This window comes from Nerophis lumbriciformis, linkage group LG33 (assembly GCF_033978685.3).
Source record: "Nerophis lumbriciformis linkage group LG33, RoL_Nlum_v2.1, whole genome shotgun sequence".
Classification (NCBI taxonomy): domain Eukaryota; kingdom Metazoa; phylum Chordata; class Actinopteri; order Syngnathiformes; family Syngnathidae; genus Nerophis; species Nerophis lumbriciformis.
This window is the reverse complement of record NC_084580.2, coordinates 24,887,484-25,031,662: the sequence shown is the minus strand read 5'-3', so window position 1 is coordinate 25,031,662 and position 144,179 is coordinate 24,887,484. Positions and strand designations below refer to the sequence as shown.

Genomic DNA, 144,179 nt, shown 5'->3' with positions numbered 1-144,179 from the left:
ACAACATCAACTAAAATGCCAACATAAAACGTTAAAAAGCTAACCTTAGCATGCTAACTAGTAAAGCGCTAGCACACTTTGAAGATGGTGTCAAGTAGTAGAATCCATGATAATTAGGTTAAAAAGCACAACATTAACTAAAATGCTAACATAAAACGCAAGAAAGCTAACCTCAGCATGCTAACTAGTAAAGAGCTAGCATACTTTGAAGATGGCGTCAAGTAATAGAATGCATGATTATTAGGTTAAAAAGTAAAAAATTAACTAAAATGCTAACATAAAACGTTAAAATGCTAACATTAGCATGCTAAATAGTAAAGAGCTAGCACACTTTGAAGATGGCGTCAAGTAATAGAATCCATGATTATTAGGTTAAAAAGTACAAAATTAGCTAAAATGCTAACATAAAACATTAAAATGCTAACATTAGCATGCTAGGTAGTAAAGAGCTAGCACACTTTGAAGATGGCGTCAAGTAATAGAATGCATGATAATTAGGTTAAAAAGTACAACATCAACTAAAATGCTAATATAAAACGTTAAAATGCTAACATCAGCATGCTAAATAGTAAAGAGCTAGCACACTTTGAAGATGGCGTCAAGTAATAGAATCCATGATAATTAGGTTAAAAAGTACAAAATTAACTAAAATGCTAGCATAAAACGTTAAAATGCTAACATTAGCATGCTAAGTAGTAAAGGGCTAGCACACTTTGAATATGGTGTCAGGTAATAGAATCCATGATAATTAGGTCAAAAAGTACAACATTAACTAAAATGCTAACATAGAACGTTAAAATGCTAACATTAGCATGCTAAGTAGTAAAGGGCTAGCACACGTTGAAGATGGCGTCAAGTAATAGAATCCATGATAATTAGGTTAAAAAGTACAAAATTAACTAAAATGCTAACATAAAACGTTAAAAAGCTAACCTTAGCATGCTAACTAGTAAAGCGCTAGCACACTTTGGAGGTGGTGTCAAGTAGTAGAATCCATGATAAGTAGGTTAAAAAGTACAGCATTAACTAAAATGCTAACATAAAACGTTAAAATGCTAACATTAGCATGCTAACTAGTAAAGAGCTAGCACACTTTGAAGATGGTGTCAAGTAGTAGAATCCATGTTAAGTAGGTTAAAAAGTACAACATTAACTAAAATGCTAACATAGAACGTTAAAATGCCAACATTAGCATGCTAAGTAGTAAAGAGCTAGCATACTTTGAAGATGTCATCCAGTAATAGAATCCATGATAATTAGGTTAAAAAGTACAACATCAACTAAAATGCCAACATAAAACGTTAAAAAGCTAACCTTAGCATGCTAACTAGTAAAGCGCTAGCACACTTTGAAGATGGTGTCAAGTAGTAGAATCCATGATAATTAGGTTAAAAAGTACAACATTAACTAAAATGCTAACATAAAACGCAAGAAAGCTAACCTCAGCATGCTAACTAGTAAAGAGCTAGCACACTTTGAAGATGGCGTCAAGTAATGCAATGCATGATTATTAGGTTAAAAAGTAAAAAATTAACTAAAATGCTAACACAAAACGTTAAAATGCTAACATTAGCATGCTAACTAGTAAAGCGCCAGCACACTTTGAAGATGGTGTCAAGTAGTAGAATCCATGATAAGTAGGTTAAAAAGTACAACATCAACTAAAATGCTAACATAAAACGTTAAAATGCTAATATTAGCATGCTAAATAGTAAAGAGCTAGCACACTTTGAAGATGGCGTCAAGTAAAAGAATCCATGATTATTAGGTTAAAAAGTACAAAATTAGCTAAAATGCTAACATAAAACATTAAAATGCTAACATTAGCATGCTAACTAGTAAAGCGCTAGCACACATTGAACATAGCGTCAAGTAATAGAATGCATGATAATTAGGTTAAAAAGTACAACATTAACTAAAATGCTAACATAAAACATTAGAAAGCTAACCTTAGCATGCTAAATAGTAAAGAGCTAGCACACTTTGAATATGGTGTCAAGTAATAGAATCCATGATTATTAGGTTAAAAAGTACAACATTAACTAAAATGCTAACATAGAACGTAAAAATGCTAACATTAGCATGCTAAGTAGTAAAGAGCTAGCACACTTTGAAGATGGCGTCCAGTAAGAGAATCCATGATAATTAGGTTAAAAAGTACAACATCAACTAAAATGCTAATATAAAACGTTAAAATGCTAACATCAGCATGCTAAATAGTAAAGAGCTAGCACACTTTGAAGATGGCGTCAAGTAATAGAATCCATGATAATTAGGTTAAAAAGTACAAAATTAACTAAAATGCTAACATAAAACGTTAAAATGCTAACATTAGCATGCTAAGTAGTAAAGGGCTAGCACACTTTGAATATGGTGTCAAGTAATAGAATCCATGATAATTAGGTTAAAAAGTACAACATTAACTAAAATGCTAACATAGAACGTTAAAATGCTAACATTAGCATGCTAAGTAGTAAAGGGCTAGCACACGTTGAAGATGGCGTCAAGTAATAAAATTCATGATTATTAGGTTCAAAAGTACAACATTAACTAAAATGCTAACATGAAATGCTAAAATGCTAACATAAAATGCTAAAATGCTAACATAAAAAGTAAAAAATTAGCTAAAATGCTAACATAAAACGTTAAAATGCTAACATTAGCATGCTAACTAGTAACGAGCTAGCACACTTTGAAGATAGCGTCAAGTAATAGAATCCATGATAATTAGGTTAAAAAGTACAACATTAACTAAAATGCTAACATAGAACGTTAAAATGCTAACATTAGCATGCTAAGTAGTAAAGAGCTAGCATACTTTGAAGATGGCGTCCAGTAATAGAATCCATGATAATTAGGTTAAAAAGTACAACATCAACTAAAATGCTAACATAAAACGTTAAAATGCTAACAATAGCATGCTAACTAGTAACGAGCTAGCACACTTTGAAGATAGCGTCAAGTAATAGAATCCATGATAATTAGGTTAAAAAGTACAAAATTAACTAAAATGCTAACATAAAACGTTAAAATGCTAACATTAGCATGCTAACTAGTAAAGCGCTAGCACACATTGAACATAGCGTCAAGTAATAGAATGCATGATAATTAGGTTAAAAAGTACAACATCAACTAAAATGCTAACATAGAACGTTAAAATGCTAACATTAGCATGCTAAGTAGTAAAGGGCTAGCACACTTTGAATATGGTGTCAAGTAATAGAATCCATGATTATTAGGTTCAAAAGTACAACATTAACTAAAATGCTAACATGAAATGCTAAAATGCTAACATAAAATGCTAAAATGCTAACATAAAAAGTAAAAAATTAGCTAAAATGCTAACATAAAACGTTAAAATGCTAACATTAGCATGCTAACAGGTGAAGCGCTAGTTGGTTTGTTTTAATGGTGTGGACAACTGCTTGTGTTGACGTGTTTGAGGCGCACCTGCAGGATTTCCTGGTAGGACTGTCTGATGGAGTCCTGCAGAGGACTGGTCCTGTCCCCGGCCTCCTCAGTCCTCCTCTTGGCTCCTTTCACCTGCTCCTTCAGTTTCCGCAGACGCCACCTCGCTATGGCCAGTTCTCGCTGGTACTCCTCCACCTGACTCTCCCGGCTCACCTCCTCCGCCTGCAGGGACAAGATCTGGAGGGACACAGGACCTTTACCCACCCTGTAGATCTTGGATCAAACTAATAATACCGGTTTGGGTGGGGACGAGGTCTTGGTGGGTACGAGGTGTTAGTGGGTACGAGGTCTTGGTAGGGACAAGGTTTTAGTGGGAGTGAGGTCTTGGTAGGGACAAGGTTTTAGTGGGAGTGAGGTATTGGTGGGGACGAGGTTTTTGTGGGGACGAGGTCTTGGTGGGACAAGGTTTTAGTGGGAGTGAGGTCTTGGTGGGGACAAGGTTTTAGTGGGAGTGAGGTCTTGGTGGGGACGAGGTTTTAGTGGGAGTGAGGTCTTGGTGGGTACGAGGTGTTAGTGGGTACGAGGTGTTAGTGGGGACGAGGTCTTGGTAGGGACAAGGTTTTAGTGGGAGTGAGGTCTTGGTAGGGACAAGGTTTTAGTGGGAGTGAGGTATTGGTGGGGACGAGGTTTTAGTGGGGACGAAGTCTTGGTGGGACAAGGTTTTAGTGGGAGTGAGGTCTTGGTGGGGACAAGGTTTTAGTGGGAGTGAGGTCTTGGTGGGGACGAGGTTTTAGTACTAGTGACGTCTTGGTGGGGACGAGGTTTTAGTGGGAGTGAGGTCTTGGTGAGGACGAGGTTTTAGTGGGGACGAGGTTTTAGTGGGAGTGAGGTCTTGGTGGGGACGAGGTTTTAGTGGGAGTGAGGTCTTGTGGGGACGAGGTTTTAGTAGGAGTGAGGTCTTGGTGGGGACGAGGTCTTGGTGGGGACGAGGTTTTAGTAGGAGTGAGGTCTTGGTGGGGACGAGGTCTTGGTGGGGACGAGGTTTTAGTAGGAGTGAGGTCTTGGTGGGGACGAGGTTTTAGTCGGAGTGAAGTCTTGGTGGGGACGAGGTTTTAGTAGGAGTGAGGTCTTGGTGGGGACGAGGTCTTGGTGGGGACGAGGTTTTAGTAGGAGTGAGGTCTTGGTGGGGACGAGGTTTTAGTGGGAGTGAGGTCTTGGTGGGGACGAGGTCGTATTGGGGACAAGGTCTTAGTGGGAATGAGGGCTTGGTGGGGACAAAATGTTTATGGGACAAGGTGGATGTAGGGACAAAGTGTTAATGGGGACAAGGTCTTATTGGGGACAAGGTCTTAGTGGGAGTGAGAGCTTGGGGGGGACAAGGTCTTATTGGGGACAAGGTCTTATTGGGGACAAGGTTTTATTGGGAGTGAGGTCTTGGTGGGGACGAGGTTTTAGTGGGAGTGAGGTCTTGGTGGGGACGAGGTCTTGGTGGGGACGAGGTTTTAGTGGGAGTGAGGTCTTGGTGGGGACAAGGTCTTATTGGGAACAAGGTTTTAGTGGGAGTGAGGTCTTGGTGGGGACAAGGTGTTTATAGGGACAAAGTGTTAGTGGGGACAAGGTCTTATTGGGGACAAGGTCTTAGTGGGAGTGAGGTCTTGGTGGGACAAGGTCTTACTGGGGACAAGATCTTAGTGGGATTGAGGTCTCGGTGGGACAAGGTCTTATTGAGGACAAAGTGTTAGTGGGGACAAGGTCTTATTGGGGACAAGGTCTTATTGGGGACAGGGTTTTAGTGGGAATGAGGTCTTGGTGGGGACAAGGTCTTATTGGGGACAAGGTGTTAGTGGGAGTGAGGTCTTGGTGGGGACAAGGTCTTATTTGGGGACAAGGTCTTAGTCGGAATGAGGGCTTGGGGGGGACAAGGTGTTTATAGGGACAAGGTGATAGTGGGGACAAGGTCTTATTGGGGACAAAGTCTTAGTGGGAGTGAGGTCTCATTGGGGACAAGGTCTTATTGGGGACAAGGTCCTAGTGGGAATGAGGGCTTGGTGGGGACAAGGTGTTTGTAGGGACAAGGTGTGAGTAGGGGAAAGGTGATAGTGGGGACAAGGTCTTAGTGGGAATGAGGTCTTAGTGGGGACAAGGTGTTTATAGGGACAAAGTGTTAGTGGGGACATGGTCTTATAGGGGACAAGGTCTTAGTGGGAGTGAGGTCTTGGTGGGACAAGGTCTTATTGGGGACAAGATCTTAGTGGGAGTGAGGTCTCGGTGGGACAAGGTCTTATTGGGGACAAAGTGTTAGTGGGGACAAGGTCTTAGTGGGAGTGAGGTCTTGGTGGGGACAAGGTCTTATTGGGGACAAGGTCTTAGTGGGAGTGAGGTCTAGGTGGGGACAAGGTCTTATTGGGGACAAGGTTTTAGTGGCAGTGTTGTCTTGGTGGGACAATGTCTTATTGGGGACAAGGTTTTAGTGGGAGTGAGGTCTTTGTGGGGACAAGATCTTATTGGGGACAAAGTGTTAGTGGGGACAAGGTCTTAGTGGGAGTGAGGTCTTGGTGGGGACAAGGTCTTATTGGGGACAAAGTGTTAGTTGGGACAAGGTTTTAGTGGGAGTCAGGCTTTGGTGGGGACAAGGTCTTATTGGGGACAAGGTCTTAGTGGGAGTGAGGTCTTGGTGGGGACAAGGTCTTATTGGGGACAAGGTTTTAGTGGGAGTGAGGTCTTGGTGGGGACAAAGTCTTATTGGGGACAAGGTCTTAGTGGGAGTGAGGTCTTGGTGGGGACAAGGTCTTATTGGGGACAATGTCTTATTGGGGCCAAGGTTTTAGTGGGAGTGAGGTCTTGGTGGGGACAAGGTCTTATTGGGCACAAGGTCTTAGTGGGAGTGAGGTCTTGGTGGGGACAAGGTCTTATTGGGGACAAGGTCTTAGTGGGAGTGAGGTCTTGGTGGGGACAAGATCTTATTGGGGCCAAGGTCTTAGTGGGAGTGAGGTCTTGGTGGGGACAAGGTCTTATTGGGGACAAGGTCTTAGTGGGAGTGAGGTCTTGGTGGGGACAAGGTCTTATTGGGGACAAGGTCTTAGTGGGAGTGAGGTCTTGGTGGGGACAAGGTCTTATTGGGGACAAGGTCTTAGTGGGAGTGAGGTCTTGGTGGGGACAAGGTCTTATTGGGGACAATGTCTTATTGGGGCCAAGGTTTTAGTGGGAGTGAGGTCTTGGTGGGGACAAGGTCTTATTGGGGACAAGGTCTTAGTGGGAGTGAGGTCTTGGTGGGGACAAGGTCTTATTGGGGACAAGGTTTTAGTGGGAGTGAGGTCTTGGTGGGGACAAAGTCTTATTGGGGACAAGGTCTTAGTGGGAGTGAGGTCTTGGTGGGGACAAGGTCTTATTGGGGACAATGTCTTATTGGGGCCAAGGTTTTAGTGGGAGTGAGGTCTTGGTGGGGACAAGGTCTTATTGGGGACAAGGTCTTAGTGGGAGTGAGGTCTTGGTGGGGACAAGATCTTATTGGGGACAAGGTCTTAGTGGGAGTGAGGTCTTGGTGGGGACAAGGTCTTATTGGGGACAAGGTCTTAGTGGGAGTGAGGTCTTGGTGGGGACAAGGTCTTATTGGGGACAAGGTCTTAGTGGGAGTGAGGTCTTGGTGGGGACAAAGTCTTATTGGGGACAAGGTCTTAGTGGGAGTGAGGTCTTGGTGGGGACAAGGTCTTATTGGGGACAAGGTCTTATTGGGGCCAAGGTTTTAGTGGGAGTGAGGTCTTGGTGGGGACAAGGTTTTAGTGGGAATGAGGGCTTGGGGGGGGGACAAGTACACATGTATACATGTAGCATACAAAACTGTTTTGCCATCATACATGTAACATATGTGCTAGCATACATGTTAGCATGCGTGTAGCGTACATGTTAGCATACATGCTAGCATACATGCTAGCATACATGTTAGCATGCATGTAGCATCCATGCTAGCATACATGTTAGCATACATGCTAGCATACATGTTAGCATACATGTTAGCATACATGTTAGCATGCATGTAGCATCCATGCTAGCATACATGTTAGCATACATGCTAGCATACATGTTAGCATACATGCTAGCATACATGTTAGCATGCATGTAGCATCCATGCTAGCATACATGTTAGCATACATGTTAGCATACATGTTAGCATACATGTTAGCATACATGTTAGCATGCATGTAGCGTCCATGCTAGCATACAAGGCAAGTCAAAAAGAGTTCTCACCTGCTGACTCTCCTCATAGCAAAGCTGTCGGATGGATTTGATTTGCTGGCTGAGTTTTTCTTTGTGCTTCTCCAACTCCAGCAAAGTTTCCTCCAACTCCCGGCGGTCCGACTGCTGCTCCTGAAGCTCCAAGTTCTCCACGGCGACGGCGTTCTCCAGCTCCTGCGCGCGCAAACTCCGTTCAGACGCGGGTGTGGCGTCACAGCAGCCAGATATGGACGCATGGCGGGAAAACAGCCTTCGTCAAACCAGTTAGCTTCTCAGCTCATTTGTGTTTAAATGTAGCAATAATAAAATGCACATGCTAACTGAGTACTTTTTAGTGTAGCACAATTGTACTTGGACTTAGATTACATGTCAAACTATGTTAGCATATTGTTAGCACTTTTGCTACTTCTTACTGTCATTTCAGTGCTAAAGTTTTGCAAGGTGGTTTTTATAAATCCATTCAACAAATAAGAGTTGAATTGTAATATTTGACACACTTTTAAATCATTAAAATGCTTAAATTGATTAAAAATACACTTAAAATAGGCGTTGTAAATGAGCTAGCTTAGCCACATGATAACAATGATAATATGATATTAATATTATTAATACTATAACAAGTATGGACTTCTTTATAGAATAACATATATGGTAATTATAATTATAGCTTGTAACAGATCGACACTATCAGTATCGGATTGACACTATCAGTATCGGATTGACACTATCAGTATCAGATTGACACTATCAGTATCGGATTGACACTATCTGTATCGGATTGACACTATCAGTATCAGATTGACACTATCAGTATCAGATTGACACTATCAGTATCAGATCGACACTATCAGTATCAGATTGACACTATCAGTATCAGATCGACACTATCGGTAACGGATCGACGCTATCAGTATCGGATCTATACTATCAGTTTTTAGATGGATAATATCAGTAACGGATGGACACTATCAGTATCGGATCGATATTGTCCATTTTTAGATCGACACTACCAGTAATGGATTGACACTACCAGTATCAGATCGATACTATCAGTTTTTTAGATCGATACTCTCAGTAACAGATCGACACTTTCAGTATCGGATTGACACTATCAGTATCGGATCGACACTATCAGTATCGGATCGACACTATCAGTATCGGATTGACACTATCAGTATCAGATTGACACTATCAGTATCGGATCGACACTATCAGTATCGGATCGACACTATCAGTATCAGATCGACACTATCAGTATCAGATTGACACTTAGTATCAGATCGACACTATCAGTATCGGATTGACACTATCAGTATCAGATTGACACTATCAGTATCAGATTGACACTATCAGTATTGGATTGACACTATCAGTATCAGATTGACACTATCAGTATTGGATTGACACTATCAGTATCAGATTGACACTATTAGTATCAGATCGACACTATCAGTATCAGATTGACACTATCAGTATCAGATTGACACTATCAGTATTGGATTGACACTATCAGTATCAGATTGACACTATCAGTATCAGATCGACACTATCAGTATCAGATTGACACTATCAGTATCAGATCGACACTATCGGTAACGGATCGACGCTATCAGTATCGGATCTATACTATCAGTTTTTAGATGGATAATATCAGTAACGGGTGGACACTATCAGTATCGGATCGATATTATTCGTTTTTAGATCGACACTACCAGTAATGGATTGACACTACCAGTATCAGATCGATACTATCAGTTTTTTAGATCGATACTATCAGTAACAGATTGACACTATCAGTATCGGATCGACGCTATCAGTATCGGATTGACACTATCAGTATCGGATCGACACTATTAGTATCAGATCGACACTATCAGTATCAGATCGACACTATCAGTATCAGATCGATACTATCAGTATCAGATCGACACTATCGGTATCGGATCGACACTATCGGTATCGGATCGACACTATCGGTATCAGATCGACACTATCAGTATCGGATCGACACTATCAGTATCGGATCGACACTATCAGTATCGGATCGACACTATCAGTATCGGATCGACACTATCAGTATCGGATTGACACTATCAGTATCGGATCGACACTATCAGTATCGGATTGACACTATCAGTATCGGATTGACACTATCAGTATCAGATTGACACTATCAGTATCCGATTGACACTATCAGTATCAGATTGACACTATCAGTATCAGATTGACACTATCAGTATTGGATTGACACTATCAGTATCAGATTGACACCATTAGTATCAGATCGACACTATCAGTATCAGATTGACACTATCAGTATCAGATTGACACTATCAGTATCAGATCGACACTATCAGTATCAGATTGACACTATCAGTATCAGATCGACACTATCGGTAACGGATCGACGCTATCAGTATCGGATCTATACTATCAGTTTTTAGATGGATAATATCAGAAACGGATGGACACTATCAGTATCGGATCGATATCCGTTTTATATCGACACTACCAGTAATGGATTGACACTACCAGTATCAGATCGATACTGTCAGTTTTTTAGATCGATACTATGAGTAACGGATCGACATTTTCAGTATCGGATTGACGCTATCAGTATCGGATCTATACTATCAGTATCGGATCGACACTATCAGTATCGGATCGACACTATCAGTATCGGATTGACACTATCAGTATCAGATTGACACTATCAGTATCGGATCGACACTATCAGTATCGGATTGACACTATCAGTATCGGATTGACACTATCAGTATCAGATTGACACTATCAGTATCCGATTGACACTATCAGTATCAGATTGACACTATCAGTATCAGATTGACACTATCAGTATCAGATTGACACTATCAGTATTGGATTGACACTATCAGTATCAGATTGACACCATTAGTATCAGATCGACACTATCAGCATCAGATTGACACTATCAGTATCACATCGACACTATCAGTATCGGATTGACACTATCAGTATCGGATCGACACTATCAGTATCGGATTGACACTATCAGTATCAGATTGACACTATCAGTATCAGATTGACACTATTAGTATCAGATCGACACTATCAGTATCAGATTGACACTATCAGTATCGGATCGACACTATCAGTATCGGATCGACACTATCAGTATCGGATTGACACTATCAGTATCGGATTGACACTATCAGTATCAGATTGACACTATTAGTATCAGATCGACACTATCAGTATCAGATTGACACTATCAGTATCGGATCGACACTATCAGTATCGGATCGACACTATCAGTATCAGATTGACACTATCAGTATCGGATCGACACTATCAGTATCGGATTGACACTATCAGTATCGGATTGACACTATCAGTATCAGATCAATACTATCAGTTTTTTATATCGATACAATCAGTAACGGATCGACACTTTCAGTATCGGATTGACACTATCGGTATCGGATTTATACTATCAGTAACGGATTGACGCTATCAGTATTGGATCTATACTATCAGTTTTTAGATGGATACCATCAGTAACGGATGGACACTATCAGTATCAAATCGATATTATCAGTTTTTAGATCGACACTATCAGTACCAGATCAATACTATCAGTTTTTTGGATCGATACTATCAGTAACGGATCGACACTTTCAGTATCGGATTAACACTATCAGTATCGAATCAAAATTATCAGTTTTTAGATCGACACTATCAGTAATGGATCGACACTATCAGTATAAAATCGATATTATCAGTTTTTAGATTGATACTATCAGTAACGGATCGACACTTTCAGTATCGGATCAATACTATCAGTTTTTTATATCGATACTATCAGTAACGGATTGACGATATCAGTATCGGATCTATACTATCAGTAACGGATCAACACTATCAGTATCGGATCAAAATTATCCGTTTTTAGATCGACACTATCAGTAATGGATCGACACTATCAGTATCAGATCGATACTATCAGTTTTTAGAGCGATACTATCAGTAACGGATCGACACTTTCAGGATCGGATTGACGCTATCAGTAACGGATCAACACTTTCAGTATCGGATTGACACTATCAGTATCGGATACATACTATCAGTAACGGATCGATGCTATCAGTATCGGATCTATACTATCAGTTTTTAGATGGATACCATCAGTAGCAGATGGACACTATAGTATCAAATCGATATTATCAGTTTTTAGATCTACACTATCAGTATCAGATCAATTCTATCCGTTTTTTAGATCGATACTATCAGTAACGGATCGAAACTTTCAGTATCTGATTAACACTATCAGTATCGAATCAACATTATCAGTTTTTAGATCGACACTATCAGTAATGGATCGACACTATCAGTATCAAATCGATATTATCAGTTTTTAGATCGATACTATCAGTAACGGATCGACACTTTCAGTATCGGATTGACACTATCAGTATCGGATCGAAACTTTCAGTATCGGATTAACACTATCAGTATCGAATCAAAATTATCAGTTTTTAGATCGACACTATCAGTAATGGATCGACACTATCAGTATCAAATCAATATTATCAGTTTTTAGATCGATACTACCAGTAACAGATCGACACTTTCAGTATCGGATTGACACTATCAGTATCGGATCTATACTATCAGTTTTTAGATGGATACCATCAGTAACGGATGGACACTATCAGTATCAAATCGATATTATCAGTTTTTAGATCGACACTATCAGTACCAGATCAATACTATCAGTTTTTTGGATCAATACTATCAGTAACGGATCGACACTTTCAGTATCGGATTGACACCATCAGTATCGGATCTATACTATCAGTAACGGATCGACGCTATCAGTATCGGATCTATACTATCAGTTTTTAGATGGATACCATCAGTAGCAGATGGACACTATAGTATCAAATCGATATTATCAGTTTTTAGATCGACACTATCAGTATCAGATCAATACTATCAGTTTTTTAGATCGATGCTATCAGTAACGGATCGACACTTTCAGTATCGGATTGACACTATCAGTATCGAATCAACATTATCAGTTTTTAGATCGACACTATCAGTAATGGATCGACACTATCAGTATCAAATCGATATTATCAGTTTTTAGATCGATACTATCAGTAACGGATCGACACTTTCAGTATCGGATTGACACTATCGGTATCGGATCTATACTATCAGTAACGGATCGACGCTATCAGTATCGGATCTATACTATCAGTTTTTAGATGGATACCATCAGTAACGGATGGACACTATCAGTATCAAATCGATATTATCAGTTTTTAGATCGACACTATCAGTACCAGATCAATTCTATCCGTTTTTTAGATCGATACTATCAGTAACGGATTGACACTTTCAGTATCGGATTGACACTATCAGTATCGAATCAACATTATCAGTTTTTAGATCGACACTATCAGTAATGGATCGACACTATCATATCAAATCGATATCAGTTTTTAGATCGATACTATCAGTAACGGATCGACACTTTCAGTATCGGATTGACACTATCAGTATCGGATCTATACTATCAGTAACGGATCGACGCTATCAGTATCGGATCTATACTATCAGTTTTTAGATGGATACCATCAGTAGCAGATGGACACTATAGTATCAAATCGATATTATCAGTTTTTAGATCGACACTATCAGTATCAGATCAATACTATCAGTTTTTTAGATCGATGCTATCAGTAACGGATCGACACTTTCAGTATCGGATTGACACTATCAGTATCGAATCAACATTATCAGTTTTTAGATCGACACTATCAGTAATGGATCGACACTATCAGTATCAAATCGATATTATCAGTTTTTAGATCGATACTATCAGTAACGGATCGACACTTTCAGTATCGGATTGACACTATCAGTATCGGATCGAAACGTTCAGTATCGGATTAACACTATCAGTATCGAATCAAAATTATCAGTTTTTAGATCGACACTATCAGTAATGGATCGACACTATCAGTATCAAATCAATATTATCAGTTTTTAGATCGATACTATCAGTAACGGATCGACACTTTCAGTATCGGATTGACACTATCAGTATCGGATCTATACTATAAGTAACGGATCGACGCTATCAGTGTCGGATCTATACTATCAGTTTTTAGATGGATACCATCAGCAACAGATGGACACTATCAGTATCAAATCGATATTATCAGTTTTTAGATCAACACTATCAGTATCAGATCAATACTATCAGTTCTTTAGATCGATACTATCAGTAACGGGTCAACACTTTCAGTATCGGATTAACACTATCAGTATCGAATCAAAATGATCAGTTTTTAGATCGACACTATCAGTAATGGATCGACACTATCAGTATCAAATCGATATTATCAGTTTTTAGATCGATACTATCAGTAACGGATCGACACTTTCAGCATCGGATCAATACTATCAGTTTTTTAGATCGATACTATCAGTAACGGATTGACGATATCAGTATCGGATCTATACTATCAGTAACGGATCAACACTATCAGTATCGGATCAAAATTATCCGTTTTTAGATCGACACTATCAGTATCAGAACGATACTATCAGTTTTTAGAGCTATACTATCAGTAACGGATCGACACTTTCAGTATCGGATTGACGCTATCAGTAACGGATCAACACTATCATTATCAGATCGAAACTAACAGTATCGGATCTATACTATCAGTAACGGATCAATGCTATAAGTATCGGATCTATACTATCAGTTTTTAGATGGATACCATCAGTAACGGATGGACACTATCAGTATCAAATCGATATTATCAGTTTTTAGATCGACACTATCAGTATCAGATCAATACTATCAGTTTTTCAGATCGATACTATCAGTAACGGATTGACACTTTCAGTATCGGATTAACACTATCAGTATCGAATCAACATTATCAGTTTTTAGATTGACACTATCAGTAATGGATCGACACTATCAGTATCAAATCAATATTATCAGTTTTTAGATCGATACTATCAGTAACGGATCGACACTTTCAGTATCGGATTGACACTATCAGTATCGGATCGAAACTTTCAGTATCGGATTAACACTATCAGTATCGAATCAAAATGATCAGTTTTTAGATCGACACTATCAGTAACGGATCGACACTTTCAGTATCGGATTGACACTATCAGTATCGGATCTATACTATCAGTAACGGATCGACGCTATCAGTATCGGATCTATACTATCAGTTTTTAGATGGATACCATCAGTAGCAGATGGACACTATAGTATCAAATCGATATTATCAGTTTTTAGATCGACACTATCAGTATCAGATCAATACTATCAGTTTTTTAGATCGATACTATCAGTAACGGATCGACACTTTCAGTATCGGATTGACACTATCAGTATCGAATCAAAATTATCAGTTTTTAGATCGACACTATCAGTAATGGATCGACACTATCAGTATCAAATCGATATTATCAGTTTTTTTAGATCAATACTATCAGGAACGGATCGAAACTAACAGTATCGGATCAATGCTATCAGTTTTTAGATCAATACTGTCAGTAATAATGAAATGATATACATATGATACATAACATAATAATAGATAAATAGCAACAATTATTAATATTATGATTATATTATTATCAATCTTATTTCATATATAATATATTATTACCAATATAAATAAAATATATAATAATAAGTATATAGTACAATAAACACATGTAAATATATTTATATAATAAGGGAATATACTATTTAATATTTTAAATATTTTATTGTATAATGCAAATTAATTATATAATATATAAATTATAAAAACAATTATTAATGACATTAGGGGGCGGGGTGTCGAGTCACGTGACATCCCCTCCTCCTCTACGTCACCGGCACAAGAGTGTGTTGTGAACACATTTCCTTTTGGCGAGTGATGACGTCATGCCAAAGAGCATTGTGGGAGACAAATGACGGAAGCGAACGTTGCGCATCGATGACATGACGTGATGTGATGACGACACACACACACACACACACGCGCATCACGCACACGCACACGCACACACCAGCGCAAGGTGCCTGGGTCTTCTTACTGTGATCTCCGCCGCCTTGCTGACGACGCGCTCGTCGCGCTCCGCCACGTCCGCCGCCTCCTTGGACGTGCTCCAGCACAGCAGGCAGGAGTGTTTGAGCAGCGACTTCCACTGCGCCTTGCCGCCATCTTCCCGCCATCCCTCCGTCGCTGCAGGATCCTCCATGGCGTCTCACTGCGGACACAAAAGGGGGCGGGGCCTGCGCGCGGCCCGGATGCAGCAGCGAGGGGGCGGGGCCAAGGAGGAGGGGGCGCATTCAAGGAGTCGACCCTCGGACACGCAGCTGACTGCACTATGATCATTTATTTATTAGAGCACATTATCACAATTTCAGAAGGGTTAAAACCATTAAAAATCAGTTCCCAGTGGCTTATTTTATTTTATTTTTTCAAAATTTTACCCATCACGCAATATCCCTAAAAAAAAGCTTCAAAGTGCCTGATTTTAACCATCGTTTCTCAACACCCGTCCATTTTCCTGTGACGTCACATAGTGAAGCCAACGCAAACAAACATGGCGCATAGAACAGCGAGCTATAGCGACGTTAGCTCGGATTCAGACTCGGATTTCAGCGGCTTAAGCGATTCAACAGATTACGCATGTATTGAAACGGATGGTTGTAGTGTGGAGGCAGGTCGCGAAAACCAAATTGAAGAAGAAACTGAAGCGAAAACGACACGATAGCCAGCGACACGGGAGAAAGCGAGGACGAATTCGGCGATCGCCTTCTAACCAACGATTGGTATGTGTTTGTTTGGCATTAAAGGGAACTAACAACTATGAACTAGGTTTACAGCATCCATCTTCTTCTTCCGCTTATCCGAGGTCGGGTCGCGGGGGCAGCAGCCTAAGCAGGGAAGCCCAGACTTCCCTCTCCCCGGCCACTTCGTCCAGCTCCTCCCGGGGGATCCCGAGGCGTTCCCAGGCCAGCCGGGAGATATAGTCTTCCCAACGTGTCCTGGGTCTTCCCCGTGGCCTCCTACCGGTCGGACGTGCCCGAAACACCTACCGAGGGAGGCGTTCGGGTGGCATCCTGACCAGATGCCCGAACCACCTCATCTGGCTCCTCTCCATGTGGAGGAGCAGCGGCTTTACTTTGAGCTCCCCCCGGATGGCAGAGCTTCTCACCCTATCTCTAAGGGAGAGACCCGCCACCCGGTGGAGGAAACTCATTTGTACCCGTGATCTTGTCCTTTCGGTCATGACCCAAAGCTCATGACCATAGGTGAGGATTGGGAACGTAGATCGACCGGTAAATCGAGAGCTTTGCCTTCCGGCTCAGCTCCTTCTTCACCACAACGGATCGATACAGCGTCCGCATTACTGAAGACGCCGCACCGATCCGCCTGTCGATCTCACGATCCACTCTTCCCTCACTCGTGAACAAGACTCCGAGGTACTTGAACTCCTCCACTTGGGGCAAGATCTCCTCCCCAACCCGGAGATGGCACTCCACCCTTTTCCGGGCGAGAACCATGGACTCGAATTTGGAGCCAGCAGATGACATGGCACCCCAAACCATCACTGGTGGTGGAAACTTTACACTAGACTTCAGGCAACGTGGATCCTGTGCCTCTCCTGTCTTCCTCCAGACTCTGGGACCTCGATTTCCAAAGGAAATGCAAAATTTGCATGGTTGGGTGATGGTTTGGGGTGCCATGTCATCTGCTGGTGTCGGTCCACTCTGTTTCCTGAGATCCAGGAGAAGGGACGCCTCGCCGGGGTCCGGGACCGAGGCCCCTTCCCCGAGAGGGCCCCACCGGGAGCCGTAGCTGAGGCGATCCGCGAGAAGGGCCCGACGCCTCGTCCGCCTTCGCCGCGGCCGGCGTCACGCGCAGCAGGTAAGCAGCTTACCTGCCCGCCACCCCCGTGGCCGGGGGCTCGTAACAGGGGTCACTCCGCGCGCTCCGCCCGCGCAGCTTACCTGCCCGCCACCCCTGTTGCCGGGGGCGCGTAACAGGGGTCACTCCGCGCGCAGTGCGCTCACGAAAGGGGTGGGGCTCACCCTGGTTGATATAGACAGCAGGACGGTGGCCATGGAAGTTGGAACCCGCTAAGGAGTGTGTAACAACCCACCTGCCGAATCAACTAGCCCTGAAAATGGATGGCGCTGGAGCGTCGGGCCCATATACGCGGCCGTCGCCGGCAGCGAGACGCGCTTGGAGGTGCGCTCAGCGCGGCTCCCAGATGATTGCGCACTGGTGTGCGTCTGGGTCGTGACAGCGTGGCACGCGAATGTCTGTGCTGCATTGGATCAGTCTCCTTTCTTTAACAGGCAAAAGCTTTATAACCTCACTAATGCCTTGCATCGTCTATATTAGATATATAACAACGGGCGGGTGCGGGCGGGTGCGGTTCTGATTAAATGTTACATCGGGTGGATGGCGGATGGTTGACGACTTTCTGATGCGGTTGCGGATGAAATAATTGCCTATCCGCGCATCTCTAATATATATATATATATATATATATATATATATATATAAAAATAAAAGAGGGGGCAGACCATCTTGGCGCCGCGATTGAATGTTCTATGCTGGACTGGTCTCAATATATTTACAAAGCTTTGCAAATATATTACAAAATACCAATTCTGTCTCTGGTGGTTTTTCTACTCAGCTTTAAGTGTCGTAAAGAGCTTGGGAGAGACTTGTGACTTGAATTCCCTGGGAGGAACAACTGGTCCAAAACGCAACAGTACCAATAAAAAGTAATATTTAAGTAAACGGACCACTAAAAAGTAACATTTAAGTGAAAGTAGGATTACAAAGTAACATTTAAGTGAAAGTAGAATTAAAAAGTAACATTAAAGTGAAAATACCATTAAAAAGTAACATTTAAGTGAAAGTAGGATTAAAAAGTAACATTTTAAGTGAAAGTAGGATTAAAAAGTAACATTTAAGTGAAAGTACCATTAAAAAGTAACATTTAAGTGAAAGTAGGATTAAAAAGTAACATTTAAGTGAAAGTAGGATTAAAAAGCAACATTTAAGTGAAAGTACCACTAAAAAGTAACATTTTAAGTGAAAGTAGGATTAAAAAGTAACATTTAAGTGAAAGTACCATTAAAAAGTAACATTTAAGTGAAAGTACCATTAAAAAGTAACATTTAAGTGAAAGTAGAATTAAAAAGTAACATTTAAGTGAAAGTACCATTAAAAAGTAACATTTAAGTGAAAGTAGGATTAAAAAGTAACATTTAAGTGAAAGTAGAATTAAAAAGTAACATTTAAGTGAAAGTACCACTAAAAAGTAACATTTAAGTGAAAGTAGGATTAAAAAGTAACATTTAAGTGAAAATATCATTAAAAAGTAACATTTAAGTGAAAGTAGGATTAAAAAGTAACATTTAAGTGAAAATATCATTAAAAAGTAACATTTAAGTGAAATTACCATTAAAAAGTAACATTTAAGTGAAAGTAGGATTTAAAAGTAAAATTTAAGTGAAAGTACCATTAAAAAGTAACATTTAAGTGAAAGTAGGATTAAAAAGTAACATTTAAGTGAAAGTAGAATTAAAAAGTAACATTTAAGTGAAAGTACCATTAAAAAGTAACATTTAAGTGAAAGTACCATTAAAAAGTAACATTTAAGTGAAAGTAGAATTAAAAAGTAACATTTAAGTGAAAGTACCATTAAAAAGTAACATTTAAGTGAAAGTAGGATTAAAAAGTAACATTTAAGTGAAAGTAGAATTAAAAAGTAACATTTAAGTGAAAGTACCACTAAAAAGTAACATTTAAGTGAAAGTAGGATTAAAAAGTAACATTTAAGTGAAAATATCATTAAAAAGTAACATTTAAGTGAAATTACCATTAAAAAGTAACATTTAAGTGAAAGTAGGATTTAAAAGTAAAATTTAAGTGAAAGTACCATTAAAAAGTAACATTTAAGTGAAAGTAGGATTTAAAAGTAACATTTAAGTGAAAGTACCATTAAAAAGTAACATTTAAGTGAAAGTATCACTAAAAAGTAACATTTAAGTGAAAGTAGGATTAAAAAGTAACATTTAAGTGAAAGTAGGATTAAAAAGTAACATTTAAGTGAAAGTATGATTAAAAAGTAACATTTAAGTGAAAGTAGGATTAAAAAGTAACATTTAAGTGAAAGCAGGATTAAAAAGTAATATTTATGTGAAAGTACCATTAAAAAGTAACATTTAAGTGAAAGTCTTTGTCTTCAGCGGGTCCTTCCACGGCACCGCCATCATCGTCTCCAGTGGGCCGTCTCCATCGGGCCGTCCCACAGCGCCATCATCATCGTCTCCAGCGGGGCCGTCCCACAGCGCCATCATCATCGTCTCCAGCGGGGCCGTCCCACAGCGCCATCATCATCGTCTCCAGCGGGCCGTCCCACAGCGCCATCATCATCGTCTCCAGCGGGGTCGTCCCACAGCGCCATCATCATCGTCTCCAGCGGGGCCGTCCCACAGCGCCAACATCATCGTCTCCAGCGGGGCCGTCCCACAGCGCCATCGTCATCGTCTCCAGCGGGGCCGTCCCACAGCGCCAACATCATCGTCTCCAGCGGGGCCGTCCCACAGCGCCATCGTCATCGTCTCCAGCGGGGCCGTCCCACAGCGCTATCATCATCGTCTCCAGCGGGGCCGTCCCACAGCGCCATCATCATCGTCTCCAGCGGGGCCGTCCCACAGCGCAGCACAGGTCATTATAGTGGTCATTATCATGGTCGCCCTCCGCACCATCAGCAGTGACGCCCAGGACTTGGGCGTGAGACTCTTCGGCTGCTGAGGTTCTGGCGCCGCTCCTGTTTTGTACCAGTTTTGTGTTATTTTTCTATTAAATCATGTCGTCACCTGTAAGTCCTGTCCGGATTCGTCCTTTGCTTCCTGGGAGAACAAAACCCCGCATCACCATGCGCCCCCCTCGTGACAGAAAGAAAGCAGCACCTCGTACTCCCGCATCGGACAGCAAAGAGTCTTCGCCTCGCCGCCAGGACGCCTCGCTTTTTGGACAATTGAGAGGGGAGGAGTCTACCCCACTCCACCCACTCCTAAAGAAGATGCCAGACCACAGGGAGCGCGTCTGGTATCCGCTCCTTGGGGGGGGGGGGGGGGGGGGGCTGGGGCCGGGAGCTGTGCTGGTGGGGTGACTCAGATGCACCCAACCAGGCAGCAACCTCCAGCCCGTCCGCCACCACCAGTCTTTCGGCATGCCAAGCCGCAACCCCCAGCTAGACCGCCTCCGCCATGCTCATGGCTAACCTCAGCCCGGGTGGGCTTGCAGACGCCACCATCATGGCGCCATGGCGGCATGGCGTAGTGGGTAGAGCAACCGTGCCAGAAAACCTGAGGGTTGCAGGTTCGCTCCCCGCCTCTTCACCCTTTGCCCCCGGTGCCACTCACACCGGTGAATTGAATGATGAATGAAAGGTGGTGGTCGGAGGGGCCGTTGGCGCAAATTGCAGCCACGCTTCCGTCAGTCTACCCCAGGGCAGCTGTGGCTATGAAAGTAGCTTACCACCACCAGGTGTGAATGATTGATGGGTTCTACATGTAAAGCGACTTTGGGTACTTAGAAAAGCGCTATATAAATCCCAGTTATTCTTATTATTATTATTATTATCATCTCCGGTGGGCTTGCAGACGCCACCATCTCCAGTACCTGTTCCTCGGCTAGCACCTGTTCCTGTTCCTCGGCTAGTTCCTGTTCCTCGGCTAGCTCCTGTTCCTCGGCTAGCACCTGCTCCTGTTCCTCGGCTAGCACCTGCTCCAGTTCCTGTTCCTCGGCTAGCACCTGCTCCAGTTCCTGCTCCTCGGTTGACACCTGTTCCTGCTCCTCGGCTGACACGCCAAACTTCGCCGCCTGTACCTGCACCACGCCAAGACCCAAGCCAAGACTTGTCTGCGGCTGCGTCCACGCCTGCCACGTCTGCTGCTGCGTCCAAGCCTGCCATGACGGCGCCGACGCGCCCACCTACCCGTCGACCACGGATGTGGCCACTCCCTGGTCGCCCGCCTCGCCTGCTGCAGCGGCGTTCCACTCGCCGCCGCCACTTGACTTGTCCTCGGTGGATTCGGGGACACTTGGCCAGAGACCCACCACCTAGACCTCCCTCTGCCCTCCCGTGACTATGGACTTTTTTGTTTTTTGTTTTTCTGGGATGTCTGTCCCTTACCCTTACCCGGATTATGTCATGTTTAGTTTGAGATTCCCTTAGTTGTCAAGTTCTTTTTCAGCACCCCTGTTTTTGTGTTCCTTGTTGCCATGGGTGCTGATTATTGACACCTTCCTCTGATTAGTGGTCAGGACGCTCACCTGCTTCCGGTCACTAATCAGAGAGATATTTATTCCTGCTTAGACTGCTGCCCTTGTGACCTGGACTCTGATAAGCGGCGGAAAAATGGATGGATAGATGATTTTAGTTCAGCATTGAACACTTTGCAACGCCACCTGCTTTTAGAAACAATTAAAGACTTCAATGTCAACACTACCCTGATTGAATGTTTTATTCTTTTTGAACTACCCACACACAGCAAGTGAAGGTTGATCAGACTGTCAGACTTCCAACACTGCCATACCGGAGATCCGGTATAAATAAAGTGGAACTTCTCGCTTTAATGTTTTCCATTTCTTTTGCCAAGTATTGATACGATACAGTAATCGCAATTGTTTTTCAAGCCAGCATCAAAACGAAACAGAAACTGTACTGTAGGGACAAACAGCTCTGACTTCAAAGTCCATGTTGTTATCAAGGAGGGGAAAGTCTACCTGCGTGTCGCTACTTTTGAACTTCTAATCCTGGAGACGCTTCGCCAAACAGTCGGTGTGGTTGGAGTCCAATCTGTTGAATATCCAACTTGAAACTAACTTCACTTCGGTCCACAAAGCGTAAGGTCTTGCTTGAATTGTTTCCATTTCTTTTGCTCTGGATCTATGCGATATGTTTTACGTACTGTATCTATTATCAATATTTAGATTTACTATCTAAAAAAGAACGTGTGCTGTAAAATTGTTTTGTTTGTCACAATCTCCCCAAACTTGTCATCTCAGGGCATTCAATCGTCTTGGAAGAGGTTTCGCCGCTCCTCCGAGTAGGTTTCATCAGTACGTACTCATAAACTCATGAACGATTGTGCTCTCCTTGCCCACACGCCAGAATCTCTACAACGTGCACTTAACGTGGTCTCATCCACATACAGCGCCCTAGGACTCAAGGTCAACATTTCAAAAACTCAGATCATTGCGCAACACTCTACCCACCAGTCAGAAGTGCCTGTCTTCAACATTGATGGCCAGCAGCTCACCATCGTTCCACATTTCACCTACCTCGGAAGCGTCCTGTCCCCCACCTGTAACATCGCTAATGACATCCAGGTTCGTGTTGGGTTAGCGTCTGCTGCCTTCGGTAGGCTCAAAACCAGGGTCTTCCTGAACAGAAACCTGACAGTTTCTACCAAAGCAGCTGTTTACAAAGCAGTTTGTCTGTCCACACTGCTATACGGCTCGGAAGCCTGGACCCCTTACCAAAGGCACGTCAGAATCCTGGAGAGATACCACATCCGCTGCCTGCAACGGATCCTGGGTCTGACCTGGGAGGACAGAGTCCCACATGTGGATATTTATGACCGGACCCAAACACCCAGCATCCAAGTGTTCCTTGCGCAAAGACATCTGCGCTGGGTGGGGCATGTAATCCGCATGCCCACCCAGAGGCTCCCCCGACAGATCCTCTACGGCCAACTCCAGGAAGGCTGTAGGTCTCCTGGGGGTCAGCGGAAACGCTACAAGGACCACATAAAAACCCTCCTGAAGCGCTGTGCTATCCAGCCTTCCGCACTGGAAGTCTTGGCTGCTGATCGCCACACCTGGCGCAACTGCAGTCACGCCGGCATTGCTCATCTCCAGGAGCAGACCACTGAGAGGAGAAAACAACAACGTTTACAGCGACATCAGCGCGCTGCAGGGGCCCCCCTCTCAAGCGTGGACTACATCTGCCCCACATGTGGCAAACCATGCGGGTCACGCATTGGCCTGCACAGCCACATGCAATGGCATATACGAAACCCCCCTCAATAACCCATTACTGGAGCAACGTCATCATCGTAATCGATGGACAGCCGCAAGCAAGCAAGCAAGCAACTCATAAACTTAGAATGGTCAGATCTAGTCCAGCGGCTGGTGCCAAAACCCCAAATATTTATACCCCAAAAACCAGGAGGGTGTGCCTGGGCAAGGATGGTTTCGGCCAAACAAAACCTCAATGCAAACGAGGGGAATTTACACGTCAACGACTGTCGTTGGCTTTGACAGTTAGGGTTGTCCGTTTGCATTAAAGCAGTTGTTTTTCTCACCACGATAGGGCGAAACCATCCTTGCCCAGGCACACCCTACTGGTTTTGGAGTATAAATATTTGGGGTTTTGGCACTAGCTGCTGGATTAAAACTGATCAATCTAAGTCTATGAGCATGAACTGATGAAGCCTACCGTATTTTCTGCACTATAAGGCGCACCTAAAAACCACACATTTTCTCAAAAGCTGACAGTGCGGTTTATAACCCGGTGCGCTTTATATATGGATTAATATTAAGATTCATTTTCATAAAGTTTAGGTCTCGCAACTACGGTAAACAGCCGCCATCTTTTTTCCCCGTAGAAGAGGAAGTGCTTCTTCTTCTACGCAAGCAACCGCCAAGGTAAGCACCCGCCCCCATAGAACAGGAAGCGCTTCTTCTTCTACTGTAAGCAACCACCCGCCCGCGTAGAAGAAGAAGAAGCGCGCGGATATTACCGTACGTTTCATTTCCTTTGTGTGTTTACATCTGTAAAGACCACAAAATGGCTCCTACTAAGCGACAGGGATCCGGTTCATGAAAAGACGCAATCCCTCCATCCGCACACGGATTACTATTTCACAGCAACTGCCTAAAGACTTTCAAGAAAAGCTGGCTACTTTCCGTGCATATTGTAAAAACAAGATATCAACATGGACGAGGTTCCACTGACTTTTGATATTCCTGTGAACCGCACTGTGGATACAACGGGAGCACGTACGGTGAATATTCGCACCACAGGGAATGAGAAGTCATCCTTCACTGTGGTTCTAGCTTGCCATGCTAATGGCCAGAAACTTCCACCCATGGTGATATTCAAAAGGAAGACCTTGCCAAAAGAGACCTTTCCAGCCGGCGTCATCATAAAAGCTAACTCGAAGGGATGGATGAAGAAAAGATGAGCGAGTGGTTAAGGTAAGTTTAAGTTTGCGCGAAGAGGCCGGGTGGCTTTTTTCACGCAGCTCCGTCCATGTTGATATACGACTCCATGCGCGCCCACATCACGCTGGTTTTAATATATTATTAAAGTTTGACTGACCTACAGTGGGGCAAAAAAGTCTTTAGTCAGCCACCAATTGTGCAAGTTCTCCCACTTAAAATGATGACAGAGGTCTGTAATTTTCATCATAGGTACACTTCAACTGTGAGAGACAGAATGTGAAAAAAAAATCCAGGAATTCACATTGTAGGATTTTTAAAGAATTTATTTGTAAATTATGGTGGAAAATAAGTATTTGGTCAATAACAAAAATTCAACTCAATACTTTGTAATATAACCTTTGTTGGCAATAACAGAGGTCAAACAATTACTATAGGTCTTTACCAGGTTTGCACACACAGTAGCTGGTATTTTGGCCCATTCCTCCATGCAGATCTTCTCGAGAGCAGTGATGTTTTGGGGCTGTCGCCGAGCAACACGGACTTTCAACTCCCTCCACACATTTTCTATGGGGTTGAGGTCTGGAGACTGGCTAGGCCACTCCAGGACTTTCAAATGCTTCTTACGGAGCCACTCCTTCGTTGCCCGGGCGGTGTGTTTGGGATCATTGTCATGCTGGAAGACCCAGCCACGTTTCATCTTCAAAGCTCTCACTGATGGAAGGAGGTTTTGGCTCAAAATCTCACGATACATGGCCCCATTCATTCTTTCCTTAACACGGATCAGTCGGCCTGTCCCCTTCGCAGAAAAACAGCCCCAAAGCAGGATGTTTCCACCCCCATGCTTCACAGTAGGTATGGTGTTCTTGGGATGCAACTCAGTATTCTTCTTCCTCCAAACACGACGAGTTGAGTTTATACCAAAAAGTTCTATTTTGGTTTCATCTGACCACATGACATTCTCCCAATCCTCTGCTGTATCATCCATGTGCTCTCTGGCAAACTTCAGACGGGCCTGGACATGCACTGGCTTAAGCAGGGGGACACGTCTGGCACTGCAGGATTTGATTCCCTGTCGGCGTAGTGTGTTTCTGATGGTAACCTTTGTTACTTTGGTCCCAGCTCTCTGCAGGTCATTCACCAGGTCCCCCCGTGTGGTTCTGGGATTTTTGCTCACCGTTCTCATGATCATTTTGACCCCACGGGATGAGATCTTGCGTGGAGCCCCAGATCGAGGGAGATTATCAGTGGTCTTGTATGTCTTCCATTTTCTGATAATTGCTCCCACAGTTGATTTTTTTCACACCAAGCTACTTGCCTATTGTAGATTCACTCTTCACAGTCTGGTGCAGGTCTACAATTCTTTTCCTGGTGTCCTTCGACAGCTCTTTGGTCTTGGTCATAGTGGAGTTTGGAGTCTGACTGTTTGAGGCTGTGGACAGGTGTCTTTTATACAGATAATGAGTTCAAACAGGTGCCATTAATACAGGTAACAAGTGGAGGACAGAAGAGCTTCTTAAAGAAGAAGTTACAGGTCTGTGAGAGCCAGAGATCTTCCTTGTTTGAAGTGACCAAATACTTATTTTCCACCATAATTTACAAATAAATTCTTTAAAAATCCTACAATGTGAATTCCTGGATTTTTTTTCACATTCTGTCTCTCACAGTTGAAGTGTACCTATGATGAAAATTACAGACCTCTGTCTTCATTTTAAGTGGGAGAACTTGCACAATCGGTGGCTGACTTAATACTTTTTTGCCCCACTGTATCTGACTGTTTTTTTGACATTCCTTTAGCGCAGTTAGATGCGGCTTATAACACGGGGCGGCTTATAGGTGGACAAAGTTTTGAAATATGCCGTTCATTGAAGGCGCGGCTTATAACCCAGGGCGCCTTATGGTGCGGAAAATACGGTACTCAGATGAGGGGCGAAACGTATTCCAAGTTTCCAAGTTTGGGGAGATCGTGTTTAGGTGAGGGGGCTGGATGACGTCACTAGTCAGAAACTGTATTTTGAAATACCTTTAAAACCCGTAACGGTGTGACTATGATATTTGCAATGAAGAAGTTCACACAGGTCCCCTCCTGCACCTCTTTGAAGGATGGCTCATGGCGGGGTGGTCCTGGACAAAGACCAGTTCGACTGTGCGGTGTGTCTGGATGTCCTGAAGGAGCCAGTGACCATTCCATGCGGCCACAGTTTCTGCTTGGACTGCATCAGCAGCTGCTGGGACAATGATAGCAACGTGAAGTGCCCTCAATGTCGGCAGACTTTCAACCCGCGGCCGGTGCTTGGCCGAAACATCTTACTGGATGACATGGTGGGAAGATTTAAGCAGGCCGTGGCGGGTCGAACTCTGGCGGAGGAGGACGACGTGGAGTGCGACCTTTGCCCGGAGAGGAAGTACAAGGCAGACAAGTCGTGCGTGGAGTGTTTGGCCTCGTTTTGCGACCTGCACATTCAACCACACTGCCAATCAAACGAGTTTAAGACACACACGCTAATTACGGCCTCCAAGAGGGTCCAGGAGTGCGTGTGTGGTCAACACAACAGGCTGCTGGAGATCTACTGCCGCACGGACAAGCAGTGCATCTGCCCGCTGTGTGTCATCGACCAACACAAAGGCCATGACGTCGTGATGGTGGAGGTGGAAAGACAAGAGCAACAGGTATGCTAATCATCATGATAATCAAAACATCTCCATTCACCGTCATCACAAAGAGCATGCACACTGAATAAGATCCCTTCTTACATCACGTTTGGCAAATTAAACCTCTTCTTTAAAGTCAATACTCCAGTTAACAATTTAAAAACTGAAGGCCGAAAACACACAATTTTGCATCATTGCGATAAGATTTAACAATGCTACATTAGTTTTTTTCTCTCTCTTTTGCTCTGTTATTATTATCATTATTATTACGCAATCAATCAAACGAAGTTTATTTGTATAGCCCTTGATCACAGTGTGATGTTGACAGCCATACTCTTGCCGGCTCTCACCCTAAAGCTCTTTTAAGTGACGTAAAAATGCTATTGAAATGTAGCAATGTTGTCCAGTGATATATATATATATATATATATATATATATATATATATATATATATATATATATATATATATATATATATATATATATATATGTATGTGTGGGAAAAAAATCACAAGACTATTTCATCTCTACAGGCCTGTTTCATGAGGGGGGGTACCCTCAATCATCAGGAGATTTTAATGGGAGCATTCGCATACCATGGTTTATATAGGGCACAGAGTGGGTGGGTACAGGCTGGCCTAGGGGCGTGGTGATTGGCTCATGTGTTACCTAGGAGGTGTTTCCGTCTATGGCGGCATGCTGTAACAATTTCGCTGCGCTTGTTGAGGGATGACAGGTCTGGACGGTAAATAATAAACAGTTTCTCTTTCAAGCATAGGTTGCATCTTTTATTACCACTATTGTAAGGTGTGCTGGATGCAAGAATTTGCCATGTTATTGAATATTCAACATTGTTGTCTTTGAGGTCCCAAATGTGTTTGCTGAGTTCTGTGGTATTTCGCAGGTTTTTGTTCCTGAAAGAAGCCTTGTGATTGTTCCATCTGGTTTTGAATTCTCCCTCGGTTAATCCTACATATGTGTCGGATGTGTTAATGTCCTTGCGTATTACCTTAGATTGGTAGACAACTGATGTTTGTAAGCACCCCCCGTTGAGAGGGCAATCAGGTTTCTTTCGACAGTTACAGTCTTTGTTGGTTTTGGAGTCGCTCTGTCTGGGGGCCGACGGCTCATTTGCAATTGTTTTGTTGTGGTTTGAGATGATTTGTCGTATATTGTTCATGCAGCTGTAGCTCAATTTAATGTTGTTCTTGTTGAATACTTTTCTTAGGGTGTTGTCTTTGGGAAAGTGTTTGTCAATCAGATTGAGGAATTTGTGTCCAATGTTAGTTGAGACGTTTTTGCTGTATGGGGGGTTGTACCAGATGATGTCGTTTCGTTTTCTGTTCTTTTTTGGCTGGTTTCCTGGCGTGGGTTCATAGGTGAGGGTGAAATTGTACCCGCTTTCATCAAGGGCTTTTTGGTACGGGGGGGGTTGCTTGGTCAAATTCAGCTTTGCTAGATGACAGCATCGATAGCCTTTTATTGATTCCGGTAGGTATTCTTTTCGTGGTGGTGGGTGGGTGGTTGCTGTCATGGTGCACGTATTGGAGTGTTGTGTTGGGTTTCGTGAATGGTTGGTAGCTGTTATTTCTCAGGTTGAAAGTGACGTCAAGGAAGTTGACGGTTTGCTTGTTGGCTTCAATCGTGATCCGTAGGCCGTTCTCTTTGAAAATTTGGCATATGCGCTTCTTGGTATTCTCGCTGCTCCTTGGCGAGGCGCGACACACTGCCAGTCCGTCATCACGGTAAATACCAAGGTTCAGATTGAGGCTAGCGAGCTAGGAGAGGAGGAAACTCCCAACGAGTTCACACGTTTCTGCTCCGTCAAAACTTCCCATAGTGACGTCAAATGTTGCATTGTTCTTTTTTTGCCATGGTGTACTGTTGTGGATGAGAATGGAGTTTTTTGCGTGGATGATGATGTTTCTTTCGTTGCCTGTGATTGAGTCGTAGTCTGAGGCGAAGTCTAGTGCTTGAGTCAGTAGGTCTTGCGTGATGGAAGGGTAAAATTCTTCGATATCGAAGGAGATAAAGTTGTGCTGTTGTTTGTCTTGGATGTTGTTGAACCATTTGATTACTGCTGCTGTATTTCTCCATTGGTTGAGTGGTGTTTTGTCCTTGATTTTTGTGTTGACTCTGTCCAGGATTATTTTGCTGATTTTTCCTATTTCAGATTTAGTTGGGTTTATTAGTATATATATATATATATATATATATATATATATATATATATATATATATATATATATATATATATATATATATATATATATATATATATATATATATCCCTTAAGGGGGGAGGGTACTGTCATGATCCGTTGCTTGGATCGTGTTTTGTTTAGTTTTGTATTTCCTTAGTTCTTGATTTAGTTTGTTTTCAGCACCCTGGTTTGTTTCCTGGTTGCCATGGCTGCTGTTTATTGTCACTTGCCTCTGATTAGTGGTCGGGAGGCTCACCTGCTCCTGGTCACTAATCAGAAAGCTATTTATTCCTGCCTCGAGCCACACTCTGGTTGGCTGTTTGGTTTGTCACAGTGGTTTTCCTCACTTCTCGCTCCTGCTTTTGGCTAGTCTTTGGTTAAGTCTATACCCTAGCTTCCCGTGCAATTGGCACACTTTTCTATTCTTGTTTTCTTGCCTGATTTACTGCAATGAATAATTTATTCCTACCTGCACACTGCTTCCCGATGTCTGTTTGCATCTTGGGGAAACCACCTGCGCATAACCGTCTGACTACATGAGAAATCACACCTAATATAAAAGGCCATTATAAATATTAACTATACAATTTGTTGCTATATTGAGCGAGTATTTCAATGCCCTTTAAATATAAAGCAAGTTGTATATTTTTCAGGTCTTACAATGATGTCATCCAGCACCTGAATAGATTGCAGTTCTCTGGGAACACTTTTGTAGACCACTCGTACATAGGATGAGTTAAGGTGCTTTGATGAGGCAGGAAGACCACCCTGGTGTCATGAAGGGTTTCTTTTGGCTTGATGTGTCTTGAATGTTTCATTGTCTCCAGAATCAGCTTGGTAAGATGAAGCACGACTGTCAGGAGAACATCCAGCAGGCACAGAAGATGGTTGAGAAGGTCAAAGCAAAACTGTCCTCTGCCAATGTAAGACCAAACAACCCTCGCACACTTTTTGGGTTAAATGCACACACGTCACAAACGTCCTGGTTCTCTTGAAGGACTATACGTTGCAGATGACGAAGATGAATGAGGAACTCTTAAAAAAGATGACCAGCTCCTTGGAGGAGAAGCACTTTGAGTTGTGTGAGGGGATCCAGAAGACGAAGAAGCTGTATGTCAAACGGACCAAGAAGTCGCTGGAGAAGGCAAACATTGAGATCAAGGAGCAGCAGAGGATGTGTGTCCAGCTTGACAAGTTGGCAGAAACCGTGAACCACGTGCACTTTCTCCAGGTTAGGACTGAAACATGTAATAGTTGTCATATATCACATACAACAACGTAATAAATGTCATATATCACATACAACAATGTAATATATGTCATATATCACATACAACAACGTAATATATGTCATATATCACATACAACAACGTAATAAATGTCATATATCACATACAACAATGTAATAGATGTCATATATCACATACAACAAAGTAATAGTTGTCATATATCACATACAACAACGTAATAGATGTCATATATCACATACAACAATGTAATAGATGTCATATATCACATACAACAATGTAATAGATGTCATATATCACATACAACAATGTAATATATGTCATATATCACATACAACAACGTAATCGATGTCATATATCACATACAACAAACTAATAGTTGTCATATCACATTAAACAATGTAATAGATGTCATATATCACATACAACAATGTAATAGATGTCATATATCACATACAACAACGTAATAAATGTCATATATCACATACAACAATGTAATAGATGTCATATATCACATACAACAACGTAATAGATGTCATATATCACATACAACAACGTAATAAATGTCATATATCACATACAACAATGTAATAGATGTCATATATCACATACAACAAAGTAATAGTTGTCATATATCACATACAACAACGTAATAGATGTCATATATCACATACAACAATGTAATAGATGTCATATATCACATACAACAATGTAATATATGTCATATATCACATACAACAATGTAATATATGTCATATATCACATACAACAATGTAATGTATGTCATATATCACATACAACAATGTAATGGATGTCATAAATCACATACAACAATGTAATATATGTCATAAATCACATACAACAATGTAATATATGTCATATATCACATACAACAATGTAATAGATGTCATATATCACATACAACAATGTAATAGATGTCATAAATCACATACAACAATGTAATATATGTCATATATCACATACAACAATGTAATATATGTCATATATCACATACAACAATGTAATGTATGTCATATATCACATACAACAATGTAATGGATGTCATAAATCACATACAACAATGTAATATATGTCATAAATCACATACAACAATGTAATATATGTCATATATCACATACAACAATGTAATAGATGTCATATATCACATACAACAACGTAATAAATGTCATATATCACATACAACAATGTAATAGATGTCATATATCACATACAACAACGTAATAGATGTCATATATCACATACAACAACGTAATAAATGTCATATATCACATACAACAATGTAATAGATGTCATATATCACATACAACAAAGTAATAGTTGTCATATATCACATACAACAACGTAATAGATGTCATATATCACATACAACAATGTAATAGATGTCATATATCACATACAACAATGTAATATATGTCATATATCACATACAACAATGTAATAGATGTCATATATCACATACAACAATGTAATGGATGTCATAAATCACATACAACAATGTAATATATGTCATAAATCACATACAACAATGTAATGTATGTCATATATCACATACAACAATGTAATGGATGTCATAAATCACATACAACAATGTAATATATGTCATAAATCACATACAACAATGTAATATATGTCATATATCACATACAACAATGTAATAGATGTCATATATCACATACAACAATGTAATAGATGTCATATATCACATACAACAATGTAATAGATGTCATATATCACATACAATATTGTATAGATTGTCAAGATGGCGGCGCCCTGATGGGCTGCGGCTTGCAGACGCTCATGGTAGTATAGAACAATTTGGAAAAAATACCGGACAATTCTGTAAATTTCATGGCTGGCTTACAGCGTGGTCACATACGACCGCCAGACAATTCTGGATGTGGATCGATCGGGCCGTTTTGGACTGAAAGATGCGTGTACGTTGGACCTCCTCGCTAGTATGGGAATACTTCGCCGGCTACATCCAGCGGCCTTTGAAGCAGCGGAGTCAAGTACCAGCAGGGACCGTCAACGGAAGAGACGTAAGCGGTGTGATCGGAAGCAGAAGCGGGGATGCCGAGCGGGGCTAAAAACAAAGCTAAAGGCTAATCCCCACAGAACGCCGCTTCCTTCCATCCTGCTTTCAAACGTCCGCTCCCTAGAGAACAAACTGGACTACCTGAAGCTGGACTTAAATGCAAGACGTGAGATGAGAGACTTCTGCGCCATATTTCTAACAAACAGAAACGTGGTTGAAACCATCCGTTCCGGACGAGGCAGTTAGCATCAAGGGGCAAACTATGTTTCGGTTGGACAGGAGCAAATCTCTCACTGGTAAATCCCGAGGCGGTGGTGTTTGCATATACGTCAATAATAACTGGTGCAATAATGGGAAGATAGTATCACGTCACTGCCCTCCTGATGTTGAACTATTAACTATAAAATGCAGGCCATTTTATTTACCCAGGGAATTCAGTGCTATGATCTTCACAGCAGTGTACATTCCCCCCAGTGCTAACACCAAAGAAGCTTTGAATGCTTTGTACTGCTCCATCAATGAACTGCAAACTACACATCCAGAGGGAGTTTTTATTGTGGCAGGGGATTTTAATCAAGCTAACATGAAAGCAGTTTTCCCTCATTTCCATCAATATGTGAATTTTGCAACCAGGGGTGGAAGCAGATAGGACTTGGTGTATAGTAATATTAAACAGGCGTATAAAGCTGCACCACGCCCCCACTTCGGCTCCTCAGACCATCATCATGGCGTAGTGGGTAAAGCAACCGTGCCAGAAACCTGAGGGTTGCAGGTTCGCTCCCCGCCGCTTACTATCCAAAAATCGCTGCCGTTGTGTCCTTGGGCGGGACACTTCACCCTTTGCCCCCGGTGCCACTCACACCGGTGAATTGAATGATGAATGATAAGTGGTGGTCGGAGGGGCCGTTGGCGCAAATTGCAGCCACGCTTCTATCAGTCTACCCCAGGGCAGCTGTGGCTATGAAAGTAGCTTACCACCACCAGGTGTGAATGATTGATGGGTTCTACATGTAAAGCGACTTTGGGTACTTAGAAAAGCGCTATATAAATCCCAGTTATTATTATTATTATTATTATCTGTGATGCTAATTCCTGCATACAAGCCCCTGCTGATCAGGAAGCAAGCTACAGTGAAGCAGGTGAGGACCTGGCCAGAGGGAGCAATGTCAGCATTACAAGACTGCTTCGAAAGCACAGACTGGGACGTCTTCAAAGCAGCCGCCACCGAAAATCACCACACATGTGTGGAGGAGTATGCAGAGTCTGTGTCCGCATACATTCAGATTTGCATGGAGGATGTCAGTGTGATCCAGAACACCCCCACACGGGCCAACGAGAAACCCTGGATGAACAGTGAGGTACGTACAACGCTGAAGGCTTGGAACAAGGCTTTCAAGTTTGGCGACATGGTGGCATTAAAATCAGCCAGAGCTAACCTGAATCATGCCATTAAGGTTGCAAAGCGTGCTCACAGTCAGAAAGTGCAGGACTTCTTCGAGACACTAGACGAATGTGGCAGGGCATAGGGGTCATCACCGACTATAAAGCTGCCCCCTGTCCCTGTGACAACAGTATCAGCTTCCTAGATGATCTTAACAACTACTTTGCAAGGTTTGAGGCACTTAACACCACTCCAGCGAGAAAATCCATACCTCGCCCTGATGAGCAGCCGCTCAACCTGGATATAGCGGATGTCCGGAAAACCCTGAGGAGCGTGAACCCCCGGAAAGCACCGGGACCTGATGACATTCCGGGCAAGGTGCTTGAGGGATGTGCAGACCAGCTGGCTGGGGTTCTCACAGACATCTTCAACATCTCGCTGACCCAGGCTGTGGTACTATCATGTTTTAAGACGGCCACAATCATCCCAGTGCCTAAAAACCCCACAATCTCCTCCCTCAATGAGTACCGCCCCGTTGCACTCACCCCCATCATAATGAAGTGCTTCGAGAGGCTGGTAAAGGAATATATTGTCTCAAGACTTCCCCCCACATTCGACCCATACCAGTTTGCTTATCGCTCTAACCGCTCCACAGAGGACGCCATCTCCTCTGCACTCCACCTGAGCTTAGAACATCTGGAAGGAAAGGACACACACGTGCGGATGTTGTTTCAGCATTCAACACCATCATCCCGCAGCATTTGGTGAGCAAACTGGCCCCCCTTGGATTCAGTACCTCCCTTTGCAACTGGCTGCTTGACTTCCTCACAGACAGACCCCAATCTGTGAGAGTGGGCAACAACACCTCCAGTGCCATCTCCCTGAGCACCGGCTCCCCCCAGGGCTGCGTCCTGAGTCCACTGCTGTTCACGTTGATGACCCATGACTGCTGTGCCAGGTCCACTACTAACCACATTGTGAAGTATGCGGACGACACGACAGTGGTGGGCCTCATCCGTGACAACAATGACATGGACTACAGGGAGGAGGTGAAACATCTGGTTGACTGGTGCAGAACCAACAACCTGGTCCTGAATGTCAACAAGACCAAGGAAATCATCGTTGACTTCAGGAAGCACCAGTCCAGCCACGCTCCACTCTACATGAACGACACAGCGGTGGAGATAGTAAGCAGCACCAAGTTCCTGGGGGGTGCAGATAACTGACAATATAACCTGGTCCCTACACACCGGAGCTCTTGTAAAAAGAGCTCAGCAGCGCATGCACTTTTTGCGTCAGATGAAAAGAGCACAGCTCCCTCCCCCCATTCTACAGAGGCACTATAGAAAGCCTGCTGACCAACAGCATCTCTGTCTGGACTGGAGCCTGCAATGCCTCAGACTGGAAGTCTCTCCAGAGAGTGGTGAGGACGGCGGAAAAGATCATCAGGACTCCTCTTCCTCCTATCCAGGAGATGGCAAAAAGCCGCTGCCTGACCAGGGCTCAGAAAATCTGCAAAGACTCCTCCCACCCACACCAAGGACTGTTTTCACTGCTGGACTCTAGAAAGAGGTTCCGCTGCCTCCGAAGCAGAACCTCCAGGTTCTGTAACAGCTTCTTCCCTCAGGCCGTAAGACTCTTGAATGCATCATAATTAAATGATCCCCTCAACTCCCCCCAAAATGGATTAACTCGCTGGAATAAAAAAGACAATATAACATACATCCATAAACGTGGACGCGTGTGGAAAAAGTGCAATATATTTATCTGTACAGTAATCTATTTATTTATTTATATTTATTTATTTATTTTATATATATATTTATTTATTTATATATGCACCTTATTGCTTTTTTATCCTGCACTACCATGAGCTGATGTAACGAAATTTCGTTCTTATCTGTGCTGTAAAGTTCAAATTTGAATGACATTACAAATAAAGTCTAAGTCTGAGTCTTAGTCTGTATATCACATACAACAATGTAACATAAAAGAGTGAGACAAGTGTATATAAAATTGACATTAAAGAGTATTTGAAGTCAGTGAGGCACACAAATGTTAGCAACATTAGCATAGCTATGTAAGCTAACATTACAGTCCATCACAATCATTTAATTCTTCTCTGCCGGCAGAAACTTCCGTCCCTGAAAGCCTCGTCTACGTCCTCACCTCTGCCAGACACCGAATCGAGCTTTTCCGAAGATATGTACGTCTTCCAGAAGTGGATGTTGAAATACTACAAGGAAGGATTCAATGACATTCATGAAGAAGGTTTACTTGTGTCTTTTTATTTGATTTTACTTTGTAACGTGGTAGCAACACAGCATCAATCACACAGATACATTTAATTAGACAACGACAAACATAAACACCATACTTTTTCACAAGTGACATTAAAATACAAAAACATTTAATGTATTTTGAAAAACCTTTTTTTTTAACTCTTTGGAATATTTTTGTCATATAAGTAATTATTTCATCCCCTACTTATTGGGTTAATACAAACCAGTAATTATAACCCGCAAATAATGTGTCCTTGTTGAGTGTCAGTGCTGTCTAGAGCTCGGCAGAGTAACCGTGTAATACTCTGCGATTACTGCGTTAATGCGGCGTGGCATGGAGTCGATGAGTTTCTGGCACTGCTCAGGTGTTATGAGAGCCCAGGTTGCTCTGATAGTGGCCTTCAACTCTTCTGCGTTTTTGGGTCTGGCATTCTGCATCTTCCTTTTCACAATACCCCACAGATTTTCTATGGGGCTAAGGTCAGGGGAGTTGGCGGGCCAATTTAGAACAGAAATACCATGGTCCGTAAACCAGGCACGGGTAGATTTTGCGCTGTGTGCAGGCGCCAAGTCCTGTTGGAACTTGAAATCTCCATCTCCATAGAGCAGGTCAGCAGCAGGAAGCATGAAGTGCTCTAAAACTTGCTGGTAGACGGCTGCGTTGACCCTGGATCTCAGGAAACAGAGTGGACCGACACCAGCAGATGACATGGCACCCCAAACCATCACTGATGGTGGAAACTTTACACTAGACTTCAGGCAACGTGGATCCTGTGCCTCTCCTGTCTTCCTCCAGACTCTGGGACCTCGATTTCCAAAGGAAATGCAAAATTTGCATGGTTGGGTGATGGTTTGGGGTGCCATGTCATCTGCTGGTGTCGGTCCACTCTGTTTCCTGAGATCCAGGGTCAACGCAGCCGTCTACCAGCAAGTTTTAGAGCACTTCATGCTTCCTGCTGCTGACCTGCTCTATGGAGATGGAGATTTCAAGTTCCAACAGGACTTGGCGCAAAATCTACCCGTGCCTGGTTTACGGACCATGGTATTTCTGTTCTAAATTGGCCCGCCAACTCCCCTGACCTTAGCCCCATAGAAAATCTGTGGGGTATTGTGAAAAGGAAGATGCAGAATGCCAGACCCAAAAACGCAGAAGAGTTGAAGGCCACTATCAGAGCAACCTGGGCTCTCATAACACCTGAGCAGTGCCAGAAACTCATCGACTCCATGCCACGCCGCATTAACGCAGTAATTGAGGCAAAAGGAGCTCCAACCAAGTATTGAGTATTGTACATGCTCATATTTTTCATTTTCATACTTTTCAGTTGGCCAACATTTCTAAAAATCCCTTTCTTGTATTAGCCTTAAGTAATATTCTAATTTTGTGACACACGGAATTTTGGATTTTCATTTGTTGCCACTTCAAATCATCAAAATTAAATGAAATAAACATTTGAATGCATCAGTCTGTGTGCAATGAATAAATATAATGTACAAGTTACACCTTTTGAATGCAATTACTGAAATAAATCAAGTTTTTCAAAATATTCTAATTTACTGGCTTTTACCTGTATATTGGACATTCAATTATGTTTTCCTGCACCAAGCCTGCCGTCTCTGCATCTTGGGGTTCGTCATCACCACTTTGTGACACATTTAATGACATTACCATAAAAAAGTAGCATTTGAGTGAACGTACGACTAAAAAGTAACATTTAAGTGAAAGTACCATTAAAAAGTAACATTTAAGTGAAAGTACCCCACATCTGGGGTCCCCTCCAATGTTTCTCATTGTCCCATTGGGTTTAGTTTTTCCTTGCCCTGATGTGGGATCTGAGCCCAGGATGTCGTTGTGGCTTGTGCAGCCCTTTGAGACACTTGTGATCTAGGGCTATATAAGTAAACATCGATTGATTGATTGATTGATTGATATCACGAAGGCTATGAAAGGCCTTGACTCTTGTTTGATGACTCAATTTATTATTGTAACACAGGAGAGGACTTGTTGCCCGAGCCGGAGGTGACACAGGGTATTCCTCCAGAGTCCAGGAATTGTCTAATACAATGAAGAACCTTCTTCCGATGGATGGAAAACGAAGAGTCATCCAAACAAAGACTTCAGGCACCCGTGTTTTTGTGTTCCTTGTTGCCATGGATGCTGATTATTTACCCCTGCCTCTGATTAGTGGTCAGAACGCTCACCTGCGTCCGGTCACTAATCAGAAAGATATGTATTCCTGCCTCAGGCCATACTCTGTCTTGCAGTTTTGTTTGCTACACCCAACAGGTTATTCTTGCTTCTAGTTCCCGTGTTGGCTAGTCCTGGTCTAAGCTTTTCTCTAGCTTCCCGTTCCTATTTTTGTATTCTTGCCTTGTTATGGTAATAAACTATCTTTCTTACCTGCGGATCGTCAATGATTGTTGAGAAGAATCATTTTATTTTTGATTTTATTGTGTTGCCAAACATCACACTGAATATTCATTGAAAAGAATAAAACTCCAAACCAACAACACTTGAAATAACAATACACACTTCTACACACAAATTCAACACATGCATAACAAAAAAGAACAAACAAAATTGAATAATATCAATAACAGTATCAATAATAATTAAAGCTGCGAGCAGCGATGGACAGGACCGACTTTGACGGCACATAAAATCCAAACCGGAGCAGTAATTAAAACTCTTTGGTCAACTTTTAATCAGAAGGGTTCAATCTCTCTCCTGTGCTAGTTTGAAGCCGACACGACAAACGCGCTCAGAGGAGATAATGTTTGAAAATAGGTGACCTTGTTTTGAAGGGGGAATTGCAAACTTCCTGTTGATCTTTGCTGGGGGTTGTCAATATATGAAATGTAGGTCTAAGTGAGACCTACATACAGGGTTTTGTTCATGTCTCTAAGACATTACTACTGGAAGTTACAGGCAGTTTTCTTCCTAGGAGCAGTCTGTTTTCTTCCTAGGGGGGGGCTAGAGCGCAATTTTGAGTTTTGGGGTTGGGCTTCTTTATTAGATCGCAATTTTTGCCAGTCCTGATGTGTGTGTTTAGTTTGGTGAGTTTTGAAGCATGTTAAGGGGGTCAAATTACAGCTCAAAGAGGCAAAAGTGACTGTTCTTAGTAAACGTTTGTTTTGAAGGGGGAATTGCCAACATCCTGTTGATTTTTGCTGAAGGATGTCAATGTATGAAATCTAGTTCTAAGTCAGACCTACATAGAGGTTTTTTGTTTCATGTCTCTATGACATTCCTACTGGCAGTTTTGTCTGTGTTTTTTCCTAGGGGGCGCGAGAGCGCAATTTTGAGTTTTGGGGTTTTGGTTTTTTGATTAGATGGCAATTTTTGACAGTCCTGGTGTGTGTGTCAAATATGGTGAGTTTTGAAGCATGTTAAGGGGGTCAAATTACAGCTCAAAGAGGCGGCGGAATAATAATAATAATAATAAAACGCACGAAATACAATAGGGTCCTCTGTCCCAAAGGGACATTGCGGTCCCTAATGATAATATGAACATCAATAACAGTGTATAAGAACTTTGAACAACAACAAACACACAAATCAAAGACCAGAAGGCGGGCTCACATTACACCAGTTTTAAAATCTCTGCATTGGCTCCCCGTGTGTGTCAAGATCAATTTTAAGGATTTGGATATTATTTTGTTATGTACTGATATCAATACCAATGTACTGGATCGGCTGTTGTCTAGTATGTGCACTTTTCTTCTTTCATCGCAATAAGAAACTTATATTTATGTATCATAACATTTCATGTTGAAATAAAGCCAAAAATTAATTTTTTCTGTGGTCCCCTTTATTTTGAAAAGTATCGAAACATATTGTAGTAACGGTACTAAAATTTTGGTATCGGGACATACCTGGTATACACTAAGAGTTGATTGCAAGACAGTACCATTAAAAAGTAACATTTAAGTGAAAGTACGATGAAAAAGTAACATTTAAATGAAAGTACCATTAAAAAGTAGCATTTAAGGGAAAGTACAACTAAAAAATAACATTTAAGTAAAAGTACTATCAAAAACTACCATTTAAATGAAAGTAACATTAAAGTGAAAGTACCATAAAAAGTAATATTTAAGCGAAAGTACCATTAAAAAGTAACATTTAAGTGAAAGTACCATTAAAAAGTAACATTTAAGTGAAAGTACCATTAAAAAGTAGCATTTAAGGGAAAGTACAACTAAAAAATAACATTTAAGTAAAAGTACTATCAAAAACTACCATTTAAATGAAAGTAACATTAAAGTGAAAGTACCATAAAAAGTAATATTTAAGCGAAAGTACCATTAAAAAGTAACATTTAAGTGAAAGTACCATTAAAAAGTAACATTTAAGTGAAAGTACCATTAAAAAGTAGCATTTAAGTGAAAGTACAACTAAAAAATAACATTTAAGTAAAAGTACTATCAAAAACTACCATTTAAATGAAAGTAACATTAAAGTGAAAGTACCATAAAAAGTCATATTTAAGTGAAAGTACCATTAAAAAGTAACATTTAAGTGAAAGTACCATTAAAAAGTAACATTTAAGTGAAAGTACCATTAAAAAGTAGCATTTAAGGGAAAGTACAACTAAAAAATAACATTTAAGTAAAAGTACTATCAAAAACTACCATTTAAATGAAAGTAACATTAAAGTGAAAGTACCATTAAAAAGTCATATTTAAGTGAAAGTACCATTAAAAAGTAACATTTAAGTGAAAGTACCATTAAAGAGTAACATTTAAGTGAAAGTACCATTAAAAAGTAGCATTTAAGGGAAAGTACAACTAAAAAATAACATTTAAGTAAAAGTACTATCAAAAACTACCATTTAAATGAAAGTAACATTAAAGTGAAAGTACCATAAAAAAGTAGTATTTAAGTGAAAGTACCATTAAAAAGTAACATTTAAGTGAAAGTACCATTAAAAAGTAACATTTAAGTCAGTCAGAATGAGGAAATAACAACTTAGCTGTCAATCTGTCATTTCGGACATTGTTTCCATCCATCCATCTTCTTCCACTCATCCGAGGTCGGGTCGCGGGGGCAGCAGCCTAAGCAGAGAAGCCCAGACTTCCCTCTCCCCAGCCACTTTGTCCAGGTTCTCCCGGGGGATCCCCAGGGGTTGCCAGGCCAGCCGGGAGACATAGTCTTCCCAACGTGTCCTGGGTCTTCCCCGTGGCCTCCTACCGGTCGGACGTGACCTAAACACCTCCCTAGGGAGGCGTTTGGGTGGCATCCTGACCAGATGCCCGAACCACCTCATCTGGCTCCTCTCCATGTGGAGGAGCAGCGGCTTTACTCTGATCTCTACCCGAACGACGGATCTTCTCACCCTATCTCTAAGGGAGAGCCCCTCCACCCAGCGGAGGAAACTCATTTGTACCCGTGATCTTGTCCTTTCGGTCATAACCCAAAGCTCAAGACCATAGGGGAGGATGGGAACGTAGATCGACCGGTAAATTGAGAGCTTTGCCTTCCGGTTCAGCTCCTTCTTCACCACAATGGATCAAAACAGGGTCCGCATTACTGAAGACGCCGCACCGATCCGCCTGTCGATCTCACCGTCCACTCGTCCCTCACTCGCGAACAAGACTCCGAGGTACTTGAACTCCTCCACTTGGGGCAGGGTCTCCTCCCCAACCCGGAGATGGCACTCCATCCTTTTCCGGGTGAGAACCATGGACTCGGACTTGGAGGTGCTGATTCCCATCCCAGTCGCTTCACACTCGGCTGCGAACCGATCCAGTGAGAGCTGAAGATCCTGGCCAGATGAAGCAAACAGGACCACATCATCCGCAAAAAGCAGAGACCTAATCCTGCAGCCACCAAACCGGATCCCCTCAACGCCTTGACTGCGCCTAGAAATTCTGTCCATAAAAGTTATGAACAGAATGGGTGACAAAGGGCAGCCTTGGCGGACTCCAACCCTCACTGGAAACGTTTCCGACTTACTGCCGGCAATGCGGACCAAGCTCTGACACTGATCTACAGGGAGCGGACCGCCACAATCAGACAGTCCGAAACCCCATACTCTCTGAGCACTCCCCATAGGACTTCCTGAGGAACACTTACCCAAGTCCACATAGCACATGTAGACTGGTTGGGCAAACTCCCATGCACCCTCAAGGATCCTGCCGAGAGTATAGAGCTGGTCCACAGTTCCACGACCAGGATGAAAACCACACTGTTCCTCCTGAATCCAAAGTTAGACTATCCGGTGTAGCCTCCTCTCCAGTACACCTGAATAGACCTTACCGGGAAGGCTGAGGAGTGTGATCCCACGATAGTTGGAACACACCCTCCGGTTCCCCTTCTTAAAGAGAGGAACCACCACCCCGGTCTGCCAATCCAAAGGTACCGCCCCCGATGCCATAGAGTCTTCTCAACCAAGACAGCCCCACAGCATCCAGAACCTTAGGGAACTCTCATCCACCCCCGGGGCCTTGCCACCGAGGAGCTTCTTAACTACCTCAGCAACCTCAGCCCCAGAAATAGGAGAGTCCACCACGGATGCCTGGGGAATCTGTGGTGGACATTGTTTCACTTTTTGTTCATGTCTTTTCTATAATTGTAACATTGTGTGTTTGTGTTTGTTTGTGTGCAGGTGTTTATGTGTTTTTTTGTTTGTGTGTGTGTGTGTGTGTGTGTGTGTTTGTTTGTTTGTGTGTGTCTGTTTGTGGGTTTGTTTGTTTGTTTGTGTGTGTTTGTTTGTTTGTGTGTGTATTTGTTTGTGTGTGAGTTTGTGTGTGTGTGTCTTTTTTTTGTTGGTTTGTGTCTGTTTGTGTGTTCGTTTGTTTGTTTGTTTGTTTGTGTGTGTGTTTGTTTGTGTGTTTGTGTGTGTGTGTTTTTGTGTGTGTTTGTTTGTTTGTGTGTGTGTGTATTTGTTTGGGTGTGTTTGTTTGTGTGTGTGAGTTTGTGTGTCTTTTTTTGTTTGTTTGTGTGTATGTTTGTTTTTGTGTGTTTATTGGTGTGTGTTTGTTTCTGTGTTTGTGTCTTTGTTTGTTTGTGTGTATTTTTGTTTGGGTGTGTGTTTGTTAGTGTGTGTGTGTGTTTGTTTGTTTGTTTCTGTTTGTTTGTGTGTGTGTCTGTTTGTGTGTGTGTTTGTTTGTTTGTGTGTTTGTGTGTGTGTTTGTGTGTGTGTTTGTTTGTGTGTTTGTTTGTGTGTGTGTTTGTTTGTGTGTTTGTGTGTGTTTGTTTGTGTGTGTGTATTTGTTTGGGTGTGTTTGTTTGTGTGTGTGAGTTTGTGTGTGAGTTTGTGTGTCTTTTTTTGTTTGTTTGTGTGTATGTTTGTTTTTGTGTGTTTATTGGTGTGTGTTTGTTTCTGTGTTTGTGTCTTTGTTTGTTTGTGTGTATTTTTGTTTGGGTGTGTGTTTGTTAGTGTGTGTGTGTGTTTGTTTGTTTGTTTGTTTCTGTTTGTTTGTGTGTGTGTCTGTTTGTGTGTGTGTGTGTTTGTTTGTTTGTGTGTGTGTTTGTGTGTTTGTTTGTGTGTGTTTGTGTTTGTTTGTGTGTTCGTGTGTATGTGTGTTTGTGTGTTTGTTTGTGTGTGTGTTTGCTTGTGTGTTTGTGTGTGTGTCTTTTTTTTGTTTGTTTGTGTGTATGTTTGTTTTTGTGTGTTTATTGGTGTGTGTTTGTTTCTGTGTTTGTGTCTTTGTTTGTTTGTGTGTGTTTGTGTGTGTTTGTGTGTGTGTGTTTGTTAGTGTGTGTGTGTGTTTGTTTGTTTGTGTTTGTTTGTTTGTGTGTGTGTTTGTGTGTGTGTTTGTTAGTGTGTGTGTGTTTGTTTGTTTGTTTGTGTTTGTTTGCTTGTGTGTGTGTTTGTTTGTGTGTGTGTGTGTTTGTTTGTGTGTTTGTTTGTTTGTGTGTGTTTGTGTGTGTGTGTTTGTTTGTGTGTGTTTGTTTGTGTGTTTGTGTGTATGTGTGTTTGTGTGTTTGTTTGTGTGTGTTTGCTTGTGTGTTTGTGTGTTTGTGTGTGTGTGTGTTTGTTTGTGTGTGTTTGTGTAGGTGTGTGTTTGTTTGTTTGTGTTTGTTTGTGTGTTTGTGTGTGTGTTTTTTGTGTGTTTGCTTGTTTGTGTGTGTACGTGTGTTTGTTTGTGTGTGTGTGTCTGTGTGTTTGTTTGTGTGTGTGTGTGTGTGTGTGTGTGTGTGTTTCTTTGTGTGTGTGTTTATTTGTGTGTGTTTGTGTGTGTGTTTGTGCGTCTGTGTGTGTGTGTTTGTGTGTATGTTTGTTTGTTTGTGTGTGTTTTGTGTGTGTGTTTGTGTATGTTTTTGGTGTTGTTGGTGTTGTTTGTGTTGTTGGTGTTGGTGTTTTTGGTGTTGATGTTGTGGTGTTGTTTGTGTTGGTGTTGGTGTTGATGTTGTTGGTGGTGTTGGTGCTGTTGTTGTTGTTAGTGTTTGTGCATCTGTGTGTTTGTTTGTATGTTTGTTTGTTTGTTTGTGTGTGTTTTGTGTGTGTGTTTATGTGTGTTTGTGTATGTTGTTGGTGTTGTCGGTGTTGTTGGTGTTGGTGTTGTTTGTGTTGTTGGTGTTGTTTGTGTTGTTGGTGTTGGTGTTTTTGGTGTTGATGTTGTTGGTGCTGTTGTTGTTGTTTTTGTTGGTGTTTGTATTGGTGTTGGTGTTGTTGGTGTTGGTGTTTTTGGTGTTGATGTTGTTGGTGTTGTTTGTGTTGGTGTTGATGTTGTTGGTGGTGTTGTTGTTGTTTTTGTTGGTGTTTGTATTGGTGTTGGTGTTGATGTTGTTGGTGCTGTTGTTGTTGTTTTTGTTGGTGTTTGTATTGGTGTTGGTGTTGTTGGTGTTGGTGTTTTTGGTGTTGATGTTGTTGGTGTTGTTTGTGTTGGTGTTGATGTTGTTGGTGGTGTTGTTGTTGTTTTTGTTGGTGTTTGTATTGGTGTTGGTGTTTTTGGTGTTGATGTTGTTGGTGCTGTTGTTGTTGTTTTTGTTGGTGTTTGTATTGGTGTTGGTGTTGTTGGTGTTGGTGTTTTTGGTGTTGATGTTGTTGGTGTTGTTTGTGTTGGTGCTGTTGTTGTTGTTGTTGGTGCTTGTATTGTTGTTGTTGCTGTTGTTGTTGTTGTTGTTGTTGTTGCCTGAAGACACTTTAGCCTCAGAGGACGATGGCGAGAAGAAGGAAGTCATGTTTGGTCTTGTGTGGGTCTGTCTGTGGTGACCTCATCCTGTCATTGAACAGCAAGAGATGTTGTGTTACAACATGAAGAGTAATAAACACAACACCCAAAAGCAGTGAAGTGATTAAGGATGCAACAAAAGTACTACAGTGGGTACCGAAGGTGTCGCTACCTGTGATGCTCCAGTGGGTGTGCTGACACCGACGTCTGCAGGAGAGCTGGACAAAAGTGTGTGAGAGGTGGAGTGATGCATTCTGGGAGAAAACAAAGCTAAAGGGATGAAAGGGTCGCAGGAAGTCATATTCCACGTTGAACGCTGCTGCGCGTGTCCACTTTCTGGGCAGATTGGGGCTGCTGGGAGGGTCGGGCGGGTGGCGGGCGGCGGGACGGGGGGCAGGACCGATGACGGCGACGTGTCGTCAGGGGGCGGGACCGATGACGGCGACGTGTCGTCAGGGGGCGGGACCGATGACGGCGACGTGTCGTCAGGGGGCGGGACTGTTGACATGTGCTTCTGAAGCAGCTGCATGACGAGCCTGATGTCTGCCGACACGCGGAACTCCAACCTGCAACACCCATGACCTGCCTCATTTATGCACGCATGTTAGAATAATGATGTATAAGTTACCACACAACTCTTATGCTTAAAGGCCGTTGCTATAGTTATTATCTATTGTGCTCAAGTTGTACTTTTCACAACTTGTTATCTTCCACTGCGAGTTGCCTCACATCAGCAGTTTCTGCCTTCCAGCCCGCTAAAAACAGTCAAGGACGGACATCAAGTACCTCAACGAAGATAAGACGACAACACGCAGTCAAAATCCCGAGCTCAAGCACATTTGCATTCTGAATAATCACGTATTGTAATACGTGTCCCCTCCCCCTAGAAGCAGCCTCAGTGATGGGAACTACCGAATAAATAGAGGAGCACGTGGGACTGCCCCTCAGACCGTGGTGTGGGACTGTAACTGAGTGTGCAGCCCCAAACGTTTCTCCTCATGAGCAAAAATGTAACTCCGTCTCAGCCTGATTCCTTGCTTCTTGTCTCGTTTAATAGATAGTTTGGTGTTCGAACCTGACAATATGTCATCATCGATGATGTCATGAGGTACCAGCCTGGAGAGAGGGCAAGTGGAGAGTTTCACTTTCAATTCTTAAGTTAAGTTTTACTTTCTAATCTTAAGTTAAGTTTAGCTTTCAATTCTTAAGTTAAGTTTCAATTTTAATTCTTAAGTTTACCTTTCAATTCTTGAGTTAGTTTAATTTAAATTTTTTAACTTAAATTTCACTTTCGATTCTTAAGTTTCACTTGGAAATCTTAAATTAAGTTTACCTTTAAATTCTTCAGTTAAGTTTCAATTTTAATTCTTACGTTTACCTTTCAAATATTAAGTTAAATTTCACATTCAATTCTTAAGTTAAGTTTCACTTTCAATTATTAAGTTAAGTTACACTTTCAATTCCTAAATTTCACTTTCAATTCTCAGGTTAAGCTTACCTTTCAATTATTGATTTAAAATTCACTTTCAATTCTTGAGTTAGTTTCTTTTTCAATTTTTAACTTACGTTTCACTTTCATTTATTGAGCTAAGTTTCACTTTCAGTTCCTAAGTTAAGTTTCATTTTCAATTATTAAGTTAAAATTCACTTTCATTTGTTAAGTTGAGTTTCACTTTCGATTCTTAAGTTAAGTATACCTTTCAAATCTTAAGTTTCATTTTCAATTCTTGGGTTAAGCTTACCTTTCAATTATTGAGTTAAGTTTCACTTTCAATTCTTGAGTTAAGTTTAATTTTAAATTTTTAACTTAAGTTTCACTTTTTCTCAATTGCTCTGTTTGTTGCTATTCTGAATGTTGCTGGGTCGGGTTTGGTTTTGGAATTGGAATTGCATTATTATGGTATTGTTGTGTATTGTTTTGTTGCATTGGTTAAAAAAAAAAAAAAGTTTCACTTTCAATTCTTAAGCTAAGTTTTACTTTCAATTTCTAATTTAATTTTAATTTTCAATTCTTCAGTTAAAATTCACTTTCAATTGTTTAAGTTGAGTTTCACTTTTAAATCTTAAGTTAAATTGCACTTTCAATTCTTAAGTTAAGTTTCACTTTCAATTCTTAAGTTACGTTTCACTTTCAATTCTTAAGTTAAGTATATCTTTTAATTCTAATCTTAAGTTTCACTTTCAATTCTTATGTAAAGTCTCACTTTCAATTTTTAAGCTAAGTTTCACTTTTAATTCATACATTATGTTTCATTTTACATTTTTAAGTTAAAATTCACTTTCAATTTTTAAGTTAAGTTTCACTTTCGATTCTTAAGTTAAGTTTACCTTTCACTACTTAAGTAAAGTTTCACTTTCAATTCTTATTTTAAGTTTCACCTTCAATTATTAAGTCATGGTTCACTTTCAATCATTAAGTGAAGTTTCACTTTCATTTCTTAAGCTAAGTTTCACTTTAAATTTTTAAGTTTCACTTTCAATTCTTAAGCTAAATTTCACTTTTAATTCGTACATTATGTTTCATTTGACATTTTTAAGTTAAAATTCACTTTAAATTTTTAAGTTAAGTTTCACTTTCGATTCTTAAGTTAAGTTTACCTTTCACTACTTAAGTAAAGTTTCACTTTCAATTCTTATTTTAAGTTCCACCTTCAATTATTAAGTCATGGTTCACTTTCAATCATTAAGCGAAGTTTCACTTTCATTTCTTAAGCTAAGTTTCACTTTAAATTTTTAAGTTTCACTTTCGATTCTTAAGCTAAGTTTCACTTTTAATTCATACATTATGTTTCATTCTACATTTTTAAGTTAAAATTCACTTTCAATTTTTAAGTTAAGTTTCACTTTCGATTCTTAAGTTAAGTTTACCTTTCACTACTTAAGTAAAGTTTCACTTTCAATTCTTATTTTAAGTTTCCCCTTCAATTATTAAGTCATGGTTCACTTTCAATCATTAAGCGAAGTTTCACTTTCATTTCTCAAGCTAAGTTTCACTTTAAATTTTTAAGTTTCACTTTCAATTCTTAAGCTTAAGTTTCACTTTTAATTCATACATTGTTTCATTTTACATTTTTAAGTTAAAATTCACTTTCAATTTTTAAGTTAAGTTTCACTTTCGATTCTTAAGTTAAGTTTACCTTTCACTACTTAAGTAAAGTTTCACTTTCAATTCTTATTTTAAGTTTCACCTTCAATTATTAAGTCATGGTTCACTTTCAATCATTAAGCGAAGTTTCACTTTCATTTCTCAAGCTAAGTTTCACTTTAAATTTTTAAGTTTCACTTTCAATTCTTAAGCTTAAGTTTCACTTTTAATTCATACATTATGTTTCATTTTACATTTTTAAGTTAAAATTCACTTTCAATTTTAAAGTTAAGTTTCACTTTCGATTCTTAAGTTAAGTTTACCTTTCACTACTTACCGTATTTTCCGCACCATAAGGCGCCCTGGGTTATAAGCCGCGCCTTCAATGAACGGCATATTTCAAAACTTTGTCCACCTATAAGCCGCCCCGTGTTGTAAGCCGCATCTAACTGCGCTAAAGGAATGTCAAAAAAACAGTCATGGAGTCGTATATCAACATGGACGGAGCTGCTGAAAAAAGCCACCCGGCCTCTTCGCGTAAACTTAAACTTACCTTAACCACTCGCTCATCTTTTCTTCATCCATCCCTTCGAGTTAGCTTTTATGATGACGCCGGCTGGAAAGGTCTCTTTTGGCAAGGTCTTCCTTTTGAATATCACCATGGGTGGAAGTTTCTGGCCATTAGCATGGCAAGCTAGAACCACAGTGAAGGATGACTCCTCATTCCCTGTGGTGCGAATATTCACCGTACGTGCTCCCGTTGTATCCACAGTGCGGTTCACAGGAATATCAGTTGCTGTGAAATAGTAATCCGTGTGCGGATGGAGAGATTGCGTCTTTTCATGAACCGGATCCCTGTCACTTGGTAGGAGCCATTTTGTGGTCTTTACAGATGTAAACACACAAAGGAAATGAAACGTACGGTAATATCCGCGCGCTTTTTCTTCTTCTACGCGGGCGGGTGGTTGCTTACAGTAGAAGAAGAAGCGCTTCCTGTTCTATGGGGGTGGGTGCTTACCTTGGCGGTTGCTTGCGTAGAAGAAGAAGCGCTTCCTGTTCTACCGGGAAAAAAGATGGCGGCTGTTTACCGAAGTTGCGAGACCGAAACTTTATGAAAATGAATCTTAAATAAATAAATAAATAAATGGGTTGTACTTGTTTAGCGCTTTTTCTACCTTCAAGGTACTCAAAGCGCTTTGACATTACTTCCACATTTACCCATTCACACACACATTCACACACTGATGGAGGGAGCTGCCATGCAAGGCGCTAACCAGCACCCATCAGGAGCAAGGGTGAAGTGTCTTGCTCAGGACACAACGGACATGACGAGGTTGATACTAGGTGGGGATTGAACCAGGGACCCTCGGGTCGCGCACGGCCACTCTTCCACTGCGCCACGCTATTTATCCATATATAAAGCGCACCGGGTTATAAGCCGCACTGTCAGCTTTTGAGAAAATTTGTGGTTTTTAGGTGCGCCTTATAGTGCGGAAAATACGGTAAGTAAAGTTTCACTTTCAATTCTTATTTTAAGTTTCACCTTCAATTATTAAGTCATGGTTCACTTTCAATCATTAAGCGACGTTTCACTTTCATTACTTAAGCTAAGTTTCACTTTAAATTCTTAAGTTTCACTTTCAATTCTTAAGTTAAGTTTCACTTTCAATTCTTAAGTTAAGTTTCACTTTCAATTCTTATTTTAAGTTTCACCTTCAATTATTAAGTTATGGTTCACTTTCAATCATTAAGTGAAGTTTCACTTTCATTTCTTAAGCTAAGTTTCACTTTCATTTCTTAAGCTAAGTTTCACTTTCAATTCTTAAGTTTCACTTTCAATTCTTAAGTTAAGTTTCACTTTCAATTCTTATTTTAAGTTTCACCTTCAATTATTAAGTGAAGTTTCACTTTCAATCATTAAGTGAAGTTTCACTTTCATTTCTTAAGCTAAGTTTCACTTTAAATTCTTAAGTTTCACTTTCAATTCTTAAGTTAAGCTTCGAGGTAGCCATTAGAGCCCTCCTGGTGGACTTTTAAATGTTTTTATTCATACTTTTTTTTTTTTTTACAATTTTTTTTACGATTTCCCTATTTTATTTCATTTACAGAATTTATTTTTGTTTTTAACTATTACATTGATTGGTCTTTTATACATAGAATGTTCTGAATGTGAAATGTTGCGCGCCGCACAGTCTTTATACTGTAAGTATTGTATTTAGTACACACCTGCTGCGTGATTACAACATTCACCTTAGTTGTAATTTCACTGCTAAAATTGGGGATGTTAAAATTGCCTTATAAGATCGCTAATACTAGCCTTTCTATGGCAAATCCAATGTAAATTAGCATCAAGCTAGCACATTTCGGAAGAGTAGCACTTTACTTTATGTTCGAGCATGGTCTACCAAGCATAACTGCTATGTTGGTGGTGAAAATAGCAACATTACTTCAACGGAAGTTGGCTGAACCCGCCCTGGCTTCTCATTGTTCACGTGAGCCAGTGTTTTAGTCAGCAACCTGATGCGAAAAATGTATCAAAATACGGCACTGTGGAGGGGGGCGTGGCCTGCGGCCTCGAAGACAGCGGCAGGTGAGTGGATTGCCCGGCTGGGCGTTGTTATCTAATCCCTCACCTGTCGCCTTTATTAGCAGCAGCAGGTGCGAGACAAGAGGTTGGAGTTGGGAGTTGGAGCAGAGCGAGCCACATGAGCGAGAGACTGAGAGAGCGAGCAGACCGCTATCCGTGTGCGTGGGCGCTTGCAATAAAAGACTTGTTCAAACCTGACAACTGGGCTCCCAGAAGATCTATCGGTACCAGGAGAACCCACCATAGAGGGAGACCTTCACAGGCACCTTTTGATTTTACTCAAATAAATATCCAATAGCACCGACGGAATTCAGTCGGGGACTACGAAAGTGCGGAATTGGGTGCCCGTCCCCAGGTAGAAGCATGATAACATTCATGTGGAGGAAAGGGAGTGTCTCCATGGTGTCAGCCGGTAGTACATGTCGAGTCCTCAACCGGCCCTACGACTGCCTCTTGCGTTGTTACTAATAAAAACCGTGGCATGATCAAGACTTACCTGCTGATCTGTTTCTGCATGGTCTCCAATCTGTTTTCCATCACTTTTTGCTGTGTCCGAGGAACGCCAGGGCTCAGAGTACGAGGAGGAGGGCTGGAATCTTTGGAGCGGTGGGAAGGCTCCTCCGAAGCCAGGTCCAAGCGAAGCTGAGGAGGCGGTGACGTTAGCCCGTGGGAGCAGGGGACCTCTTGGTATCGTTGCTCTTCTCCACCTTCCGGTCCCCAGAAGGAGAAGATGTTAGCGACTCCTGAGAGGGCATCTAGTCCAAACACAGACAGAAAAAAACCAGGTCGCAGTGGGCGAAGATGTGACCAGATTGTTTTTGAACTTACCTGTCAGATAATGACAGACTTTGTCTCCGCGGTCAGTTCCAGGACATTTCCTGGTTCTTGCTGTTGTAGAATCCACCGTGGTATTCTGATCTGAGCTGGTCAGCTCAGAATCTTCTGCCTCGTCCTCGCTGGAGAACCCAGGACTAGATCTGCAGAAGTGAAGAAGCAGGAAGGAACTGTTCTCGCAATGAACGCCAGGAACTGAACCGCCACCACCTTTGAAGACGGCGGTAAGGTCATTGCCTTTGAGGACGTGGAGTCAAATCTTACATTGCAGGTTTGTGTCGGTCACGGTTCTCACACTGACGCTGACTCGGACTGCACCTGTTCGCAGCTCTGAGCGGTTCACCTGTGAAGGGGGTGCGAACTATTATTGTCAGAACGAGTTGGGGAAATGTAGAAGCCCTGAGAAGTCTGAAGATAAAATGGAATTTAACAAGGATGCAAATCTCACAACTCTTGATTCACTTTGATCCGATTTCTGCAGTGACGATTGGATTCACAATCAATTCTCGATTCAACACGATTCTCGCAATATCTTATAAAACATTTTTAAAACAAGTGTCGTCCGTGGTGAAGAAGGACCAGGATGAAAACCACCCTGATTCCCCTTGAATCTGAGGGGAATCAGTGTGGTTTTCGTCCTGGTCGTGGAACAGCGGACCAGCTCTAGACTCTCAACAGGGTCCTTGAGGGTGCATGGGAGTTTGCCCAACCAGTCTACATGCGCTTTATGGACTTGGAGTAGGCATTTGACTGTGACCCCCGGGAATTCCTGTGAGGAGTGCTCAGAGAGTATGGAGTACCTGACCGCCTGATTGTGGCAGTCCGCTCCCTGATCGATCGGTGTCATAGCTTGGTCCACATTGTCAGCAGTAAGTCTGACCCGTTTTCAGTGAGGGTTGGACTCCACCAGGGATGCCCTTTGTCACAGGTTCTGTTTACAACTTTCATGGACAAAATTTCTAGGCGCAGTCAGGGCGTTGAGGGGATCCGGTTTGGTGGCTGCAGGATTAGGTCTCTGCTTTTTGCGGATGATGTGGTCCTGCTGGCTTCATCTGGCCAGGATCTTCAGCTCTCACTGGGTTGGTTCGCAGCCGAGTTTAAAGCAACTCTGATTAAAATCAGCACCACCGAGTCCATGTTTCATGCTCAGAAAAGGGTGGAGTGCCTGTGACCGGGTTGGGGAGGAGATCTTGCCACAAGTAAAGGAGTTCCAGTACATCTGGTCTTGTTCACGAGTGAAGGACGAGGGAAGAGTGGCTCATGAGATCGACAGGCGGATCGACATGGCATCTGTTGTGATACGTACCCTATATCGATCTGTCGTGGTGAAGAAGGAGCTGAGCCAGAAGGCAAAGCTCTCAATTTACCAGTCCATCTTCGTCTGTATCCTAACCTATGGTCATGAGCTTTGGTTTATGACCAAAAGGACAAGATCATGGGTACAAACGGCCCCAATGGGTTTCCTCCGTCTGGGGCGGGGCTCTCCCTTAGAGGAGCTCAGAGTAAAGCCGCTGCTCCTCCACATGGAGAGGAGCCAGATGTGATGGTCCGGGCATCTGGTCAGGATGCTACCTGAACACCTTCCTGGGGAGGTGTTTAGGACACGTCCGACCGGTAGGAGGCCACGGGGAAGACCCAGGACACATTGGAGAGACTATGTCTCCCGGCTGGCCTGGAAATGCCTCGGGATCCCCTGGAAAGAGCTGGACGAAGCGGCTGGGGAGATGTGAATAGACTTCTCGAATTTCCGTCCATCCATCCATCTTCAACCGCTTATCCGGAATCGGATCGCGGGGACAACAGCTCCAGCAGAGACCCCCAGACTTCCTTCTCCAGAGCAACATTAGCAACTTCCTCCTGGGGAATCCCGAAGCGTTCCCAGGGCAGAGAGGAGATGTAATCCCCCCATCCGGTCCTTGGCCTGTCGCGGGGTCTCCTCCCAGTGGGACGTGCAACGAAGACCTCCCTAGGGAGACGCTCGTGAGGCATCCGCACGAGATGCCCGAACCACCTAAGCTGGTTCCTTTCCAAGCGAAGGAGTCACCCGAGTCTCTCCAGAAGGCAAAGCTCTCAATTTACCAGTCCATCTACGTCTGTAACCTAACATATGGTCATGAGCTTTGGTTTATGACCAAAAGGACAAGATCATGGGTACAAACTGCCCCAATGGGTTTCCTCGGTCTGGGGCGGGGCTCTCCCTTAGAGGAGCTCAGAGTAAAGCCGCTGCTCCTCCACATGGAGAGGAGCCAGATGTGATGGTCCGGGCATCTGGTCAGGATGCTACCTGAACGCCTTCCTGGGGAGGTGTTTAGGGCACGTCCGACCGGTAGGAGGCCACGGGGAAGACCCAGGACACATTGGAGAGACTATGTCTCCCGGCTGGCCTGGAAATGCCTCTGGACCCCCTGGAAAGAGCTGGACGAAGCGGCTGGGGAGATGTGAATAGACTTCTCGAATTTCCGTCCATCCATCCATCTTCAACCGCTTATCCGGAATCGGATCGCGGGGACAACAGCTCCAGCAGAGACCCCCAGACTTCCTTCTCCAGAGCAACATTAGCAACTTCCTCCTGGGGAATCCCGAAGCGTTCCCAGGGCAGAGAGGAGATGTAATCCCCCCATCCGGTCCTTGGCCTGTCGCGGGGTCTCCTCCCAGTGGGACGTGCAACGAAGACCTCCCTAGGGAGACGCTCGTGAGGCATCCGCACGAGATGCCCGAACCACCTAAGCTGGTTCCTTTCCAAGCGAAGGAGTCACCCGAGTCTCTCCAGAAGGCAAAGCTCTCAATTTACCAGTCCATCTACGTCTGTAACCTAACATATGGTCATGAGCTTTGGTTTATGACCAAAAGGACAAGATCATGGGTACAAACTGCCCCAATGGGTTTCCTCGGTCTGGGGCGGGGCTCTCCCTTAGAGGAGCTCAGAGTAAAGCCGCTGCTCCTCCACATGGAGAGGAGCCAGATGTGATGGTCCGGGCATCTGGTCAGGATGCTACCTGAACGCCTTCCTGGGGAGGTGTTTAGGGCACGTCCGACCGGTAGGAGGCCACGGGGAAGACCCAGGACACATTGGAGAGACTATGTCTCCCGGCTGGCCTGGAAATGCCTCGGGACCCCCTGGAAAGAGCTGGACGAAGCGGCTGGGGAGATGTGAATAGACTTCTCGAATTTCCGTCCATCCATCCATCTTCAACCGCTTATCCGGAATCGGATCGCGGGGACAACAGCTCCAGCAGAGACCCCCAGACTTCCTTCTCCAGAGCAACATTAGCAACTTCCTCCTGGGGCATCCCGAGTCGGGTCGCGGGGACAACAGCTCCAGCAGAGACCCCCAGACTTCCTTCTCCAGAGCAACATTAGCAACTTCCTCCTGGGGCATCCCGAAGCGTTCCCAGGGCAGAGAGGAGATGTAATCCCCCCATCTGGTCCTTGGCCTGTCGCGGGTTCTCCTCCCAGTGGGACGTGCAACGAGGACCTCCCTAGGGAGACGCTCGTGAGGCATCCGCACGAGAGGCCCGAACCACCTAAGCTGGTTCCTTTCCAAGCAAAGGAGTCACCCGAGTCTCTCTCGGGGGAGTGAACTTCTTAACCTATCTCTAAGGGAGATGCCACCCACCGTTCTGAGGAAACTCATTTTGGCCGCTTGTATCCCCAATATTATTCTTTGGGTCATGACCCACACTTCATGACCATAGGTGAGAGTAGGAATGTAGATAGCTCGGTAGACCGAGAGCTTTGCCTTCTGGCTCAGCTCTCGTTTCGTCACAACAGTGCGGCAGAGAGACTGCAATACTGCCCCAGCTGCTCCGATTCTCCGGCTGATTTCCTTCTCCATCTTTCCCTCACTCGTGAACAAGACCCTGAGATACTTAAACTCTTGAGTCTTGTTCTCTACCTGGACTGTACAAACCATCGGTTTCCTGCTGAGGACCATGGCCTCAGATTTGGAGATGCTGATCCTCATTCCAGCTGCTAAACACTCGGCGGCTGCGAACCGATCCAGAAGAGCTGAAGGTCAAGGAATTTATGTCCGGAAAATGTGGAGTTTTGGGTACATTGGGGGACGGCGTGGCGCGGTGGGTAGAACGGTCATTCCAGCAACTTGAGGGCTCCAGGTTTGGTGCCCATCCAAGTCACTGCCGTTGTGTCCTTGGGCAAGACACTTCACCCTTTCCCCCAGTGCCGCTCACACTGGTGAATGAATGCTTCCGTCAGTCTACCCCAGGGCAGCTGTGGCTACAAATGTAGCTTACCACCACTTAGTGTAGTGAGTTAATGATGGCTTCTCGCTTCTCTGTGAGCGCTTTGAGTATCCAGTTCATAGAAAAGATAACTGTAATTGATTACTTTTTCAAAGTAACTTTCCCGACACGGTATAATTAACACAATTGCGCCAAATTTCTCTGTAAAAAGTCAAACCTGAACGGGTGGAGCAGAGTCTGGGCTTCCAGTTGGATTCTTCTCCGGTCAACAGGCCTGCAGGTTCACTATGCACCTGCACAGAAACCAAGTACTCAATACTGTGAAGGAGTACTGCTAACAGTAACATCTTGTCAAAGGTTCCGACAAAAAGGGGCCTGACTGAATTTTTTGGGTATGAATCCGAGAGTTTTGTTTCAAGTGCAAGTCAAATGTGTATGAAAGTAAAAGCTAACCTTGGGGATGTCAAAAACATGTCTTAAAAATATGTAAACACGACTGTGATGAAGACCAGGTGACTATGGAACAAGTCAGTTAGTGAACCTCATCAATAAATCATGAATATTATTACTCATACTTATTAAATATGATCATGCATTGGTGTATTATCATGTATGTTTATTATTATTATTTATAGTATTATTATTACTATTATTATTATTATTATTATTATTATGATTATTATTATTAAATGAAGCTTACCGCCATCATTGTGTTTTTTTATTACTATTATTATTAATTAAATTACGCTCACTCCCATCAATGTGTTTATTATCAATATTATTATCAAATATAGCATACCACAATCAATGTGTTTAATGATACTACCATTATTATTAGGATTATTATTATTATTACTATTATTATTATTATTATTATTATTATTAAATGCACCATTTTTATTTTTGATATTATTATTATTACTATTATTATAATTATTGATAATAAATGTAGCTTAGCAATATCAATGTGTTTATTATTATTTAATGTAGCGTACCACAATGAATGGGTTTAGTACTACTACTACTACTCCGATCATTATTATTATTATTATTATTTTTACGGTTATCCATCAATGTGTTTATTATCAATATTATTATCAGATATAGCATACCACAGTCAATGTGTTTAATGATACTATTATTATTATTATTATGATTATTATTAAATGTAGCTTACCACCATCATTTGGTTATCATTATTGTTATTATTATTATATTAATAATAATAATAATAATTAGTATTATTATTATTAAATGAACCTATTTTATGTTTGATATCATTATTATTACTATTATTATCATTATTGTTAATAAATGTAGCTTACCAATATCAATGTGTTTATTAATATTAAATGTAGCGTACCACGATGAATGGGTTTAATACTACTACTATTATTATTATTATTATTATTAATATTATTATTATTATTATTAATATTATCATTATCATTACCATTATTATTAAATGCAGCTTACTACCATCAACGTGTTTGATATTATTATTATTATTAAAATTGTTATCATAATTATTAATATTATTATTATTATTATTAATATTATCATTATCATTACCATTATTATTAAATGCAGCTTACTACCATCAACGTGTTTGATATTATTATTATTATTAAAATTGTTATCATAATTATTTTTAATTGTAGCTTACCACCATCAATGTGTTTATTATCAATATATATTTTTTAAATAGCTTTTTTTTAATTTTTTTTTTAAAGTAGCTTATTACCGTGCTGTATAAATATGATTATCATTATTATTAATATTATTTACCAACAAATGAAACACTGGACAAAAGTTCACATACTCTTTGATGTTCAATGTTGCTAAAGTTCAAATTCTAAATCATTTTTTCATGTACATTCTAGACCTCATTCAGGAAAACCTTCAAAATACAATTCCGATTTTTGAGTTGACCTGTGGTAATATTTTGGTTTAGCGAATCACTTGCTAGATGTTGAAGTAAGAAGCAGACCTGAAACCACTCCAGCACACATTGTGGCTCCCAGTTTAAAAACCCCTAGTATAGATCTAAAGTATCTTGGAAAAAGAAACGGTTACGGCAAAATGAGTATTTTAGCAATCTTTTTACTACAACAATTTTAGTCTAAGAAACAGTCCTCCTGTGGTTTATGTTGTATTGTTTCTGTTCACTTTTAAATCCCCCTTCAGAGATCCCTTGGCTGGGTTCTTCTTACAATCAAACAAAGATTGTTGTGATGGCTAAAGTCAACTTTTGAGCAAAGGTTACCTTCGAATTGGGTTTATTTTGTGATCGATGCTGTATTACTGCCATTCTCAAGGTTAGACCAATCCATTCCTGTCTTTTTATCATCCTCCCTCCCAAAATCGAGTCGCGTCGCCCCAACCCCCGCTCTCTCCTCACATTCTCCAAAGCAGATATAAATATCTGGAACTTTTCTTTGTATCTCTCTCTCTCTCTTTTTCTCCTTTTCTGTTAGCAGCATAACCTGATGTTATTTTTAGACCTCAAAGAAATACTTAAAAGACCCTGGCTTTCTCCGGGACATTTCTTTATCAAATAGGAACATTTCCAAAATAAAACGTACGTCTCTGAGGTTGAAGGTGATCTCCAAATTGGACCAGAAATATTCGCTAAATTCTGGATACATGTCCAAAACCTGCAAACACAAACAAAGGACGTTACTGAGGAAGGATACAGAAAAACAGTCGTTTTTAATTTTTTTTTACACATTTAAGCGACTTTGCTTGAAAGATTAATTGTTCTAAAAAATGAACACCAAGTATGCCCTCAAACATTTTACTTTGAAAGCACTCTACATGATGAATAACTTAATCAAACAAATGATAATGCAACAAAGATATTGTCTTAAAGCGAGCCCAGGGGTGTCCAAACTTTTTCTACTAAAAGCCGAAAAATTGCAGCATTTTGAAACTGTTAATTTTAAAAAACAATATAATATTTATAGTAGCCATTAGGAAAGGTCTCAGTCATTAAAGTGTTAAATTTAAGTCACATTTATTTTTAATTTTTTTAATCTATTAATAAAATTCAGATCATTGACATGAAGTTAAAATTTTCTTATGTTTCATGCCCTTTTTTTTGTCAAAGAAAACCCTGTTTTTTATGGCAAAAACACAAAATTGTTTTTCTTTCTTTATGTTTTTGAGCAATTAAAAAAAAAAAAAAACACACTTAATGGGCCGGGGACCCAAAAAGGTCCCAGGCATAAAAGTGTTTAAAATAAGTATTATATATATATATACATATTTTTTTTTACTTTCAAGGCTTATATATATCTATTGATTAACTTCAGAGCTATTTGTTGAATTAAAGTAAACAATTTTATTATGTTTTATCCCTTTTTTGTCAAAGAAACCCCACTTTTTTATGGCAAAAACACAAACTATGTAATATTTTCCCACTAAAAAATTCAAAGTGGAATATTTTATGTGAAGTAATTGGAGGATTTATTGGGTCAATAATACATAAAAACATTGGTTTTGTTTCTTTATGTTATTGAGCAATGACAGTTAAAAAAAAAAAAAACACTTAAGGTCCCGGGGACCCAAAAAGGTCCCAGGCATAAAAGTGTTTAAAATAAGTATTATATTATTAATTTTTTTTACTTTCAAGGCTTATACATCTATTAATTAACTTCAGAGCTATTTGTTGAATTAAAGTAAACAATTTTATTATGTTTCATGCCCTTTTTTGTCAAAGAAAACCCAGTTTTTTTTATGGCATAACCACAAAGTATGTAATATTTTCCTACTAAAAAAAAATCAATGTGGAATATTTAATGTGAAGTAATTGAACATTTCAATAGGTCAAAAATTCATAGCAATGTTGGTTTTGTTTCTTTATGTTTTTGAGCAATGACCGTTTAAAAAAAACAAAACACTTAAGGGCCCGGGGACCCAAAAAGGTCCCAGGCATAAAAGTGTTTAAAATAAGTATTATATATATACATTTTTTTTTTTTACTTTCAAGGTTTATATATATATATATTGATTAACTTCAGAGCTATTTGTTGAATTAAAGTAAACAATTTTCTTATGTTTTATGCCCTTTTTTGTCAAAGAAACCCCACTTTTTTATGGCAAAAACACAAACTATGTAATATTTTCCCACTAAAAAATTCAAAGTGGAATATTTTATGTGAAGTAATTGGAGGATTTATTGGGTCAATAATACCTAACAACATTGGTTTTGTTTCTTTATGTTTTTGAGCAATGACAGTTTAAAAAAACAAAACACTTAAGGTCCCTGGGACCCAAAAAGGTCCCAGGCATAAAAGTGTTTAAAATGAGTATTATATTATTAATTTTTTTTACTTTCAACGCTTATATATCTATTAATTAACTTCAGAGCTATTTGTTGAATTAAAGTAAACAATTTTATTATGTTTCATGCCCTTTTTTGTCAAAGAAAACCCAGTTTTTTTTATGGCATAACCACAAAGTATGTAATATTTTCCTACTAAAGCAAATCAATGTGGAATATTTAATGTGAAGTAATTGAACATTTCAATAGGTCAACAATTCATAGCAATGTTGGCTTTGTTTCTTTATGACAGTTTAAAAAAAAAACACTTAAGGTCCCGGGGACCCAAAAAGGTCCCAGGCATAAAAGTGTTTAAAATAAGTATTATATATATATATTTTTTTTTACTTTCAACGCTTATTTATCTATTAATTAACTTCAGAGCTATTTGTTGAATTAAAATAAACAATTTTATTATATTTCATGCCCTTTTTTGTCAAAGAAAACCCAGTTTTTTTTTATGGCATAACCACAAAGTATGTAATATTTTCCTACTAAAGCAAATCAACGTGGAATATTTAATGTGAAGTAATTGCCCATCCATCCATCCATTTTCTACCGCTTATTCCCATTGGGGTCGCGGGGGGCGCTGGAGCCTATGTGAAGTAATTGAACATTTCAATAGGTCAACAATTCATAGCAACGTTGGTTTTGTTTCTTTATGTTTTTGAGCAATGACAGTTTAAAAAAAAAAAACACTTAAGGGCCCGGGGACCCAAAAAGGTACAAGGCATAAAAGTGTTTAAAATAAGTATTATATATATATATATATATATTATTTTTTTTTACTTTCAAGGCTTATATATATCTATTGATTAACTTTAGAGCTATTTGTTGAATTAAAGTAAACAATTTTCTTATGTTTTATGCCCTTTTTGGTCAAAGAAACCCCACTTTTTTATGGCAAAAACACAAACTATGTAATATTTTCCCACTAAAAAATTCAAAGTGGAATATTTTATGTGAAGTAATTGGAGGATTTATTGGGTCAATAATACCTAACAACATTGGTTTTGTTTCTTTATGTTTTTGAGCAATGACAGTTTAAAAAAAACAACACTTAAGGTCCCGGGGACCCAAAAAGGTCCCAGGCATAAAAGTGTTTAAAATAAGTATTATATTATTAATTTTTTTACTTTTAACGCTTATTTATCTATTAATTAACTTCAGAGCTATTTGTTGAATTAAAGTAAACAATTTTATTATATTTCATGCCCTTTTTTGTCAAAGAAAACCCAGTTTTTTTTATGGCATAACCACAAAGTATGTAATATTTTCCTACTAAAGAAAATCAATGTGGAATATTTAATGTGAAGTAATTGAACATTTCAATGGGTCAACAATTCATAGCAATGTTGGTTTTGTTTCTTTATGTTTTTGAGCAATGACCGTTTAAAAAAAAAAAACACTTAAGGGCCCGGGGACCCAAAAAGGTACCAGGCATAAAAGTGTTTAAAATAAGTATTATATATATATTATTTTTTTTAATTTCAAGGCTTATATATATCTATTGATTAACTTCAGAGCTATTTGTTGAATTAAAGTAAACCATTTTCTTATGTTTTATGCCCTTTTTGGTCAAAGAAACCCCACTTTCTTATGGCAAAAACACAAACTATGTATTTTTTTCCCACTAAAAAATTCAAAGTGGAATATTTTACGTGAAGTAATTGGAGCATTTATTGGGTCAATAATACATAACAACATTGGTTTTGTTTCTTTATGTTTTTGAGCAATGACAGTTTAAAAAAAAAAAACACTTAAGGTCCCGGGGACCCAAAAAGGTCCCAAGTATAAAAGTGTTTAAAATAAGTATTATATTATTAATTTTTTTTTACTTTCAACGCTTATATATCTATTAATTAACTTCAGGGCTATTTATTGAATTAAAGTAAACAATTTTATTATGTTTCATGCCCTTTTTTGTCAAAGAAAACCCAGTTTTTTTTTTAATGGCATAACCACAAAGTATGTAATATTTTCCTACTAAAGAAAATCAATGTGGAATATTTAATGTGAAGTAATTGAACATTTCAATAGGTCAACAATTCATAGCAACGTTGGTTTTGTTTCTTTATGTTTTTGAGCAATGACAGTTTAAAAAAAAAAAAACACTTAAGGGCCCGGGGACCCAAAAAGGTACCAGGCATAAAAGTGTTTGAAATAAGTATTATATATATATATTTTTTTTTTACTTTCAAGGCTTATATATATCTATTGATTAACTTCAGAGCTATTTGTTGAATTAAAGTAAACCATTTTCTTATGTTTTATGCCCTTTTTGGTCAAAGAAACCCCACTTTCTTATGGCAAAAACACAAACTATGTATTTTTTTCCCACTAAAAAATTCAAAGTGGAATATTTTACGTGAAGTAATTGGAGCATTTATTGGGTCAATAATACATAACAACATTGGTTTTGTTTCTTTATGTTTTTGAGCAATGACAGTTTAAAAAAAAAAAACACTTAAGGTCCCGGGGACCCAAAAAGGTCCCAAGTATAAAAGTGTTTAAAATAAGTATTATATTATTAATTTTTTTTTACTTTCAACGCTTATATATCTATTAATTAACTTCAGGGCTATTTATTGAATTAAAGTAAACAATTTTATTATGTTTCATGCCCTTTTTTGTCAAAGAAAACCCAGTTTTTTTTTTAATGGCATAACCACAAAGTATGTCATATTTTCCTACTAAAGCAAATCAATGTGGAATATTTAATGTGAAGTAATTGAACATTTCAATAGGTCAACAATTCATAGCAACGTTGGTTTTGTTTCTTTATGTTTTTGAGCAATGACAGTTTAAAAAAAAAAAAACACTTAAGGGCCCGGGGACCCAAAAAGGTCCCAGGCATAAAAGTGTTTAAAATAAGTATTATATATATATATATTTTTTTTTACTTTCAAGGCTTATATATATCTATTGATTAACTTCAGAGCTATTTGTTGAATTAAAGTAAACAATTTTCTTATGTTTTATGCCCTTTTTGGTCAAAGAAACCCCACTTTTTCATGGCAAAAAAACAAACTATGTAATATTTTCCCACTAAAAAATTCAAAGTGGAATATTTTTTGTGAAGTAATTGGAGGATTTATTGGGTCAATAATACATAACAACATTGGTTTTGTTTCTTTATGTTTTTGAGCAATGACAGTTTAAAAAAAAAAAACACTTAAGGTCCCGGGGACCCAAAAAGGTCCCAGGCATAAAAGTGTTTAAAATAAGTATTATATTATTATTATTTTTTACTTTCAACGCTTATTTATCTATTAATTAACTTCAGAACTATTTGTTGAATTAATGTGCACAATTTTATTATGTTTCATGCCCTTTTTTTTTGTCAAAGAAAACCCTGTTTTTTATGGCAAAAACACAAAATAGTTTTTCTTTCTTTATGTTTTTGAGCAATGGCAGTTTAAAAAAAAAAAACAACACACTTAAGGGCCTGGGGACCCAAAAAGGTCCCAGGCATAAAAGTGTTTAAAATAAGTATTATATATATATTTTTTTTACTTTCAATGTTTATATATATATATATATATATATATATATATATATATATATATATATATATATATATATATATATATATATATATATATATATATATATATATCTATTGACTAACTTCAGAGCTATTTGTTGAATTAAAGTAAACCATTTTCTTATGTTTTATGCCCTTTTTTGTCCAAAAAACCCCTTTTTTTTATGGCAAAAACACAAACTATGTAATATTTTCCCACTAAAAAATTCAAAGTGGAATATTTTATGTGAAGTAATTGGAGGATTTATTGGGTCAATAATACATAACAACATTGGTTTTGTTTCTTTATGTTTTTGAGCAATGACAGTTTAAAAAAAACAAAACACTTAAGGTCCCGGGGACCCAAAAAGGTCCCAGACATAAAAGTGTTTAAAATAAGTATTATATTATTATTATTTTTACTTTCAACGCTTATATATCTATTAATTAACTTCAGAGCTATTTGTTGAATTAAAGTAAACAATTTTATTATGTTTCATGCCCTTTTTTGTCAAAGAAAACCCAGTTTTTTTTTATGGCATAACCACAAAGTATGTAATACATTCCTACTAAAAAAAATCAATGTGGAATATTTAATGTGAAGTAATTGAACATTTCAATAGGTCAACAATTCATAGCAATGTTGGTTTTGTTTCTTTATGACAGTTTAAAAAAAACACACACTTAAGGTCCCGCGGACCCAAAAAGGTCAGAGGCATCTATTGATTAACTTCAGAGCTATTTGTTGAATTAAAGTAAACAATTTTCTTATGTTTTATGCCCTTTTTTGTCAAAGAAAATAAATTTTTTTATGGCAAAAACTATGTAATATTTTCCCACTAAAAAGTTCAAAGTGGAACATTTAATGTGAAGTACTTTGCGTCTTTAACAGGTCAATAATTCATAACAACATTGGTTTGATTCTGTTTTTTTGACAGTTTAAAAATAAAATCACACTAAAGGTCCCAGGGACCCAAAAAGGTCTCAGTCATAAAAGTGTTTAAAATATGTCCTATATCTTATTTTTATCTTCAACACTTAAATCTTTAGATTAACTTCAGATCCAGCTGTCAATACTAAGTTATTTAGAAGGTGAATACTTCAGAAAATATATTTTTTTAAACTACATTTTCTCTTTTTGAACCACGGAAGCGTTGTTCCATAAAAATGACTAAAATCGGTGAGTCTGCACCTCCAGCATGTCATCCCTGTGCATCTTGTGAAGATCGCAGTAGGTCAGCGCTCTCACGTCCGCACTTGACTTCCCCGGCAGGGCGAAAAGGTTGATTGGCTCCCCAAAGATATCATTCTTTCCTGGAAAAGTCCCACACGTCAACGTTAGTTCCCATTGACCCCACTGGTAATAAACAAGGTAATGAATAATCAACAAGTACTCACCGAGAATAGCGAGCACCACATCCCCTCTCACAATCTCGATGGATCCTCTTGAGATGAAGTATAACGCTGATATCAGATCCCCGGCGTGTACCAGAGTGTCACCGGGTGGCGCGTGAGTGGTCTTGAACCTCATGGCAAGGGCCCTCAGGCAGCCCTTCGTAGACCCTGACAAAAGCCCACAACAGACCAAAGCACAGATTCAAATCTATTCAGTATCGTCCATCCATCCATCCATCTTCTTCCGCTTTATTCAAGGTCGGGTCGCGGGGGCAGCAGCCTTCGCAGAGAAGCCCAGACTTCCCTCTCCCCAGCCACTTCGTCCAGCTCCTTCCAGCGGATTCCAAGGCGTTCCCAGGCCAGCCGGGAGAGATAGTCTTCCCAACGTGTTCTGGGTCTTCCCCGTGACCTCCTAAACCGCCCTTAACACCTCCCTAGGGAGGCGTTGCGTGGCATCCTGACCAGATGCCCGAACCATCTCACCTGGCTCCTCTCCATGTGGAGGAGCAGCAGCGTTACTTTGAGTTCCTCCCGGATAACAGAGCTTCTCACCCTATCTCTAAGGGAGAGCCCCGCAGCCCGGCGGCGGAAACTCATTTCGGCCACTTGTACCCGTGATCTTGTCCTTTCGGGCATGACTCAAAGCTCATGACCATAGGTGAGGATGGGAACGTAGATCGACCGGTAAATTGAGAGCTTTTCCTTCCGGCTCAGCTCCTTCTTCACCACAACGGATCGATACAGCGTCCGCATTACCGCACCAATCCGCCTGTTGAGCTCACGATCCACTCTTCCCTCACTCGTGAACAAGACACCGAGGTACTTGAACTCTTCCACATGAGGCAAGAGCTCTTCCCCAACCCGGAGATGGCACTCCACCCTTTTCCGGGCGAGAACCATGGACTCTGACGTGGAGGTGCTGTATCGTGCACTGTAAAATCACCTCAAGAGTAAATAGTAATACACATGCGTGGTACTGATCCATACCTTTGAACGCTTTACAGTTCTGCAACAGAGTTCTGTTGAGGTGGAGACAAATATCTGCCTGGAGACACTCTGGAAAGCCTTTTAGAACCTGAAAGACACATTAAACAACCTTCACTACCAGATATATTATTTAGATCGCTTGTTTACTCAGGAGACTGACTTCATGGGATGTGTGTGGGTAATCCTTGCGCCTTTGTACTGAACCAAAAACATCGGATTACGAATGTACCGTTACTCCAATTCGCGGGTTTCTTTTCAGACTTTTCCCCGCAGACTTCAGGGACACAAGTCCTCCCTCAAGCTCCCTTGATTCTGAGACTTGTTCTGTTTTGGACTCTGCAATGTCAGGAATCCAACACTTTAAAGGAGGGTTCTGTCATGACCTGTAACCAACAGGTAGTCTTTTTTTTTTTTGGTTTTGTGGTCATTTTCCTGTGTTTGATGTTTGTTTCGGTTTTCCCTGGGTTACCTCTCGTTGCCAGGAGCGCTGACTCAGCCACTAGCCTCTGATCGGTGATCAGAGGGCTTTATATGCCGGTCTCACCGCCCTGGATCATTGCTTGCTTTATGCTAACGGTTTGCATTGACTTACAAAGTGTTTCATGTTTAGTTCATGTATGTTTCACTTCTTTAAGTTTTTTTTGCCTAATGCTCCTTGTGTTTTTGCCAGTTTAATGGGTTAAAGACTCATTACCTGCATGTTGTGGTCTGCCTCCAAATCTTGAGGCCACGAACACCACCACCGTGGCAAGAAGCAACACAGAGCTTGTTGTCTAGTCACTGTCCTGCTTTAATGAATTAGAACTAATAATATGAATAATTAATTATAATTACAGAAAGAGACCCCACCAAAGGCTTCCTTGTTGTCCGTTGTCGGCTCTGTGGTCGACCAGTTCTCCATTCTCCGTGCATGTACAAACGTTTGTAAATGCTGCCTCTTTCCTAGGTCAGCATTGCAAATGAAAATATGTTCTTAATTATTTTACATTTAAAATGAATGTATAGATACATGTAAACTAAGAAGTAAATGTTTACACGCTACATTACCTAAGAGGCCTAGCGCCATAGACAGGAAAGCAGGAGGTTGCGGAGCCGGAGACAAAGATGACGGCATCGTGGTAGGAGCTGCCCAAGACGAAGAGCACAGAGGCGTGTCTTTCCCCGCACCGCTGATAGTAGTAGCCCCCCCTCACGAAGCGGATCAGAATCAGAATCAGAATCAGAATCAGCTTTATTGTCATTACGCAAGGTAACGAGATTGAGGCCATTCCATACAGTGCGATGTGTGCATGCTAGAAAAACAATGTGCAAATATATAAAAATATAAAAAATGTAGAAGTGCAATGAATATGGTGTGAAATGAATATATACATGAAAAAAAACAAAAACAAAAACAGGGTGGTTGGTGGAATGGGTTATTGCACCGAAGAGAAGGCAGTTATGAGGGACAATGGGGCAGTCCGTTCAGGATGGTTATGGCCCTGGGGAAGAAGCTGTTCTTTAGCCTGTTTGTTTTGGTTTTAATGCACCTGTAGCGCTTCCCAGAGGGCAGCAGGTGGAACAGGTCAGAGCCAGGGTGGGTGCTGTCCTTGATGATGGCACTGGCTCTGTTGAGGCAGCGGGAGGTGTAGATGTCCGTCAGAGAGGGGAGAGGGTGGCCGATGATCTTCTGAGCCGTCTTGACCACTCTTTGCAGCCTCTCCCTGTCTGCTGCAGTGCAGCTGCCGTACCATACCGTAATACAGTAGGTCAGCAGGCTCTCGATGGACGAGCGGTAGAAGGTCAGCAGCAGGTCAGGCTTCAGGTTGTACTTCCCGAGGACTCTAAGGAAGTGTAGCCGCTGCTGAGCCTTCTTGATGATTGATGTGGTGTTGACTGTCCAGGAGAAGTCATTAGAGATGTGGACTCCAAGGTACCTGAAGGTGTGGACCCTCTCTACACGCTCGCCGTTGATGTAGAGGGGGGCAGGATCGGTGCTGCTCCTCCTGAAGTCGACGATGATCTCTCTGGTCTTGTTGGTGTTGAGAGCGAGGTTGTTCTCTGAAGACCAGGCCGTCAGCTTCAGGACCTCCTCTCTGTAGGCAGCCTCGTCACCCCTGGAGATGAGCCCGACCACTGTGGTATCGTCGGCGAACTTGACGGTAAGGTTGTCACTGTGGGCCGGACTGCAGTCATGGGTGTAAAGGCAGTAGAGGAGGGGGCTCAGCACACAGCCCTGTGGGGAGCCGATGCTCAGCGTGCGGGAGGATGAGAGGTGTGGGCCAAGTCTCACATTCTGGGGTCTGCCAGACACTATCCTTTATCGGGGAAATGGCTCTTGGTTGGCGGCGTCCCCCGCTGTAAAAGCCAAGAAAGGGCGGAAGGGGGCCAGGAGGAGGGACAGCGACACGTCCCGCACAGAGTCCCAACAAAACGCCAGGATGGACAGCGAGGTTGACTCCAACGGAACCATCACCGGACTGGCAGGAAGAGGCGCCGAAAGTCCCACTGAAAGAGCAGGGACCGGCGGCCGAGCCGGGCGGACTGCAGGAGGTGGTGGTCGAGCCGAGTGGAGCACAAGAGGCGGTGGACTACGAAGTAAATGTTTACACACTACATTACCTAAGAGGCCTACCGCCGTAGACAGGAACAGGAAGTCGGTCTAAACTACATAGGACAACGCCAATTAAGTTACGGTTGAAGTGCCACTCAGAGACAACATTTCATTGGCCAAAATGTGCAGAGAAGTTGCGGGCATTGGACAACGTTGCAAGGCCAAACATAATTCGCAGGGATTGGTTGAGTTTGCCTGAATTGACGCGATCGTGACATCGCGAATTCCTGGGAGAACGGTTGAATCTATACACACTCGATTTAACCGTGGAATATACTCACTGCATTCATGTCGATGCCGTTAGTGTAGGACCACGCATGTTGGAAGTATTCTTCTAGCCGCTGTCTCAAAGGGTTGGGAATCTGATGGAAACGAATGAACTCCCGGACTCTCATCATCTGAGTGTGGTAGCGTGCGGTACCCGAGTATAGCCGCTGGATGATAGCCGACACGTTGCCAAATATACTAGCATACATCAGAGCTGTTGGGGTAAATGAAGAGCAAGAGAGGCAGCATCATTCATCTCATCCTGGAAAAAAACGCAACAGTTTTGTGCGGCAGGAATCTCAGTTAATTGTCCATGCTAACATGTTGTTCTGTGTGGAACTCACCCCCAATAAGCATAACGCAGATCGAGAAGATCTTCTCAGAGTTGGTGTTTGGGGACACGTTCCCAAAGCCCACGCTGGTCAGGCTACTGAAAGTAAAATAAAGAGCTGTGACATATTTATCTCGTATGGAGGGACCTGACCCCATGACGGAGTTGTTGTAAGGCCTTCCCAGCTGGTCCGCCAGAGTGTCCAACCAACCGATCCCAGCCGAGGTTAACCGCTCTACGTTTCCTATGGCATACCTGTGATTAAATGACACGGTCAGAGTCGTTAACATTTTCCTCAGTCTAAAAACAAACCCAAAAAAACGTGTCAAGTCTGCACATGGTTTTCTCAAAATGTCCTTTTCATGTGAATGTTCAAAGGTTGGAAAGTAAAATACCAGATGCAGGCAAGCCAGTGAGCGATGAGTGCAAAGGTGCACATGAGGAGGAAGAGTACAGCCGCGCCGTACTCTGAGTAACGATCCAACTTCCGGGCTACGCGGACCAATCGTAGTAACCGAGCTGTCTTCAAAAGGCCAATCAGGGTGGTTGTCTGTCAGGAACAGAAAACAGTGTAAGCTTGCGAGTCCATGAAACTAAGTCATATAGTCCTGAAAGTGTGCGGATTTTGCGCCTGTGGATTGAAAACTGAGGCTACATTTTCCCTTATTGGCAGCCACCAATTAATAACTCAAAGCTTCATAATTTTTTTTTTTGCAGTCATTTTGATTTGGTGGGCTGCAGTCAGGATCAATAAGGACTTGATTCGCGGGACAGTGACTAAGGAAGTAGAGCAGGTTGTCCAGAAATCAGACTGTTGGCCTTTCAAACCCAACCTCCTCAGTCACTGCTGTTGTGTCCTTAGGCAAGACACTTCTCCCACCTTGCTTCTAGTGTTGTCCCCCCAATGTTGGAGTGTAAACCTCAACAGATGTTTGGTGGTGGTCAGTAAATTGGCAGCCACATTTCTGTGAGTCCACCCCAGGGCAGCAGTGGCTATAGATGAAGTTTATCACAAAGAGTATGTGGCTTGCGAAGTGAACCATTAATGGCTTTCAATGTAAAGCACTTTTGAGTGTCCAGAAAAGCTCTATTTTAATCCAGTCCATCATGATTATTAATATTTTTAGAGTTGTTTTCGACAACAGATTTTCATAGTCGACGATTAATCTCGAAGGGTTAAACATTCAGATAATCAAACACAAGAGAGATTGGATAGTTTAGTGAAGTCTTCAAATCGGATCGCTGGGAGGATGATCTAACTTGACTATTAAGAGTAAGTAAACGTTGTACACGGCAGGCACTTCCGGGTAGTCCCACCAGAGCCGATGACGGGCTTCGGTGAGGCATGACTTGCTCGTGTCTCCGGGGGTAAGAGCACCTTGGCTACACAACTTGCCTCCTACCAATGGAAGAGGGAAGGGTCAGACAATTTGACTACGATGTTGATAGTCGAATCAGACTCCTCTAAATCCAATCCAAACCTAACACAAATCCAGTTTTTTAAGTACCGTATTTTCCGCACTATTAGCCGCACCTAAAAACCACAAATTTACTCAAAAGCTGACAGTGCGGCTTTTAACCCGGTGCGCTTTATATATGGATTCATATTACGATTCATTTTCATAAAGTTTCGATCTCGCAACTTCGGTAAACAGCCGCCATCTTTTTTCCCGGTAGAACAGGAAGCGCTTCTTCTTCTACGCAAGCAACCGCCAAGGTAAGCACCCGCCCCCATAGAACAGGAAGCGCTTCTTCTTCTACTGTAAGCAACCACCCGCCCGCGTAGAAGAAGAAAAAGCGCGCGGATATCACCGTACGTTTCATTTCCTTTGTGTGTTTACATCTGTAAAGACCACAAAATGGCTCCTACTAAGCGTCAGGGATCCGGTTCATGAAAAGACGCAATCTCTCCATCCACACACGGATTACTATTTCACAGCAACTGATATTCCTGTGAAACGCACTGTGGATACAACGGGAGCACGTACGGTGAATATTCTTACCACAGGGAATGAGAAGTCATCCTTCACTGTGGTTCTAGCTTGCCATGCTAATGGCCAGAAACTTCCACCCATGGTGATATTCAAAAGGAAGACCTTGCCAAAAGAGACCTTTCCAGCCGGCGTCATCATAAAAAGCTAACTCGAAGGGATGGATGAAGAAAAGATGAGCGAGTGGTTAAGGTAAGTTTAAGTTTACGCGAAGAGGCCGGGTGGCTTTTTTCACGCAGCTCTGTCCATGTTGATATACGTATGTTTGTGATTGCACATTTGCGTACATTTTGGGAGTGAACAGAGTTGTTAGAACGCTGGTTTTTAATATATTATTAAAGTTTGACTGACCTATCTGACTGTTTTTTTTGACATTCCTTTAGCGCAGTTAGATGCGGCTTACAACACCGGGCGGCTTATAGGTGGACAAAGTTTTGAAATATGCCGTTCATTGAAGGCGCGGCTTTTAACCCAGGGCGCCTTATGGTGCGGAAAATACGGTATCTATGACCAAACCCCGCAGGGGTCCTGGAACGAGTTCTGGAGAGTTATGGGAGATGAACAACAGATCATTTGGGTCGTTTAAGGCTGCCCTTACTTTGCTATTTCTGAATCTTACATGTGTGTCAGTCCCTCCTGATTGATTGACGTTGCTCCCCAGCTAGGTGAAGTTGTCCACTGCCCCTAAAGCTTTACCTCCCAATCTCTTGCATATACCTTAGACACCTTGGTCTTCGTTGGGTGTCTGTTAAGGCCAGTTCATGGCGAGTTGACTGTATCGCGGACTTAAAGCAGGGCTTTTTGCCATTTCTGAATCTTACATGTGTGTCAGTCCCTCCTGATTGATTGGCGTTGCTCCCCAGCTAGGTGAAGTTGTCCACTGCCCCTAAAGCTTTACCTCCCAATCTCTTGCATATACCTTAGACCCCTTGGTCTTCGTTGGGTGTCTGTTAAGGCCAGTTCATGGCGAGTTGACTGTATCGCGGACTTAAAGCAGGGCTTTTTGCCATTTCTGAATCTTACATGTGTGTCAGTCCCTCCTGATTGATTGACGTTGCTCCCCAGCTAGGTGAAGTTGTTCACTGCCCCTAAAGCTTTACCTCCCAATCTGTTGCATATACATTAGACCACTTGGTCTTTGTTGGGTGTCTGTTAAGGCCAGTTCATGGCGAGTTGACTGTGTCGCGGACTTAAAGCAGGGCTTTTTGCCATTTCTGAATCTTACATGTGTGTCAGTCCCTCCTGATTGATTGACGTTGCTCCCCAGCTAGGTGAAGTTGTCCACTGCCCCTAAAGCTTTACCTCCCAATCTGTTGCATATACCTTAGACACCTTGGTCTTTGTTGGGTGTCTGTTAAGGCCAGTTCATGGCGAGTTGACTGTATCGCGGACTTAAAGCAGGGCTTTTTGCCATTTCTGAATCTTACATGTGTGTCAGTCCCTCCTGATTGATTGACGTTGCTCCCCAGCTAGGTGAAGTTGTCCACTGCCCCTAAAGCTTTACCTCCCAATCTGTTGCATATACCTTAGACACCTTGGTCTTCGTTGGGTGTCTGTTAAGGCCAGTTCATGGCGAGTTGACTGTATCGCGGACTTAAAGCAGGGCTTTTTGCCATTTCTGAATCTTACATGTGTGTCAGTCCCTCCTGATTGATTGACGTTGCTCCCCAGCTAGGTGAAGTTGTCCACTGCCCCTAAAGCTTTACCTCCCAATCTGTTGCATATACCTTAGACCACTTGGTCTTTGTTGGGTGTCTATTAAGGCCAGTTCATGGCGAGTTGACTGTATCGCAGACTTAAAGCAGGGCTTTTTTTGGAGGGTCAGCCTCTTGACTTGTTTGTCAGAGGATATTTTAAGACATTTGAATTATTGTGTCCAACTTTGGCAGCAGTTGATCTATCCTGCCATGTTCAAAGCTCAGTAGTTGGCTGAATGAATGTGAGACGGACAACAACTTGAAAGTCCGATTGTTGTGCTAAACTTTTAATCACCCGAGTTTACAGGTAATTACTTTTTGATTCTCCACTTACAATCCACTAGCGCAAAATCTGAGTACTTTATAGCTGTAAAATGGACTGGATGATCAAAGTACGTGTCTTTGATGCAGAACTTTCACTAAATCGCTAACTTTTCTTCATACTCCCACTACTACAAGAATTATTCTTCATCTGTATCCTTTTCTTGCCCTCCCTCCACCCTACCTCTCCCTCTCCACCTCCCCTAACCACCTCCTCTCCTGAGCGGTAGATGAGGAGGTCAAAGGGAATAGCAGCCACCATGTCGATGAGGAACCAGCCCTTGAAGTAATGCACTGCTATACGCGAGGACTGGCTGACCACCTGAGAACAAAGATGACACATAAAGTTTGCGTGTCAGACAACATGATATCATTGGAAGTCTTAACCTCATTAGTCGGCTCAGGCTAACTCAGTGGTTCTCAAACTTTTTTTGTCATCCCCCACTTTGGACAAGGGGGAGTTTTCAAGCCCCACCTGCCCCCATCACCCCAACAGAGCGCTAATGCCAAGCTTTAACATTTTCAAATGTATTGAACATCAAGTTGTATACATTCAAACTCAATAACATAAAATAACATTAAGTTCAATAATAAATACAATAACTGTGCAGCTGTGGTATAACTTGCATCAAGTTCAATAATAAATAAAATAACTTCCATCAAGTTCAATAATAAATAAAACAAAAGTGTTGTAACTTGCATCAAGTTCAATAATAAATAAAAAAAACTGTTATAACTTGCATCAAGTTCAATAATAAATCAAAAAAAGTGTTATAACTTGCATCACGTTCAATAATAAATCAAAAAAAGTGTTATAACTTGCATCAAGTTCAATAATAAATCAAAAAAAGTGTTATAACTTGCATCAAGTTCAATAATAAATCAAATAAAAGTGTTATAACTTGCATCAAGTTCAATAATAAATCAAAAAAAGTGTTATAACTTGCATCAAGTTCAATAATAAATCAAATAACTTGCATCAAGTTCAATAATAAATCAAAAAAAGTGTTATAACTTGCATCAAGTTCAATAATAAATAAAACAAAAGTGTTATAACTTGCATCAAGTTCAATAATAATAAAAAGTGTTATAACTTGCATCAAGTTCAATAATAATAAAAAGTGTTATAACTTGCATCAAGTTCAATGATAAATCAAATAGAAGTGTTATAACTTGCATCAAGTTCAATAATAAATCAAATAACTTGCATCAAGTTCAATAATAAATCAAAAAAAGTGTTATAACTTGCATCAAGTTCAATAATAAATCAAATAACTTGCATCAAGTTCAATAATAAATCAAAAAAAGTGTTATAACTTGCATCAAGTTCAATAATAAATAAAACAAAAGTGTTATAACTTGCATCAAGTTCAATAATAATAAAAAGTGTTATAACTTGCATCAAGTTCAATAATAAATCAAATAACTTGCATCAAGTTCAATAATACATCAAAAAAGTGTTATAACTTGCATCAATTTCAATAATAAATAAAACAAAAGTGTTATAACTTGCATCAAGTTCAATAATAAATCAAAAAAACTGTTATAACTTGCATCAAGTTCAATAATAAATCAAAAAAAGTGTTATAACTTGCATCACGTTCAATAATAAATCAAAAAAAGTGGTATAACTTGCATCAAGTTCAATAATAAATCAAAAAAAGTGTTATAACTTGCATCAATTTCAATAATAAATAAAACAAAAGTGTTATAACTTGCATCAAGTTCAATAATAAATCAAAAAAAGTGTTATAACTTGCATCAAGTTCAATAATAAATAAAACAAAAGTGTTATAACTTGCATCAAGTTCAATAATAAATAAAAAAGTGTTATAACTTGCATCACGTTCAATAATAAATCAAAAAAAGTGTTATAACTTGCATCAAGTTCAATAATAAATCAAATAACTTGCATCAAGTTCAATAATAAATCAAAAAAAGTGTTATAACTTGCATCAAGTTCAATAATAAATAAAACAAAAGTGTTATAACTTGCATCAAGTTCAATAATAATAAAAAGTGTTATAACTTGCATCAAGTTCAATGATAAATCAAATAGAAGTGTTATAACTTGCATCAAGTTCAATAATAAATCAAATAACTTGCATCAAGTTCAATAATACATCAAAACAAGTGTTATAACTTGCATCAAGTTCAATAATAAATAAAACAAAAGTGTTATAACTTGCATCAAGTTCAATAATAATAAAAAGTGTTATAACTTGCATCAAGTTCAATGATACATCAAATAGAAGTGTTATAACTTGCATCAAGTTCAATAATAAATCAAATAACTTGCATCAAGTTCAATAATACATCAAAAAAAGTGTTATAACTTGCATCAAGTTCAATAATAAATAAAACAAAAGTGTTATAACTTGCATCAAGTTCAATAATAATAAAAAGTGTTATAACTTGCATCAAGTTCAATGATAAATCAAATAGAAGTGTTATAACTTGCATCAAGTTCAATAATAAATCAAATAACTTGCATCAAGTTCAATAATACATCAAAAAAAGTGTTATAACTTGCATCAAGTTCAATAATAAATAAAACAAAAGTGTTATAACTTGCATCAAGTTCAATAATGATAAAAAGTGTTATAACTTGCATCAAGTTCAATGATAAATCAAATAGAAGTGTTATAACTTGCATCAAGTTCAATAATAAATCAAATAACTTGCATCAAGTTCAATAATACATCAAAAAAAGTGTTATAACTTGCATCAATTTCAATAATAAATAAAACAAAAGTGTTATAACTTGCATCAAGTTCAATAATAATAAAAAGTGTTATAACTTGCATCAAGTTCATTTGATAAATCAAATAGAAGTGTTATAACTTGCATCAAGTTCAATAATAAATCAAATAACTTGCATCAAGTTCAATAATACATCAAAAAAAGTGTTATAACTTGCATCAAGTTCAATAATAAATAAAACAAAAGTGTTATAACTTGCATCAAGTTCAATAATAATAAAAAGTGTTATAACTTGCATCAAGTTCAATGATAAATCAAATAGAAGTGTTATAACTTGCATCAAGTTCAATAATAAATCAAATAACTTGCATCAAGTTCAATAATAATAAAAAGTGTTATAACTTGCATCAAGTTCAATAATAAATAAAACAAAAGTGTTATAACTTGCATCAAGTTCAATAATAATAAAAAGTGTTATAACTTGCATCAAGTTCAATGATAAATCAAATAGAAGTGTTATAACTTGCATCAAGTTCAATAATAAATCAAATAACTTGCATCAAGTTCAATAATACATCAAAAAAAGTGTTATAACTTGCATCAAGTTCAATAATAAATAAAACAAAAGTGTTATAACTTGCATCAAGTTCAATAATAATAAAAAGTGTTATAACTTGCATCAAGTTCAATGATAAATCAAAAAAAGTGCTATAACTTGCATCAATTTCAATAATAAATAAAACAAAAGTGTTATAACTTGCATCAATTTCAATAATAAATAAAACAAAAGTGTTATAACTTGCATCAAGTTCAATAATAAATAAAACAAAAGTGTTATAACTTGCATCAAGTTCAATAATAAATCAAATAACTTGCATCAAGTTCAATAATACATCAAAAAAAGTGTTATAACTTGCATCAATTTCAATAATAAATCAAAAAAAGTGTTATAACTTGCATCAAGTTCAATAATAAATCAAATAAAAGTGTTATAACTTGCATCAAGTTCAATAATAAATCAAATAACTTGCATCAAGTTCAATAATAAATAAAACAAAAGTGTTATAACTTGCATCAAGTTCAATAATAAATCAAAAAAAGTGTTATAACTTGCATCAAGTTCAATAATAAATCAAATAAAAGTGTTATAACTTGCATCAAGTTCAATAATAAATCAAATAACTTGCATCAAGTTCAATAATAAATACAATAAAAGTGCCACTTTGCAATCTTTGCAAAAAAAAGAGGAGGAGCTATGCATTTGCACTTTTCCCCAGGAGAGCCACCTTGCTTCACTGTGAAACAGCACGGCTGTATGATCAGCTCCCATTTCCTCACACAGTGCAGAGAACAGTCGCGCTTTCAGTGGTCGTGTTTTGATCAAATTGACCGCGCTCACAACATCTGTTAAAACCTCATTGAGTTCGGGGCTGAGCTGCCTTGACGCGAGTGCTTCCCGGTGAATGACACAGTGTGTGCCCGTCACATTTTTGTTTCTCTGCAGGCGCTGGCTCCGGCTCGACGACCTTTGAGGTGCGAGTCACAAATGTATATATTTGTGTAATTGTGATCCACACATTAGCCTGCTACCCATCCGCGCGAAAGTTTGTTCCGCTTAGCCCCGCCCCCATTAGTTACTGTTGCTATGTCTGTCAAACTTTCGCTCGTACCGAGAAATATAAGTTACTGTCAGACAAAGCATCAGAATAGTAGCCAAAGAAGGACATACTGTATGAGAAATGTGGACTCACAAGAAAGTAGGATTTGTTACCTGAATATTTTGATGCTGGAATGTTTTAAATTGGTTGAGAAATCTAAAAACATGACTGCTGGTTGCAGGAGGTCTATTCTCTTGTGTGTCTTATTTTGTGTTCTTGGTGTTTCATTCTGGTTTTCACGTGTTTTCGGACTTTTAGTTCGGGCCCCTTCGGGACTGCGCAACAAGGGGTGGCACTTTCGTGACTTCTGCACTGCTTTTTTTTATGAACTTTTGGATCTGCCTCCGGTGAGCCTTTCGGCCATGGCCGTGTTTTCACCAGCTACTGGCTCTATGCCACACCGGAGTCCGGGTAGAGACATCGGAGACGATGCGGAGGAAGAGACGGGGCTGCAGAGCTGACGTTGAGCGTCGAGATGGACAAGCTCCATGGAGAATGACCACGTATCGGACACTTTGTTCTCCCTGGACATTGACAGGACATTGTCCGAGAGCTGCTGGGCAGCCGAAGATGAAGTCGGTTCTCTTGGTTTTTTTGTTGGGTCCTGCTGCCCCCCAACACCAGCAGAAGATGGCGTAAAACACCGCAGAGAGTCACCGCAGTGCGTGTGGGTGTTGAAATTGTGTTTTTTGTTTGGTTCTAATGTTTGTCTCTGTATGGTGCAAGCGCAGAATTTCTAGGCGCAGTCAGGGCATTCCGGGGATCCGGTTTGGCAGATGCAGGATTAGGTCTCTGTTTTTTTTGCGGATGATGTGGTCCTGCTAGCCTCATCTGGCCAGGATCTTCAGCTCTCACTGGATTGGTTCGCAGCCGAGTGTGAAGCGACTGTGATTAAAATGAGCACCTTCAAGTCGGAGTCCATGGTTCTTGCTCGGAAAAGGGGTGGAGTGCCATCTTGAAGAAATCCTGCCCCAAGTGAAGTAGTTCAAGTACCTCGGGGTCTTGTTCACGAGTGAGGGAAAAGTGAATCATGAGATCGACCGACCGATCGGCACGGCATCTGTTGTGATGCGGACCCTGTATTGATTTGTCGTGGTGGAAGAAGAAGGAGCTGATCCGGAAGTCAAAGCTCTCAATTTATCGGTTGATCTACGTCTCTATCATCATCTATGGCCATGAGCTTTGGGTTATGACCGAAAGGACAAGTTTACGGGTACAAGCTGACAAAATCAGTTTCCTCCGTCTGGGCAGAGACACCGGAGAAGATGCGGAGGAAGAGACGGGGCTGCAGAGCTGACGTTGAGCGTCGAGATGGACAAGCGCCATGGAGAATGACCACGTATCGGACACTTTGTTCTCCCTGGACATTGACAGGACATTGTCCGAGAGCTGCTGGGCAGCCGAAGATGAAGTCGGTTCTCTTGGTTTTTTTGTTGGGTCCTGCTGCCCCCCAACACCAGCAGAAGATGGCGTAAAACACCGCAGAGAGTCACCGCAGTGCGTGTGGGTGTTGAAATTGTGTTTTTTGTTTGGTTCTAATGTTTGTCTCTGTATGGTGCAAGCGCAGAATTTCTAGGCGCAGTCAGGGCATTCCGGGGATCCGGTTTGGCAGATGCAGGATTAGGTCTCTGTTTTTTTTGCGGATGATGTGGTCCTGCTAGCCTCATCTGGCCAGGATCTTCAGCTCTCACTGGATTGGTTCGCAGCCGAGTGTGAAGCGACTGTGATTAAAATGAGCACCTTCAAGTCGGAGTCCATGGTTCTTGCTCGGTAAAGGGGTGGAGTGCCATCTTGAAGAAATCCTGCCCCAAGTGAAGTAGTTCAAGTACCTCGGGGTCTTGTTCACGAGTGAGGGAAAAGTGAATCATGAGATCGACCGACCGATCGGCACGGCATCTGCTGTGATGCGGACCCTGTTTTGATTTGTCGTGGTGGAAGAAGAAGGAGCTGATCCGGAAGTCAAAGCTCTCAATTTACCGGTTGATCTACGTCTCTATCATCATCTATGGCCATGAGCTTTGGGTTATGACCGAAAGGACAAGTTTACGGGTACAAGCTGACAAAATCAGTTTCCTCCGTCTGGGCGAGGGGCTCTTCCTTAGAGATAGGGTGAGAAGCTCTGTCATTCAGGAGGAGCTCAGACTAAAGCCGCTGCTCCTCTACATCGAGAGGAGCCAGATGAGATGATTCAAGCATCTGGTCAGGATGCCCCACGGACGCCTCCCTGGGGAGTGGTTAAGGGCACGTCCAACCGGTAGGAGGCCACGGCGAAGACCCAGGACACGTTGGGAAGACTATGTCTCCCGGCTTGCCTGGAAACGCCTCGGGATCACCCGGGAGGAGCCGGACGAAGTGGCTGGGGAGAAGGAAGTCTCGGTATCGCTGCTTAGGATGGATGGATGGATGGATGGAGGGATTTTTGCTTCAACAGTTCCTGCCACTTGACCTGCGGTCTGAGCGCTGGTTTCCTCACCACCTTTACCATTACTTGTGTATCCGTTTGGAGTACGGTCGCATACTGTTCGTGTGTGTTTTCGCCCTTCCTCGCTTTGCTTTCTGCATCAGCTTTGCCATTTTTCACCCGTGGGCCACAGCTTCGACCATGCCGGTGCTCCCTTGGCTGTTCCAAATCAGCGGGCTGTTTACCTGCACATCTTGTGCACTTCAAATAAACTTTCCTTACCTTGCCTCGTCCACCTTTCGCCCAGAGTCAGCTAGGGTATAGACTCAGTGACCTATGTCTCCCGGCTTGCCTGGAAACGCCTCGGGATCACCCGGGAGGAGCCGGACGAAGTGGCTGGGGAGAAGGAAGTCTCGGTATCGCTGCTTAGGATGGATGGATGGATGGAGGGATTTTTGCTTCAACAGTTCCTGCCACTTGACCTGCGGTCTGAGCGCTGGTTTCCTCACCACCTTTACCATTACTTGTGTATCCGTTTGGAGTACGGTCGCATACTGTTCGTGTGTGTTTTCGCCCTTCCTCGCTTTGCTTTCTGCATCAGCTTTGCCATTTTTCACCCGTGGGCCACGGCTTCGACCATGCCGGTGCTCCCTTGGCTGTTCCAAATCAGGGGGCTGTTTACCTGCACATCTCGTGCACTTCAAATAAACTTTCCTTACCTTGCCTCGTCCACCTTTCGCCCAGAGTCAGCTAGGGTATAGACTCAGTGACCTCTGACTGACTAACTACTGGATTAAAAGTAGAACATGCATGGAAGATGGCATACCGCGGATCTTACCTGGACCTGATGGTGGACTGGTTAACTCTCACCTTCTTGAACATATCTACCACAAACGTACTGACTCATGAGGTGAAACCACTAAGCTGATGGACGCTACTCTTCTTGCTCACCTCATCATTGGAGTTCACGTACGTGGTGCGAAAGTTGATGCCGATGTCGACGATGAACATGATGTCCACGATGAGATCCACCACGTTGAGCGGGGAACAGGAATAACCGCAAGCTCGCATGGCCGCCTCCTCCTGGTCGCTGAAACGCCGCAGCCAAACAAGTCAAAGTCGAGAAGGACATTCGGATGAAAGAACCACCATTGCATGTTATGCAGACCACAAGGAAGTGTTTTGGCGCCTTTAAATTGAAGCGGATGGTAATTGTTTCATGGCAAACCCAACCCATGGTTCATTTTTAAAATGTTTTTATTTTATTTTTTTTAAATGGCTGTGATGATAAATTAGGGATTTTTTAATCAACGTTGTGTCCAACTTCAAACTGTTCAGCCTATCCGGGAATTGCGGGCTATTCCAAAAATTCCCAGAATTCCAGGTTTCCAGGGACATTTTTCCCATTTAAAATGAATTGGCCATTTTTCAAACTCTCACCATTTCCACATTTTTCAACCGATTCAAACCATTCCACCTTCAACATATTCCACCATTCTGGAAATTTAAACTACCTTTTTTCCAAGTTCAAAAACATTTCAGGATTTTCCAGAATTCCTGCTTTTTCAAAACCCTATTTCCACCCTTTTTTTTCTGGCGACTACTCCTTCCACATTTTTCAACCCACTTCAACCGGTTCTACCGTCAAAACATTTCTCTTGATCAGGACAAAAAATAAAATTGTTTTTTGAACTGGAAAAATTTCCCGGTTTACCCGAAATTCCCTATAACCATTTCAACATGTTACTACGTCAACATTTCTCGACCGATTTGAAAAATTCCCAACACCAACCATTTCAACTCATTCAGACCATTCAAGTTTTTTTTTTTACCATTTTCAAAAAAATTCTCGCTTTTCCCGAAACTCCCAATGTTTTCTGAAATTCCCATTGAAATCAATGTTACATTCTTCAAAGTTCCACAATTCCCACATTTTTCATCTGATTCAAACTGTTCCAACTTCAAAATATTCAGCCTGTTCAAGAATTGTGTGCTCTACTTCAACAATTCTAAAAAAAATTCCCGGATTTCCCATAATTCCTTTTTTTGCATTTTCCCCATTAAAAATAAATTGGCTATTTTTCAAACTTCCACAATTCCCAAATTTTTCAAACGATTCAAACTGTTCATCCTTCAACACATTCAACTCATCCTGGACATTTAAACTACTATTTTTCCACAATCAACCAATCTCCAGGAATTCCCCTTTTTTGGTTACCTATTTCCACCCTTAAGGTCGACTACTCCTTTCACATTTTTCAACCCATTTCAACCGTTCCACCGTCAAAACACTCCTCATATTCAGGGGGGAAAAAACTATTTGGTTAAGGAACTAGAAAAATTCCCAGTTTTCCTGAAATTCCAGGAATTTCTCAATTAAAAACTGTTACTAATTCAACATTTCTTGACCGATTTAAACAATTCCAACACCAACCAATTCATGCTCCTAATCATTTGCCAAAAAATCCTGCTTTCCCCAAAATTCCTAAATTTCCCACATTGAAATGAATGGGACATTTTTCCAAGTTGCACAATTCCCACATTTTTCAACCTATTCTGCTCATTCCAACATCAACGCATTCCACTCCTCCTGGACATTCAAACTAACACTTTCCCAAGTTCCAAACCAAATTCCGGTTTTCCTGGAAATTAACATTTTTCAACATTCATACCATTTCAACATTCAAACCATTCCACCTTCAACACATTCAACTCATCCTGGACAATAAAACTACCATTTTTCCACATTTAACAAATTTCCAGGAATTCCCGTTTATTGGTAACCTATTTCCACCCTTCTTAAGTTCGACTTCTCCTTTCACATTTTTCAACCCACTTCAACCGTTTCACCGTTATCTTAATCAGGGAAAAAAACATAGTGTTTTTTTTAACTGGAAAAATTCCCGGTTTTCCCGAAATTCCAGGAATTCCGTAATACCATTTCTCAATTCAACATGTTACTACTCCACCATTTCTCGACCGATTTGAAAAATTCCAACACCTACCATTTTAACTTATTCACACCATTCAAGTTTGTTTTTTTTTACCATTTTTTAAAAACTTCCCGCTTTTCCCCAAACTCCCAAATTCCCTGATACCATTTACTACTTGAACATTTCTTGACTGATTTAAACAATTCCATCATCAACCAATTCAGCTCATTCAGAACATTCATGCTCCTAATCATTTTCCAAAAAAATTGCGCTTTTCCCAAAATTCCCAAATTTCCAGGAAGTTCCTATTGAAATCAATGTGACATTCTTCAAAGTTCCACAATTCCCACATTTTTCATCTGATTCAAACTGTTCCAACTTCAAAATATTCAGCCTGTTCAGGAATTGTGTGCTCTACTTCAACAATTCTAAAAAAAATTCCCGGATTTCCCATAATTCCTTTTTTGCATTTTCCCCATTAAAAATAAATTGGCTATTTTTCAAACTTCCACAATTCCCAAATTTTTCAAACGATTCAAACTGTTCATCCTTCAACACATTCAACTCATCCTGGACATTTAAACTACTATTATTCCACAATCAACCAATCTCCAGGAATTCCCGTTTTTGGTAACCTCTTTCCACCCTTAAGGTCGACTACTCCTTTCACATTTTTCAACCCATTTCAACCGTTCCACCGTCAAAACACTCCTCATATTTCGGGGAAAAAAACTATCTGGTTAAGGAACTAGAAAAATTCCCGGTTTTCCTGAAATTCCAGGAATTTCTCAATTAAAAACTGTTACTAATTCAACATTTCTTGACCGATTTAAACAATTCCAACACCAACCAATTCATGCTCCTAATCATTTGACAAAAAATCCTGCTTTTCCCAAAATTCCTAAATTTCCCACATTGAAATGAATGGGACATTTTTCCAAGTTGCACAATTCCCACATTTTTCAACCTATTCTGCTCATTCCAACATCAACGCATTCCACTCCTCCTGGACATTCAAACTAACACTTTCCCAAGTTCCAAACCAAATTCCGGTTTTCCTGGAAATTAAAACATTTCAACATTCATACCATTTCAACATTCAAACCATTCCACCTTCAACACATTCAACTCATCCTGGACATTAAAACTACCATTTTTCCACATTTAACAAATTTCCAGGAATTCCCGTTTATTGGTAACCTATTTCCACCCTTCTTAAGTTCGACTTCTCCTTTCACATTTTTCAACCCACTTCAACCGTTTCACCGTTATCTTAATCAGGGAAAAAAACATAGTGGTTTTTTTAACTGGAAAAATTCCCCAGTTTTCCCGAAATTCCAGGAATTCCGTAATACCATTTCTCAATTCAACATGTTACTACTCCACCATTTCTCGACCGATTTGAAAAATTCCAACACTTATCATTTCAACTTATTCAGACCATTCAAGTTTATTTTTTTACCATTTTTTTAAAAACTTCCCGCTTTTCCCCAAACTCCCAAATTCCCTGATACCATTTACTACTTAAACATTTCTTGACTGATTTAAACAATTCCATCATCAACCAATTCAGCTCATTCAGGACATTCATGCTCCTAATCATTTTCCAAAAAAATTGCGCTTTTCCCAAAATTCCCAAATTTCCAGGAAGTTCCTATTGAAATCAATGTGACATTCTTCAAAGTTCCACAATTCCCACATTTTTCATCTGATTCAAACTGTTCCAACTTCAAAATATTCAGCCTGTTCAGGAATTGTGTGCTCTACTTCAACAATTCTAAAAAAAATTCCCGGATTTCCCATAATTCCTTTTTTTGCATTTTCCCCATTAAAAATTAATTGGCTATTTTTCAAACTTCCACAATTCCCACATTTTTCAAACGATTCAAACTGTTCATCCTTCAACACATTCAACTCATCCTGGACATTTAAACTACTATTTTTCCACAATCAACCAATCTCCAGGAATTCCCCTTTTTTGGTTACCTATTTCCACCCTTAAGATCGACTACTCCTTTCACATTTTTCAACCCATTTCAACCGTTCCACCGTCAAAACACTCCTCATATTCAGGAAAAAAAAACTATTTGGTTAAGGAACTAGAAAAATTCCCAGTTTTCCTGAACTTCCAGGAATTTCTCGATTAAAAACTGTTACTAATTCAACATTTCTTGACCGATTTAAACAATTCCAACACCAACCAATTCATGCTCCTAATCATTTGACAAAAAATCCTGCTTTTCCCAAAATTCCCAAATTTCCACATTGAAATGAATGGGACATTTTTCCAAGTTGCACAATTCCCACACTTTTCAACCTATTCTGCTCATTCCAACATCAACGCATTCCACTCCTCCTGGACATTCAAACTAACACTTTCCCAAGTTCCAAACCAAATTCCGGTTTTCCTGGAAATTAAAATTTTTCAACATTCATACCATTTCAACATTCAAACCATTCCACCTTCAACACATTCAACTCATCCTGGACATTAAAACGACCATTTTTCCACATTTAACACATTTCCAGGAATTCCCATTTATTGGTAACCTATTTTCACCCTTCTTAAGTTCGACTTCTCCTTTCACATTTTTCAACCGTTCCACCGTCAAAACACTCCTCATATTCAGGACAAAAACCAAGTTGGTTAAGAAACTTGAACATTCCCCGGTTTTCCCGAAATTCCAGGAATTTCTCCATTAAAAACTGTTACCAATTCAGCATTTCTTGACCGATTTAAACAATTCCAACACCTACCAATTCAGCTCATTCACGACATTCATGCTCCTAATCATTTTTTTTTTTAAATCCCGCTTTTCCCAAAATTCCCAAATTTCCAGGAAGTTCCCATTGAAACGAATGGGACATTTTTTCCAAGTTGCACAATTCCCACATTTTTCAACCGATTCAAACCATTCCAACATCAACGCATTCCACTCCTCCTGGACAGTCAAACTAACACTTTCCCAAGTTCCAAACCAAATTCCGGTTTTCCTGGAAATTAAAACTCTTCAACATTCAAACTATTCTTACACTCATACTACATTCTGTCAGCATTTCTGTTCAGCATTGGAGCATTCACACACAATTCCTTCAGGAATTGCCTCATCTAGTTATTGTGTATTATTTTGTTGGACTGATTAATAAAAAAACAAAAAATAAACATTAAAAAAATAAAAAATTTAAACTAGTGGCCACAATAATTCATGCAATAACTTCAATGATGCGGACACACTTGTTACTTGATACTTTCTAATAGGCTTCTGCCTCGGAGACATTGTATGTGTAAGAAATAATCATTGGATACTTTTTATATATCATTTTTACACATATTTTTCAAATTAAATGTTTTTTAATACTTATGTCTAGCTTGTGTGCTATTGTGTGCTTAGCTGTTGTGTAGCTGCCAGTAGCCTATAGCCTAGCATGTTCACCTTGTGTAAGTGACTGAAATAGAAGAAATTGTGTGTTTATTTGAGGACAATACTTTCAAAATAAAAGCCAAACAAATGTATGTATGGGAAGGTCTCCGGCGTGTGAAAGTTTACCCACCTGAGGAGGAAGGTGGCGGAGTAAGGCGTGAAGATGGCGGTGTAGATGACCAGCAGCAGGATGACCCAGTCCCACACGGCTTTGAAAGGACTGTAGTGCAGGATGGTCCACTTCTGGATCCTGGGGGTCTGCAACTTGTACTCTGGTAACACGTCAGCACCCAGCGATAGAACCTGTCGTACACACGTGGAGTTGGTACTGTTTACTGGAGGAAGTCGCAACAGTAAAATAAATACATAATAATCATTTTAAAACAAATTAAAAAAAACATATCAGAGTGGTCAGTTAAATTACAAAATAAAAGTTAAAAAAAAAAAAAGATAATAATAATAATAAATCACAAAAAAATGGACAATTAAATAAAATTCTATCTATTAAAGAAAGTCACAATATTAAACAAAACAATTAACAAGAGAATGTCACAATGGTCAGTTAAATTACAAAATAAAAAAATAAAAAATCTAATAATAATATTAATAATAATAATAATAATAATAATAATACAATAAAAAATAAAAACATATCACAGTGGTCAGTTAGATTTAAAAAATAACATTACAAATTTTATAATAATAATACAATTATTAATAATAAACAACACAACAAATGTCATTTAAATAAATACTTCAAATAGCAATGATACTTGCAACATAAAATCCCATCTATTATAGAAAGTCACAATTTTAACAAAATAAAAAATAAAATGTCACAATGGTCAGTTAAATTACCAAATACAATTAAAAATCTAATGATTATAGTATTATTAGTAATAATAAAATAACAAAAAAACCATATCATAGTGGTCAGTTAAATTAAAAAATACAAGTAAGAAAAGATAATAGCAAAAAGAAATCCCCCCATCCATCCATCCATCCATCCATTTTCTACCGCTTATTCCCTTTGGGGTCGCGGGGGGCGCTGGAGCCTATCTCAGCTACAATCGGGCGGAAGGCGGGGTACACCCTGGACAAGTCGCCACCCCCCAAAAATGTCCAAATAAATAAATGCTTACCAAATAAAATCCTATCTATTAAAGAAAGTCACAATATTAAAAAAATAAAAAAACTTAAAAAAGAATGTCACAATGGTCAATTAAATAGAAAATTAAATTACAAATGTAATAATAACAATAATAATAATAATAATAATAATAATAATAATAATAATAATAATAATATTAAACAACAAAACAAATAACATTTGAATAAATTAATTTTAAAAAGTCACAATATTAACAAAAAAAAAAAAACAAAAAAAAAAAAAAAAAGAATGTCACAATGGTCAGTTAAATTACAAAATACAATTTAAAATCTAATAATAATATTAATAATAATAATAATACAATACAAAAATTTAAACATATTATAGTGGTCAGTTAAATTAGAAAATACAAGTAAAAAAAGATCATAACAAAAATAAATCACAAAAAAATGTCCAAATAAATAAATACTATCTATTAAAGAAAGTCACAATATTTAAAAAAAAAAAAGAAAAGAAAGAAAAGAAAAAAAAGAATGTCACAATTGTCAATTAAATAAAAAAATAAAATTACAAATGTAATAATAATATTATTAATAATAATAATTTCAAACAACAAAAACAAATACCATTTAAATAAATACTTCAAATAGCAATAATACTTGCAACATAAAATCTCATCTATGAAAGAACGTCACAATATTAAAAAAATAAAAATAATAATGTCACAATGGTCAGTTAAATTACAAAATAAAATAAAAAATTTAATACAAATAGTAATAATTATAATAATAATACAATAAAAAAATAAAAACATATCATAGTGGTCAGTTAAATTAAAAAATACAACTAAAAAAAGATAATAATGATAATAATAATAATAATAATAATAATAATAATAACAATAAATCATAAAGAATGGCTAATTAAATAAAATTCTATCTATTAAAGAAAGTCACAATATTAAAAAAAAGAACAAAGGAGGTCTAGCTTAGACCGAAGGAGAAGAACAAGGAGGTCCATCTTAGACCGAAGGAGAAGAACAAGGAGGTTCATCTTAGACCGAAGGAGAAGAACAAGGAGGTCAAGCTTAGACCGAAGGAGAAGAACAAGGAGGTCCATCTTAGACCGAAGGAGAAGAACAAGGAGGTCAAGCTTAGACCGAAGGAGAAGAACAAGGAGGTCCATCTTAGACCGAAGGAGAAGAACAAGGAGGTGTAACTTAGACCGAAGGAGAAGAACAAATACATTTTTGTTAATATTGTGACTTTCTTTAATGGATGAGATTTTATGTTTTAAGTTTTATTGCTATTTGAAGTATTTATTTAAATGGCATTTGTTTTGTTGTTTAATATTATTATTATTATTATTATTATTAAATTTGTAATTGTATTTTTTTATTTAATTGACCATTGTGACATTCTTTTTTTTATTTTTTTATTTTTTAATATTGTGACTTTCTTTCAAAGATAGGATTTTATTTTGCAAGTATTTATTTGTTTGGACATTTTTGGGGGGATTTATTTTTGTTATTATATTTTTTTACTTGTATTATTTTATCTAACTGACCACTATGATGTATTTTTTATTTTTTATAGCATTATTATTATTATTATTATTATTATTAATATTATTATTAGATGTTTTTATTTATTTTGTAATTTAATTGACCATTGTGACATTTTTTTTTTTAATTGTGTTTTTAATGTTGTTAATATTGTGACTTTCTTGAATAGATGGGATTTTATGTTGCAAGTATTATTGCTAAAGAAGGTAAGAAATAGGTATGATAAGGTAATAAAAGATAAGACGTAGGCGAGAGAAGGTAAGAGAGGGTGAGAAGTAGGTAAGAGAAGTTAATAAAAGACAAGATGTGGGCAAGAGAAGGCAATAGAAGGCATGAAGTAGGTAAGAGAAGGTAATAAAAGACTAAATGTAGGCAAGATAAGGTAAGAAGTAGGTAAGAGAAGGTAATAAAAGGCAAGAGAAGGTAAGAAGTAGGAAAGAGAAGGTAATAAAAGACAAGATGTGAGCAAGCAAAGATAAGAGAAGGTAAGAAGTAGGTAAGAGAAGTTAAGAAAAGACAAGATGTGGGCGAGAGAAAGTAAGAGAAAGTAAGAAGTAGGTATGAGAAGGTAATAAAAGACAAAATGTAGGCAAGAGAAGGTAATAAGTAGATAAGAGAAGGTTATAAAAGACAAGATGTGGGCGAGCAAAGGTATGAGAAGGTAAGAAGTAGGTAAGAGAAGTTAAGAAAAGACAAGATGTGGGCGAGAGAAAGTAAGAGAAAGTAAGAAGTAGGTATGAGAAGGTAATAAAAGACAAAATGTAGGCAAGAGAAGGTAATAAGTAGATAAGAGAAGGTTATAAAAGACAAGATGTGGGCGAGCAAAGGTATGAGAAGGTAAGAAGTAGGTAAGAGAAGGTAATAAAAGACAAGATGTGGGCGAGCAAAGGTAAGAGAAGGTAAGAAGTAGGTAAGAGAAGGTATTAAAGATAAGACGTAGGTGAGAGAAGGTAAGTTGTAGGTAGGAGAAAGTAATATTAGACAAGATGTAGGTAAGAGGAGGTAATAAAAGATAAGATGTGGGTGAGATAAGGTAAGAGAAGGTATGAAGTAGGTAGGAAAAGGTGATAAACAATAAGACTTAGGCGAGAGAAGGTATAAAGTAGGTAAGAGAAGGTAATAAAAGATAAGATGTAGGCGAGAGAAGGTCAGAGAAGGTAAGAAGTAGGTAAGAGAAGGTAAGATGTAGGTAAGAAGTAAGTAAGAGGAGGTAATACAAGATAAGATGTGGGTGAGATAAGGTAAGAGAAGGTAAGAAGTAGGTAGGAAAAGGTGATAAACAATAAGACTTAGGCGAGAGAAGGCATAAAGTAGGTAAGATAAGGTACTAAAAGATAAGATGTAGGCGAGAGAAGGTCAGAGAAGGTAAGAAGTAGGTAAGAGAAGGTAAGATGTAGGTAAGAAGTAGGTAAGAGGAGGTAATAAAAGATAAGATGTGGGCGAGATAAGGTAAGAAGTAGGTAGGGAAAGGTGATAAACAATAAGACTTAGGCGAGAGAAGGTATAAAGTAGGTAAGAGAAGGTAATAAAAGATAAGACGTAGGCGAGAGAAGGTCAGAGAAGGTAAGAAGTAGGTAAGAGAAGGTAAGATGTAGGTGAGAGAAGACAAGAGATGCTAAGAAGTAGGTAAGAGAAAGTAATAATAGACAAGATGTAGGTAAGAAGTAGGTAAGAGAAGGTAATATAAGATCAGATGTGGGCGAGAGAAGATAAGAGATGAAAAGAAGTAGGTAAGAGAAGTTCTTGGAATGTGTATCCTGTATCAAATATCGGTTGTCTTCGAATTTCCTTCGAATCGGAAACTCTGATCATTGCTCCCGATAAAATCAAGAACTCCCTTGGTGCTCTGGGTGCATCTGTTCAAAGCAGCCTCAGAAACCTTGGACTCGTATTGGATCAGTCCAAGTCTTTGGAGGGTGACTGTCATCCACTGACCAAAAACTGTTTGTTTCACCTCGGAAAAATCTCTAATGTGGAAAACATTGTCGTCAAAATCGGATCTCGAAGTGATCATCCATCCATCCATCCATCTTCTTCCGCTTATCCGAGGTCGGGTCGCGGGGGCAGCAGCCTAAGCAGAGAAGCCCAGACTTCCCTCTCCCCAGCCACTTCGTCCAGCTCTTCCTGTGGGACCCCGAGGCGTTCCCAGGCCAGCCGAGAGACATAGTCTTCCCAACGTGTCCTGGGTCTTCCCCGCGGCCTCCTACCGGTCGGACGTGCCCTAAACACCTCCCTAGGGAGGCGTTCGGGTGGCATTCTAACCAGATGCCCGAACCACCTCATCTGGCTCCTCTCCATGTGGAGGAGCAGCGGCTTTACTTTGAGCTCCTCCCGGATGGCAGAGCTTCTCACCCTATCTCTAAGGGAGAGCCCCGCCACCCGGCGGAGGAAACTCATTTCGGCCGCTTGTACCCGTGATCTTGTCCTTTCGGTCATAACCCAAAGCTCATGACCATAGGTGAGGATGGGAACGTAGATCGACCGGTAAATTGAGAGCTTTGCCTTCCGGCTCAGCTCCTTCTTCACCACAACGGATCGATACAGCGTCCGCATTACTGAAGACGCCGCACCGATCCGCCTGTCGATCTCACGATCCACTCTTCCCTCACTCGTGAACAAGACTCCGAGGTACTTGAACTCCTCCACTTGGGGCAAGATCTCCTCCCCAACCCGGAGATGGCACTCCACCCTTTTCCGGGCGAGAACCATGGACTCGGACTTGGAGGTGCTGATTCTCATCCCAGTCGCTTCACACTCGGCTGCGAACCGATCCAGTGAGAGCTGAAGATCCTGGCCAGATGAAGCCAACAGGACCACATCATCTGCAAAAAGCAGAGACCTAATCCTGCAGCCACCAAACCAGATCCCCTCAACGCCTTGACTGCGCCTAGATATTCTGTCCATAAAAGTTATGAACAGAATCGGTGACAAAGGGCAGCCTTGGCGGAGTCCAACCCTCACTGGAAACGTGTCCGACTTACTACCGGCAATGCGGACCAGGCTCTGGCACTGATCATACAGGGAGCGGACTGCCACAATCAGACAGTCCGATACCCCGTACTCTCTGAGCACTCCCCACAGGACTTCCCGAGGGACACGGTCGAATGCCTTCTCCAAGTCCACAAAGTGGTCGAAGTGATCATTCACGCGTAATTCTCTTTTCACTTCTAAAGAGACTTCAGACTGTACAGAATGCGGCTTCCAGACCTTTGACCGGTGCACCCAGAACAGCCCGCATTACCCCCACTCTATCCAGTCTTCAGTGGCTTCCAGTCAAATCCTGCACAGAGTGTAAGATTTTGGTCCTGACTCGACCCTCAGAACATCACTGATTTGTTGTGCCCTTACACTTCTGGGCACATACTTTGGTCTTCAGGCCAGAGTCTCCTAAAGATTCCAAAAACTCATTTTAAAACCTGGTTTAGACCTGGTATTCCAGGTTGTATCCCCAGGACTGTTGAACGACTTTCACCAGTCCCTCTGTCAATGTTTTGTTACTATTTACCTACTTTGGAGGGGCTGTGTGGCGAACACTAGGACCATGTCTCTCACTAGTAGGCCTGAGGTGGGGGTGTGGCTCATTACCCATTCAGGCACACAATTGAGGCACCATTTAGCACTTCCTGTTTTGGGCATTCATGGTTCCCAGTCTTGCGATGAAGACCTGTTTGGAACATGAGGTGGACTCTGGATGCAAGACAAAGGGTGGTCCACGAAGAGAAACCTGCTGGAAAGTTTGTTGGACTTTGTAAATAAAGAACCGTGTGTGGTTTGAGAACACATGTGGCTCGGGGAATGTCCCTACAGGGGGTTTAAAATGGGAGCATCTATAAGTTATTGCACATGAATGCTTCACACCAGGAAAAGTGGGGCAGGTGCTATACTGGGACCCAAACATAAATAAACACCCGTGTTTAAGTGGACCTTGGGGCAGGAGCTGCGACTGGAGTAATCAATCAAGTGCAGCGCCTCATTCAGCGGGGGAGCCGACATAAAGGTCCCCAGCAAGGGGACTGTGCTGTACGTCACCGAGGCATGCAGTCAAGGACAGACTAAGGTCTGGAAGACCCGTACACACACCATTGATGTCTAAGCACTTGGTTCTGTTCATTTGATCCGACAATTTCCTGCTCGTGGACAAAACTACTTGACTCCAGATGATCTTTCCACGCCGGAGGCGGATGAACTTACCTCATGAGCGACTATGGAGGAAATTCGGACGGCTCTTTTTACTCGGTTGTTTCTGCGGTCCGTTCCCGAACTTGAGGCGCAGTCCCGGTACACGTTTCCATCTCGGACACTGACTGATGACATGGTAGTGTGTGGGGTACGTTCAAAACGGTCTGGATCTACTCGATCTCGCCGGGGACGAACGTGGACAGAGTTTTTAGCGTTCGCCTGGTCTGTCGTGGTCTTTGTCCTGCTCCCTTCATCCTGTCAGTGACTGCATCCTTCAGGCACAACGTAGTCTCCCCTCGTGTTCAGTGACACCCGTGTTTAAGTGGACCTTGGGGCAGGAGCTGCGACTGGAGTAATCAATCAAATGCAGCGCCTCATTCAGCGGGGGAGCCGACATAAAGGTCCCCAGCAAGGGGACTGTGCTGTACGTCACCGAGGCATGCAGTCAAGGACAGACTAAGGTCTGGAAGACCCGTACACACACCATTGATGTCTAAGCACTTGGTTCTGTTCATTTGATCCGACAATTTCCTGCTCATGGACAAAACTACTTGACTCCAGATGATCTTTCCACGCCGGAGGCGGATGAACTTACCTCATGAGCGACTATGGAGGAAATTCGGACGGCTCTTTTTACTCGGTTGTTTCTGCGGTCCGTTCCCGAACTTGAGGCGCAGTCCCGGTACACGTTTCCATCTCGGACACTGACTGATGACATGGTAGTGTGTGGGGTACGTTCAAAACAGTCTGGATCTACTCGATCTCGCCGGGGACGAACGTGGACAGAGTGTTTAGCGTTCACCTGGTCTGTCGTGGTCTTTTTCCTGCTCCCTTCATCCTGTCAGTGACTGCATCCTTCAGGCACAACGTAGTCTCCCCTCTTGTTCAGTGACACCCGTGTTTAAGTGGACCTTGGGGCAGGAGCTGCGACTGGAGTAATCAATCAAGTGCAGCGCCTCATTCAGCGGGGGAGCCGACATAAAGATCCCCAGCAAGGGGACTGTGCTGTACGTCACCGAGGCATGCAGTCAAGGACAGACTAAGGTCTGGAAGACCCGTACACACACCATTGATGTCTAAGCACTTGGTTCTGTTCATTTGATCCGTTAATTTCCTGCTCATGGACAAAACTACTTGACTCCAGATTATCTTTCCACGCCGGAGGCGGATGAACTTACCTCATGAGCGACTATGGAGGAAATTCGGACGGCTCTTTTTACTCGGTTGTTTCTGCGGTCCGTTCCCGAACTTAAGGCGCAGTCCCGGTACACGTTTCCATCTCGGACACTGACTGATGACATGGTAGTGTGTGGGGTACGTTCAAAACGGTCTGGATCTACTCGATCTCGCCGGGGACGAACGTGGACAGAGTTTTTAGCGTTCGCCTGGTCTGTCGTGGTCTTTGTCCTGCTCCCTTCATCCTGTCAGGGACTGCATCCTTCAGGCACAACGTAGTCTCCCCTCGTGTTCAGTGACACCTTGTATAAAACCTCTCCTCCAGCCCTCAAAACCCACCAACCAACTGGTCGACAAAGCCTGCAGTCCGGACTTTGGATAAAATGTTACATCCCAAAAAAGTAATTTGTGCAAATGATCCGTTTAAAGTTTCTGGTGACTTGAAAGTAGAGTTCGTCCGTCGGCAGCAGACTGAAGAGCTGCCCTCGTTTCTTGAAGGAGCTCAGGCGCTCTCTCTCTCTTTCCACCTCTGTCAGGAGTCATTGTTCAGGTTTTCAGTTACTCATTCTCAAGGCGGACTAATGAAATGTAAATTCCGGACTATAAGCCAATACTTTAATCCTACGCGGTTTGAAGCTTTGAACCGGAAGTAGAAGTGCATTTTCCGCCTTCTAGCTGTCCATAGTGTTTCTACTCGTATGGATTCTTCATTCATCCCTCCGAACGTTTGTAAGTTTTTACAATATAACTAAAACAATTCTTACTGACTAAACTGTCCCATGTGTGAAGGTAATTAAAGACAAGATGTAGGCGAAAGAAGGTAGGTGAAGGTAAGAAGTAGGTAAGAGGAGGTAGGAAAAGGTAACAATTAGGTACGCGAAGGTAATAAAAGATATGACGTAGGCAAGAGAAGGTAGGAGAAGGTCAAACGTAGGTAAGAGAAGATAAATAAAATATAAGACGTAGGCGAAAGAAGGTAAGAAGTAGGTACAAGAAGGTACTAAAAGACAGGACGTAGGTAAGAGAAGGTAAGAAAAAAAGGAGTAGATAAGAGAAGGTAATACAAGATGAGGCATAGGCAAGAAAAGGTAAAAAGTAGGTAAGAGAAGGTAATAAAAGACAAGACGTAGGCGAGAGAAGGTAAGAAGTAGGTAAGAGAAGGCAAGAAAATAAGGAGTAGATAAAAGAAGGTAAAGATGTAGGCAAGAGAAGGTAAGAAGTACGTAAGAGAAGTTAAGAAAAGACAAGACGTAGGTGAGAGAAGGTAAGAAGTAGATAAGAGAAGGTAATAAAAGACAAGATGTAGGCGGGAGAAGGTAAGAGAAGGTAAGAAGTAGGTAAGAGAAGGTCTTAAAGATAAGATGTGGGCAAGAGAAGGTAAGATGTTGGTCAGAGAAAGTAATAATAGACAAGATGTAGGTAAGAAGTAAGTAAGAGAAGGTAATAAAAGATAAGATATTGGCAATAGAAGGTAAGAGAAGGTAATAAAAGATAAAACATAGGCAAGATAAGGTAAGAATAGGTCAAAAGTAGGTAAGAGAAGGTAATAAAAGATATGACGTAGGCAAGAGAAGGTAAGAAAGGTAAAAAAAAAAAGTAGGCAAGAGAAGGTAATAAAAGACAAGACGTAGGCGAGAGAAGATAAGAAGTAGGTAAGAGAAGGCAAGAAAAAAAGGAGTAGATAAAAGAAGGTAAAGACGTAGGCAAGAGAAGGTAAGAAGTACGTAAGAGAAGTTAAGAAAAGACAAGACGTAGGCGAGAGAAGGTAAGAAGTAGATAAGAGAAGGTAATAAAAGACAAGATGTAGGCGGGAGAAGGTAAGAGAAGGTAAGAAGTAGGTAAGAGAAGGTCTTAAAGATAAGATGTGGGCGAGAGAAGGTAAGATGTTGGTCAGAGAAAGTAATAATAGACAAGATGTAGGTAAGAAGTAAGAGAAGGTAATAAAAGATAAGATATTGGCAATAGAAGGTAAGAGAAGGTAATAAAAGATAAAACATAGGCAAGAGAAGGTAAGAAAAGGTCAAAAGTAGGAAGGTAATAAAAGATAAGACATAGGCGATAGAAAGTAAGAGAAGGTAATAAAAGATAAGACATAGGCAAGACAAGATAAGAAAACGTCAAAAGTAGGTAAGAGGAGGTAATAAAAGATAAGACGTAGGCAAAAGAAGGTAAGAAATAGGTATGACAAGGTAATAAAAGACAAGATGTAGGCAGGAGAAGGTAAGAGAAGGTAAGAAGTAGGTAAGAGAAGGTCTTAAAGATAAGATGTGGGCGAGAGAAGGTAAGATGTTGGTCAGAGAAAGTAATAATAGACAAGATGTAGGTAAGAAGTAAGTAAGAGAAGGTAATAAAAGATAATATATTGGCAATAGAAGGTAAGAGAAGGTAATAAAAGATAAAACATAGGTAAGAGAAGGTAAGAAAAGGTCAAAAGTAGGAAGGTAATAAAAGATAAGACGTAGGCGATAGAAAGTAAGAGAAGGTAATAAAAGATAAGACATAGGCAAGACAAGATAAGAAAAGATCAAAAGTAGGTAAGAGAAGGTAATAAAAGATAAGACGTAGGCGAAAGAAGGTAAGAAATAGGTATGAGAAGGTAATAAAACACAAGATGTAGGCGGGAGAAGGTAAGAGAAGGTAAGAGGTATATAAGAGGAGGTCTTAAAGATAAGATGTGGGCGAGAGAAGGTAAGATGTTGGTCAGAGAAAGCAATAATAGACAAGATGTAGGTAAGAAGTAAGAGAAGGTAATAAAAGATAAGATATTGGCAATAGAAGGTAAGAGAAGGTAATAAAAGATAAAACATAGGCAAGAGAAGGTAAGAAAAGGTCAAAAGTAGGTAAGAGAAGGTAATAAAAGATAAGACGTAGGCGATAGAAGGTAAGAGAAGGTAATAAAAGATAAGACATAGGCAAGACAAGATAAGAAAAGGTCAAAAGGAGGTAAGAGGAGGTAATAAAAGATAAGACGTAGGCGAAAGAAGGTAAGAAATAGGTATGAGAAGGTAATAAAAGACAAGATGTAGGCGGGAGAAGGTAAGAGAAGGTAAGAAGTAGGTAAGAGAAGGTCTTAAAGATAAGATGTGGGCGAGAGAAGGTAAGATGTTGGTCAGAGAAAGCAATAATAGACAAGATGTAGGTAAGAAGTAAGTAAGAGAAGGTAATAAAAGATAAGATTTTGGCGATAGAAGGTAAGAGAAGGTAATAAAAGATAAAACATAGGCAAGAGAAGGTAAGAAAAGGTCAAAAGTAGGTAAGAGAAGGTAATAAAAGATAAGACGTAGGCGATTAAAGGTAAGAGAAGGTAATAAAAGATAAGACATAGGCAAGACAAGATAAGAAAAGGTCAAAAGTAGGTAAGAGAAGGTAATAAAAGATAAGACGTAGGCGAAAGAAGGTAAGAAATAGGTATGAGAAGGTAATAAAGATAGACATAGGCGAGAGAAGGTAAGAGAAAGTAAAAAGTAGATAAGAGAAGGTAATTAAAGATAAAATATGGGCAAGAGAAGGTAAGAGAAGATAAGAAGTAGGTAAGAGAAGGTAAAAAAACAAGATGTGGGCAAGATAAGGAAAGTGAAGGTAAAAAGTACAATATAGCTAAAAAAGTTCTTACTTACTAAAGTGTCCCATGTGTGATGTCAGTCGGAGTGTTTTCATGCACATTCGTACGTGCTGTCATAATGTAATAAAGCTAGCGTTGTTAGCATTAGCTAATATGCTAACAGGTTTAGAAGTGTCTGTGTTAGCTTTATTACCTTTAATAGCATTCTTTTTGTATTGTTTCACTTTCACAAATACCTCTGTAAATTCACCAAAACGTCACCGTGGGGTTATCGAGTCTGTTTAGCTGATTGGAGAGCTAGCTTGCGCAGCTAGTGGGTCCATGACCATGACTTCTGTTTTGTTTGATCATCCGTTTTACTGCCTTGTTACAGACACCTTTTGGAAACAATTAAGGTATGTAAATAAACATTTCTGTGTAAATAACTCGTTTCACAACAAGTATATATTGTATGTTGTGTTTATTTCTTCTCAGATTTAGGGGTTGCAGCTAATAAAGTATGCTCTATAGTCTGAAAAATATGGTTGACTTTTTTTTTTACCTTGTCCAACCTCGCCCTCATGAAGGTGGTCTTCTACTTACCTGGGTTACTTTCTCGGTGACGTGGTGGGTTCTGCCCATCAGTTTGCCCGGAGGTCTGATTTCCCCCGGAGGAAGCGTCACAAAAGCGTCCGTCTTGGTGTCCAGTAAACTGTGGCTCACCTTCTGCAAAAAGGTCAACAAGAAAATATCATCAATTTAACGTCTGCCTGGATTTCAGTAGGTTAACGTTTTGGTCATCAAAAGTGAAGTCGGTGGAACAAAGACATTTTTTGATTAAAATTAAGTAAGAAATAGGTAAGATAAGGTAAGAGAAGGTAATACAAGATAAGATATAAGTAGGAGAAGGTAAGAAAAAGTTGGAAGTAGGTAAGAAAAGGCAAGAAAAGATGAGATATAGGTAAGAGAAGGTAAGAATTAGGTCAAAATTAGGTAAGAGAAGAAAATAAAAGATTAGATATAGGTGTGAGAAGGTAAGAGAAGGTAAGAAGTAGGTAAGAGAAGGTAATAAAAGATAAGATGTAGGTAAGAGAAGGTAAAGAAAAGGGAAAGAAGTAGGTAAGAGAAGAAAATAAAAGATTAGATATAGGTGTGAGAAGGTGAAAAAAGGAAAGGAGTAGACCAGAGAAGGTAAACAAAGATAAGACATTAGTGAGAGAAGGTAAGAAGTAGGTAAAAGAAGGTAATAAAAGACAAGATGCATGCAAAAGTAGGTAGGAGAAGGTAAGAAGTAAGTAAGAGAAGGTAATAAAATATCAGATTTTGGTAAGAGAAACTAAGAAAAAAGATAAGAGTAGATAAGAGAAGGTAATAAAAAATAAGACATAGGCGAAAGAAGGTTAAAAAAAAGGTTAAAAAGTAGGTAAGAGAAGGTAATAAAAGATAAGACGTAGGCGAAAGAAGGTAAGAAGTAGGTAAGAGAAGGTAACAAAAGATAAGATGTAGGTGTGAGAAGGTATAAAACAAGGAAAAGAGTAGATAAGAGAAGGTAATAAAATATCAGATGTAGGTAAGAGAAGGTAAGAACAAAATAGGAGTAGATAAGAGAAGGTAATAAAAGATAAGACGTAGGCAAAAGAAGGTACAAAAAAGGTAAAAAAGTAGGTAAGAGAAGTTAAGAGAAAGTTGGAAGTAGGTAAGAAAAGGCAAGAAAATATGAGATATAGGTAAGAGAAAGTAAGAATTAGGTACAAATTACATAACAGAAGATAATAAAAGATAGATGTAGGTGTGAGATGGTAAGAGAAGGTAAGAAGTAGGTAAGAGAATATAAAAAAGATTAGATATAGGTGTGAAAAGGTGAAACAAGAAAAGGAGTAGATAAGAGAAGGTAAAAAAAAAGGAAAGGAATAAACAAGAGAAGGTAAAAAAAAAGATAAGACATTCGTGAGAGAAGGTAAGAAGTAGATAAGAGAAGGTAATAAAAGATAAGACGTAGGCGAGAGAAGGTAGGAGAAGGTAAGAAGTAGATAAGAGAAGATAAACAAAGATTAAATATAGGTGTGAGAAGGTGAAACAAGGAAATGAGTAGACAAGAGAAGGTAAAAAAAAGATAAGACATTAGTGAGAGAAGGTAAGAAGTAGGTAAGAGAAGGTAATAAAATATCAGATGTTGGTAAGAGAAACTAAGAAAAAAGATAAGAGTAGATAAGAGAAGGTAATAAAAGATAAGACGTAGGCGAAAGAAGGTTAAAAATTAGGTAAGAGAAGATAATCAAAGATAGATGTAGGTGTGAGAAGGTAAGACAAGGTAAGAAGTAGGTAAGAGAAGGTAATAAAAGATAAGACGTAGGCGAAAGAAGGTTAAAAAAAGGTTAAAAATTAGGTAAGAGAAGATAATCAAAGATAGATGTAGGTGTGAGAAGGTAAGAGAAGGTAAGAAGTAGGTAAGAGAAGGTAATAAAAGATCAAACATAGGCAAGAGAAGGTAGGAGAAGGTAAGAAGTAGGTAAGATAAGATAAAAAAGATAAGACATTAGTGAGAGAAGGTAAGAAGTAGGTAAGAGAAGATAATAAAATATCAGATGTTGGTAAGAGAAAGTAAGAAAAAAATTGCTGGACCTCCACACGTCCTCCTTGCCAGTTGGTTGTTGTGGGTTCTGTACCTGGTTTTTGTGTGTTCTGTACCTGGTTGTTGTGTGTTCTGTACCTGGTTGCTGTGTGTTCTGTACCTGGTTGTTGTGTGTTCTGTACCTGGTTGTTGTGTGTTCTGTACCTGGTTGTTGTGTGTTCTGTACCTGGTTGTTGTGTGTTCTGTACCTGGTTGTTGTGTGTTCTGTACCTGGTTGTTGTGTGTTCTGTACCTGGTTGCTGTGTGTTCTGTACCTGGTTGTTGTGTGTTCTGAACCTGGTTGTTGTGTGTTCTGTACCTGGTTGCTGTGTGTTCTGTACCTGGTTGCTGTGTGTTCTGTACCTGGTTGTTGTGTGTTCTGTACCTGGTTGCTGTGTGTTCTGTACCTGGTTGCTGTGTGTTCTGTACCTGGTTGCTGTGTGTTCTGTACCTGGTTGTTGTGTGTTCTGTACCTGGTTGTTGTGTGTTCTGTACCTGGTTGCTGTGTGTTCTGTACCTGGTTGTTGTGTGTTCTGTACCTGGTTGCTGTGTGTTCTGTACCTGGTTGTTGTGTGTTCTGTACCTGGTTGTTGTGTGTTCTGTACCTGGTTTTTGTGTGTTCTGTACCTGGTTGCTGTGTGTTCTGTACCTGGTTGCTGTGTGTTCTGTACCTGGTTGTTGTGTGTTCTGTACCTGGTTGTTGTGTGTTCTGTACCTGGTTGTTGTGTGTTCTGTACCTGGTTGCTGTGTGTTCTGTACCTGGTTGTTGTGTGTTCTGTACCTGGTTGCTGTGTGTTCTGTACCTGGTTGTTGTGTGTTCTGTACCTGGTTGTTGTGTGTTCTGTACCTGGTTGCTGTGTGTTCTGTACCTGGTTGTTGTGTGTTCTGTACCTGGTTGTTGTGTGTTCTGTACCTGGTTGCTGTGTGTTCTGTACCTGGTTGTTGTGTGTTCTGTACCTGGTTGCTGTGTGTTCTGTACCTGGTTTCTGTGTGTTCTGTACCTGGTTGCTGTGTGTTCTGTACCTGGTTTCTGTGTGTTCTGTACCTGGTTGTTGTGTGTTCTGTACCTGGCTGCTGTGTGTTCTGTACCTGGTTGTTGTGTGTTCTGTACCTGGTTGTTGTGTGTTCTGTACCTGGCTGCTGTGTGTTCTGTACCTGGTTGCTGTGTGTTCTGTACCTGGTTGTTGTGTGTTCTGTACCTGGTTGCTGGACCTCCACACGTCCTCATAGGAGTCCAGAGTCCCAGCTGGTGCGCTGCTCTTCCTGCTGGTGGCTGACCCCGCTGTACAAAGTAGAAATAAAAACAAAATAACTCATTTATGGCAGCAAACGTCAAACAAACAGAAGAATTATGTAGCTAAAGTCATGGAGAAGTTTGTCAAGACCAAAAAATATGACTAAAGTGGTTCCTATGTAATTTTACGTGTACTTTAATTCTACTGACGGTTTAAGAAACATACTTTTTACTTACCTATTAATAATTAATTTGTTTATTTTACCACTGCATGAATGTATTTTGCATCAGTTTTGCAGTATTTTTGTTAGGTATTTATTTTGTAATCTGTCTGACCTAAGCCTTGATGATAATCTTTGTGATCAACACAATTGAAATGGGGACTCGTCAGACCACGGAACACTTTTCCACTTTGGATCAGTCCATCTTCGACGAGCTCGGGCCCTGCGAAGCCGGCGGCGTTTCCGGGTGTTGTTGATAAATGGCTTTCACTTTGCGTAGTAGAGCTTTAACTTGCACTTGCAGATGTAGCGGCCAACTGTAGTGACTGACAGTGGTTTTCTGAAGTGTTCCAGAGCCCATGTGGTGATGTCCTTTACACACCGATGTCGCTTTTTGATGCAGTATCGCCTGAGGGATCCATGGTCACCGAAATAAATAAAAATAACGTTTGTGCTGTGAAAATCTTTTGTCTGACTATTATTGTGTTTATGTTAATACCGCGTTTGTGTTACTACCGTGTTATTACCGTGTTATTACCGTGACGTAACAAACGTAATGGCACAAAAGTAAAAAAGCTAGCGTTGTTAGCATTAAAATAACACTTTTAATCGTTTGTGCTGTGAAATTCTTTTGTCTGACTATTATTGCGTTCATGTTATTACCGTGTTTGTGTTACTACTGTGTTATTACCGTGTTGTTACATGTTATTACCGTGACTTAACCAACGTAACGGCACAAAACTAATAAAGCTAGCGTTAACATTAAAATAAGACTTTTAATCGTTTGTGCTGTGAATTTTTTTTGTCTGACTATAATTCTGTTTGTTATTATCGTGTTTGTGTTACTACCGTGTTATTACCGTGTTATTACCGTGACTTAACAAACGTAACGGCACAAAAGTAATAAAGCTAGCGTTGCTAACATTAAAATAACACCTTTAATCGTTTGTGCTGTGAAATTATTTTGTCTGACTATTATCGTGTTTATGTTTTTACCGTGTTTGTGTTACTACCGTGTTATTACTGTGTTATTATCGTGTTACTACCGTGTTATTACCGTGTTATTACCATGACTTAACAAACGCAACAGCGCAAAAGTAATAAAGCTAGCGTTGTTAGCATTAAAATAACACATTTAATCGTTTGGGCTGTGAAATTTTTTTGTCCGACTATTGTGTTTGTTATTACCGTGTTTGTGTTACTACCGTGTTATTACCGTGTTGTTAACATGTTATTACATGTTATTACCGTGACTTAAAAAAACGTAACGGCACAAAAGTAATAAAGCTAGCGCTGTTGGCATTAAAATAACACTTTTAATCGTTTGTGCTGTGAAATTCTTTTGTCGGACTATTATTGTGTTTATGTTAATACCGCGTTTGTGTTACTACCGTGTTATTACCATGACTTAACAAACGTGACGACACAAAAGTAATAAAGCTAGCGTTGCTAACATTAAAAGAACACTTTTAATCGTTTGTGCTGTGAAATTATTTTGTCTATTATTGTCTGTTATTACCGTGTTTGTGTTACTACCATGTTATTACCGTGTTATTAATGTGTTATTACCGTGTTATTACCGTGTTAATGTGTTATTACCGTGTTTTTAATGTGTTATTACCCTGTTATTACCGTGTTATTAATGTGTTATTACCGTGTTATTAATGTGTTAATACCGTGTTATTACCGTGTTATTACTGTGTTATTACCGTGTTATTATCATGTTATTAATGTGTTATTACGTGTTATTAATGTGTTATTACCGTGTTATTAATGTGTTATTACCGTGTTATTACCGTGTTATTAATGTGTTATTACCGTGTTTTTAATGTGTTATTACCGTGTTATCAATGTGTTATTACCGTGTTATTACCGTGTTATTAATGTGTTATTACCGTGTTATTAATGTGTTATTACCGTATTACCGTGTTATTAATGTGTTATTACCGTGTTATTACTGTGTTATTAATGTGTTATTACTGTGTTATTAATGTGTTATTAATGTGTTATTACCGTGTTTTTAATGTGTTATTACCGTGTTATTACCGTGTTATTAATGTGTTATTACCGTGTTATTAATGTGTTAATACCGTGTTATTACCGTGTTATTACTGTGTTATTAATGTGTTATTATCATGTTATTAATGTGTTATTACGTGTTATTAATGTGTTATTACCGTGTTATTAATGTGTTATTACCGTGTTATTACCGTGTTATTAATGTGTTATTACCGTGTTTTTAATGTGTTATTACCGTGTTATCAATGTGTTATTACCGTGTTATTACCGTGTTATTAATGTGTTATTACCGTGTTATTAATGTGTTATTACCGTATTACCGTGTTATTAATGTGTTATTACCGTGTTATTACTGTGTTATTAATGTGTTATTACCGTGTTATTAATGTGTTATTAATGTGTTATTACCGTGTTTTTAATGTGTTATTACCGTGTTATTAATGTGTTATTACCGTGTTATTAATGTGTTAATACCGTGTTATTACTGTGTTATTACTGTGTTATTATCATGTTATTAATGTGTTATTACCGTGTTATTAATGTGTTATTACCGTGTTATTAATGTGTTATTACCGTGTTATTACCGTGTTATTAATGTGTTATTACCGTGTTTTTAATGTGTTATTACCGTGTTATCAATGTGTTATTACCGTGTTATTACCGTGTTATTAATGTGTTATTACCGTGTTATTAATGTGTTATTACCGTGTTATTACTGTGTTATTAATGTGTTAATACCGTGTTATTACCGTGTTATTACTGTGTTATTACCGTGTTATTATCATGTTATTAATGTGTTATTACGTGTTATTAATGTGTTATTACCGTGTTATTACCGTGTTATTAATGTGTTATTACCGTGTTTTTAATGTGTTTTTACCGTGTTATCAATGTGTTATTACCGTGTTTTTAATGTGTTATTACCGTGTTATTAATGTGTTATTACCGTATTACCGTGTTATTAATGTGTTATTACCGTGTTATTACTGTGTTATTAATGTGTTATTACCGTGTTATTAATGTGTTATTAATGTGTTATTACCGTGTTTTTAATGTGTTATTACCGTGTTATTACCGTGTTATTAATGTGTTATTACCGTGTTATTAATGTGTTAATACCGTGTTATTACCGTGTTATTACTGTGTTATTACTGTGTTATTATGTTATTAATGTGTTATTACGTGTTATTAATGTGTTATTACCGTGTTATTAATGTGTTATTACCGTGTTATTACCGTGTTATTAATGTGTTATTACCGTGTTTTTAATGTGTTATTACCGTGTTATCAATGTGTTATTACCGTGTTATTACCGTGTTATTAATGTGTTATTACCGTATTACCGTGTTATTAATGTGTTATTACCGTGTTATTACTGTGTTATTAATGTGTTATTACCGTGTTATTAATGTGTTATTAATGTGTTATTACCGTGTTTTTAATGTGTTATTACCGTGTTATTACCGTGTTATTAATGTGTTATTACCGTGTTATTAATGTGTTAATACCGTGTTATTACCGTGTTATTACTGTGTTATTACTGTGTTATTATCATGTTATTAATGTGTTATTACCGTGTTATTAATGTGTTATTACCATGTTATTAATGTGTTATTGCCGTGTTATTACCGTGTTAGTAATGTGTTAGTACCGTGTTTTTAATGTGTTATTACCGTGTTATCAATGTGTTATTACCGTGTTATTACCGTGTTATTAATGTGTTATTACCGTGTTATTACTGTGTTATTAATGTGTTATTACCATGTTATTAATGTGTTATTACCGTGTTATTAATGTGTTATTACTGTGTTATTAATGTGTTATTACCGTGTTATTAATGTGTTATTACAGTGTTATTAATGTGTTATTACCGTGTTATTACCGTGTTATTAATGTGTCATTACCGTGTTATGTGTTATTACTGTGTTATTAATGTGTTATTACCGTGTAATTAATGTGTTATTACCGTGTTATTAATGTGTTATTACGTGTTATTAATGTGTTATTACCGTGTTATTACCGTGTTATTAATGTGTTATTACCGTGTTATTACCGTGTTATTGCATGTTATTACCGTGACTAAAAGACTAAATGTGCTGTTCATTAAGTACTTGTCCTCACCTGTGCAGGTGTGACGACTCTGCAGCTTCCTGTCCCAGGAAGTATGTCCACTCTTCACGTCGTCCACCGAGGAGGAAAGTTTTAACTTCACGCATCTGATGAAAGCAACAACAATGCTCCTTGGAGGTAATGACATCATAGATAGTTCATGACATCATAGATAATTCATGACATCATAAATAGTTCATGACATCATAGATAATTCATGACATCACATATTTTGTTTTGGAGGGGGAAAAGTGCCTTTTGAAACGTTGCAGTGGACGGACGCTACTCTGCTAGAGAAGGTAAGACAAGGTAAGTAGTAGGTATGATAAGGTAAAAGAAGGTAATACAAGATAAGATATAGGTAGGAGAAGGCAAGGGAAAGTTGGCAGTAGGTAAGAAAAGGCAATAAAAGATAAGCTGTAGGTAAGAGAAGGTAAGAAATAGGAAAGGGGAACATAACAGACGGCAATAACAGATAAGCTGTAGGTAAGACAAGGTAAGAAGTAGGTAATAAAAGGTAATAAAAGATAAGATGTAGGCGAGAGAAGGTGAGAAGTAGATAAGGGAAGGTAATAAAAGATAAGATGTAGGCGAGAGAAGGTGAGAAGTAGGTAAGGGAAGGTAATAAAAGACAAGATGTAGGCGGGACAAGGTAAGAGAAGGCAAGAAAAAATAAGTAGATAAGAGAATGTAATAAAAGATAAGACGTAGGCGAAAGAAGGTAGGAAATAGGTACGAGAAGGTAATAAAAGATAAGACGTAGGCGAGAGAAGGTAAGAAGTAGGTAAGAGAATGTAATAAAAGATAAGACGGAGGCAAGAGAAGGTAAAAAGTAGGTAAGAGAAGGTAATAAAAGATAAGACTTAGGCGAGAGAAGGTAAGAAGTAGGTAAGAGAAAGTAATGAAAGATAAGACGTAGGCAAGAGAAGGCAAGAAGTAGGTAAGAGAAGGTAATAAAAAATAAGACGTAGGCGAGAGAAAGTAGGTAAGAGAAAGTAATAAAATATAAGACGTAGGCAAGAGAAGGTAAAAGAAGGTAAGAAGTAGGTAAGAGAAGATAATAAAAGACAACATGTAGGCAGAAGAATGTAAGAGAAGGTAAGAAGTAGGTAAGAGAAGGTAAGAAAAAAGGAGTAGATAAGAGAAGGTAATAAAAGATGAGACGTAGACGAAAGAAGGTAAGAAATAGCTACGAGAAGGTAATAAAAGACAAGATGTAGGCGAGAGAAGGTAAGAAGTAGGTTAAGAGAAGGTAATAAAAGATAAGACGTAGGCGAGAGAAGGTAGGTAAGAGAAAGTAATAAAATATAAGACGTAGGCGAGAAAAGGTAAGAGAAGTTAAGAAGTAAGTAAGAGAAGATAATAAAAGACAAGATGTAGGCGGGAGAAGGTAAGAAGTAGGTAAAAGGTAAGAAAATGAGTAGATAAGAGAAGGTAATAAAAGATAAGACGTAGGTGAAAAAGGGTAAGAAATAGCTAAGAGAAGGTAATAAAAGATAAGACATAGGCGAGAGAAGGTAAGAAGTAGGTAAGAGAAGGTAATAACAGATAAGACAGGCGAGAGAAGGTAAAAGAAGGTAAGAAGTAGGTCAGAGAAGATAATAAAACACAAGATGTAGGCAGGAGAAAGTAAGAGAATTTAAGAAGTAGGTAAGAGAAAGTAACAAAATATAAGATGTGGGCGAGAGAAGGTAAGAGAATGAAAGAAGTAGGTAAGAGAAGATAATAAAATATAAGATGTAGGTGGGAGAAGGTAAGAGATGGTAAGAAGTAGGTAAGAGACAATATGTAGGTAAAAGAAGGTAAGAAGTAGGTAAGAGAAGGTAAAAAAAAAAGATATGACGTAGGCAAGAGAAGGTAAGAAAAGGCAATAAAATATAAGATGTGGCCGAGAGAAAGTAATCTGTAGGTAAGAGAAGGTAATAAAAGACAAGATGTAGGCGAGAGAAGGTCAGAAAAGGTAAGAAGTAGGTAAGAGAAGATAAAAAAAAGATATGGCGTAGGCGAGAGAAGGTAATAAAATATAAGATGTAGGCAAGAGAAGGTAAGCTGTAGGTAAGATAAGGTAATAAAAGACAAGATGTAGGTAAGAGAAGGTAAGAAGTAGGTAAGAGAAGGTAATAAAAGACATGATGTAGGTAAGAGAAGGTAAGAAGCAGGTAAGTGAAGTTAATAAAAGACAAGATGTGGGCGAGAGAAGGTAAGAAGTAGGTAAGAGAAGGTAATAAAAGACAGGATTTAGGTAAGAGAAGGTAAGAAGTAGGTAAGAGAAAGTAATAAAAGACAAGATGTAGGTAAGAGAAGGTAAGAAGTAGGTAAGAGAAGGTAATAAAAAACAAGACGTAGGTAAGAGAAGGTAAGAAGTAGGTAAGTGAAGGTAATAAAAGACAAGATGTAGGTAAGAGAAGGTAAGAAGTAGGTAAGAGAAGGTAATAAAAGACAAGATGTAGGTAAGAGAAGGTAAGAAGTAGGTAAGAGAAGGTAATAAAAGACAAGATGTAGGTAAGAGAAGGTAAGAAGTAGGTAAGAGAAGGTAATAAAAGACAAGATGTAGGTAAGAAGTAGGTAATAGAAGGTAATAAAAGACAAGATGTAGGTAAGAGAAGGTAAGAAGTAGGTAAGTGAAGGTAATAAAAGACAAGATGTGGGCGAGAGAAGGTAAGAAGTAGGCAATAAAAGATAAGATGTAGGTAAAAGAAGGTAAGCATCGTAACATTATGTGTATGCAGACCAGAGATCCTTGTTTGAGATCATAAAGTCTTGCAAGTTCTGCCGACGTGTCAAGTACAACATCAAAAGTATGATCCAACTTTTGTCTGAACTTTGAATTTGCTTGGACTTGGACGTGGTCTTGGACTCTCGAGGTGATGTCAAAGGTAAGCAACTGAAGCAACGCCAGGTGTAATTTATTACCTGGTACTAGCACGAGAGGAGGTCCGGGTCAGGTCAGTCAGAGTTGGTGGTGCTGGGGCTGGATCATGTGGTTCACGTGGGTCAAGTGGATCCCATGGGTCAGGTGGACCACCTGGGTCATGTGGGTCACGTTGGTCAGGTGGACCACCTGGGTCACGTGGGTCACGTGGATCACGTGGACCAGGTGGAGGTGTCCCTGTTTCGAATGGCTCTCTTCTCTCTTGGTCGCCCTCAGTTTTTCGTCCGGCAGGTACCGAGACTTCCAGGTCTTCTTTGCCCCACAGCAGTAGTCCTCCTTCCTCGTCCAGCTGCTGTCTCTCGGGGAAGGACAACAGTTTTTCCAAGGCCACCGACTCGTGTCCCAGGGGAGGAAGACTAGCATGTGGGCCACCCAGCTCTGTGTCTTGTGACGTTCCACCCAGTCCTGGACTGAAGGACTGGAGGAGGAGACGAAAGCGCTGCCGGCAAGCTGAGGAGCACATGAGACCGTCACAGTTCTCTTGGTACGCCATCAAAAATGCTACTTTGGCCCCATGGCCACTAGGGGGCCCCCAGAGTCAGTATTAGGTAAGAGGTTTGTTACGCAGAGTCGGTATAATGTAAGACTTTTGTTACCCAGAGTCAGTATAAGGTAAGAGGTTTGTTACCCAGAGTCAGTATTAGGTAAGAGGTTTGTTACGCAGATTCAGTATAATGTAAGACTTTTGTTACCCAGAGTTAGCATAAGGTAAGAGGTTTGTTACCCAGAGTCAGTATAAAGTAAGAGTTTTGTTACCCAGAGTCAGCATAGTGTAAGACTTTTGTTACCCAGAGTCATTATAAGCTAAGACATGTTACCCAAAATCAGTATAAGCTAAGACTTGTTACCCAGAGTCAGTATAGTGTAAGACTTTTGTTACCCAGAGTCATTATAAGGTAAGACTTTTGTTACCCGGGGTCAGTATAAGGTAAGAGGTTTGTTACCCAGAGTCAGTATAAAGTAAGACTTTTGTTACCCAGCGTGAGTATAAAGTAAGAGTTTTGTTACCCAGAGTCAGTATAATATAAGACTTTTGTTACCCAGAGTCAGTATAAAAAAAGAGATTTGTTACCCAGAGTCAGTGTAAGGTAAGACTTGTTTCCAAATGCCAGTATAAGGTAACACTTTTGTTACCCATAGTCAGTATAAGGTAATACTTTTGTTACCCATAGTCAGTATAAGGTAACACCTTTGTTACCCATAGTCAGTATAAGGTAAGACTTTTGTTACCCATAGTCAGTATAAGATAAGACTTTTGTTACCCAGAGTCAGTATAAGGCAGGACTTTTGTTACCCAGAGTCAGTATAAGGTAAGACTTGTTACCCAGGGTCAGTATAAGGTAAGAGGTTTGTTACCCAGAGTCAGTATAAAGTAAGACTTTTGTTACCCAGAGTCAGTATAAAGTAAGACTTTTGTTACCCAGAGTCGGTATGAGGCAAGACTTTTGTTTCCCAGAGTCAGTATTAGGTAAGACTTTTGTTACCCAGAGTTAGTATAAGGTAAGAGGTTTGTTACCCAGAGTCAGTATAAAGTAAGAGTTTTGTTACCCAGAGTCAGCATAGTGTAAGACTTTTGTTACCCAGAGTCATTATAAGGTAAGACTTTTGTTACCCGGGGTCAGTATAAGGCAAAATGTTTGTTACCCAGAGTCAGTATAAAGTAAGACTTTTGTTACCCAGAGTCATTATAATGTAAGACTTTTGTTACCCAGAGTCAGTATAAGGTAAGAGGTTTGTTACCCAGAGTCAGTATAAAGTAAGACTTTTGCTACCCAGAGTCAGTATAAAGTAAGACTTTTGTTACCCAGCGTGAGTATAAAGTAAGAGTTTTGTTACCCAGAGTCAGTATAATATAGGACTTTTTTTTACCCAGAGTCAGTATAAAATAAGAGGTCTGTTACCCAGAGTCAGTGTAAGGTAAGACTTGTTACCAAGAGTCAGTATAAGGTAACACTTTTGTTAACCATAGTCAGTATAAGGTAAGACTTTTGTTACCCATAGTCAGTATAAGATAAGACTTTTGTTACCCAGAGTCAGTATAAGGCAGGAATTTTGTTACCCAGAGTCAGTATAAGGTAAGACTTGTTACCCAGAGTAAGTATAAGGTAACACTTTTATTACCCAGAATCAGTGTGAGGTAAGAGGTAAGTTAACCAGACTCAGTATAAGGTAACACTTTTGTTACCCATAGTCAGTATAAGGTAAGACTTTTGTTACCCATAGTCAGTATAAGATAAGACTTTTGTTACCCAGAGTCAGTATAAGGCAGGACTTTTGTTACCCAGAGTCAGTATAAGGTAAGACTTGTTACACCCAGAGTCAGTATAATGTAACACTTTTATTACCCAGAATCAGTGTGAGGTAAGAGGTTTGTTAACCAGAGTCAGCATAACGTAACACTTTTGTTACCCAGAGTCAGTATAAGGTAAGACTTGTTACCCAGAGTCAGTATAATGTAACACTTTTATTACCCAGAATCAGTGTGAGGTAAGAGGTTTGTTAACCAGTCAGTATAACGTAACACTTTTGTTACCCAGATTTAGTATAATGTAACACTTTTGTTACCCAGAGTCAGTATAAGATAAGAGGTTTGTTACCCAGAGTCAGTATAAAGTAAGACTTGTGTTACCCAGAGTCAGTATAAGGTAAAAGGTTTGTTACCCAGAGTCAGTACAACGTATCACTTTTGTTACCCAGAGTCAGTATAAAGTAAGACTTTTGTTACCCAGAGTCAGTAAAAGGTAAGACTTTTGTTACCCAGAGTCAGTATAAAGTAAGACTTTTGTTACCCAGAGTCAGACGGTAAGACTTTTGTTACCCAGATTCGGTATAAGGTAAAACTTTTGATACCCAGAGTCAGTATAAGGTAAGACTTGTTACCCAGGGTCAGCCGGGGGATCCTCAGGACTCTGTTCAGTTCTCTGGTTGGAGATGAGTCCATGGATCGAGGGTCAGTTGCCAGGTCAAAGTTGAGGATGAACATGATGACCAGACCGTCTTCGTTCTTGACAGGGACCACGTCTATCAGGCAGGGCAGACACACACCTGAGGACCAGGTCACACCATCTTATTAGTGATTATTATCATGTCTACACACACCTGAGGACCAGGTCATACCATCTTATTAGTGATTATTATCATGTCTACACACACCTGAGGACCAGGTCATACCATCTTATTAGTGATTATTATCATGTCTACACACACCTGAGGACCAGGTCACACCATCTTATTAGTGATTATTATCATGTCTACACACACCTGAGGACCAGGTCACACCATCTTATTAGTGATTATTATCATGTCTACACACACCTGAGAACCAGGTCACACCATCTTATTAGTGATTATTATCATGTCTACACACACCTGAGGACCAGGTCATACCATCTTATTAGTGATTATTATCATGTCTACACACACCTGAGAACCAGGTCATATCATCTTATTAGTGATTATTATCATGTCTACACACACCTGAGGACCAGGTCATACCATCTTATTAGTGATTATTATCATGTCTACACACACCTGAGAACCAGGTCATATCATCTTATTAGTGATTATTATCATGTCTACACACACCTGAGGACCAGGTCATACCATCTTATTAGTGATTATTATCATGTCTACACACACCTGAGGACCAGGTCACACCATCTTATTAGTGATTATTATCATGTCTACACACACCTGAGGACCAGGTCACACCATCTTATTAGTGATTATTATCATGTCTACACACACCTGAGGACCAGGTCATGGTCATCTTATTAGTGATTATTATCATGTCTACACACACTTGAGGACCAGGTCATGGTCATCTTATTAGTGATTATTATCATGTCTACACACACCTAAAGACCAGGTCATGTCATCTTATTAGTGATTATTATCATGTCTACACACACCTGAGGACCAGGTCACACCATCTTATTAGTGATTATTATCATGTCTACACACACCTGAGGACCAGGTCATGGTCATCTTATTAGTGATTATTATCATGTCTACACACACCTGAGGACCAGGTCATATCATCTTATTAGTGATTATTATCATGTCTACACACACCTGAGGACCAGGTCATACCATCTTATTAGTGATTATTATCATGTCTACACACACCTGAGGACCAGGTCATATCATCTTATTAGTGATTATTATCATGTCTACACACACCTGAGGACCAGGTCATATCATCTTATTAGTGATTATCATCATGTCTACACACACCTGAGGACCAGGTCATATCATCTTATTAGTGATTATTATCATGTCTACACACACCTGAGGACCAGGTCATGTCATCTTATTAGTGATTATTATCATGTCTACACACACCTGAGGACCAGGTCATGGTCATCTTATTAGTGATTATTATCATGTCTACACACACCTGAGGACCAGGTCATGTCATCTTATTAGTGATTATTATCATGTCTACACACACCTGAGGACCAGGTCATACCATCTTATTAGTGATTATTATCATGTCTACACACACCTGAGGACCAGGTCATGGTCATCTTATTAGTGATTATTATCATGTCTACACACACCTGAGGACCAGGTCATATCATCTTACTAGTGATTATTATCATGTCTACACACACCTGAGGACCAGGTCACACCATCTTATTAGTGATTATTATCATGTCTACACACACCTGAGGACCAGGTCATGGTCATCTTATTAGTGATTATTATCATGTCTACACACACCTGAGGACCAGGTCACACCATCTTATTAGTGATTATTATCATGTCTACACACACCTGAGGACCAGGTCATATCATCTTATTAGTGATTATTATCATGTCTACACACACCTGAGGACCAGGTCATATCATCTTATTAGTGATTATTATCATGTCTACGCACACCTGAGGACCAGGTCACACCATCTTATTAGTGATTATTATCATGTCTACACACACCTGAGGACCAGGTCACACCATCTTATTAGTGATTATTATCATGTCTACACACACCTGAGGACCAGGTCACACCATCTTATTAGTGATTATTATCATGTCTACACACACCTGAGGACCAGGTCATATCATCTTATTAGTGATTATTATCATGTCTACACACACCTGAGGACCAGGTCACACCATCTTATTAGTGATTATTATCATGTCTACACACACCTGAGGACCAGGTCACACCATCTTATTAGTGATTATTATCATGTCTACACACACCTGAGGACCAGGTCACACCATCTTATTAGTGATTATTATCATGTCTACACACACCCGAGGACCAGGTCATACCATCTTATTAGTGATTATTATCATGTCTACACACACCTGAGGACCAGGTCACACCATCTTATTAGTGATTATTATCATGTCTACACACACCTGAGGACCAGGTCATACCATCTTATTAGTGATTATTATCATGTCTACACACACCTGAGGACCAGGTCACACCATCTTATTAGTGATTATTATCATGTCTACACACACCTGAGGACCAGGTCACACCATCTTATTAGTGATTATTATCATGTCTACACACACCTGAGGACCAGGTCATACCATCTTATTAGTGATTATTATCATGTCTACACACACCTAAAGACCAGGTCATACCATCTTATTAGTGATTATTATCATGTATATTATATTAGGCTCCAGCACCCCCCGCAACCCCAAAAGGGACAAGCGGTAAAAAAACGGATGGCTGGATGGATTATATTAATAGTGTACAGGTGACTATGCATAGGTTAGAAGGAATAAAAACAATGACATTACTAAATAAATCCAGCAGAGGGCGCCAACAAACCACAAATATTATTTGTTCATTCCTTCTGCAGGCAGCATAAACACACACATATATTTATATATACATATATACATATATATATATTTTTATGTATTTATATATATATATATATATATATATATATATATATATATATATATATATATATATATATATATATATATATATATATATGCCAAATTTTCAAAGAGAACGCATATGCCAAATTTTCAAAGAGAACGGCCTACGGATCACGATTGAAGCCAACAAGCAAACCGTCAACCTCCTTGACGTCACTTTCAACCTGAGAAATAACAGCTACCAACCATTCACGAAACCCAACACAACACTCCAATACGTGCACCATGACAGCAACCACCCACCCACCACCGCGAAAAGAATACCTACCGGAATTAATAAAAGGCTATCGATGCTGTCATCTAGCAAAGCTGAATTTGACCAAGCAACCCCCCCGTACCAAAAAGCCCTTGATGAAAGCGGATACAATTTCACCCTCACCTATGAACCCACGCCAGGAAACCAGCCGAAAAAGAACAGAAAACGAAACGACATCATCTGGTACAACCCCCCATACAGCAAAAACGTCTCAACTAACATTGGACACAAATTCCTCAATCTGATTGACAAACACTTTCCCAAAGACAACACCCTAAGAAAAGTATTCAACAAGAACAACATTAAATTGAGCTACAGCTGTATGAACAATATACGACAAATCATCTCAAAGCACAACAAAACAATTGCAAATGAGCCGTCGGCCCCCGGACAGAGCGACTCCAAAACCAACAAAGGCTGTAACTGCCGAAAGAAACCTGATTGCCCTCTCAACGGGGGGTGCTTACAAACATCAGTTGTCTACCAATCTAAGGTAACACGCAAGGACATTAACACATCCGACACATATGTAGGATTAACCGAGGGAGAATTCAAAACCAGATGGAACAATCACAAGGCTTCTTTCAGGAACCAAAACCTGCGGAATACCACAGAACTCAGCAAACACATTTGGGACCTCAAAGACAATAATGTTGAATATTCAATAACATGGCAAATTCTTGCATCCAGCACACCTTACAATAGTGGTAATAAAAGATGCAACCTATGCTTGAAAGAGAAACTGTTTATTATTTACCGTCCAGACCTGTCATCCCTCAACAAGCGCAGCGAAATTGTAACAGCATGCCGCCATAGACGGAAACACCTCCTAGGTAACACAAGAGCCAATCACCACGCCCCTACGCCAGCCTGTACCCACCCACTCTGTGCCCTATATAAACCATGGTATGTGAATGCTCCCATTAAAATCTCCTGATGATTGAGGGTACCCCCCCTCATGAAACAGGCCTGTAGAGATGAAATAGTCTTGTGATTTTTTTCCCACACATACATATATATATATATACATATATATATATATATATATATATATATATATATATATATATATGTATATATATATACATACATATATATATATATAAATATATATATATATATATATATATATATATATATATATATATATATATATATATATATATATATATATATATATATGTATGTATGTATGTATATATATATATATATATATATACATATATATATATATATAATAAATACATAAAAATAATATATATATATATAATAAATACATAAAAATTATATATATATATATATATATATATATATATATATATATATATATATATATATATATATATATATATATATGATGAAATCAAATCATTTATGCCAACATCAGGTCTAAGGCAGCATTAAATTGATTTCTAAGTCACTGTAATGATTTTTTTTTATCCGTGCGCGTGTGCATGTTCGTGTGTGTGTGTGTGTGTGTGTTTGTGTGTGTGTGTGTGTGTGTGCGTGTGTGTGTGTGTGTGTGTGTGTGTGCGTGCGCGCGTGTGTGTGTCAGTAAATGCGTGAAGGGCGGTTAGCGATATGATTGTCGGCATTATGTCTGCCGCAGAGTGGATTAGCGTAGCTACATGCTAACTCCTAATGATATCACCGCGACCGAAGTCAATGTCATCGTCTCTTTGTTCCAATAATCCACCGGAACATTCTGGCAAGCTTCTGCTTGAATTTTGTTTTGACCACTCCTCTTGACACAATCGGTGCAGTTCAGCAAAATGTGTTAGTTTTTCCTGACATGGACTTGTTTCTTCAGCATTGTCCACACGTCGAAGTCAGGACTTTGGGAAGGCCATTCTGAAAACCTTCATTCTAGCCTGATTTAGCCATTCCTTTACCACTTTTGGGGTCATTGTCCTGTCGGAACACCCAACTGCGCCCAAGACCCAACCTCCGGGCTGATGATTTTAGAATTTGGAGGTAATCCTCCTTTTTCATTGTCCCATTTACTCTCTGTAAAGCCGCAGTTCCATTGGCAGCAAAACAGGCCCAGAGCATAATACTACCACCACCATGCTTGACGGTAGGGATGGTGTTCCTGGCTTTTCTCCTCCAAACATATTGCTGGGTATTTGTTTCATCTGACCACATTTTGTCAGAATAATTGTATCTAAGTTATCACAAAACGTGTCTTTGATCCTCCCAATCAAAAGGCTTGTAAAACTCCACTGTGTACGATGGGAAGCGACGTGAAGGTGTCAGTTTCTTTGACGTATTGTAATCCAGAGGAGGATTTTTGTCTTGACCCGAGATCTTTTCTTTGAACTGTTTTACGACCTTTCTCTTTGAACTGTTTTGTAACCAAAGGCGAGGGCTGTTTATGACCCCCCTCCCTTAGAAACGGCTGTTACCATGTAATCAGGGAACGTCCAAATAAAAGAGGAGGCGTACAATCTTTTATCAGAGCGTGGGACGACACTTTACAAGGGTACAGTGTCTACGCGTTTCTCCTCAATTGAGCTAAATTGAATTTAGTTCTGTTGTAGCTGTAAAAAAAAAAATGCAAATACAATTTAAAAAAAGGCAAATATCGATATTAAAAAACAACAACTGATATTCGGTCAATTTCTCGAATATATACTCGACATACAATACATCTTTGTGCTGCACTGGAGAAGGTGGTGTTGAGGTAATAAATGTGGGGCTGAAGGAGAGTAAATCAGTGCTTTCTGAGTCCCAACATTTCATACAATGTTGTCTGATTGCGGGAGAGCAATAACCTTTTGTGTGAAACTCACCATCTCACTTCCTGTGGTGACCTCGCTCGCCTCATTATTGCAGGCTCCTCTTTACCCTGCGCGTAATTCCCAAGTATTAAGTGTGTGTGTGTGTGTGTGTGTGTGTGTGCGGAAGGTGAAAGCGATCCAGGGAGGATTAAAGTGAGTTAATGCTCGGCACAGACGCACCAGGGGCATCGTGTATTAAAAGTAAGAGATTTCCCACTAGAAATTGGCGACAATTGAAAATTCCGATGTATCCAAGCACGTTTCTTTGTTGTATTCGGAAATGTCTGACCACTCGTTTCTGGGTGTTGTTGATAAATGGCCTTGGCTTCGCATAGGAGAGTTTTAACTCGCACTTACAGACGTAGCGGACCGACTGTAGTTACTGACGGTGGTTTTCCGATGTGTGGTGATATCCTTTACACACTGATGTGGCTTTTTTTGATGCAGTACCGCCTGAGGGATCCAAGGTCACGGGGCATTCAATGTTGGTTTTTTTCCAGATTCTCTGACCCTTTTGATGATATTACGTGGGTAGATGGTGAAATCCCTAAATTCCTTGCAATAGCTTACCCAATCATGGCACCCACCTGTTCCCAAATAGCCTGTTCACCCGTGTGTTTACTTGTCCACTTTGCATCAGTCCATCTTCGATGAGCTCGTTTCTGGGTGTTGTTGACAAATGGCTTTGGCTTCGCATAGGAGAGTTTTAACTCGCACTTACAGACGTAGCGGACCGACTGTAGTTACTGACGCTGGTTTTCCGATGTGTGGTGATATCCTTTACACACTGGTGTGGCTTTTTTTGATGCAGTACCGCCTGAGGGATCCAAGGTCACGGGGCATTTAATGTTGGTTTTCTCCAGATTCTCTGACCCTTTTGATGATATTACCTGGGTAGATGGTGAAATCCCTAAATTCCTTGCAATAGCTTACCCAATCATGGCACCCACCTGTTCCCAATTAGCCTGTTCACCCGTGTGTTTACTTGTCCACTTTGCATCAGTCCATCTTCGATGAGCTCGTTTCCGGGTGTTGTTGACAAATGGCTTTGGCTTCGCATAGGAGAGTTTTAACTCGCACTTACAGACGTAGCGGACCGACTGTAGTTACTGACGGTGGTTTTCCAATGTGTGGTGATATCCTTTACACACTGATGTGGCTTTTTTTGATGCAACACCGCCTGAGGGATCCAAGGTCACGGGGCATTCAATGTTGGTTTTTTCCAGATTCTCTGACCCTTTTGATGATATTACGTGGGTAGATGGTGAAATCCCTAAATTCCTTGCAATAGCTTACCCAATCATGGCACCCACCTGTTCCCAATTAGCCTGTTCACCCGTGTGTTTACTTGTCCACTTTGCATCAGTCCATCTTCGATGAGCTCGTTTCTGGGTGTTGTTGACAAATGGCTTTGGCTTCACATAGGAGAGTTTTAACTCGCACTTACAGACGTAGCGACCGACTGTAGTTACTGACAGTGGTTTTCTGATGTGTGGTGATATCCTTTACACACTGATGTGGCTTTTTTTGATGCAGTGCCGCCTGAGGGATCCAAGGTCACGGGGCATTCAATGTTGGTTTTTTTCCAGATTCTCTGACCCTTTTGATGATATTACGTGGGTAGATGGTGAAATCCCTAAATTCCTTGTTGAGAAATGTTGTTCTTAAACAATTTGCTCAGGGATTTGTTGACAAAGTGGTGACCCTCGCCCCGTTTCACGGAAGCTGCTTTTATACCCAATCATGGCACCCACCTGTTCCCAATTAGCCTGTTCACCCGTGTGTTTACTTGTCCACTTTGCATCAGTCCATCTTAGATGAGCTCGTTTCTGGGTGTTGTTGACAAATGGCTTTGGCTTCGCATAGGAGAGTTTTAACTCGCACTTACAGACGTAGCGGACCGACTGTAGTTACTGACGGTGGTTTTCCGATGTGTGGTGATATCCTTTACACACTGATGTGGCTTTTTTTGATGCAGTACCGCCTGAGGGATCCAAGGTCACGGGGCATTCAATGTTGGTTTTCTCCAGATTCTCTGACCCTTTTGATGATATTACGTGGGTAGATGGTGAAATCCCTAAATTCCTTGCAATAGCTGGTTGATAAATGTTGTTCTTAAACAATTTGCTCAGGCATTTGTTGACAAAGTGGTGACCCTCGCCCCGTTTCATGGAAGCTGCTTTTATACCCAATCATGGCACCCACCTGTTCCCAATTAGCCTGTGGGATGTTCCAAAGAAGTCTTTGATGAGCATTCCTCAACTTTCTCTTGCAGTCTATTCAATTGAATATAAGTTGAAAAGGATTTGTTGTATTCTCTTTTTATTTACCATTTATTCACTGCTTCTGGGGTTTTGTACTACTATTGAATCAAAAGTGCTGCGTCAGCAACCTCTGTCGCATTTTTCATATCGTTTCGTATTGTCTGCTCTTCGACCCGCCTCCCCCGGTCCCCCCGGGCAAAAGCAATAAGAGGGCTGAGAAAACAACAAAAATAGCAATATAACAAAAAAAAAGTGGACGACAGGCTGAGGTATGAAATATTCATAGTGAGTTTATTACTCGGGTGTGGCAGGACTGCACTGATCCTCAGAACTTGGTGAGTGCCTTTTGTCTTCATGAATAAGCAAATGATTAACGATACTTGGCCGATAAAACTGATTCTGATCACTGCGAAACAGGGAGGGGATGCAAATATAATCACTTGGCGTTGTGTTTCTTGACCGTAGGGCCACAAAATGAGCTCAGCCGTAGTCTGTACTCAGTTGTAATACACTTTTCCACCACTTGTGGCAGTAATGACAACATGAAACAAGTTATTCTGCAGCGTAATGTGGAATAAAAACACATTTTGTTTGTCCAGTATCTAGCATTAGAAAGTTAGACTCGGTCAGCGTTTAGTTCCAGACCTGCACGTCGGCCCGGGTTCCCTTCCTATCTCTCGTCCTCTCGCTTCTCCGCCTCCTTCCTCGGTGCCGACAACAAACCACGCCGATGTTGCGCAATAAAATCAAGACTGCTAAAAAACTACACCAAAGAAACAATGACGGGTCATCGGCGTAAGGGGGCGTTTGCATTTATTAACTCCGCCTCCGGAAACGAGCTGTTTTGAGAGGGCGTTAAAAAGTGGCTTGTGTCGAACATATCCATCCAATCCATCTTCTTCCCCTTATCCGAGGTGGGGTCGCGGGGGCAGCAGCTTAAGCAGGGAAGCCCAGACTTCCCTCTCCCCAGCCACTTCGTCCAGCTCCTCCCGAGGGATCCCGAGGCGTTCCCAGGCCAGCCGGCAGACATAGTCTTCCCAATGTGTCCTGGGTCTTCCCCGTGGACTCCTACTGGTCGGGCGTGCCCTAAACACCTCCCTAGGGAGGCGTTCTGGTGGCATCCTGACCAGATGCCCGAACCACCTCATCTGGCTCCTCTCCATGTGGAGGAGCAGCGGCTTTACTTTGAGTTCCTCCCGGATGACAGAGCTTCTCACCCTATCTCTAAGGAAGAGGCCCACCACCCGGCGGAGAAAACTCATTTGGGCCGCTTGTACCCGTGATCTTGTCCTTTTGGTCATAACCCAAAGCTCATAAACCATAGGTGAGGATGGGAACGTAGATCGACCGGTAAATTGAGAGCTTTGCCTTCCGGCTCAGCTCCTTCTTCACCACAACGGATCGATACAGCGTCCGCATTACCGAAGACGTCGCACCGATCCGCCTGTCGATCTCACGATCCACTCTTCCCTCACTCGTGAACAAGACTCCGAGGTACTTGAACTCCTCCACTTGGGGCAAGATCTCCTCCCCAACCCGGAGATGGCACTCCACCCTTTTCCGGGCGAGAACCATGGACTCGGACTTGGAGGTGCTTCACACTCAGCTGCAAACCGATCCAGTGAGAGCTGAAGATCCTGGCCAGATGAAGCCATCAGGACCACATCATCTGCAAAAAGCAGAGACCTAATCCTGCAGCCACCAAACCAGATCCCCTCAACACCCTGACTGCGCCTAGAAATTCTGTCCATAAAAGTTATGAACAGAATCGTAGATGTTCACATTACAGAAAACTACAGCCACGGGGGCCAAGTGCAGCCTGCCGGCATCTTCAATTTGGCCCGCGAGACAGCAGCAGTTCAATAAACAATTTGACCGGGAGCGGTGTATCCGTGTCATACATAATCATCCAGGCGCCTGATTGCTGCCATTTTGTCACTATTTGGTGGATAACAAAAGTAACTCTGCCATTAATTGCATTTTCAAGAAGTGGAGCGCAGCATATACTTATATGACGCAATCCAAACAACCTTCCCTAGTCACGGTGCAGAAAAATAGATTCTAAAAGGTCTCAGTCCTGGCGCATTTGTGGCAATTTCACGGATTTTGAGCAATCAAAGTCAACATTTTCTGAACCGAATTATTAGATTAGGATTAAGAGAGACTTCACGGTGGCAGAGGGGTTAGTGCATCTGCCTCACAATACGAAGGTCCTGAGTAGTCTTGGGTTCAATCCCGGGCTCGGGATCTTTCTGTGTGGAGTTTGCATGTTCTCCCCGTGACTGCGTGGGTTCCCTCCGGGTACTCCGGCTTCCTCCCACCTCCAAAGACATGCACCTGGGGATAGGTTGATTGGCAACACTAAATTGGCCCTAGTGTGTGGATGTTATCTGTCTATCTGTGTTGGCCCTGTGATGAGGTGGCGACTTGTCCAGGGTGTACCCCGCCTTCCGCCCGATTGTAGCTGAGATAGGCTCCAGCGCCCCCCGCGACCCCAAAGGGAATAAGCGGTAGAAAATGGATGGATGGATGGATGGATTAAGAGAGACGACAGACGGCTGGGCGTCTGCAGTGACGCGGACCCGGTATCGGTCCATCGTAGAGAGAAGCAAAGGAAACATATTTGGAAGTAAGAGGCAAAGTGGGGACGAGGAACAACCTCTTGCACAAACTTGTAAACACGTCTCAGGGTGCAGTCTACTGCTCTGGCCCTATGCTACTCTGCCGGGGAGGACCCCTGTCCTGTCTGGGAGAAATCATCACATGCCAATAAAATTGACGCTGTCCTCATTGACAGCTGCAGGTGCATTATGGTATGCCAAAAACCCACAAATATGGACAGCCTCCACCTGGGATCCGCAGGTCTGTAGTCAGCAGAAATGAACGCTGCAGGCAAGTTGAGGGCACCCACCACCAGCGAGCCAGCTCAAAGTTGCCTGACGTCCAGGAAAAGCTTTTTCTCCACTCAGCCCAGCCGCCATCCCAGTCCCCTTCTACAGCCAGGCTGGCATGGTGGCAGGAAAAACGCAACATTCAGCAATGATACCACAACCAACCGTATGACCAACTAACACCCGGTCATTCGGTAAATCTACATGGAAGACATGGAAGTTGCTCCACAGACCTTGCAAGGGCTTGGGCCGCTGCAAGACCAACATGGGGGAATGGGGCGATGCTGTTGCAACAAAACAAAACCAAGGAACAACTAACACCCGGTCGTTCGGTAAATCTACATGGAAGACATGGAAGTCGCTCGACAGACCTTGCAAGGGCTTGGGCCGCTGCAAGACCAACATGGGGGAATGGGGCGATGCTGTTGCAACAGACCCAAACCAAGAAACAACTAACACCCGGTCATCAGTAAATCTACATGGAAGACGTGGAAGTCGCTCCACAGACCTTGCAAGGGCTTGGGCCGCTGCAAGACCAACATGGGGGAATGGGGCGATGCTGTTGCAACAGACCCAAACCAAGTAACAACTAACACCCGGTCGTTCGGTAAATCTACATGGAAGACATGGAAGTCGCTCCACAGACCTTGCAAGGGCTTGGGCCGCAGCAAGACCAACATGGGGGAATGGGGCGATGCTGTTGCAACAAAACAAAACCAAGGAACAACTAACACCCGGTCGTTCGGTAAATCTACATGGAAGACATGGAAGTCGCTCCACAGACCTTGCAAGGGCTTGGGCCGCTGCAAGACCAACATGGGGAAATGGGGCGATACTGATGCAACAAAACCAAACCAAGGAACAACTAACACCCGGTCTTACAGTAAATCTACATGGAAGACGTGGAAGTCGCTCGACAGACCTTGCAAGGGCTTGGGCCGCTGCAAGACCAACATGGGGGAATGGGGCGATGCTGTTGCAACAGACCCAAACCAAGTAACAACTAACACCCGGTCGTTCGGTAAATCTACATGGAAGACATGGAAGTCGCTCCACAGACCTTGCAAGGGCTTGGGCCGCTGCAAGACTAACATGGGGGAATGGTTCCAATGCTGATGCAACAGACCCAAACCAAATAACAACTAACATCCGGTCGTTCGGTAAATCTACATGGAAGACGTGGAAGTCGCTCCACAGACCTTGCAAGGGCTTGGGCCGCTGCAAGACCAACATGGGGGAATGGGGCGATGCTGTTGCAACGGACCCAAACCAAGTAACAACTAACACCCGGTCGTTTGGTAAATCTACATGGAAGACGTGGAAGTCGCTCCACAGACCTTGCAAGGGCTTGGGCCGCTGCAAGACCAACATGGGGGAATTGGGGCGATGCTGATGCAACAGACCCAAACCAAGTAACAACTAACACCCGGTCGTTCGGTAAATCTACATGGAAGACGTGGAAGTCGCTCCACAGACCTTGCAAGGGCTTGGGCCGCTGCAAGACCAACATGGGGGAATGGGGCGATGCTGTTGCAACGGACCCAAACCAAGTAACAACTAACACCCGGTCGTTTGGTAAATCTACATGGAAGACATGGAAGTCGCTCCACAGACCTTGCAAGGGCTTGGGCCGCTGCAAGACCAACATGGGGGAATGGGGCGATGCTGATGCAACAGACCCAGCCTGTAAGTGAGGAACGTCTGAACAATCCATGCAGAAGATGCCCACTCCTGGATGACCAATGCGGCTTGGAGGATCTAATGGCTACCAATGAGACGGCTCTCCACTGGCCAAACATATGTCATCCATGGATTACGGACAGGAAAGAGCCGGAAGGCAGAGTTTTCAATTCACTGGTCGATCTACCTCCTCACCTATGGTCATGACAAGATCATGGGGACAAGCGAAATGAGTTTCCTCCTCCGGGTGGCGGGGCTCTCCCTTAGAGACAGAAGTTGTCATTCGGGAGTTTGAATCCCATTGACTTTAACTACCTTGCATGTTTCAGAGGTCAGAACCAAGATTCAAACTCAGACCGCTCATGTTCATATCATTGGTGCGAGCTGCAGATGAAGAATCGGTGTACCTTCCTTGGTGTAGAGAACAATCTCCACCTTCCTCTCCTCAGCTCCCAGGAGAGCTTTGGTCATCTGCGCCACTGCCGGTCTGTTGGTGAGGGGTCCGTACAGGAAGCTACAGGTGCACGGCTTCTGCATCACCTCTGCCCGGGTGTAACCGCAGAGCCCGCAGAAGGCGTCGTTGCAGAAGATGATGGCACAGTTCTCCACCTGGGCGTTGGCGATGATGAACTTACGGTCTGCGGAGGCAAGGAACGTTACATTCCCCCACAGATCCAGAATAAAATGGAATCATTACCAATGCTAGTTTTAGATGATGCTACACATTTGGGTATGGATCCACTTCCTGAGTTTGTAAACAATAACAAAAACAACAAAAAACTAGTTTGTCAAAATGAAAATGATTGATGTGATCGCTGTAGTATTGATCATACACGTATCGATCCACCCACTCATGTTTACATTCAAGACCTCTAGCTTAGCAGTTACCATACCCCCTACGGCAGGGGTGTGACACTCCGTTTTACAATTATTTACATAAATGTATAGCAGCCTCGTTACACAATTCGCAAAGGCAACTCTTTTCTGATTGTTATATTTTTTACTTACAGATTAATGGATAGCCCAAACCCCGCCCCACTCTGTGCCATTCCCCCTCCAATGTCAAAATCTCCCCAAACTGGTTCCAATCGTTTGTGCTGCAAACATCTTTGGTCTGAGTATTATAGGTTCAGAGTTTTTAACAATGTTACGTTTTTATGGTATTACCGTGTAATTAATCTGTTATTAATCATAACTAACCCCCCCCCCCCCCACCCCTCACCCGAACTATGTCAAAATCACCCCCAACTTGTCCAATTAGTTTGTGCTACATTTGTGCTGCAAAAGGTTTAGTTTGTGCCGTTGTGTTTTTAATTTTTTCGGGTTTTTATGTTATTAATGTGTAATTAATGTGTTATTGATCATACCTACAACCCCCCCCACCACCACCCTTTGTCAAAATCACCCCAAACTTGTCCAATTAGTTTGTGTTACATTTGTGCTGCAAAATGTTTAGTTTGTGTCGTTATGTTTTTAAGTTATTAGTCATTTTTATGTTATTAATGTGTAATTAATGTGTTGTTGATCATACCTACAACCCACCCCCACCACCACCACCCTTTGTCAAAATCACCCCAAACTTGAACAATCGTTTGTGCTGCAGAAAGTTTAGTTTGTGTTATGTTTTTAAGTTAAGGTTTTCATGTTATTAATGTGTAACTAATGTGTTATTGATCATACCTACAACCCCCCCACCACCCCCACTCTTTGTCAAAATCACCCTAAACTTGAACAATCGTTTGTGCTACATTTGTGCTGCAGAAAGTTTAGTTTGTGTTATGTTTTTAAGTTATTAAGGTTTTTGTGTTATTAATGTGTAATTAATGTGTTATTGATCATATCTACAATGCCCCCCCTCCTCCCCCAGATCTATGCCAAAATCACCCCAAACTTGTCCAATTCGTTTGTGCTACATTTGTGCTACAAAAAGTTTAGTTTGTGTCGTTGTGTTTTTAAGTTAAGGTTTTTATGTTATTAATGTGTAATTAATGTGTAATTGATCATATTGACAACCCCCCCCCCCCCACACCCACCCCCACCACTATGTCAACATCACCCCAAACTTGTCAAATTCATTTGTGCTACATTTGTGCTGCAAAACATTTAGTTTGTGTTTTTATATTTAGAAGTTATTAAGGTTTTTATGTTAATAATGTGTAATTAATGTGTTATTGATCATACTTACACCCCCCCCCTCCACCCCCAAACTATGTCAAAACTACCCCTAACTTGTCCTATTTGTTTGTGCTAAATTTGTGCTACAAAAAGTTTAGTTTGTGTTATGTTTTTAAGTTAAATGTTATGTTATTAATGTGTAATTAATGTGTTATTGATCATACCTACAACCCACTCTCCACCCACAGAATTATGTCAACATCACCCCAAACTTGTCCAATTTGTTTTTGCTACATTTGTGCTACAAAAGTTTAGTTTGTGTTATGTTTTTAAGTTGAATGTTTTTATGTTATTAATGTGTAATTAATGTGTTATTGATCATACCTACAACCCCCCCACACCCCCCACCCTTTGTCAAAATCACCCCGAACTTGAACAATTTGTTTGTGCTAAGTTTGTGCTACAAAAAGTTTAGTTTGTGTTATGTTTTTAAGTTATTAAGGTTTTTATGTTATTAATGTGTAATTAATGTGTTATTGATCATACCTACAACCCCCCCTACCCTCCACCCCCACCCTTTGTCAAAATCACGCCGAACTTGAACAATTTGTTTGTGCTAAATCTGTGCTACAAAAAGTTTAGTTTGTGTTATGTTTTTAAGTTATTAAAGTTTTTATGTTATTAATGTGTAATTAATGTGTTATTGATCATACCTATAACCCCCCCCCACCCTCCACCCCACCCTTTGTCAAAATCACCCCAAACTTAAACAATCGTTTGTGCTACATTTGTGCTGCAGAACTTGTATTGTGTGTCGTTATGTTTTTAAGTTATTACGGTTTTTATGTTATAAATATGTAATTAATGTGTTATTAATCATACCTACAACCCCCACCTCCACCCCCCACCCCCCAGAACTATGTCAAAATCACCCAAAACTTGTCAAATAATTTGTTTGTGCTACATTTGTGGTGCAAAACGTTTATTTTGTGTCGTTATGTTTTTAAGTTATTAAGGTTTTTATGTTATAAATGTGTAATTAATGTGTTATTGATCATACCTACAACCCCCCCCCCCCCCCACCCTTTGTCAAAATCACCCCAAACTTAAACAATTGTTTGTGCTACATTTGTGCTGCAAAACTTGTATTGTGTGTCGTTATGTTTTTAAGTTATTAAGGTTTTTATGTTATAAATGTGTAATTAATGTGTTATTAATCATACCTATAACCCCCCACCCCACCCCCAGAACTATGTCAAAATCCCCCCAAACTTGTCCAATTTGTTTGTGCTACATTTGTGCTGCATAACGTTTGGTTTGTGTGTCGTTGTGTTTTTTAAGTTAAATGATATGTTATTAATGTGTAATTATTGTGTTATTGATCATACCTACAACCCACTCTCCACCCACAGAATTATGTCAACATCACCCCAAACTTGTCCAATTTGTTTGTGCTACATTTGTGCTGCATAACGTTTGGTTTGTGTGTCGTTGTGTTTTTTAAGTTAAATGATATGTTATTAATGTGTAATTATTGTGTTATTGATCATACCTACAACCCCCCCCCTTCCACCCACAGAATTATGTCAACATCACCCCAAACTTGTCCAATTTGTTTGTGCTACATTTGTGCTACAAAAGTTTAGTTTGTGTTATGTTTTTAAGTTATTAAGGTTTTTATGTTATTAATGTGTAATTAATGTGTTATTGATCATACCTACAACCCCCCCACCCTCCACCCCCACCCTTTGTCAAAATCACCCCGAACTTGAACAATTTGTTTGTGCTAAGTTTGTGCTACAAAAAGTTTAGTTTGTGTTTTGTTTTTAAGTTGAATGTTTTTATGTTATTAATGTGTAATTAATGTGTTATTGATCATACCTACAACCCCCCCACCCTTCCACCCCCAGAACTATGTCAGAATCACCCCAAACATGAACAATTTGTTTGTGCTACATTTGTGCTACAAAAGTTTAGTTTGTGTTATGTTTTTAAGTTATTAAGGTTTTTATGTTATTAATGTGTAATTAATGTGTTATTGATCATACCTACAACCCCCCCACATCCCCCACCCTTTGTCAAAATCACCCCAAACTTAAACAATCGTTTGTGCTACATTTGTGCTGCAAAGTGTTTAGTTTGTGTCGTTATATTTTTAAGTTATTAGTCATTTTTATGTTATTAATGTGTAATTAATGTGTTATTGATCATACCTACAACCCCCCCCCCCCCACCCCACCCCCAGAACTATGTCAAAATCCCCCCAAACTTGTCAAATTTGTTTGTGCTACATTTGTGCTGCATAACGTTTGGTTTGTGTGTCGTTGTGTTTTTTAAGTTAAATGATATGTTATTAATGTGTAATTATTGTGTTATTGATCATACCTACAACCCCCGCCCCCCCCCCCCACCCTTTGTCAAAATCACCCCAAACTTGTCCAATTTGTTTGTGCTACATTTGTGTTGCATAACATTTGGTTTGTGTGTCGTTGTGTTTTTTAAATTAAATGATATGTTATTAATGTGTAATTATTGTGTTATTGATCATACCTACAACCCCCGCCCCCCCCCCTCCACCCACAGAATTATGTCAACATCACCCCAGACTTGTCCAATTTGTTTGTGCTACATTTGTGCTGCATAACATTTGGTTTGTGTGTCGTTGTGTTTTTTAAGTTAAATGATATGTTATTAATGTGTAATTATTGTGTTATTGATCATACCTACAACCCCCCCCCCCTCTCCACCCACAGAATTATGTCAACATCACCCCAAACTTGTCCAATTTGTTTGTGCTACATTTGTGTTGCATAACATTTGGTTTGTGTGTCGTTGTGTTTTTTAAGTTAAATGATATGTTATTAATGTGTAATTATTGTGTTATTGATCATACCTACAACCCACTCTCCACCCACAGAATTATGTCAACATCACCCCAAACTTGTCCAATTTGTTTGTGCTACATTTGTGCTGCATAACATTTGGTTTGTGTGTCGTTGTGTTTTTTAAGTTAAATTATATGTTATTAATGTGTAATTATTGTGTTATTGATCATACCTACCACCCACTCTCCACCCACAGAATTATGTCAACATCACCCCAAACTTGTCCAATTTGTTTTTGCTACATTTGTGCTACAAAAGTTTAGTTTGTGTTATGTTTTTAAGTTAAATGTTTTTATGTTATTAATGTGTAACTAATGTGTTATTGATCATACCTACAACCCATTCTCCACCCACAGAATTATGTCAACATCACCCCAAACTTGTCCAATTTGTTTGTGCTAAATTTGTGCTACAAAAAGTTTAGTTTGTGTTATGTTTTTAAGTTAAATGTTATGTTATTAATGTGTAATAAATGTGTTATTGATCATACCTACAACCCCCCCCTCTCCACCCCCACAACTATGTCAAAATCACCCCAAACTTGTCCAATTTGTTTGTGCTACATTTGTGTTGCATAACATTTGGTTTGTGTGTCGTTGTTGTTTTTTAAGTTAAATGATATGTTATTAATGTGTAATTATTGTGTTATTGATCATACCTACAACCCCCCCCCCTTCCACCCACAGAATTATGTCAACATCACCCCAAACTTGTCCAATTTGTTTGTGCTACATTTGTGCTACAAAAGTTTAGTTTGTGTTATGTTTTTAAGTAATTAAGGTTTTTGTTATTAATGTGTAATTAATGTGTTATTGATCATACCTACACCCCCCCTCCACCCCCACAACTATGTCAAAATCACCCTAAACTTGTCCAGTTTGTTTGTGCTACATTTGTGCTACAAAAAGTTTAGTTTGTGTTATGTTTTTAAGTTAAATGTTATGTTATTAATGTGTAATTAATGTGTTATTGATCATACTTACAACCCCCCTCCACCCCCAAACTATGTCAAAATTACCCCTAGCTTGTCCAATTTGTTTGTGCTAAATTTGTGCTACAAAAAGTTTAGTTTGTGTTATGTTTTTAAGTTAAATGTTATTAATGTGTAATTAATGTGTTATTGATCATACTTACAACCCCCCTCCACCCCCACAACTATGTCAAAATCACCCCTAACTTGTCCAATTTGTTCGTGCTAAATTTGTGCTACAAAAAGTTTAGTTTGTGTTATGTTTTTAAGTTAAATGTTTTTATGTTATTAATGTGTAATTAATGTGTTATTGATCATACCTACAACCCCCCCACCCTTTGTCAAAATCACCCCAAACTTAAACAATCGTTTGTGCTACATTTGTGCTGCAAAACTTGTATTGTGTGTCGTTATGTTTTTAAGTTATTACGGTTTTTAAGTTATTAATATGTAATTAATGTGTTATTAATCATACCTACAACCCAGACCTCCACCCCCCACCCCCCAGAACTATGTCAAAATCACCCCAAACTTGTCAAATAATTTGTTTGTGCTACATTTGTGGTGCAAAACGTTTATTTTGTGTCGTTATGTTTTTAAGTTATTAAGGTTTTTATGTTATTAATGTGTAATTAATGTGTTATTGATCATACCTACAACCCCCCCCCCCACCCTTTGTCAAAATCACCCCAAACTTAAACAATTGTTTGTGCTACATTTGTGCTGCAAAACTTGTATTGTGTGTCGTTATGTTTTTAAGTTATTAAGGTTTGTATGTTATAAATGTGTAATTAATGTGTTATTAATCATACCTATAACCCCCCCACCCCACCCCCAGAACTATGTCAACATCACCCCAAACTTGTCCAATTTGTTTGTGCTAAATTTGTGCTACAAAAAGTTTAGTTTGTGTAATGTTTTTAAGTTAAATGTTATGTTATTAATGTGTAATTAATGTGTTATTGATCATACCTACAACCCACTCTCCACCCACAGAATTATGTCAAAATCACCCCAAACTTGTCCAATTTGTTTGTGCTACATTTGTGTTGCATAACATTTGGTTTGTGTGTCGTTGTGTTTTTTAAGTTAAATGATATGTTATTAATGTGTAATTAATGTGTTATTGATCATACCTACAACCCACTCTCCACCCACAGAATTATGTCAACATCACCCCAAACTTGTCCAATTTGTTTGTGCTACATTTGTGCTGCAACAAGTTTAGTTTGTCATTATATCTTTAAGTAATTAAGGTTTTTGTTATTAACGTGTAATTAATGTGTTATTGATCATACCTACAACCCCACCTTCCCCCGACCCACAAACTTTGTCAAAATGAACCCCAAACTTGTCCAATTTGTTTGTGCTACATTTGTGCTACAAAAAGTTTAGTTTGTGCCCTTATGTTTTTAAGTAATTAAGGTTTTTATGTTATTAATATGTTATTAATGTGTTATTGATCATACCTACAACCCCCCCGTTGTCAAAATGACCCCAAACGTGTCCCAATCATTTGTGCTGGTTTGTGCCGCACAAAAAGTGTTATTTTTATACAAATGTTGACATAGTCAGGGTGCAGTTGTGAGGAATAACACGTCAATTAAATGTTAATAAGGTATAAGAGTTACATAATAGTGCTTTGGGAACTTCAAACGAGTCGACAACAAATCAATCAACTTTAACGGGACTTCCTGGTTACTCTCCCGCCAAAACCCCAACGACCAATCACAGAGCTCCTTCTTCTTCTTGTGATCTGATTGGTGGCGATGGTCAGTGGAAAGTAAACCAAAGACTTCCAGAAAGTGGTGAGAAGTTCTCAGTACTCACTCTGACCCTCGAACTTGCGGATGATGGTGTCCAGGAAGGTGTTCTGAGTCGCCACGTGACCTCGCCGTACCGGCATGGCGCCGACTTCTTCTCTCCGGCAGCTGCAATCTGGACTTTAAAATCAATATTTTCAATTCAATATTTTACTGTCATATTTCCAGTCAATTGTTTGCAAACGATGCGTTCATGAAGGTCGGGGGATTTGCGACTGCTGCTCCCGACCCCACCAACCCTCGCCTCGGCGTGGACACGCCCCACTTTCACGCTCCCTGCACGCCATTGGTCGACTTCAGCCCAGCAGCCGAAGGTAATTAAAGCCATATAAAAACTAAATATCCAACAATAAAATACACCAAAATGAAGTTGTATAAGTGGATTGTAGACATAAATACCTCACTGAAGAATCGGAAGCTATTTCAAGGTTTATTTTTTTGATTGACACATATAAACAACGTCATTTTTGTAAAAAAAAAAATAATAATAATAATAAAAAGATGGTGCAGTGCCACATCTCAACATTGTCCCACAGTGCCCCCCAGTGGAGGAATCTACTTACTACACAAAACAATGTTTTCTTTTTTACGTTTTCTTTTTAATTTAATTTGTTTTTGATGGATTTTAACGCATAAAAACAGTGCTTTTTATGAGTTAAAATACCCCGACTCTCCTGGGGTATTCCCCCAAATGACAGCTGTTGTTAACCTTTAAAACTTTGCGAGATGCTTTAAAAGTGTGTCAAATATTACAGTTTAAAAGTGTTTAATCAATTTATTGACACAATCTAGGAAAATATCAGCTTTTACTATTAAGTGAGTTAAAGTTAAAGTAGCAATGATTGTCTCACACACACACACACTAGGTGTGGCGAAATTATTCTCTGCATTTGACCCATCACCCTTGATCACCCCCTGGGAGGTGAGGGGAGCAGTGGGCAGCAGCGGTGACCGCGCCCGGGAATCATTTCGGTGATTTAACCCCCAAGTCCAACCCTTGATGCTGAGTGCCAAGCAGGGAGGTAATGGCTCCCATTTTTATAGTCTTTGGTATGACTCGGCCGGGGTTTGAACTCACAACCTACCCATCTCAGGGCGGACACTCTAACCACTAGGCTACTGAGTAGGTTAGACGGGAGACATTAACCCCCCCTCCTCCCTACGTGGGAGGGAGGCGAGTTGGATGCCCGAAACCCCGCGCTCGGAAGCGGATGCCGGTCATGGTTCCGAAAGGTTCCGACGCGCCCGCCGGCCCGGGCCGGGCCACACGCGTCAAGGGATGGGCCGAAACCCGCCCCAAAGCCCTGAGACTTCTGCGTATCAACCCCGACGTATGGCCACGTCGGTCACGGAGCCCGCCGTGCCACACGCACCAAGGGGTGGGCCGAAACCCGCCCCAAAGCCCTGAGACTTCTGCGTTGATCCCCAAAACTGTGTGGCACCGCGCCTCCAAGTGGGATGGAGGGGCCGAAACACGCCCCCCCCCCCACCACGGGGCCCTGAGACTTCTGCGTATCAACCCCGACGTATGGCCACGTCGGTCATGGAACCCGCCGTGCCACACGCACCAAGGGGCGCCGGCCCCAAAGTCCTGAGTCTTCTGCGTTGATCCCCAAAACTGTGCGGCACCGCGCCGCCAAGTGGGGTGGAGGTGGGGGGTACGGGCCGAAACACGCCAAACCCCCCGCCACGAGGCCCTGAGACTTCTGCGTATCAACCCCGACGTATGGCCACGTCGGTCACGGAGCCCGCCGTGCCACACGCACCAAGGGGCGGGCCAAAACCCGCCCCAAAGCCCTGAGACTTCTGCGTTGATCCCCAAAACTGTGCGGCACCGCGCCACCAAGTGGGGTGGAGGTGGGGGGGGACGGGCCGAAACACGCCCCCCCCCCCGCCAAGAGGCCCTGAGACTTCTGCGCATCAACCCCGACGTATGGCCACGTCGGTCACGAAGCCCGCCGTGCCACACGCACCAAGGGGTGGGCCGAAACCCGCCCCAAAGCCCTGAGACTTTTGCGTTGATCCCCAAAACTGTGCGGCACCGCGCCGCCAAGTGGGGTGGAGGTGGGGGAGACGGGCCGAAATACGCCCCCCCGCCACGAGGCCCTGAGACTTCTGCGTATCAACCCCAACGTATGGCCACGTCGGTCACGGAGCCCGCCATGCCACACGCACCCTACGTGGGAGGGAGGCGAGTTGGATGCCCGAAACCCCCCGCTCGGAAGCGGATGCCGGTCATGATTCCGAAAGGTTCCGACGCGCCTGCAGGCCCGAGCTGGGCCACACGCGTCAAGGGGTGGGCCGAAACCCGCCCCAAAGCCCTGAGACTTCTGCGTTGATCCCCAAAACTGTGCGGCACCGTGCCGCCAAGTGGGGTGGAGGTGGGGGGGAAGGGCCGAAACACGCCCCCCTCCCCCGCCACGAGGCCCTGAGACTTCTGCGTATCAACCCCGACGTATGGCCACGTCGGTCACGGAGCCCGCCATGCCACACGCACCCTACGTGGGAGGGAGGCGAGTTGGATGCCCGAAACCCCCCGCTCGGAAGCGGATGCCGGTCATGATTCCGAAAGATTCCGACGCGCCTGCAGGCCCGAGCCGGGCCACACGCGTCAAGGGGTGGGCCGAAACCCGCCCCAAAGCCCTGAGACTTCTGCGTTGATCCCCAAAACTGTGCGGCACCGCGCCGCCAAGTGGGGTGGAGGTGGGGGGGACGGGCCGAAACACGCCCCCCCCCCCCGCCACGAGGCCCTGAGACTTCTGCGTATCAACCCCGACGTATGGCCACGTCGGTCATGGAGCCCGCCATGCCACACGCACCCTACGTGGGAGGAGGCGAGTTGGATGCCCGAAACCCCCCGCTCGGAAGCGGATGCCGGTCATGGTTCCGAAAGGTTCCGACGCGCCCGCCGGCCCGGGCCGGGCCACACGCGTCAAGGGGTGGGCCGAAACCCGCCCCAAAGCCCTGAGACTTCTGCGTTGATCCCCAAAACTGTGCGGCACCGCGCCGCCAAGTGGGGTGGAGGTGGGGAGGACGGGCCGAAACACGCCCGCCCCCCCGCCACGAGGCCCTGAGACTTCTGCGTATCAACCCCGACGTATGGCCACGTCGGTCACGGAGCCCGCCGTGGCACACGCACCAAGGGGTGGGCCGAAACCCGCACCAAAGCCCTGAGACTTCTGCGTTGATCCCCAAAACTGTGTGGCACCGCGCCGCCAAGTGGGGTGGAGGTGGGGGGGACGGGGCCGAAACACCCCCCCCCCCCCCGTCACGAGGCCCTGAGACTTCTGCGTATCAACCCCGACGTATGGCCACGTCGGTCACGGAGCCCGCCGTGCCACACGCACCAAGGGGTGGGCCAAAACCCGCCCCAAAGCCCTGAGACTTCTGCGTTGATCCCCAAAACTGTGTGGCACCGCGCCGCCAAGTGGGGTGGAGGTGGGGGGGACGGGCCGAAACACGCCCCCCGCCCCGCCACGAGGCCCTGAGACTTCTGTGTATCAACCCCGACGTATGGCCACGAAGCCCGCCGTGCCACACGCACCAAGGGGCGGACCGAAACCCGCCCCAAAGCCCTGAGACTTCTGCGTTGATCCCCAAAACTGTGCGGCACCGCGCCGCCAAGTGGGGTGGAGGTGGGGGGGACGGGCCGAAACACGCCCCCCGCCCCGCCACGAGGCCCTGAGACTTCTGTGTATCAACCCCGACGTATGGCCACGGAGCCCGCCGTGCCACACGCACCAAGGGGCGGGCCGAAACCCGCCCCAAAGCCCTGAGACTTCTGCGCTGATCCCCAAAACTGTGCGGCACCGCGCCGCCAAGTGGGGTGGAGGTGGGGGGGACGGGCCGAAACACGCCCCCCGCCCCGCCACGAGGCCCTGAGACTTCTGTGTATCAACCCCGACGTATGGCCACGGAGCCCGCCGTGCCACACGCACCAAGGGGCGGGCCGAAACCCGCCCCAAAGCCCTGAGACTTCTGCGCTGATCCCCAAAACTGTGCGGCACCGCGCCGCCAAGTGGGGTGGAGGTGGGGGGGACGGGCCGAAACACGCCCCCCGCCCCGCCACGAGGCCCTGAGACTTCTGTGTATCAACCCCGACGTATGGCCACGGAGCCCGCCGTGCCACACGCACCAAGGGGCGGACCGAAACCCGCCCCAAAGCCCTGAGACTTCTGCGTTGAGCCCCAAAACTGTGCGGCACCGCGCCGCCAAGTGGGGTGGACGGGCCGAAACATGCCCCCGCCACGAGGCCCTGAGACTTCTGCGTATCAACCCCGACGTATGGCCACGTCGGTCACGGAGCCCGCCGTGCCACACGCACCAAGGGGCGGGCCAAAACCCGCCCCAAAGCCCTGAGACTTCCATCTTCCCGGTAATGATCCTTCCGCAGGTTCACCTACGGAAACCTTGTTACGACTTTTACTTCCTCTAGATAGCCAAGTTTGACCGTCTTCTCGGCCTCCACCCGAGCCTGAGTAGACCCCCACGTGGGGCCGATCCAAGGACCTCACTAAACCATTCAATCGGTCGTAGCAACAAGATTTGTGGCAATGGCAAAACTTGATTGCAACAGGTAAGATGTGGGTTAGGGTTAGAGAACCCTAACCCTAACCCTAACCCCAACCCTAACCCTAACCCTAACCCTAACCCTAACCATTAAAACTTTGCGAGATGCTTTAAAAGTGTGTCAAATATTACAGTTTAAAAGTGTTTTAATATGTTTTTTCAATCAATTTATAGACACAATCTAGGAAAATATCAGCTTTTACTATTAAAATGGTAATGGGAAGGCTGGTGTGAGATTTGTGGCAATGGCAAAACTTGATGGTGTTTGTTATCGCAACAAGTAAGATGAGGTATAGGGTTAGAGAACCCGAACCCTAAACCTAACCCTAACCCTAACCCTAACCCTAACCATTAAAACTTTGCGAGATGCTTTAAAAGTGTGTCAAATATTACAGTTTAAAAGTGTTTTAATACGTTTTTTTCAATCAATTTATAGACACAATCTAGGAAAATATCAGTTTTTACAATTAAAATGGTAATGGGAAGGCTGGTGTGAGATTTGTGGCAATGGCAAAACTTGATGGTGTTTGTTATCGCAACAAGTAAGATGAGGGTTAGGGTTAGAGAACCCGAACCCTAACCCTAACCCTAACCCTAACCATTAAAACTTTGCGAGATGCTTTAAAAGTGTGTCAAATATTACAGTTTAAAAGTATTTTAATACGTTTTTTCAATCAATTTATAGACACAATTTAGGAAAATATCAGCTTTTACTATTAAAATGGTAATGGGAAGGCTGGTGTGAGATTTGTGGCAATGGCAAAACTTGATGGTGTTGGTGATGGCAACAGGTAAGATGAGGGTTAGGGTTAGAGAACCCGAACACTAAACCTAACCCTAACCCTAACCCTAACCATTAAAACTTTGCGAGATGCTTTAAAAGTGTGTCAAATATTACAGTTTAAAAGTGTTTTAATACGTTTTTTCAATCAATTTATAGACACAATCTAGGAAAATATCAGCTTTCACTATTAAAATGGTAATGGGAAGCCTGGTGTGAGATTTGTGGCAATGGCAAAACTTGATGGTGTTGGTGATCGCAACAGGTAAGATGAGGGTTAGGGTTAGAGAACCCGAACCCTAAACCTAACCCTAACCCTAACCCTAACCCTAACCATTAAAACTTTGCGAGATGCTTTAAAAGTGTGTCAAATATTACGGTTTAAAAGTGTTTTAATACGTTTTTTTCAATCAATTTATAGACACAATCTAGGAAAATGTCAGCTTTTACTATTAAAATGGTAATGGGAAGGCTGGTGTGAGATTTGTGGCAATGGCAAAACTTGATGGTGTCGGTGATGGCAACAGGTAAGATGAGGGTTAGGGTTATAGAACCCGAACCCTAACCCTAACCCTAACCCTAACTCTAACCGATAAAACTTTGCGAGATGCTTTAAAAGTGTGTCAAATATTACAGTTTAAAAGTATTTTAATACGTTTTTTCAATCAATTTATAGACACAATCTAGGAAAATATCAGCTTTTACTATTAAAATGGTAATGGGAAGGCTGGTGTGAGATTTGTGGCAATGGCAAAACTTGATGGTGTCGGTGATGGCAACAGGTAAGATGAGGGTTAGGGTTAGAGAACCCGAACCCTAAACCTAACCCTAACCCTAACCCTAACCATTAAAACTTTGCGAGATGCTTTAAAAGTGTGTCAAATATTACAGTTTAAAAGTGTCTTAATACGTTTTTTCAATCAATTTATAGACACAATCTAGGAAAATATCATCTTTTACTATTAAAATGGTAATGGGAAGGCTGGTGTGAGATTTGTGGCAATGGCAAAACTTGATGGTGTTGGTGATCGCAACAGGTAAGATGAGGGTTAGGGTTAGAGAACCCGAACCCTAAACCTAACCCTAACCCTAACCCTAACCCTAACCCTAACCATTAAAACTTTGCGAGATGCTTTAAAAGTGTGTCAAATATTACAGTTTAAAAGTGTCTTAATACGTTTTTTCAATCAATTTATAGACACAATCTAGGAAAATATCATCTTTTACTATTAAAATGGTAATGGGAAGGCTGGTGTGAGATTTGTGGCAATGGCAAAACTTGATGGTGTCGGTGATCGCAACAGGTAAGATGAGGGTTAGGGTTAGAGAACCCGAACCCTAAACCTAACCCTAACCCTAACCCTAACCCTAACCATTAAAACTTTGCGAGATGCTTTAAAAGTGTGTCAAATATTACAGTTTAAAAGTGTTTTAATACGTTTTTTTCAATCAATTTATAGACACAATCTAGGAAAATATCAGCTTTTACTATTAAAATGGTAATGGGAAGGCTGGTGTGAGATTTGTGGCAATGGCAAAACTTGATTATGTTGGTGATCGCAACAGGTAAGATGAGGGTTAGGGTTAGAGAACCCGAACCCTAACCCTAACCCTAACCCTAACCCTAACCATTAAAACTTTGCGAGATGCTTTAAAAGTGTGTCAAATATTACGGTTTAAAAGTGTTTTAATATGTTTTTTGCAATCAATTTATAGACACAATCTAGGAAAATATCAGCTTTTACTATTAAAATGGTAATGGGAAGGCTGGTGTGAGATTTGTGGCAATGGCAAAACTTGATGGTGTTGGTGATCGCAACAGGTAAGATGAGGGTTAGGGTTAGAGAACCCGAACCCTAACCCTAACCCTAACCCTAACCCTAACCATTAAAACTTTGCGAGATGCTTTAAAAGTGTGTCAAATATTACAGTTTAAAAGTGTTTTAATACGTTTTTTTTAATCAATTTATAGACAAAATCTAGGAAAATATCAGCTTTTACTATTAAAATGGTAATGGGAAGGCTGGTGTGAGATTTGTGGCAATGGCAAAACTTGATGGTGTCGGTGATGGCAACAGGTAAGATGAGGGTTAGGGTTAGAGAACCCGAACCCTAACCCTAACCCTAACCCTAACCCTAACCATTAAAACTTTGCGAGATGCTTTAAAAGTGTGTCAAATATTACAGTTTAAAAGTGTTTTAATACGTTTTTTTCAATCAATTTATAGACACAATCTAGGAAAATATCAGCTTTTACTATTAAAATGGTAATGGGAAGGCTGGTGTGAGATTTGTGGCAATGGCAAAACTTGATGGTGTCGGTGATGGCAACAGGTAAGATGAGGGTTAGGGTTAGAGAACCCGAACCCTAACCCTAACCCTAACCCTAACCCTAACCATTAAAACTTTGCGAGATGCTTTAAAAGTGTGTCAAATATTACAGTTTAAAAGTGTTTTAATACGTTTTTTTCAATCAATTTATAGACACAATCTAGGAAAATATCAGCTTTTACTATTAAAATGGTAATGGGAAGGCTGGTGTGAGATTTGTGGCAATGGCAAAACTTGATGGTGTCGGTGATGGCAACAGGTAAGATGAGGGTTAGGGTTAGAGAACCCGAACCCTAACCCTAACCCTAACCCTAACCATTAAAACTTTGCGAGATGCTTTAAAAGTGTGTCAAATATTACAGTTTAAAAGTGTTTTAATACGTTTTTTTCAATCAATTTATAGACACAATCTAGGAAAATATCAGCTTTCACTATTAAAATGGTAATGGGAAGGCTGGTGTGAGATTTGTGGCAATGGCAAAACTTGATGGTGTTGGTGATCGCAACAGGTAAGATGAGGGTTAGGGTTAGAGAACCCGAACCCTAACCCTAACCCTAACCCTAACCCTAACCCTAACCATTAAAACTTTGCGAGATGCTTTAAAAGTGTGTCAAATATTACAGTTTAAAAGTGTTTTAATACGTTTTTTTCAATCAATTTATAGACACAATCTAGGAAAATATCAGCTTTTACTATTAAAAGGGTAATGGGAAGCCTGGTGTGAGATTTGTGGCAATGGCAAAACTTGATGGTGTTTGTTATCGCAACAAGTAAGATGAGGGTTAGGGTTATGGAACCCGAACCCTAAACCTAACCCTAACCCTAACCCTAACCATTAAAACTTTGCGAGATGCTTTAAAAGTGTGTCAAATATTACAGTTTAAAAGTGTCTTAATACGTTTTTTCAATCAATTTAAGGACACAATCTAGGAAAATATCAGCTTTTACTATTAAAATGGTAATGGGAAGGCTGGTGTGAGATTTGTGGCAATGGCAAAACTTGATGGTGTTGGTGATCGCAACAGGTAAGATGAGGGTTAGGGTTAGAGAACCCGAACCCTAACCCTAACCCTAACCCTAACCCTAACCATTAAAACTTTGCGGGATGCTTTAAAAGTGTGTCAAATATTACAGTTTAAAAGTGTTTTAATACGTTTTTTTCAATCAATTTATAGACACAATCTAGGAAAATATCATCTTTCACTATTAAAATGGTAATGGGAAGCCTGGTGTGAGATTTGTGGCAATGGCAAAACTTGATGGTGTTTGTTATCGCAACAAGTAAGATGAGGGTTAGGGTTAGAGAACCCGAACCCTAAACCTAACCCTAACCCTAACCCTAACCCTAACCATTAAAACTTTGCGAGATGCTTTAAAAGTGTGTCAATATTACAGTTTAAAAGTGTTTTAATACGTTTTTTCAATCAATTTATAGACACAATCTAGGAAAATATCAGCTTTCACTATTAAAATGGTAATGGGAAGCCTGGTGTGAGATTTGTGGCAATGGCAAAACTTGATGGTGTTGGTGATCGCAACAGGTAAGATGAGGGTTAGGGTTAGAAAACCCGAACCCTAAACCCTAAACCTAACCCTAACCTAACCCTAACCATTAAAACTTTGCGAGATGCTTTAAAAGTGTGTCAAATATTACAGTTTAAAAGTGTTTTAATATGTTTTTTCAATCAATTTATAGACACAATCTAGGAAAATATCAGCTTTTACTATGAAAATGGTAATGGGAAGGCTGGTGTGAGTTTTGTGGCAATGGCAAAACTTGATGGTGTTGGTGATCGCAACAGGTAAGATGAGGGTTAGGGTTAGAGAACCCTAACCCTAACCCTAACCCTAACCATTAAAACTTTGCGAGATGCTTTAAAAGTGTGTCAAATATTACAGTTTAAAAAGTATTTTAATACGTTTTTTCAATCAATTTATAGACACAATCTAGTACAATATCAGCTTTCACTAGTAAAATGGTAATGGGAAGGCTGGTGTGAGATTTGTGGCAATGGCAAAACTTGATGGTGTTGGTGATCGCAACAGGTAAGATGAGGGTTAGGGTTAGAGAACCCGAACCCTAACCCTAACCCTAACCATTAAAACTTTGCGAGATGCTTTAAAAGTGTGTCAAATATTACAGTTTAAAAGTGTTTTAATACGGTTTTTTCAATCAATTTATAGACACAATCTAGGAAAATATCAGCTTTTACTATTAAAAGGGTAATGGGAAGCCTGGTGTGAGATTTGTGGCAATGGCAAAACTTGATGGTGTTTGTTATCGCAACAAGTAAGATGAGGGTTAGGGTTATAGAACCCGAACCCTAAACCTAACCCTAACCCTAACCCTAACCATTAAAACTTTGCGAGATGCTTTAAAAGTGTGTCAAATATTACAGTTTGAAAGTGTTTTAATACGTTTTTTTTCAATCAATTTATAGACGCAATCTTGGAAAATATCATCTTTTACTATTAAAATGGTAATGGGAAGGCTGGTGTGAGATTTGTGGCAATGGCAAAACTTGATGGTGTTTGTTATCGCAACAAGTAAGATGAGGGTTAGGGTTAGAGAACCCGAACCCTAACCCTTACCCTAACCCTAACCATTAAAACTTTGAGAGATGCTTTAAAAGTGTGTCAAATATTACAGTTTAAAAGTGTTTTAATACGTTTTTTCAATCAATTTATAGACACAATCTAGGAAAATATCAGCTTTTACTATTAAAATGGTAATGGGAAGGCTGGTGTGAGATTTGTGGCAATGGCAAAACTTGATGGTGTTGGTGATCGCAACAGGTAAGATGAGGGTTAGGGTTAGAGAACCCGAACCCTAACCCTAACCCGAACCCTAACCCTAACCATTACAACTTTGCGAGATGCTTTAAAAGTGTGTCAAATATTACAGTTTAAAAGTGTTTTAATACGTTTTTTCCAATCAATTTATAGACACAATCTAGGAAAATATCAGCTTTTACTATTAAAATGGTAATGGGAAGGCTGGTGTGAGATTTGTGGCAATGGCAAAACTTGATGGTGTCGGTGATGGCAACAGGTAAGATGAGGGTTAGGGTTAGAGAACCCGAACCCGAACCCT

At 40.8% G+C, this 144,179-nt stretch overlaps 4 protein-coding genes across 9 annotated transcripts in view; 1 reads left to right on the top strand and 3 right to left on the bottom strand.

Annotated features, from left to right (window-relative positions):
- Window positions 1-15,921, bottom strand: part of LOC133575843 (uncharacterized) — a 48,991-nt gene extending 33,070 nt beyond the window's left edge. The window contains exons 1-3 of one of the 2 annotated variants that reach the window (XM_061928714.1): window positions 15,727-15,921; window positions 7,657-7,818; window positions 3,451-3,648 (exon numbers count right to left, since the gene is read on the bottom strand). In XM_061928714.1, coding sequence (XP_061784698.1) covers window positions 3,451-3,648; window positions 7,657-7,818; window positions 15,727-15,918 — 552 coding nt within the window. In that variant the 5' untranslated portion in view covers window positions 15,919-15,921. The remainder of the gene's footprint in view (window positions 1-3,450; window positions 3,649-7,656; window positions 7,819-15,726) is intronic. The other variant, XM_061928715.1, reaches the window with a different exon arrangement.
- Window positions 15,922-26,754: 10,833 nt separating this feature from the next.
- On the top strand, window positions 26,755-39,161 carry LOC133575588 (E3 ubiquitin-protein ligase TRIM47-like). 3 transcript variants are annotated; one of them, XM_061928276.1, is made up of 3 exons: window positions 26,755-27,596; window positions 36,600-36,738; window positions 38,741-39,161. In XM_061928276.1, exons 1-3 carry the CDS (start codon window positions 27,030-27,032, stop codon window positions 38,812-38,814), a joined length of 780 nt encoding a protein of 259 aa, XP_061784260.1. In that variant the 5' UTR covers window positions 26,755-27,029; the 3' UTR covers window positions 38,815-39,161. The 3 variants fall into 3 exon arrangements, 2 of the variants coding, with proteins under 2 accessions (XP_061784260.1, XP_061784259.1); XM_061928275.1 differs by lacking the exon at window positions 38,741-39,161 and having other exon boundaries at window positions 36,600-37,055; XR_012049273.1 differs by lacking the exons at window positions 26,755-27,596; window positions 38,741-39,161 and adding an exon at window positions 30,798-31,014 and having other exon boundaries at window positions 36,600-36,739.
- Window positions 39,162-45,793: 6,632 nt separating this feature from the next.
- Window positions 45,794-99,417, bottom strand: LOC133575610 (voltage-gated inwardly rectifying potassium channel KCNH2-like). Of its 3 annotated transcripts, none has more exons than XM_061928301.2 (17): window positions 99,298-99,417; window positions 87,254-87,426; window positions 81,720-81,858; window positions 74,191-74,328; window positions 70,393-70,547; window positions 70,011-70,252; window positions 69,681-69,880; window positions 66,807-66,894; window positions 65,823-65,987; window positions 65,617-65,738; window positions 59,160-59,231; window positions 56,792-56,867; window positions 52,637-52,715; window positions 52,367-52,515; window positions 52,035-52,293; window positions 46,039-46,432; window positions 45,794-45,914 (listed from the first exon to the last, which is right to left on the bottom strand). In XM_061928301.2, the coding sequence occupies exons 1-17, from the start codon at window positions 99,334-99,336 to the stop codon at window positions 45,873-45,875; spliced, it is 2,532 nt and encodes an 843-aa protein (XP_061784285.2). In that variant the 5' UTR covers window positions 99,337-99,417; the 3' UTR covers window positions 45,794-45,872. The 3 variants fall into 3 exon arrangements, with proteins under 3 accessions (XP_061784285.2, XP_072768286.1, XP_072768285.1); XM_072912185.1 differs by having other exon boundaries at window positions 52,035-52,245; XM_072912184.1 differs by having other exon boundaries at window positions 74,218-74,328.
- A 10,380-nt stretch (window positions 99,418-109,797) lies between these two features.
- On the bottom strand, window positions 109,798-133,745 carry LOC140677496 (uncharacterized). Its single transcript, XM_072912132.1, has 4 exons — window positions 133,411-133,745; window positions 126,018-126,248; window positions 112,701-112,865; window positions 109,798-110,270 (listed from the first exon to the last, which is right to left on the bottom strand). The coding sequence occupies exons 1-4, from the start codon at window positions 133,484-133,486 to the stop codon at window positions 109,798-109,800; spliced, it is 945 nt and encodes a 314-aa protein (XP_072768233.1). The 5' UTR covers window positions 133,487-133,745.
- Window positions 133,746-144,179: the final 10,434 nt, after the last annotated feature.

Bases quoted from the DNA above. Each gene is read 5' to 3' on its own strand.
- LOC133575588 (XM_061928275.1), top strand. From the start codon at position 27,030: ATGGCTCATGGCGGGGTGGTCCTGGACAAAGACCAGTTCGACTGTGCG. The intron at 27,597-36,599 runs GTATGCTAATCA...CTCTGCCGGCAG, and splicing joins TGGAAAGACAAGAGCAACAG to AAACTTCCGTCCCTGAAAGC.
- LOC133575610 (XM_061928301.2), bottom strand. From the start codon at position 99,336: ATGGGCAGAACCCACCACGTCACCGAGAAAGTAACCCAG. The intron at 87,427-99,297 runs GTAAGTAGAAGA...TGTGTACGACAG, and splicing joins TCACCGAGAAAGTAACCCAG to GTTCTATCGCTGGGTGCTGA. The intron at 70,548-74,190 runs GTAGGGTGGAGG...TGTTCCTGACAG, and splicing joins GGGGAGGTGGAGAGGGAGAG to ACAACCACCCTGATTGGCCT.
- LOC140677496 (XM_072912132.1), bottom strand. From the start codon at position 133,486: ATGCCGGTACGGCGAGGTCACGTGGCGACTCAGAACACCTTCCTGGAC. The intron at 126,249-133,410 runs GTGAGTACTGAG...TTGCCTCCGCAG, and splicing joins CCGCAAGTTCGAGGGTCAGA to ACCGTAAGTTCATCATCGCC. The intron at 112,866-126,017 runs GTACACCGATTC...CCTGGTCCTCAG, and splicing joins TGTTCTCTACACCAAGGAAG to GTGTGTGTCTGCCCTGCCTG.